Source organism: Pinus tabuliformis, chromosome 7 (assembly GCF_031772625.1).
Source record: "Pinus tabuliformis cultivar Carrire ecotype Pingquan chromosome 7, CPIR1, whole genome shotgun sequence".
Taxonomy (NCBI): Eukaryota; Viridiplantae; Streptophyta; class Pinopsida; order Pinales; family Pinaceae; genus Pinus; species Pinus tabuliformis.
Genome location: NC_142293.1, coordinates 1,098,019,895 through 1,098,164,073, shown reverse-complemented (window position 1 = coordinate 1,098,164,073; position 144,179 = coordinate 1,098,019,895). Strand labels below are relative to the sequence as shown.

General features: G+C 39.3%; 1 protein-coding gene and 1 pseudogene across 1 annotated transcript; one reads left to right on the top strand and one right to left on the bottom strand.

Moving 5' to 3' along the window:
- Nucleotides 1-33,354: 33,354 nt before the first annotated feature.
- On the bottom strand, nucleotides 33,355-35,920 carry LOC149251382 (putative pentatricopeptide repeat-containing protein At3g13770, mitochondrial pseudogene; annotated as a pseudogene).
- A 4,956-nt stretch (nucleotides 35,921-40,876) lies between these two features.
- On the top strand, nucleotides 40,877-128,281 carry LOC149251381 (protein POLLEN DEFECTIVE IN GUIDANCE 1-like). Its single transcript, XM_089459396.1, has 11 exons — nucleotides 40,877-42,337; nucleotides 103,183-103,334; nucleotides 103,839-103,942; nucleotides 104,217-104,305; nucleotides 104,501-104,574; nucleotides 104,710-104,860; nucleotides 105,063-105,230; nucleotides 126,821-126,918; nucleotides 127,094-127,216; nucleotides 127,458-127,526; nucleotides 127,749-128,281. The coding sequence occupies exons 1-11, from the start codon at nucleotides 41,260-41,262 to the stop codon at nucleotides 127,953-127,955; spliced, it is 2,313 nt and encodes a 770-aa protein (XP_089315522.1). The 5' UTR covers nucleotides 40,877-41,259; the 3' UTR covers nucleotides 127,956-128,281.
- Nucleotides 128,282-144,179: the final 15,898 nt, after the last annotated feature.

Genomic DNA, 144,179 nt, shown 5'->3' with positions numbered 1-144,179 from the left:
ATTTCAGTTGGCTGGATGCCAAACTTTTCACTCTTCAATCTGGTTAGGGGATGAGCAGGATTGTACTGCGAAGTCACGCAGCCTTTAGATTTATCAGACCTCTGAGTAAAAATTGAGAATCCCTGGAGTTTACGAATCAAAGTTTGAAGTTCAGAGGGATCAATGATAAGTTGGTCTGATATATTAGAGTGTGTAGCAGCGGTGGATGCCCGAGCGACTTCTAGCTCCGATTTTAATCGTACCGGAGAAGTCGGGGGAGTTGGTGAGGGTGATTTGTTCTCAGAATGGTATTTAGATTTTGATTTATGCGCCATTCATAGCTCGTGCCCTCCTTCTAGCGCCAAATAATTTTGAGGGCCCCGAAATCGGGTCAACAACAAGGGGGATACCCACCCGGTCAGGAACCTGGTTGGTGGCTCCGTGCCCGTTTGGTGTAGCGGGTCCGACTGGGGGTAATGGGACCAGTTTCCCAATGTGAGGGGTGCGTGTGTGTTTAGAGTTTGATGGTATTGATCTAGGGGTATTTTAAGCTAATTTAATTCTAACTTCTAAACTAACTCTATGTTATTGTAATCTAATGAAAAACAATACATCTAATCTACGCTAACCCGGGGTATTTTTCTTCTATTATGCGATCTAAAAAGATTTCGAACAATAGCTGGTAATAAAGATCATTCAGCTATCATAAGAATAGAAATCCATTAAGATAAACCATTCTGCATAAAAAGTTAGGCAAAACAGTTGTGAACATCATATCGCATAATTAGTTATTCATATGTCAAGCACAAATAAATGACTCCACCGTATAGAAGTGCCAAATGGTAATACACACATTCATACATTAACATATAAAGAACTCAGTTGCATATCACTTTAGGAATATAAGCAGAAATTAGTCAAGAGATAAAAGTACCATTTATGACTGATTTCACTAATAAACTTCAAGCAATAACGATTTATTTCTACTTGTTCTAATATCTGCTAAGAGTACAGAAGTGCAACATCAGTAACAGACATTAAAATGCAAACATAAATAAATCTCGATCCATCCATTCATCAAAAACCCCCTCCAAGGGTGCAAAAGTGCATGTTCTGAGGACAAATTTTTTGACAGATTTCCGGACCCTTCTCCAAATGCCATGAGAAGGGTTAAATACTACTAACTAATTAATCTTAATTACACAAATTTAGGGAACGGCTTCAAATGACCGCCCTTTTACTAAAAGCAAATTTATTTCTAAAAATCAAATCTAATTTCTAACCGTTTCTGTATCTGCTCCTTAGTGCTGTAAGCAATGCGCTGTTCGCCCTGAAAGAGTTGGCTGGTTGTCCTTTCCTTTTGTTCGAGCTTGAAAATTAGAAATGACAAGAGCTAGCACCAATTTCTGACAGACTAGAAGATATTTTCGAAAACCTTTCTCTAGCTGGGTGTATTCGCTGTGCATATACTTAGTACAACCCAGGTTCCTTTCGAACTGATTCTGCTGTTGCTATTTCGGTTTCCGGTCGTGCGAATGACTCAATGAGTTAGGAGTCGCGTTGTATGGACAATCCCCTGTATCGAGAATTGCTTCCGTTCTTTGTTCCAGGCTTTTCTGGAGCGTCCTCCTTCTTTTGCATTTCTCTTTTTGCTTTACCCAGTCTGAGCTTCAAGATCTTTTGCAAACACGCTGCTTTTGTGCGCCTTTGACTCTGAGTCTTAGATAGTCTATTTTCATCAGCGCCTGTTGGGTGATACTCTGGAATCCGCGGTCTTGCTGCATGCGGCATCCATTTGCGGAGGCATCTTCTCTCTGTTACCCCATTGGCGCTTTCCTCTTTTCCTTAGATGTTTCCTGCATATAGATTTATATCAGTTACATGTCTTGCAGTTTACGCAAAGAAGAAGAGAAATGACGAAAAGATTGACATGAAAGCATTAAGTTCTAATGAATGCGTAATTCTGACACTCATCATGATTTGACTCTTCGAAAAACGCGATACAATCATTCTTGGATATTGAAGCATGCGATCATTAATTTCCCTTAAGGTGCGCGCTCAATTTTGGGTTTACCGTTTATGCCGAAGAATTCTTGCGATGAGTCCTTTCTGCGATTAGAATCGCAGTATCGAGGACTGCGACGTCATTAAGTGTTATCGCAAATTGCCAATATCGCAGATCGCAGTTTTGTATGATCGCAGATCGCAAGATCGCAAGGTTTTCGCTTTATCACTCTGTGCTGCTTATGCGACATTGCGACGTGCGACGTCGCATATCGGCCGTCGGAGATTCCTTAGGTTTTCCCTTTTTGAGCGCTTTTAATGCACGCGATGGGATGGGTTCTCACGTTGCTCTTTTTCAGTGTATTTATGCGCTTTGGGAAAACGCTTCTCTCTACCTTTGCGACGCGATATAGCTCTTAGGGAGTTAATACAAAATATTTTTAAAACAAAATATTTTTTGGATTTTTGGTTAAGGGTCCCCCTTTGCTTGATGTTATTACTAATATCAAACAAAGAGGGGGGTTGTTGGTGACCACAACATAAGTACAGTGTGCTTAAGAGAAAGTTGAATGATGGGATACATACATGAGCATGATATGTATGAACATAGGGATGTTGATGATTTCCTTGTATTGGACATGTATGTGTAATTGACTTGAAGGGTCGATTGATTTGTTTTAAAACATGCATGTAACGTAATATTGACTTGGGAAAAGTTGATTCCATCTCCAACATTGTAAAAGGGAGATAATGATCAAGTGTTTCATCTTTGAAAAAGAATCCTTAAGTTCTTTCTGTACATGCTTGACTTGAAGGGTCTATTGTTTGTAAAAGCATGCTTTTGTTGGCTTGTTATCTAGTCAATCATTTGTATACAGGGTGTGAAGACATGAGGATGATTCACATGATGTGAAATCTGTTTTTTTTTTATGAAGCAAGAGTTTAGGCCATCCAGTTGTGTTCTTGTATTATGTTGTTTTTGACAATATGTCAGAAAAACATATTGTAACTAGTACAAATGTAAATTTCTGTTAAGAATATGTAATCTTACATTTGTGTGAGCCACCTTGGATCAATGATCAAGGAAGAGATGTTCAACAACCTTCTGTAACTTTCTCAATAGAATTTCTACATGAATTATGAAGGAAAGCCAGTTTTAACGGGAGGACAGTTCTTACAATTTTGGTTCAGAGGCACTAGCTATGCAGGGCAAGTGTATGGAGGTTGAAAGAAGAGGGTGGCGTGCTCTCATCTACTGTTCAGATCAGTATATTAGTCTTTTGGGTCCAAAAGATTCTCAATGGGGAGGAGTGATCAGAAAATGATGCAGGACCTTAACCAGAGTTAAAGAACAAACGTTTGTACATGACCGCCAGTTCTAATTGAATTGGTGTTAAAGGGTTAAATTTGGCCTTAAGCGCTAAAACCTTTGTTTAAGCGCAAAACCTTTATAAAGCGCCTTTTTCATTAAATATGAATAAAGCATGTGGGCAGTATCAGCCAAGCGGTAAACGGTATATCGCATGGGTGAAAGGCTGGAAGTGGTAATCGGCTAAGAGCACACGATTCCATTCAGCAGGCGACACGTAGCAAAGAAAAACTGCTTTTATCGCGCGCCCTCGGTCAGATATTGTTCATGTAGGAAACCTGCACGATATGAGCGATGTCCATTGGATCCAGTGGGATCACATCAACGGCAGAGATTATCCGGGAAAGTTGGCCAGCAGATGATGCAATAGCCATTGGATGGACGAGATAGATCGGCGGTTCAGGATTAACCCGATCGCAAAAGCTCTATGGCTGAATGTCCCTAACTGTCGGGGTTGCATCGCACATATGTGCACCCAACAGTTGTGGTAATGTTAAACGGCTACCCTTGATGGTCAGCCTGGTGGAGTGGCTAAAGTTTAGCAGATATGCTAAGTTTAGTGGGAGTCAGGTGCGATTGCTAATATTGGTGGAGATACCACATAAAAGCGAACACAGAGTAGTTTTAAAGGAGGAGTCCAAAGAGTCCAGGGAGATAGAGGCAGAGCCCGAGAAATAGAGAAAACTCAGAGAGATTGAAACAAGAGGCTCGCTAGACTAAATAGAGCCTTCTGAAGCTAATGGAATGATCCATAGAAGCTTAATAAGTCATCTTCATGGAGAATTCCATCCAAGAAGATTGATTTTGGAGTTCAGAAGCCACCAGAGGTTGGAGGCAGTTGCAGGAGCTACCAGAGCTCATTCTCAGTTATCTTATAGTCAATTCTGACTGTAAAGGACCTTCTAAATCCATTGGAGGGATTTTAAGAAGCATCTAAAAACTTCTAAGAGCCAAGAAGCTATGGGGCGTTTCAGAATAGCAAATGATCAAATGATCAGTTTTTTTGTTGGTGTCTTATATGTGCTGAAGATAGAAGAAGGAGTTCCAGAGACAGTTGCAGAATTCTGAGGGAGTTGGTGTCATCCAGAAGCTCAAGTCAGCTTAGTGCACTGATTGAAGGAATCAAGTCCAAGGAAGCCTACTGTTTGCAAAGTAAGGAAAGCCAGGCATAAGATGGTATTCTAAGCCCATTAGTTTAGTTATAAACCTTTGGAGTTGAGTGTGGAACTTGTAAAAGAAGCTTTTACCATAATCCCAAAGAGCCTAGTCAAGTTGACAAGAGCTCAAGGAGACATAGCCCATGATATTAGGGTGAAATCCTAGATTATATTATCGTTATGTGTGTTTGTCTATTTGCTGCATTTACTGTTATTTGTCTTTAATATCGGCATGAACAAATAGGCACTTAAACAGTATAAACAAAGACATACACCTAATTCAAGTACTTAATTCCGCAATTGTCAACATAAGCTAGATCATATATTTGTTAAGATTTAGAGTGGAAGGTTCTTGTACGTATAACAAGATATTAAACACTCATTTAAGATCACTTAGGTAACCTAGTCAGCCGCTTTGTACACTGTTGTCAGGCCAGACAGTAACTCCTCAACCAAAAATTGATTCGTGTTTATTCCTTCACGTAGGTCTTCATTAAATACATAAGGGAGAGACTGTTCAGTTCATCTCCCAATGACTGTTCATATTACTTATTTATCTATTTACATTATATTCACCCAATCATGAGGATTAGGTGTCAACATTCCCCCCTTAATCTGAAGGGATGTTGGTGAGTCCAAGCATCATTTTGAATCGTTCAAGCTTTTCTCTTCCAAGTGCTTTGGTGAAGATGTCTGCAATTTGCTCATTGGTGGAACAATGACGGAGATGGATTGTTTTGGCCTCAACATGATGTCGAATCATATGATATTTAGTATTGATGCGCTTTGTTCGATCATGGAACTTTGGGTTCTTGGCCAAATTTATTGCAGAGGTATTGTTAATCATGAGTGGAGTTGATTGTACTTGTTTTACCTGCAAATCTTCAAGAATATTCCCGAGCCACACAAATTATTTTGTTGCTTCAGCTGCTGCCACGAATTTTGCTTCTAGTGTGGAATCTGCTGGGACTGATTGTTTGTGTGATCTCCAGGAGACAACTCCTGATCCAAGACTCATAGCATATCCTGAAGTAGATACCCCAGTTTCTTTGTCTCCATCGAAGTCTGAATCAGAGTATCCAATCAAGCTGAAGTCGTCTACCTGTGTATACTTGATTCCAAAGTCTTGAGTTCCCTTCAAGTACCTTAGAACTCTTTTTGTAGCAGACCAATGTCCCTCACAAGGCTTTTGCATAAACCTGGAGAGGATTCCAATAGCAAACGAAATGTTTGGTCTGGTAGCAGTTAGGTAGTTGAGACTTCCTACAAGTTGTCTTCACTTTGTTGCATCCTCAAATTTTTTTCCTTCAATAGGTATGAGCTTTAAGTTTTGTTCCATTGGAGTAGTAATAGGATTGCACTCTGTCATGCCAAACCTGTTCAACAGATCTCCAATGTATTTCTTTTGAGAAAGAAATATGGACTTTGGATGTTGGGTTACTTCAATGCCAAGATAGTAATGAACATAGCCCAAATCAGTCATTTCAAAACTTTTCCCCAATTCTTCTTTATGGATGCAATGTAGCTTTCATTGTTCCCTGTCATCAAAAGATCATCTACATATACCACAAGATATACAACTGTTTTGCCAAATTTCTTGACAAATAAAGTTGCATCATCAAGATCATAATGTTTGAAATTGAGTTTTAGAAGATGCTCGGTTATTTTTTCATACCAGGCTCACAGTGCTTGTTTGAGGCCATACAAGGACTTCACCAGTTTGCATACTTTATGTTCATATCCTTTCATAGCAAATCCTTCAGGCTGGGACATAAAAACATTCTCTTTTAGATCTCCATTCAAGAAAGCAGTTTTTACATCCATTTGATGGACTTTCCAACCGTTCTGAGCTGCTAGGGCAAAGAGTGTCCAAATGGTAGCCCATTTTGCTGTGGTGGCAAAAGTCTCCTCATAATCGACCCCTTCCTTCTGTGCAAAGCCTTTTTCCACAAGCTTAGCTTTGTGCTTGTCAAGTGAGCCATCAGCTTTATACTTGTTCTTGTAGACCCACTTGCAGCCAATTGGTTTGGTTCCTAATGGAGGATCAACCAGCTTCCAAGTGTTGTTCTTTATGAGGGCATCCTATTCCTTTTGCATTGCTTCTTTCCATTCATCATGAGAAGAAACTTCTTTGAAGTAATTTGGTTCAAAATCTATAGACAAGTTCAATTCACAATCATAAGAAACATCCATATCAACAGGTGAAATAGAGTCATCCACATCACCTCCACTTTGCCGGTTTGAATTTCTAGTTCCTATCTTTCCAACCTCATCAGGATGAACACTTTCAAGTGTCTTTGTCAGCCACTTTGGGGGACCTTTCTCAGATGGTCCAGGTTACTCCATTGATTGAATTGGGACTGAATCAAGATTGAGACTCCCAATTCTATCAATCAAATCACTTAAAGCATCATCCGTTGTTGGAGTTTCATGCGGGGGAGAGTGTTCTTCAAAAGAAGATTCCACATGTTGATCTAGTATAGGAATCCCCCCTTCAAGATGTGGAATCTGATTATCAAATTCTTGAAATGATTTTGCTTTTGTGAATCTATCCAAGCGATCAAGTTGCCGCTCAACAACACTGTCAGGTTTGGATGATTCAAGAAAAATTACATCTCTAGATACAACAAACTTTTTATTTACTTCATCATAGAGACAGTATGCTTTGGAGGTGTTTGAATACCCCAGGAAGATACACTTACGACTTCTTGCACTAAGTTGGTTTCTATGTACCTTTGGTATCAAAGCATAACAGGTGGAACCAAATACCCTCAGGTGCTTTACCGAAGGGACATGTCCATACCACATTTCATATGGAGTCTTGTTTCTAATAGCATTAGATGGACATCTATTCTTTATATATGCAGCACATAGAACAGCATCAGCCCAAAACATTATCTTTACATTTTTGAAGAAGAGCATGGATCGTACCATATTTAAGATTGTCCTATTCATTCTTTCAGCAACACCATTCTGTTGGGGATTATAAGGTACGGTTGTTTGATGTTTGATCCCATGTTGGCGAAGATAGTTTTCAAATTCATTTGATGTGTATTATTTTCCATTATCAGTGCCAATAGACCCAATATGAGATTGTGCATCATTTTCAATCCATTTATGAAAATTCTTGAATGTTTGTGTTATCTCAAAATCAAGCCCTGGAAGGCTGCAACCCAGGAAGACTTCAAGTAACTATTTCACACCAATCTTTTGACTAAGGCTTAGCCTCCTTAGCCTGAGAGGGCTCTCTCAAAGGATTATTGATTTTGACTATTAGTAAGATGGCTAACTCTTGTGAATAACATTGACAAATAATGAAGGCTGGACAAACATTACATAAGTTTCCATTGGGCCTATGGAATCAAACATACTACAGCAAACAATGATGATGCCTTACATAGAAGTCAGGGCATTTAGCATTTGGATGTTCAGAATACCACTTATATAAAACCACAGTTTACAAAGACATACAGGAAGTCAGAGCATGATCAATGAATTCTGAGTGATTATGCATTTGTACAACTGTAAAAGAACACTAAAGAAAATATACCATCACACATTCTGAACAAGAAAATCCCTTATGAATCCTGAGAAGTAAAACAGTCATTTATATTACTGAACTCTGTTTTTTACATAAGCCAAAACAGTCCTCTGTTTTATAAAATATCCAACCCTCATTACATCACTGTCTTAGCTATATATAGAATTCTTATTCTACCTAATTCGAGATTCCTCCTCCAGCATGAGGGGAATTCAACAACTACTTTTTATGACACCTATCTGCTTTGCAACAAACTATTAAATACAATTAGTGCTAACTGGAGTTCTAAAGAGTTCTAATTTGACTATGACTCTAACTCTATCTTCTTCGTAGAATGATTCCTTCTTGTTCTTTGACACGTGGTCTCCTTTCAGTTTGGATGAGATGGCTGAGATGAGTATTTAATGCTCCATGTTGGCCTCGGATGATGAATGCTTTAACTGCTCAGTGATTGTTAGATGATATCCCTTGCTTTTCGGTTCCAGTCCTCCATAACTTCGAAAAAACAGCAGCATGTTTTTTTTAGCCCTTTTAATAACCCAAAAATATAGAACACCACCATGTTCCTGATGTGTTGGAGGCTTCATCGATGGCCAAGTGTGCAAGCCAAAATTCCTTGTATGCAATTCATTCAATACCCTATGACCGATAATAAAGTGGCTTTATAACATAAACTTAAAACTTGAGTTAAAGCATTCCACTTTTTAAAGGTACAGCTGTCTTGATCTGAATGGTTGTGATGGCTTCATTTGGTCTCTTACATATCCTTCAGGTGTTTCCTTTTGAAAATTTCCACACATATTACCAAACTATTTGTCTGCGTTGAAAACACCACCTACAGCAGTTTCGTAGCGCGCTACGAAACTGCTGAATTGTTTAAACAGCTTGTCTTTGCCCTGAGGTATTTACCGCCTAGACATTTGATTGCCAAAACTCCTTTTGATCTTTGATACATATAGCAGGGATCTACATGTGTCCTTAAAACAATAAAACTAAGTAAAATTTGACAAAATTTAGAACAAAACCTTTCTTTGAACATCAACTTCATTTAGCAGCTAACTGGCCTAGCTGTGCCTTCAAGTCTTCAACTTTCTTCCTCATAGCTTTATTTTCAGCTCTTAGATGCATATTTATCTTTCTGATGAATTTAGCCTCTTTAATTATCGGAACTGTCCATGTGTAAACATCGGCTACTGAATCCAACTGGTTTACTAGGCTTTCACTTCCTTTCCATACAGCTTTACGATAATTTGCATACCTGACTGCAGTCTCCCTAGTGGCATTCTTCACCGTAGCAATCTCATGTTTAGTTGCTTCTAACTGTTTCCTTATAGCTATAATATTACCTCCTTGAGATATGATGACTGTTCTATTTGTGTCTTTTTGCTTAATTTTCTCTGCCTCCTCTGTTCTGGGCAATTTCTCGGCTTCCTTTACTTGCTTCCTTGTAATAGGTCTTCTGGGTTTGAAAATAAATTCTTCACCTAGCTCATCAAACTTCAGCCTTTTTGAGGCCTTAGACTTCTTGGTACTTTCTGGTGATGACTGTGTCAAATCAATATGCACTGGTTCAATTTTCTCAAACTCAATGGCCTCCAATAAATCATTCAAGCTTGCTTTAGATACTGGGCTTTCTTCAACAGCTAAGGCTTTACCTTTTTCTTTACTTATTTGGCTTCTTGTCCTTACCCTTGACACTGTTTCAGATTTACTTGTTTCAGGTACAGTCCTCTTATGCTGAGCTTCTTCTTTTGTTGATTGCTGAGGTTGTTCTCTAATGATCAGTGGCTTCACTGGTTTTCTTAGCTGTGACTTGGCTTGCTTTTTATCTCTTGCCTCTTTTTGAAGCTCAGCTATCGTGAGTTCTTTGACTGGTTGTTCTTTAACTGGTTGTGGAGTAAGGCCAGTTTTGCTTTGGAAACCAGCCATGAAGATGAACGAATTCCAGTCTCTGCCTATCTTCTGGAGGCCATCTAAAACTAACAAATTAACCAAACCATGGTGAAACAAAGAGGTTTCACAATCCTCTTTCCTCAGCTGCACCTTATCACACATTTTACTCAAACTGCGAAATAAGTAAAAAGGAATGTCTATGGAAGCTTTCCCAGTGAAATGTAAAAGCAGCTTGAAGTGATAAGAGTAGACCTTATTGTATCTTCCTTCACAGGTCAGGTATTTCTGAATACAGGTGAGAAGAAGGGCATAATGCTCCTTGACATAGTTTCTGGGCACTGCTTTTGTTAGGTCTTCATTCACATATGCCTCTTTTAAAAACTCTTTGCATGGATTCATATCAAACTTAAAATTCTTAAACCATTCTTGCCGACCTCTTGGGATCTCTGTTACAGCAGCTATTGCCTCCGGAGACACTTGAACTTCCAACATAGCTATTTTTGAATTTAAACCGGTGAAGTTTAAAGCAAACTCTTTGGTTACCTGCGCATGTCCTCCTTGCAGCTTTTTACAAAAGTTCCAGCACCCAGCATCTTTGAATGCTTTCTTTACGCCTTCATCTCTCAATGCTATGTCCAAACCTTCGGGTACTGTCCTCTGGCATTTTCCAGATCTATGTTCTTTCCTCTCCATTTTGCTTTTGAAATATTCACACACACAATGACCAACAGCTTCAGTTGAAATGGCGCTTCAGTTCTCTTTAACTCGGCCTCGCTTGTAATCAGGCTCGCTTGAAAACAGCCTCGCTTGAAAACTCAAATACATCATCATACGAGCTTGTCACTTATGCATCACTTACGATCATCATAAAGATCCATGCACGGTAAAATCCATTTGAATGATATTTCTGTGCATTTCAACAAATCTATTGGTGGAGTAATGACTAATGAGTGTTTAGACATGCTACGGGAGGTACACAAACTGACATGAGAGGACAGAATTGGTGACTCATCAACAGAGTTGACACTTTGGGAAAGATTCGCTGCGAAATGCACGAATCCACGATTTCGCAGCGCGGTTAGTTTTGAATTCTAATAATGCGCTGCGAAACGGCTTAATGACAACGCGCTGCGGAATGGCTAAACAATGATTACGCTGCGAAACTGGCCAATAGGAGATTACGCTGCGAAATCACGAAAAGAACCGATGACTAGGATAAGACAAGACATGACTTATGAAACCATGATGGTGGAGGAGGACCAATAGAATTCGAGTATAATTTAAATCAAACACCTTTAAATCTCCAACTCTAAGTAAGAAACCTACAACGAAAACAATTTGCCACAGACTTTTGACATTGAACTAGGACAAAGGATTATATACAAAAAATTTGAGACTCCGAATTTTTTTTTTAAATTCTAAGTGATAACAGTTTGAAAAGCATCAGATTTGTTCTTCAATAAATAAACCCAACACATTCTGGTGTAGTCATCAATAAATGTCATCATATATTTATTTCCATTTGCAGAAGGAACATGCATTGGACCACATAAATCTGAATGAATGAGTTCAAGTTTTCTATGTGATCTTGAATGTGAATCATGAAAAGACTGTTTGCTATGCTTTCCTAGAATGCAAGCATCACATTGCTTAAGTTTCCTAGGAATTGTAGGCAAACCAGCAACACCATTTTTCTTCAACAAGCGGAGGTTGTCATAGTTCAAATGTCCAAATCTAGCATGCCATAATAAACTTGATGGAAGTGTACCTTCTTCATGATGAGAATTGTATGAGAAATGTTGTGCATGAGCAGAGGTTCCTTGCAGCTTGAGAAGCCTTTCTTCTTCTATTCCCCTCATGACAAGTGAGTGGTCAGATGCTTTTCTTACCTCAAGCTTGCCATCAAACATATGAATGGAGTGACCTTGCTGGTGGATGTGGACCAAGGACAACAAGTTTCTCTTGAGCTGTGGGAGATATAGAACATGATGCAGAAGAAAGTCTGGAAGACCAGGCAGTTTAAGCCTGATTGTGCCAAGCCCTGATGGCTTGATTTTTTATTGGTCTGCAAAGTATATTGCTCCATCAACATTGTCAGTGAAATCTTCAAAAAAATCTTTTCTATGAGTCATGTGGCAAGTTGCTCCTGAATCAAGCAACCAATCATTTTTCCAAGAAGCAAGTGAAGCATTAAACAAATCTTCATTTACTCCAATGTTACATTGTGCCACAACATAGTGAGCGGATTCAGGTGCTTTACCTTTGTCTGTATCATCAGTTTTACCTTTCTGTTGGTTTCTTTTCTGCTCAATTTTGTCCCATGGTAGCTTGCATGTAGAGGCATCATGTGATCCATTTCTTTTGCAGCGAATGCAGTGCAAATCTGCCTTTTCTCCTTGAGAGTGTTTGTCCCGTGCCTCTAAAATATCTTCCTCTTCCTCTTCGACCACCTCTTCCTCTTGAAGAATCTTGAGCAAGATGCTTTTCTTTATGAGCAAGGCACACAGCCTCTTCAGAAGATTCAGGGGCTGTCTTCTTTCCAAAAGCTTTCTCTCTTTCAGCAAACTTTTTCACAAGAGAGTCAAAGGTGATATCTTTGAGATTACCATTTGCTTGCAATGACTCAAGATAATTGGAGTAAGTAGGATAAAGTGCTTTGAGAAAAGCGATAAGAGGAATAACCAATTCAACCTTAGTGGATTTGATATCATGCATTATAGACTTTACTTCAGATGCAAGAGCAAGAGGATCATTATTTTGCAGTTCAAGAGTGAAGAGTTTAATCATGAGTTGAACAACTTCAAGTGCAGAATGTGAGTCATAGAGTTCTTTCAGCTTTTGTAAGGCTTCAAAGGCAGTTGAAAATGACGAAATATGGTGACTCACCTCTTCATTTACAGATGTTGCGATTAATGCATAAGCTTTGTTGTTCTTGTTTTCCCAAATGACGAGCTCTTTGTCTGAGGTAAGCTGTACTGGTTCATTGTCTCTGTCTCCGACACACACTCCTTTCCACAACTCATTGAAAATGAGGGTGTGTTTTATCATCCGAGACCATTCAGGATAGTTCTCCTTGCCAGTGAGAACTATTCCCACAATAGATATGATTGAATGCATACTGTAGTTTAAAAAAAAAAAAACTTCTGCTAATAAAAAATCTGTGTACTGTATTTTAAAAAAATACTTCTGCTGGAAAAATGTGCTTTTGATGTAAAAAAATGTGCTTTTGATTTTTTATATTTTAACAAAAGCTCAACCCATATGGTTATTGCAGCAACATTCGACATTTTCTAAAAAACACACACAGCCAGTGAGGCGGTGTGGGAAAACAGTATGGCTACCGGCACGCATGTATTAAAATGATGTAAAAAATATCCAAAAGCCACAAACTTATTCAACACTGCCTTTTGGAGAACACCCAACAGTATTACGCAGAACAACACATTCATGCAAACATAATCGGATACATGTTTCATAAGCTATAAGAATCTGCCAAGCACCAGATTATAAGCTTGATATGATGTATAAAGTTAATTAAACATCAATTATATCAACGCATCAACCTGCAAAAACTGTCACAAGTTACTCGTCTTCCTGGCTACGCAGCTTAGCTAACTTGTTAGTCACCAGAATATCAAGTTGTGCAGCACGTTCTACAATTGCTTTCCTCTTTAATGATGAAACATTGTGTGCAATTTCAGCACAGTATGTCCTGTTGTGCATCATAAGAAGGTCTAGGTCATGAACATTATGTCCAAATCCCTGCGGCTGCTCCGATCTTCCACAATTTGTTATGAAACCAGCTCAAGAAAAGATAGAAAAGAAATATCAACGCCTTAGAATTCAGCCTCTTCGAGGGGGCAACCTCCTTTACATTACATAAATGAACAATTCTTGGATAATACAAATGACAAAACCTCCTTTCTATATATAGGAGTCTAAGGAGTCACAATATAATCCAGCCGACCTAACAATAATAATATAAAGCCACAAAAATAATAATAGAGGGATTCTATGGGGCACAGAAATAACAATATGTGGGTAATAGGGGCACAACAATATAAATAAGGGCTATAACTACAATAGTAATGGGGTAATCACTAGTATTATAGGGACCCAACATGCCCCTCTCCTTCAAAAAAGTGTTGTCCTCAACGCTTGAGCAGTTCTGGATACTTCTGCATAAAATTCTCATCCTCCCATGTGGAATCTTCAGCGGATAAGTTCTTCCACTTGATAAGATACTCTGAAATTGATCGATTTCGTAGCTGTCGAGTTCTTGTTTCTGTGACTGCTTCCGATTCCAATATAATTTTTCTTTCCTTGTCAAGTTCTGGCAATATTGTTTGAACTGGGAGCTTGTCGCCTATAACCTTCTTTAAACATGAAACATGGAAAACTGGGTGCAATCGAGAAGCTGCAGGAAGCTCCAATTTGTATGCCATAGTACCAATCTTTTCCAACACCTTGTACGGACCATAATACTTTGGTGATAATTTATTATCCTTCTTAGCTTGCTTTAGGGACATTTGCTTATATGGTTGTAGCCGTAGGAATACCCAATCACCTACATCAAAACTTCTTTCACTGCGATGTTGATCTGCCTGTTGTTTCATTCTATTTTGTGCCAACACGAGGTTATCCTTTAAGAGTTGGAGGACTTGTTGTTGATGTTCGATGTGATGTTCCACTGCCTGAACCTTAGAATTTTCTCTTAAATATGATGTGATTGATGGTGGTTGGTACCCATAAAGTGCCATAAATGGGGTCATTTTTGTTGCTGTATGGAAGGAAGTGTTATACCACCATTCAGCCAGAGGCAACCATTTGACCCATTGTGTCTGTTTATCAGATACAAAGCAACGAAGATATCCTTCCAAACATTTGTTTACTATCTCAGTTTGCCCATCAGATTGAGGATGATAAGATGAGCTATGAGCTAACTGAGTACCAAGACAAGAAAATAATTCTGTCCAAAAATTTCCAGTGAAAATGGGATCTCTGTCACTTACAATAATCTTTGGGTTTCCATGTAGCTTTTGAACTGTTTCCATAAATGCATTAGAAACTGTACTGGCTTTAAATGGATGTGATAATGCACAAAAGTGTGCATACTTGGTAAGTCTGTCAACTACCACCATGATGACACTCTTTCCCTCAGACTTGGGTAAACCTGTGATAAAATCCATTGAAACCTCCTCCCAACGTTGGCTTGGAATGGATAAAGGTTGTAATAGACCCGGTGTCTTAATTGTTTCAACTTTATTTTGTTGGCAAACCAAACATTCCGCCACAAACTTTTGAATATCTGATTTAAGGCCATCCCAAAAAAATTCCTTCTTAACCCTGTGGTAAGTTTTTAAAAATCCTGAGTGCCCTCCTAAGGGAGAAGTGTGCAATTCCATAAGAATCTTTTGTTTTAGCTGGGAATTCTTACAGAGGTATAAGCGATCTTTGTACCATAACGAATCATTTTGCCAGCTAAATGTATCAGAAGTACTTGAATCTTGTTGTAGCTTTCGAATAAGTGCCCACACTTCTTTGTCATTCTTCCATTCCTCCTTTGCTTCATTTATCCAATCTGGTTGGATAATAGAAATGGCACACAACAATGCTTCCATATCCTCATCCTTTCTTGAGAGTGCATCTGCCACCACATTTTGCTTCCCTTTTTTGTAGATGATTTCAAAGTCATAACCCAACATCTTTGTGACCCACTTTTGTTGCTCTTCAGAGGATAATCTTTGTTCTAAAAAGTATTTAAGGCTATCATGATCCATTTTTACCTTGAAGTGTCTTCCCATTAGGTAGGGTCGCCATTTCTTAAGTGCATGGAGTATTGCCAACATTTCCTTCTCATAAATAGCTTTGCTTAAAAACTTTCCCTTGATTGGACGACTTTCAAAAGCAATGGGTCTTTCATCTTGCATTAGAACAACACCAATTCCATTTCCTGAAGCATCACATTCCACAATAAAGGTTTTTGTGAAGTCCAGTGTAGCTAAGACTGGTGCTTGGCACATTGCCTCTTTAAGATGTTTAAAGGCCTTTGTTGCTTCCGGAGTCCATGAAAATGAATCTTTCTTCAATAATGTTGTTAGAGGTGCTGCTATTCTCCCATAATTCTTAACAAACTTGCGATAATACCCTGTCAACCCAAGAAATCCTCGCAGATGCTTTATGGATGTGGGGATTTTCCATTCCTTAATGGCTTTAATTTTGCTAGGGTCTACCTTAACTCCTTCATGAGATACAATATGACCCAAATATTCCACCTCCTGGACTCCAAAGAAACATTTGGATCTTTTTGCATATAATTGTTTCTCCTCCAATAGTTGTAGCACCTTGTCAACATGTTCAACATGATCCTTCCAAGACTTGTTGTAGATTAGTATATCATCAAAAAATACTAACACAAATTTTCTAAGGAATGGTTTGAAAATTGAATTCATCAAACCTTGAAATGTTGAAGGTGCATTGGTAAGGCCAAAAGGCATGACCAAAAATTCATAATGACCCTCATGAGTTCTAAATGCCGTTTTCGGAATGTCTTCAATCTTCATTCTGATTTGATGATATCCCGAACGAAGATCCAACTTGGTGAAGTAAATTGATCCATGCAATTCATCCAGTAATTCATCAATGACAGGAATGGGGAACTTATCTTTAATAGTGAGCTTGTTGAGCTCCCTATAATCTGGACACATGCGCCATGATCCATCCTTCTTGTGCACCAATACTACTGGAGCTGAGAAAGAACTTTGACTCGGTTGAATTATACCAGCCTCTAGCATTTCTGCAACCATACGTTCAATTTCACTTTTTTGGACATATGGATATCTGTACGGCCTGATGTTTGGAGGAACACTTCCTGGAATCAGATGAATAGCATGATCATGATCACGCATAGGTGGGAGACCTTTGGGAGTCTCAAATACCTTGGAATGATTGTCCAGGACTTTTTGGAGATCTGGAGAAATAGATGATTCCAATGTGGAAACATCTAGCGAACATAATTGTGCAATTACACCTCTTTGCTCCTTTTTTAGAAGCTTTGTCATGCCATTAGAGCTGATTATCTTTCCTGGTTTCCCTGCAATACCCCTTAATTCAACTTCCTTTCCTTCCACAGAAAATTTCATGAAAAGTTCTTGAAAATTAAAAGCTATTGTACCCAAGGATTGTAGCCATTGGACTCCTAGTACAACATCAGCACCTCCCATTGGAATGGAAAGCATTGGGCTAGTCAATACATATTCTCCCATGGATAGCTTGATATTATGGCACTTTCCAGAACAATTTATTGTTCCTCCATTTGCAATCATCACTTGACACTCTGGTGCTGGATATAGGAAGCAATTCAATTCTTTTGCTACCCTACAATGAATAAAATTGTGGGTGCTTCCTGAATCAATCAACACTATTACCTTTTTCTTCTTGATTTGTCCTTCTATCTTGATGGTTTGAGGAGTGGTAATTCCCGCCAATGCATTACAAGATATGGTCGGATTTATTTGTTCTTCATCTAGGCTTTGTTCCTGGAATATATCCTCTTCTTTTGACCTTTCTTGCTCCTTTTCTTCTTCCTCTTCACAATCTATGTAGAATAATTTCTTCTCAGCACACTTATGACCTTTTGTGTATTTGCTATCACAATTGTAACAAAGCCCTTTTGCTCTTTTTTCTTCCAATTGTTGTGGTGTCAACCTTATAGGTTGTGGAAGACTATGGGCAACAACACTTCCGTCTTTATAGTTGTGAATGGTATGCTTCCTAGTTGCCATAATTTTGCTTTCCATTTTTCTTGCTAACCTGAATGCCTTCTCTAATGAATCAGGTTCCCAAAGGCGCACATCATGTTGGATATTATCCTTTAAAGACCCTATGAACACATCAATCCTATGCTCCTCTGGAATATCTTTTACCCTTATGTTCAATTTTTGGAACTCCTCAATGTGCTCCATTATTGAACCCTTTTGTTTGAGACTTATCAATTGGCTAAAAAAAGTGTTGCTTTTTGTATCCTCATAATGTGCTATCAATTCTTCCGTAAAAATTGCCCAAGTGATAAATTGTTTACGAGAACAAAGCCATTGATACCATACAAACTGATTTGGTTCCAAATATAAAGTTGCCATACGTACCTTTTGTGTGTTTTGCACATTATTGAGATCGAAGAATTGCTCCATCTGTAATATCCATGTGGCGGGATCCTTGCCATCAAACTTCCTCATATCGATTTTTGGAACATGGTGAGTCTTCGATCCAACATTAGAGTCTATGGAATCATGATTAACATTTCTTTTGTTCTCATCATGAGTTTCCTTTAGTACTCTTTCACCCTTAGTGACTATTTCTTGTAGCAACTTATCCATCTTATCATCCATGCCATCAATTTTAGCGTCCATGCCATTCACCTTAGCTTCCATGCCATCCATCTTAGCTTCTACACCTTTCTTTAAACCATCCATCTTAGCTTCTACATCTTTCCTTAAACCATCCATTTTAGATTCTGTTGCTTTTTGTGCAAGTGACACTCGTTGCACTTGTTCTTGTAATTTTGATATATCATATAGCATTTCTTCTTCTTCTTCATGAGTCATGCTAGAGCTTTCAGGTTCCTTACTAGGTGTTTGCATTTTCTTTCCTCGGGGCATCAGTTACCGATAATAATTCTCTAATATGCCCTTTGAATTCCTTCAAAATAAATTTTCAAACCAAGCTTAAGCAAAAATTAAAGAAAATCTACACACCTTTTTTCACTTTGTAGGAGCTCGATATTTCCTCCGATGTATCTCTGTACTTTCTGATTATCTAGATCTGAATTTGTGACCTGTAGTAGCCCTCTGTGTCCTCTTTCCAATGCCACAAGTCTGACCCAAATTGGATTCTCCAAGGAAGAGTTATGCGAAATCTCCCACAGTGACTTGATTATAGACTAGTTCAGTAGAGTGAACTTGTACGACGTGCCACGTGTCACTGTTTCAACCTTTGACTCTGAAAAATATATAAAAGAAAACTACAGTCCGTCCTATTTCTGTACCTTCTTACGAAATTTCAATCCGATGCTCAGAAAGAAAGTTATGACGATTTTCCCCAGGTCACCTGTTTTGAGTGTAATTCAGGAGTCTGCAAAAAGACCAACTTTCTCAAATCATATCTCCGAAAATATCGCGTGAAAAATTCTGAAATTCGGACCCAAGGTTCAGCGCGATTTCTTCTCAAATGGGTTTTTTTTTGCGACTTCTGAAACGTCACAGAAAAAAAGTTATAGAGAAAATGCCACGATGACCTGTTTGGAGTAGCGAAACCCTAGAATCCAAAGCTCTGATACCAAATGTTATGAAACCAGCTCAAGAAAAGATAGAAAAGAAATATCAACGCCTTAGAATTCAGCCTCTTCGAGGGGGCAACCTCCTTTACATTACATAAATGAACAATTCTTGGATAATACAAATGACAAAACCTCCTTTCTATATATAGGAGTCTAAGGAGTCACAATATAATCCAGCCGACCTAACAATAATAATATAAAGCCACAAAAATAATAATAGAGGGATTCTATGGGGCACAGAAATAACAATATGTGGGTAATAGGGGCACAACAATATAAATAAGGGCTATAACTACAATAGTAATGGGGTAATCACTAGTATTATAGGGACCCAACACAATTTCTTTGCACAAACAAGAGGCAGTGGAACTGATTCTAATCTTAGCCACATGCATTTGCCACAGGTGAAACCAGGGCGCTGCTTGAAGGGCTCTTCAGAGCGAGGTCATCCATACGAAAAGATACATCCAATATATAAGTCAAACCTAATGTTTGGATTAAGAGATATGAAATGAAAATAGATGGATGGATATCGAGTGGATTAATCTCATGTTACATTTCTCAGTCTACATTCCTCCGACATTTTTTACAAACCTATTTTTTAATCGAACCAAGGCGCCACTCGAAGGGCTCTTCAGAGAAGGATCATATGGAGCATACCAAAATTTTCACGCATTAGAGTTCACATTCATTAAAGGAGAGGAAAGCTTCCGGTGTTGTAGCAGAGGAACGTGGCAGCAGCGTTTAGGTCACTGCGTGGAGCAACGTTCAGGCCACTGCGTGGAGCAACGTTCAGGCCACCACGTGGCAGCAGTGTTCAGTATGCAACGTTTATGGACAATGCTTTGTATGCAGCGTATTATGGAGCAGCGTATGGACACCAACATTTATGGATAGCACTTTGTATGCAGGTATTATGGAGCAGCGAATGGACACCAACGTTTATGGAGTAGCGTATGGACAACTCTTTTGAATGGAGAGCAGAGGAGAAGAATAGGGAGTTACAAAGGGCATAAAAGCTAAAAAAATGGAGCTGGCTCTAATACCATGTCAAGCCAAGCTACTCCTCAACCAAAAATTGATTCGTGTTTATTCCTTCAGGTAGTTCTTCATTAAATACATAGGGAGAGACTGTTCAGTTCATCTCCCGATGACTGTTCATATTACTTATTTATCTATTTACATTATATTCACCCAATCATGAGGATTAGGTGTCAACAACTGTAATACACTGAACACAACATTCGGGGAGATTGTCTGCCATACTTCTCGGTTCGCCGGGAGGTATTCTGCAGTTCACAGTTGCTTGGTAAACCTTTTTGCCTAGCTTAACCCTTTTTGTTTATTTATTTTTGTAATAAAACCAATCAGCAATCATGGAGGAACATCAACCCTTACGCCGTCATTCACGGAGAGCAGCAAGTAGATCGCCTTTACCGCCCAAAGCTACACCTATCCGGTCGAAGCGGTCTCGTTTGACTGGATCCAATACTTCACAAACTTCTGGTTCTTCATCTAATTTACTAGAAACACCGATATTGGTAAGTACTGTGACCCCAGTTACTCCTATAGTTACTGGTATATCTGTTACTGAAGTGGAATCTCCACAATTACCTAAGGAAACTAGAACTGAATCTAGTGAAACAGTAACCCAGGTTGTTCAACAACAAGTTGAATCTAAACCTAAAGTTGTTCAATAAGAAATTACTTCTGAACCTGAATCTGTTCAACCAAAAGTTAATCACGAACCTATCATTGTTCAATCAGAAGTTACTTCTGAACTAGAAGTTGTTCAAGAAGCCCAACCTAAACTTGTTCTTTTACCAGAACACTTGGATCTAGAGGTTGAACAATCAAAAGTTGTTACCATACCAAAATAAGATCGACCGATACATCCTTAAACATCCGTAACTGTCGAGACTTCCACTTTACCCCAGGAAAAAATATCGGAAATCTATTATGGACCTGACGGTGAAATTCTTCCACCTGGTTTGATTTTGATAGAAGAGGAACCTGAGGTAGAATCACCCAGAATTCCATTCCATTTTGGAACTAGACTTTATCTGTATCCTTATACTCCTCATTTTACTGCTCCTTTTGATCTTGATTACTTTCAGACACCCGTTGATTCGTTAGGAAATTTATTTGGACATTTGACTATGGCAGAGTCAACATCCCAGACCGTACCATCTGTTACGGCTACGGCAAAATCTTTTGTTGCAACCTCTTTGATGTTTACTACGACACCTCAATCACACTTTTATGGTGTTCCGTATGTCCCATTGGGTTACCAATCTTTATCACGAACCCACTCAGGTGTTGCTTCTATCCCTTAGTCTTCACCAATGTCCGCTACTGGAATTTTATCTGGTTCTTCATTAATGGATGCCAAACAGCTAGACCCATCAAGTTCATATCAAGTTGGTTCATCTGGTTACCGTCCTATGTATTTTCTTTACACTGGACTACCCCCATATGGAGAACAATATGCACATTCTCCTTATTCTCCATTTTCTAGGGGGCAACCATATGTTGGTATGCCATCGTCTTTAGGTCAGCCTAGAATGACTGTCTGTCAGTGGCAGCCAACAATGCCCGTTCAACCTAGGCTTATGTATCCATCACAACCTATGCAATCTGTCTCATCCATACCTACAATGCCTGTTGTTACAGCTTTACTGCAGTCACAAGCTCAGATTGTTGTATCTCAACCTGTGCAAGTTGGTCCTTCAACCTCAGACCCCCAAGTTTCAGGTTTACAGATTCAACCTTCTCAGGCAGTTTTACAACAACCACTTGTGCCTGGAGTCCAACAACCTCAGGCTAGTTTACCTTTTACTGGAATGACTCAGACTTACACTGGTTTAGTGTATTCACAACCTGGTCAAGCTTACATTGGTGGGCAACAACCGTTAAATCAACAACCGTTGTATCAACAACAACAATAGTTGCTTCAACAGCCTTGGCAGCCCCAATATCAACAACAACAATTCCAGCAATACCAACCTCAACCTGGACTTGGTCAACAAGCCTATGCTGGGTTTGGTCAGCAACAAGTTTACCCAGGTCCTAGTCAACAAGCCTATGTTGGGTTTGGACAACAGCAAATGTATCCTGGTGCTCAACAACAACCTCACACTGGATTTGCTCAGAAAACTTACCCTTATCAAGGTTACCAGCAACAGATGCCTTATGCTGGTATGCAAAGGCCTATTGCCCATGCAATTCCATCTTACCCTGGATATGCTCAACCTAACCTCAATAGACAGTTGCCTTTCGTTGCAACACTTGAATTACCAGATCTAAATTGGCTCACCAATGACCCAATTCTTTATGCACCTTGGTGGCCAGTGATTCCTCATAAATTACATTCTAATATTCCGAAATTCAATGGAAACCCTAGAGAAGACCCATCCAACCATGTCATGACTTTTCATTTATGGTGTTCATCAAACTCCTTGAATGATGATTCAGTTAGACTAAGTCATTTCTAGAGAATTCTTACTGGTCCAGTTGCGAAGTGGTACATTGAGTTACCATGAACTTCTTTTAATAATTTCACTACCTTAGATACCACATTTTTAACCCACTTCCAGTTACCCATACGATATGAAACTGGAATGGAACTATTAACCAACTTTAAATAGACTACTGCTACTCATACCTCTGATCATATTCATGAGTGGCGTCGGTGTCGTCGAATGGTTAAAACTTATGTTATTGATCAGCTCTTAGCTGAGTGGTTTATAAAATCCTTACTGCCATCTATCACCGAGGATGTGGCGAAAGGTGGAGTTGTCCCTGAAGAGCAATTAATTGCTTGTGCCCAATATTTGGACTTTATTTATACATAGTCTGGCACGCTCTATGACAAGATCCCGAATGCACCCCGACCAGCTTTCACTGTTCCTCCACCACCATCGAGTAAGGACTCTCATGTCGGTGACAGTGTGATTGGTTCTTCGAGCACACAAACGGCAGGTAGACCATCTGGTCAAACAATTTCCATTTCCAATCAAACTACAAATGCACCTGATACCACTTTTGCTTCCGAAATCATTGTCATGTCATCTGACAAGGGCAAGAATGAAAAGTAACCAGGAAGCAAGAAGAAGGGGAAAAACAAGAAGAAACAAAATAATTCCCCTCAAGAGAAATCATATGATTCCTCTCCTTCGGCTAGGAAACCTCATTACCCATGTTTGATCTATAACGATGAGCATTTTACGCGAGATTGTCCTCACTGCTCCGAAGTCTCAAAGCTTCTAAAGACTTCTAATACATCTGCAGTATTAACGATCCTTTTCCAAAACCGGAGACAAATATGGTTGCTATAGACCATGCTTCCAATTCCCAAGTGCTTATGTTATCCGCCTCTAAGCCTAAAATTGAAGTTTTGGTGTAAACACGAAGTAAAGATTATGGAAATCAACCGTCATCATCGAATAACCAGTCTAATCAACCTAATTCTTCAACTTCGACTTCGTCTGATCCTCTTCCACCACCTATTACACTTGAGTTAACAATAAAACCGCCTAAGGGAGTTCTACATAAATCAACATTTAACCCTCGAGCTCGAGCTACATAGAATTATAAAATAGTAGAAGATTTGGCTCAATCACCTTCTGCTATGTCGACGGTCGAGGTGCTTCAAAATTGTCCCTCCCAAAAGCAGGCTTTGTTGTCAGCGATTGGTGGAATCAATCCAACTGATTCCAATCTTGTGGTTTTCAACCATGTGTGTCACGCCTCTACACTGGCGGTACTCTTCCAACCGCACTATAGCGAGGTGCGGCACTACCAACCATTTTCTTTTCACCAATACTTACGATTGTATACTACGCCTAACATTCCATACTTAGTTTATTTTTTCATTACCAAGTATTATCTTTATCCTTTATACAAGTGAAAGCCCTTAACATTCACATAAACAACATTTTACAATAGAAATGCACAACAGTATAAAGGGAGGGGCAACTCCTTGCAATATGAGTATGCCCGAATCAATATATAATCTTCTTTTATAAGTACAAGTTAAATCTTGGGAAACCCCAAATTTACACTTAGCCAAATTTCCAACTTTGGCAAACTTGGTTGCCCAGCTCGTCGGCGGCTCCGCATGGTCGCCACATGACTCACCAACCCTTCATTCAACTCGTCGCACGATCATGTTGTTTGCCCAACTTAGGCACGCCTCGTCGTAACCAAGTCGCCACACATGGGCGCCTCCGCACAAGTCACACCTTGATTCACAACCTCAACACTTCACCGTTTCCATTGTTTCGTTGTGCACGGCGCGCCCTACCCAAGTCGCCCATCCGCACGATTCTTCGTTTCGTCGTGCACGGCGCGCCCTACCCAAGTCGCCCGTCCGCACTATTCTTCGTTTCGTCGTGCACGGCACGCCCTCACCCGGCCGCCCGTTCACCCAAACTCGTTCACTCGAACAACTTCACCCAAGTGGCCACATGACTTCACCCGGGTCACCACACGACTTCACCTGGTTCGCCCAAACAACCTCACCCGGGTCGCCACACGACTTCACCTGGCTCACGCGAACGACTTCACTCGGGTCGCCCGACGACCTCACCCGGCTCGCCCAAACGACCTCACCCGGTTCGCCCGAACGACCTCACCCGAGTTTCCTGCCCGACGACCTCGCCCAAGTTCTGCCTAAACGACCTTGCCCGAGTCCTGCCTGAATGACCTCGCTCGAGTCCTGCCTAAACGACCTCGCCCGAGTTCTGCCCATGACCTCGCCCAAGTTTTCTACACGAGTTTTTCGCCCGAGTTTCTCACCTGACTTTTCTGCACGAGTTTTTCACCCGAGTTCCGCCCGTCATGCAGGCTCATCCACGCACTGCAGAACTCCTTTGATCGAACTCATGATGATCGAATGATGGTCGTTTGCCTCCAAACGCCCTCCAATATATACGGCCGGGTGGCGAGTTATGTCACCCGGCCGACCCATGCCCAACGCCCAAGCCAACTCGTTCAACATGTTGCCTTCGCCATAGTGGAGGGTCGGCCCGCCCAATTCATGGGATTGCCCTCTCAACTCGCTGAACATCGTATAAACTCCCCCTTGGCTCGTTTAATTCGCATTTCGCATGAGCTCCTCGCCCGTCCTTCGCACGGTGAAGGTGACTCGGACCACAGGTCCATACATCCTCCCCCACTTGAAGTCATTGTCATCCTTGACAATATCTCATCCCGGCAACCATCTGTCACCAAGATCACCATACCAAGGCATACACCCCATTGGTATGTCATATATTGGAAATCATATCAATCCATGACCATCAACCACCCTGTCACAATTTCCACATGCTGCTCTTCATCGTGGAAGGCTGGCCCTTGCATCTCAAGCTACATGCCCGCTGCAACAATATCGCGTTGACATCATCATGTATCATCCTCGTGTAAACTGCTGCCATGATACTCCAACAAATGCTAACACATCTTTGTACACTAGATCCCCTCATGACTCGAACTAGTTGGGTAGCTAATCCAACTGTCATGCCCAAACCATGAGAATGCACATCCTCATGCCATCATCAGTCGTTTCTCAGAACATCCTGTCACATCATCAACTCAGTCAAGAATCCATCTCCATACAAGTATAAGCCATGCTCAGGTCCATGAAGTAGTCTCCATCTTGTCTGCAACATGCTATCCATGATGTTTTCTATCCAACATCATCATCCATCTGCAAAACATCCATCTCCTCAAAGTGAAGAGATCATCTCATCAAACTCTGACTCTCGATGTGCCACATCCAGGTCCATGAAGCAATCTCCATCATATCTGTATGTGCCATCCCTCAAGTCTGCCATATAAACAAGTATACACCCGTGTCATCTATCCATGTGTTGCCCATGATCACAGATCAATCAGCTCCCATGTGTCAAAGGTGGTTGAGTCTCGGCTCAACCCATGCCCAAGTGTTGCCACCAAGGCATCATCAGTGTTGTAACTCATCACTCCAAAGTGTCTCATATCGATCGTCCACATCAAGTCACTCTCTCAAGCCACACCCATACATGTACTTGAAAGTATGCATCCCATTCTGCATCAAAGTCCCTGACCTCAGCTCCTCAATGCATCAGATCCTCCAAGTCCACCATATACGAAGTCCCTAAAAGTCACAACCTCATGTCATCATGAGCTCCATGAGTCATCTCCAACCAACATCTCAGCAAGCATACAAGTCTCAACCCAAAGGTCTCTGCAAGATGCCTCAGCTCTCCATGTAGTAGGAATGCTCCATAGTCTGCTCACAACTCCATCTAAGTCCATGGCCTTGTTGTACAAGAGTGCACAACCCCTCCATCGGCTCATAAATAAAACATCTCCATGTCACACCAGCAAATCCACCTGCGCAACATCCCTGCCTTGGCACTTCCCATTGGATGCCCATAAGTGACACCTCTACAAGTGCTCCTGCATAATGTCCCTGCATAGACTGCCATGCTCCATGTCTTCAACCTGATGTCCATGACTAAGTTGCCCATGTAGTCCAACCAAGTAGACCCATCAGAACAATCGGTCATCCCCATCCAAGTCTACAATCTTTGGTCTTGTGAACTCGATCACCCAACCATATCATCATCATCATGAGTCCCTTCCATCATAGCTCCCCCACTAAAGGTTCCACCAAGACTTTCTCTTGGTCTCGGCCATGAGAAGTCCACCCAGGTATCATCATACCTCAAGTGTGTGCCCTCCAATCTGTCCATGAGTCATGCCGGGCACTTAGCTAATTCTTCATGTGGCTAAAGCATGACCCAATCCTCCACAATGATCATCATGTTCCTCCCTTGTCACGGGCCTTTGTACCTTCTACCATAAGGTCACAAACAACCCCAACAAGTCCTGCAACAATCAACAATCCTTGCTTCTCCATACAAGGTCTCCTCATAAACATCCATGGTAAGATGCTCCCCTACATCGGCAAACTGATTTTGCCCTTCCCTGCATACTGTCCATCCACCAAATGCACAAATGAAACATAAGTATCAATAGTACTTACATCATCATCATGAGGCTCCTCCATGTGAGTATCCCCACCCGTCCATGTCTGCAAATTGCACGATCCTGGTCCAACTTGATCATCCTCAAGTTCATCCTCCATCATGGTCATATCTGCAACATTCTCAATCATCATAGCATCCTCTTCCTTGTCAGCACAATCTGCAACTTCATCCTGCTCCATTGTCCAACCAAGTTGAAGAAGTTCGTCTTCAACATTCTTTTCCAAGACTTCAAGTTCCTTTCGAATCCGGGGGTTCTCTTCTTTCAACCGCTTCAACCTGTATAAGGTAAGCAAGAGCTTCCCTTCGCATTCTTCCAAACCTGTCATGCCTTGTTGTTCAGCTTGGCCCAAGCACTAAGCTTCACCTCTGCTAAACCTGTTTCACCATTCACCTGAATCACCCTGATATTCCACTTGTCACCTGCAAAACTTGAACTCCCTTTCAAGTCTTCGGTCTTCGTAGAATCAGCTCCTTGATTCAGTTCACCAAGTTTCCTACAAAACTTGGACCAGCTCTGATACCACCTATCACGCCCCTACACTGGTGGTACTCTTCCAACCGCACTATAGCGAGGTGCGGCACTACCAACCGTTTTATTTTCACCAATACTTACGATTGTAGACTACGCCTAACATTCCATACTTAGTTTATTTTTTCATTACCAAGTATTATCTTTATCCTTTATACAAGTGAAAGCCCATAACATTCACATAAACAACATTATACAATAGAAATGCACAACAGTATAAAGGGAGGGCCAACTCCCTGCAATATGAGTCTGCCCGAATCAATATATAATCTTCTTTTATAAGTACAAGTTAAATCTTGGGAAACCCCAAATTTACACTTAGCCAAATTTCCAACTTCGACAAACTTGGTTGCCTAGCTCATCAGCACCTTCGCACGGTTTCCACACGACTCACCAACCCTTCGTTCACCTCGTCGCACGATCGTGTTGTTTGCCCAACTTGGGCGTGCCTCGTCATAACCAAGTCACCACACACGGGCACCTCCGCACGAGTCACACCTTCGTTCACAACCTCAACACTTCACCGTTTCCACCATTTCGTCGTGCACGGCACGCCCTACCCAAGTCGCCCGTCCGCACGATTCTTCGTTTCGTCGTGCACGGCACGCCCTCACCCAGCCGCCTGTTCGCACGTCCACCCGTTCACCCAAACTCGTTCACTCGAACAACTTCACCCGAGTCGCCACACGACTTCACCCCGGTCACCACAGTACTTCACCCAGTTCGCTCGAACGACCTCACCCGAGTCGCCACATGACTTCACCCGGCTCGCCCAAACGACTTCACCTAGGTCGCCCGACGACCCCACCCGGGTCGCCCGAACAACCTCACCTGGTTTGCCCAAACGACCTCGCCCAAGTTTCCTGCCCGACGACCTCGCCCGAGTTCTGCCTGAATGACCTTGCCCGAGTCCTGCCTGAACGACCTTGCCTGAGTCCTGCCTGAATGACCTCGCCCGAGTTCTGTCCGCGACCTCGCCCGAATTTTCTGCACGAGTTTCCTACACGAGTTTTTCACCCGAGTTTTGCCCATCGTGCGGGCTCATCCACGCACTGCAGAACTCCTTTGATCAAACTCGTGATGATTGAATGATGGTCGTTTGCCTCCAAACGCCCTCCAATATATACGGGTGGGTGGCGGGTTATGTCACCCGGCCGACCCATGCCAACAACCAAGCCGACTCGTTCAATATGTTGCCTTCGCCCGAGTGGAGGTCGGCCTGCCCAGCTCGTGGGACCGTCCTCTCAACTCGCCCAACATCGTATAAACTCGCCCTTGGCTCGTTCAATTCGCATTTCGCATGAGCTCCTCGCCTGTCCTTCACACGGTGAAGGTGACCTGGACCGCAAGTCCATACAATGTGGATTATATGCCACAGTTACCAGCACAATTAGCATTCCTGATTCAAGTAAATGCCTTGAATAAACTTATTCATCGAACCATTATTGATGAGGGGGCATCTATTTTTATTATGCCTATGAATTGCTGGAAAACGCTTGGCTCACCGCCTTTGTCACGTTCACCAACAATGTTAAAATCTTTTAACGGTCACACATATACGCCTTGTGGAATATTGAGTAATTTGCAAATCGAATTAGGAGGCAAAATAGTAACTGTTGAAGTTGAGTTTGTTGACGTACCCCTTGACTACAACATTTTTCTAGGAAGACCGTGGGATGCTATGGCTGATGTGGTCTCAACATACTTTCGTAAGATTGCATTCCCTCATAAGGGTGGAATCACAATCACCGACCAACTCGCCTTCTTTTCCTCTAGATCACAAGCTACTGGAAGCATTCTGTTAGTACATGGACCCCCGCTATCTCTTCAAAACATTGGTGTAGGTATCTTCAAGGATCCTTCCCTAATGGGTACTTTTTCACTACTGTCACCATCAAACTTGTCGGAAGTGGCAAAAGTTGAGACTTGGAACATGATATCTTCCACTTCATCTGACTTAAGGAAGATTACCAATAGTTCTGAAGTTGATAGTAATAATGAAATCATTTCGCTAAGCCCTATTGAGCTTGCATAACAATCAATCATTTTGGCTTATGCGGAAAACCCAAATCCATCTTCACCAATTGTATGGGTAAATCGTTCATTAGAATATGGTACCTCCTCCGATCCTTTTTCACGTATATTTTCTACTGATGAAGGGATCATCCAATCAATGATGGCGGAAGAAGAACCATGGGAAGATTATCATCATCGTTCCCTTCTTCCATATCACATAGAAGATTTTTCAAATGAACTTAATCACCCTTCAGTTGTTGATTTCCTTTTGAATTCCGTTTTCATAGATACAGTAGATTCTGAGCGAAACCTGTCAAATATCGAAGAAACAATTTCTATCAATATTTTGACCAAACCTAACATTGTAGAAAACATTCATGTTGGAAAATCTTGTTCTCCATCAGAACTTGATATTTATTGTGCTCTCTTTCGTGAATTCCAAGATATATTTGCATGGTCATATGAGGAGATGCCAAGAATTAACTCTAGTATAGTTGAACATGAAATCAAAATGTATCTTGATGTCAAACTAGTGCGACAACGCCTCCGTCCTGTTTATCCAAAGAAGGCTACTACCATTAAAACAGAAGTTGAAAAACTTTTGCATGTTGGTTTCATTTACCCTAATCCTCTTACTGGTTGGGTTTCCAATATTGTTCCTATCATGAAGAAACAAGGGACAATACGAGTGTGCGTTGATTATAGGGATGTTAATCAGGCTTGTCCAAAAGAAAATTATCTCACTCCCTTTGTCGACCAGATTATTGATGAATGTGCTAGATGTGAAATATTCTCATTTATGGATGGTTTTTCGAGTTATATGTTGAAAATGCAACAAGATGATGGAGCTAAGTGGGCCCAAAGGCTATTTTTGGTGCAAAGTCTATTTTTAGACTATGTCTATTTTTAGACACATGGATCATGGTCTATGAGTTGCAGGATGCTATTTATGGATGATTGGTCATGTTGGTAGACTTATATTTTTAGACATATGGGCGGAGTCTATTTTTAGACTGCCAGTCTAAAAATAGAACAGTCGAATATTATTAGCTCTTAATAATATTTGGACTATAAACATTATCTTATCCTCTTGCAGCACTTCAGTTCGAGCTACGGATGTGGCACATGCAACTGCCAGAAGGAAATACGCTTTTCCTATGGGTTAGTTGAGCTATTGCATGATGGACTTCAGTTAGAACTCAAGTGATTGAGTTTGGTGGAGTTGATTGAGGAGTTGATGGAGTTGTGTTCAGTTTGACTTAGTTGAACTAGTTGTATTTAGTCTAACTGCCAAATACACTAGTGATGAGTGATGTGAATTAATTATTACTTAATTCACTAATTATTAAGTCATAAATCAACTAAAGAATACATCAATTAACTCAGTGCATGGACAGTTCAGTGGAGACAAGTGTTAGAGGTGGGTGAAAGGGTGAGACTACTATCAGTTGTGACTATAGCTGTGCATGAGATTTGCACAATCATTGATTGAGATTGCTAATGAGGATTGCGTAGTACAAGCCAAGGGAATTCGAACTTGGATCTGATCTACAATTTACAATCTCATCTATATGTAGGAAGTAATTAGCTATGCTTTCATTACTATGCATCTTAAGATTTTCATACCGGATTCTGAGAGTTTGAAACTTTGCTCTTTTTACCTATTCATCTCCTTCGTAGCTTAGAATGATTTTGTCCCATATTTCCTTAGCTAATTTGAAATGCATGACCTTCATAAATTCTGATTGTGACAAACTTCCCAATAAGACAGTAACAACTTTGGCATTGAGCTCATATTGCTTTCTCTCTGCTGTATCTGTAGGAGTTGCTGATGGGTATTTGTATCCTCCTTCCACGATTCCCCAAACTTCTGCTCCAAGCGATTGTAGATACGCCGTGGTTCTTATCTTCCAATGGGAAAAGTTGTTCCCGTCAAAGATTGGTGGCCTTATGGGTGCCTCTCTTTCTGGATTAGCCATTCTGATGGATCTTTCCTTAAAGCGATCAAGCTTCTTCTAAAGGACCCGCTCTGATACCAATTGTTGGATATAATACTGAGAGGGGGGGGTGAATCAATATTATCAAATCAAACACTTTTCCATTTTCATATTCTGATTCATATACGCTACTTCAGTTAAGTATATCCGCATATATACGCGACTGTGTTAGAGGCAACTAGCGTACATCCAGTAAACTTTATGATTTAGTTAGTTCATCTTCAGTAAATGCATCAAAACATTATTAACCATATGAATAGTAAACAGAACAGATCATCACACATGAAGAGCACACATGAACACCATGATATAAGGTGGAAAACCAATGTGGGTGAAAACCACCTGCTGCAATTAGTTTCTATCTTCATTTAATAAGAAACTTCTTTTACAATGTACTGGTACAGTCCTTTACCAGCACGGACGCTGCAACCTGCAGAGGGCTACAACCCTCTCTCGTTTTCTAGCTTCTTCTGGAAGGGAGCTACAACCCCCTTAGCTCTTGTACTAGCTGATATACTAGTACGTAGGTGTTGACCTACAGAAGGCTACAACCTTCTTTTCTTCCAGGGATCACGTTTCATCAATTTTCAGACTAGATCCATAAGTACAAAACAATCATTGGTGCAATACAATCATCAACCTATACTTGCATCATAAATCTCTAAATCACCCAATATTGAATCACTGAAACCCTATCATCAAAAACACAGTTACCAGAACGCAGACCAGAGCCTAGAACTCTGCAACAACCACTAGAACCAACAGCAACCTGAAACACCAAATCTCATAATGCATACGCTACTTGACTATATCAAAACCACGTGTATACGCGCTTTCACCAGAGACAACCCGCGTACAGATCTAAAGATAATTACTTATACCTTCGCTGTCATTTCCAACCTGAGCCAAGCATCGCAAACCCATAACCAGCATACTAGATCTTCACACTTTGTCAGACATGCATTCCTTGCTCATCCCCTTTGCCTAATGATCTTCTCCTTATATAGGTTTAGGCTTCGCTCAATACCATGGTCCAAAACCATGTAGAAACAATACTAGGGACCCAATACCTGTGTTCAACACTTCGAACGCAATACCAAGGACCAAAACCATAGGTCTAAATACCACGGGCCCAAAAGTAAACTTTCCCACATGTACGCGCTTTTCCTTCTGTGAACTTGCGTGTGTACGTATACGCGCCTTTTGCTCCGCTTACCCGCGTGTATACGCGCTTTGATCAAGTCTAACTCGCGTATACCTTTCTTTTGACCTACTGCACTAGATCTGCCATCTGATTAAGTTTCCATCACCTGTCTCCTACCTTTGAGTGAGTTGCCATCAAGGACAACAACTGTATCATAATGCCAACACAACTGACATATTCTCAGCATGTTTCTCCTTATTTCCGTGTGTCACAAGAGGTAACTTCTAGACCAATAGAGGATAGTATAGAGAAGCATTCAAGCCACTCCCAAATAGTGCTCAAACTTCATCTTGTATTACCAATAATCCTGACAAGAGCACGTTCCATCCTAAAATGGTGAAAACGTATAATGTCCCTTACTACAATTTCACGTCCAACAATCTTAGAAATAAACTTGACAGCATTGTGACAGTCACCACATACACGAAGGTTCTTTATTATTCGAATAGGGGCCCCAGGAGGTGTGCTCATAAGCCCAAATGCAATGGCTAGCTTCTCACTGTGATGGTAGAGGACATGTTCCTTATGTTCATCCTCCATATCATGGAGGACAAAGTTTGTGTTCAGTACATAACCTGTGTCTTCCATTGGCCCGACCAATGTATTCAACATTGCATGAATTTCTTCTATTTGTGGGTGTGATCTATCTTCTGACATGAATGCATGTACTCTATTCTTGACCTCAATCTAGCTGAACCCTGGCTTCTTTTTAGCGTCTCTGTCTTTCATCATTTTTCTAACCTTGGCTGCATCATCCCACCTACCAGCTGCAAAATAGATATTTGAAAGCAGCACATATGCAAAAGTATTTTGTGGCTCCAAATCGAAAAGCAATTGTGTGACACACTTTCCTATATCTATATTGCCGTGAACTCTGCAAGCACTGAGCAGTGCCACCCAAATACTGACATCAGGTTCAAATGGCATCTTATTGATGAAATCTTCTGCCTCGTCTAGACGACCAGCAAGACCAAGAAGGTCAATCATGCAAGCATGATGATCCATTCTTGGTGTGATGTTATGTTCATGCCTTATGCAATGAAAGTAATAATGTCCTCGATCTACTAGACCTGTATGGCTGCAAGTAGAGAGAACACCAAGGAAGGTTATGGCATCTGGCCTAATGCCTGTCAGTAGCATTTGCTCAAAAAGTCTCAAGGTTTCCACCCCATCCCCATGCTGAGCATGACCAACAATCATTGCATTCCATGAGACAACATCACGCTCAATCATCTTCTCGAAAACTTTTCGTGCATCTTTTATGCCTCCACATTTTGCATACATAGTAACCAGGGCGTTGACCACAGACATGGGTGACTCAAACCCCATACAGAAAATGTGGGCATGGTTGTGTCTTCCATGCTCAAGAACTGCTAGGTTGGCACATGACTAACAATGCTAGCAAAAGTTGCCTCATCTGGTTTCAAACCAGTGTGTTGCATTTGACAAAAGAGTTTTAGAGCCTCTTCACTATGCCCATGCTGCAAATACCTTTCAATCATTGCATTACAGGAGATCACATCTTGTTGAGGCATTTTGTCTAACACTTGACGGGCATATTGTAGGCTGCCAGATTTAGCATACATGTCTACAAGAGCACTTCCAACGAACATATTTGAGTCAAAACCAGTCTGGATAATGTGGCTGTGAAGTTGTTTACCTTCTTCAAAAGCAGGTAAGCTGTAACTTACACTGAGAATGCTTGCATAAGTGAATTGATTCAGTTTCACACCTGTCTGTTTCATTTGGAAACTAAGCTTGAAGGCCTCCTGATAATGGCCATTATGTGCATATCCTGCAATAATTGCATTCCATGAGATTAAGTCTCGTTCCTGCATTTTATCAAGCACACATAGTTCATTTTCTATGGTTTGAGTTTTGGCATACATTGTAACAATACCATTGCACACGGAAACTTGGGACTGGAATCCACTTCTGATAATGTACGCATGGACCTGTATGCCAAACTACAAATCAATGTGAATAACACACGCATTGACGACACTGACAAATGTCAACTCATTTGGCTTCATATCGGTCTGGTGAATTTGATTAAAAAACCTTGTGGCCTCGTCCACTTGCCCATTTTGGGCATATCCTGCAACCATGGCAGTCCAAGAAACAATATTTCGAACTGGCATTAAATAAAACATTTGGCGTGCACCAGCTACTCTCCCACATTTGACATACATATCAACAAGAGCAATCCCAACAAATACATTTGACTCAAATCCAAGCTTAACAACCGGTCCATGAATTTTCCTCCCATATCCTAAATCCACCATGCATGCACTTACAACACTGGCTAAGGTGAACTCATTAGGTTTCATGGCCATCCATTGCATCTGGCCATATAAATCCATGGCTTCAACCTGATCACCACATTGGGCATATGCCGCAATCATTGCATTCCAGGAAATTATGCTACGTTCATGCATTTTGTCAAACAGACACCGTGCATTTTCCACATACCCACATTTTGCATAACCTGTAAGAACCGTAGTCCATGAACAGGCATCTCATTCAGGCATTGTGTCAAACACTTGGCATGCATCCTTAATTCTCCCACACTTCACATACATGTCAATCATACAATTCCACAAATAGATGCTTGGCTCAAAGCCGGTTTTAACCATATGGCCATGAACCGTCTTGCCCTCTGCTAGGGCTCTGCTATTTCCGCACTCCAGCAAGCGACGAACATAAATATTAGGATCCACCTGAACAAACCTGCAATATGTAGAATTCAGAACACCTATATCATGGCTACTTCCCTGTTCTTCTTTGGGATAATCTTTGAGAGCATAACCAAACTCTCTTTGATGATGGTGTCTGAGCTGTTTTAAACAGGTGAAATTCATAGCACTCAGTGAAATTCATAGCACTCAGTGTCATTCATCTAATTCATAGCACTCAGTGCCATTCATCTTATCAGAATTTCACCTATTTAAAACAGCTCGGACACCATCATCATACTCAGAGAAGCATTTTGAATACATTGGTGTTTCATCTAGAGTGTAGGTACTCGGTACAAGTAAAGTTAGCTTCATGTTCTCACCCATAATGATTGCCTGGTTCGTGACCAACATCATGATAGGACAGTATAATATTGTGAAATATTATCCTGGAGCATTCAAGGCATTCAACCCATATTATATATACTATTACTTTCATGAATATCACTAATAAGGATGGGTGATGCTTGGAGGTGTAGTCTTATGTATAACAGGTATTGATTATTCGCATGATGATATGTGTCTCATTTTATCATATAGTATACTTGGAACTATTTTCTAAATTGATAAATCCATACCAATGATTTTCTCAAAGAAAATTCAGAACTTTATCCCAATTATTTATGTTAAAGCTATACAAATAGAAACACTAACATCAGTGCTTTGTTCTGACTGGATCCAAGTGCTGAGGCCATGTTTGCAGACTTGGGCCATTCCAAAAGGAAATCAATCCAGGTCCAAGCTATATGTCTGACAAGGACAAAATTATTAGTATTTCATCATACCTGCATGCTTCATCCTCCTTAAGTTTTAGTACCATAATGAGAAATTTGGGTTGTTTGTTGCAGCTTGCTTTCTGTGTGTTGGTTTACCCATCTCTGCTTATCACATATACGAGACAAGCGGCTTATTTGATAAAAAAACCAGGGGACATAGGCTCTACATTTTACAAAGCAATACCACAGTCTGTGTATTAGTCAATGTTCATTATTGCCACTTTAGCAGCCATTGTAGCCAGTCAAGCATTGATTAAAACAACATTCTCAATCATAAAACAGTCCATGGCTCTTAGCTGCTTCCCTCGAGCTTATTTTCCACCACAGGGATGAAAAATGTTGCCTTATTTCATATCATAATGTACTGATATTCAGTATATAATGAAAATTCTAAGCATTTACCATGTTTTAAATATGCATTCATTTTTAAATTTATTGTAGATTATCTATGCTTTTATTTAGCAGACATGTTGCTCATCAATCTAGGGTGGAGACTAATGAGCATGCATGACCTTTGAGTCTATATAGACCATACGTATGAATCATGATTTGAAATCTTGGCATTGTAGAAGAAGATTACCAAAGTTCTTTGATTTTTAGGTTATCATTATATAGGTAAAAGATGGACAGGATGTCACAATGTGTTTTTAAATTATGTTTTGGAAGAGGTAAAACTTTTGAGAGCGTTTTTAATTTACTTCAGTTTTGATAGTGGACATGTGAGCTGGGTTATATGGAGATAATTAGAGCTATTTAATCTTGCTCATTGTTTGGTGAATTTGAGATTCAAATTTTGTCTACCAAATGCTTTATAGCAAATTGACAACATTGGCTAGCTTGCTGCTTGAATCTGCATCAGCTCTTGAAACGTCACCACTTATGGATTACCAGCAGAGAATAATAGCATATATATGGTTAGATATTTTATTTTTCTTACTTATATTGTTACTGGTCTTGATGGTGTTGTTTTGGTTGTGGCGAATTTTAAGAAGAATTGATCACGCTCCTTTGGAAGTGCCAGCCCTTGATGCTCAATTGTGATGTAAAATATAGGAAGATAGAAACCTTTGCATTGTTGTATTGATAATATGTTGTTTTTATTGACTTTTGGGACTTGGAAAAACTTGTTTCCTTCACTGGTGAGAATATTAGAAGGATAATCTATGATAAATAGTGCACGGGACATCGTTTACACAAAATATTTTGCTTATACTACCCTTCACTCTGTTTTTTGCTATCTCTGAAGGCGTTTATCTATCATTTGTATTGAATAAGGTACCACAGGGAGGTTGGTGTCCCTTCCTAATTGCAACAATTTTTCTGACCATAATGTTCTCTTGGAACTATGGAAGGCAGAAAAGTATAAATTTTTAGCACGGAGAAAACTCGGCATAGAAGGTTTGAATGGATTGCTTGCCAGGGTGAATTCACGTGTACCAGGAATTTGTTTCTTCTACAGTGACCTTATTTCCATCTTACCACTGATTATTGAGAATTATGTAAAGAATGTGGGGTCTCTGCATGAAGTTCTTGTCATTGTCACCATAAGAAGGGTTCCAGTCAAGACAATGCTTTTGTCAGAGAGATTTATGGTTGGAAAACTAGAGCCAAAGGGTGTATATAAATGCATAGCCCAATATGAGTACAGTCTATGTGTTACAGGCCCAAGCCACCAAACAACACTTTTCCCATGTTGGGTCCCTTCAAATTCTGAATCTAAGAAGCCCCATAGGAGCAACAAAATGAAAATGATACCTAGAAAATCACTCTTCTTGCCTAAGCCACCAATCCTAGCAAGGCTTAAGGAGGACCAACGATAATTATAAGGATCCCATGCTTCCACTATACTCTCTATTGCTTTATGATCCAATATGTTTCTCATCTTATCTTTCCATTTTGTTTTGAATGTGGAGTCTTTACAGCCTGCAATATAGTATGCTCTAAGCCCTTGTAGCAATATTCAAAATGTGGCTACAGTTGCTTTACAGTATCTGTAGATGAGGGTATGCCCCCTTTGTCTGCTATGGCGGAGAGCTGGGCTCTTGCTATGAGTACCTCATAAAACTCACCCTCATATGTCAGTTGCAGTGTCTTATTTGGGGACAAGAACACAGGTCCTTGAGTTGTGGCCATGGTTTTAATACCAATCCTCTTTTGACTTCTTCCTTGCTTGGTAGCAATTTACAGAAAACTCTGTACCCCAACAACCAGTATGCTCGAAACTTGTTCGTATCAAACACTAATATATCCAGGGTTTTCAAATGGGCATCTCTGAAATTTTGGAAAATAAATTTAAGCATTTGGCAAGTTTTGGCCTACTACTCATAAACATCAATCCGAAAAAGGGGTATGTGTTGTAGTATTTGTAAATGAGTAAACATTTAAATTTAGTTTTATATGAAAAAAAGATTTAGTATGCATAATGAAACAAAATTAAAATAATAATAATAAAACAGTTTAATTGACATCTCATATGAACTTAGTAGTGAAAAATGTCATTTTAATAGAGTTCTGGCAAGTTAAGGAATTTGTGCATCCCTATATCTATGAAAATTTCACCGAGAGTTGAATTGGGATATTAAAAACACATTCGAGGTTTTATCCAAAAGAAAGTTCATGACATCTCATGTGAAGTTAGTAGTGAAAAATGTCATTTTAATAGAGTTTTGGCAAGTTAAGGAATTTGTTGGGTTCCTATAATACTAGTGATTACCCCATTACTATTGTAGTTATACCCCTTATTTATATTGTTGTGCCCCTATTACCCCCATATTGTTATTTCTGTGCCCCATAGAATCCCTCTATTGTTATTTTTGTGGCTTTATATTATTATTGTTAGGTCAGCTGGATTATATTGTGACTCCTTAGACTCCTATATATAGGAAGGAGGTTTTGTCATTTGTAGCATCCAAGAATTGTTCATTTATGTAATGTAAAGGAGGTTGCCCCCTCGAAGAGGCTAAATTCTAAGGCGTTGATCTATCTTTTCTATCTTTTCTTGAGCTGGTTTCATAACAGAATTTGTGCATCCCTATATTTACGAAAAGTTCACCAGAGAGTTTGATTTCAGCAAGGAGTTTGATGGCTTTCACTTGTATTTTTCGAAACACCTAGTTGATAGAACCATGTAGTAGGAAAATGACATTTAATTTTTACTCTCACGATGGTTTGTGACAACTAGCAACCTTGTGTGCCCTCTTTAAAAGTGACAATTCATTCTTAAATATGTAACATATGGAAAAACAAAATCTCCAAATACAAAAAAAAACTTAAAATAATGTACAAAAATATGTTCACATAAACAACAACTGCTACATGAATAATGGATAACCTCTATATGACATTAACTATAACTCATTATCATCCACCCTTGCTTTCAAGAATGTCCATTCACATGTTGCTATTCTTCCACACACTACTATTACTTATCCATATTCAAAACACACATAACTAATAGTTTCAAGTGTAACTCAATATCATCCACCCTTGCGTTCAACAATGTCCATTCACATGTCACTATTCTTCTACACACTATTATTTATAAAATATCTATATTCACCATACACATAACTAACAATTTCAATTGCAACTCTTTATCATCCACCCTTGCTTTCAACAATGCCCATTCACATGTCCCTCTTCTTCCACACTCTATGCCTTATGGCGTTTCCTTTGCAACATCGGTGCAAATGCTAGTTATGCCAATAGAAATATCTACTTCATAATAAAGCTTTCACAATTTTAATTTAATTATTAATAATTATTATATGAACAATACAAATTTAACCTCCACAAAACCTAGATAAAACAAGACAAACTAATTATATTTATCTTATTATCCCGAGTTAAAATTCATCACATAAATAATTATATTCTTTTTATTTTTTAATTTAACTAAAACAAATCATTTACTTACGCAGTTGTCTATAACGCGACTTTTTGAAAGCTTTTCCGGTGGGTTTTTCCGGTCGAAATCCGGCAGGGATTTATTGGAATCCCAAGTTTGATAGCTAGTTTTTGCACAATGAAAGCGTCACAGGGGTTTTCCAGGTGCTGAATCCAAATATGTAGTTAAAAAACCATTTTAACTGCAACAAATCAAGATTTAACCTCAATTTCTTCTGCCGGATTCCGTCACCAGAATCTCCAAAAAGTCGCATTATAGACAACTCCTTTCCTTACCTTCCCATGTATATTTAATTTATATTAATTTTTCTGACAAATCACTAGGTAGATCAGGAGCCCACGAGGTGAGTAATCTGTTTCCGTGGCATGAACAAATGCACATAAAGTAACGGTTTGATCAGCTCGGAGAGAGCGGATGAGTGTGATTCACGGAATGTCGTCTGTATTATTCTGAGCAAGATGGTGAAGAACATGCTTGTACTTGTATCGCGATTGACGATTTGTTTTTTTATAAGACTATGTCGGTTGCATTTTCAATTTGCGAATTGCGTGCAGCCATGGAGTTCGCATCGCATCGCATCCCATGACATCGGTAATTGTCAATTTTTCTAAAATGGGATATTGACATTACCCCAGCAGAAGAAAGCACCTTCAATTCCATTTTAAATGCCTCAATCCATCCATCAGATTCCACATCCTTGAATGGATGCATCACCAGCCTCAGCCTTCGCCTGGGTTGGGAGATCTTAAAGTTTCAGGTTCAAATCTCTTGGACCTTGCATCATGACCATCCGAAGAAGGCTTTCCTTCGATCTTCTCCGCTACGATAGCTCAGGGGATGCAGAAGTAGACGGAGATTTTATCATTGGCCACGGCAATGCCAAGCTTGGAATTCCTACCCAGAATGGTTTAGATGCTGCTGTGAAATCACACGGCAGACGACATAGAAATAAGGGTTTAAAGAGCAGTGCCACAGATTTACCACTCTTTTCAGCCCCGGGCAATGGCCAAATCCATGGAAGCAATTTTGCAGGGGATGCAGAAAAAGACGGAGATTTTGCCAATGGCAACGGCAATGCCAAGCGTGGAATTACCACCTGTAATGGCTCAGATGCTGCCGTTAAATCACATGGCAGACGACGTAGAAATAAGGGTTTAAAGAGAAGTACCACAGATTTACCACCGTTTTCAGCCCTGGACGATAACTTAAATTCTCCCTCCACTGTTCCGAATTTCGGTTTCTTGAAGGAAGCCGCCGTGGAACGATCCGAATCAGGATTTTCAGAGCAAACTGAAGCGGGGCACGGGGTTATTCAATGCCATGCAGAGAACTCTGTTTTGCTATTGCCAGAAGATGATAGTAATAATAACACCAAGAAAGATGAGCCAGTTTCCCTGGATAATGAGAGAGACCATACGAAAATGGACGATTCTTTGATTTTCCGGGAAGCAACAGATATGGATGCACATGCAAATGGAGTTATGGGTATTGATCAAGTGGATTCGGCCGACCCAGAGGACATGGTTTCGGTTTCTTTACTAGGGGCACATAGATCGGTCGTCGTGAATACGCCATCAAATCTGGAAGACGTTTCGAATATGTGCAACAATTGGGGTTCTCCTCCTGAGTTGAGGCAGCGGACTGTGAATGCTAGTTTGAATGTGAAGGCCAACTCTTGCATGAAATGCATAGTTGAGAATGAAATAGCAGAAGATCAGGCATCGAATGGGGCCGCTTCTCCAAGTGGTGGATCAGAACAGCAGAAACTACCTGAAAAGGATTCAAATAAGGGAAGGGTCAGTTTCGGAGATCCCCAGGCACTGATGGATTGGGAGCGTGTGATTGCTCACAGCTCCGAATGTAAGTATCTGTGTTTCATTCGAAACCTGGTCTAGTAGTTAGTTGGTTCAATTTGTCTGCCACTCGTTCATGTCAGTGATTTCAATTTTCAAATTTCATTCATTGCCCTAGCACTATAAATGGATTTGCCAGTGAAATTTTCTTAAACTATCAATCCGTTCCCTATTCACACACTTCAACTCCGAAATGAAAACATGCAAATCCTTGTTCTTTAGCCATAGAAGAGGCTACATTTACAAAAAAAAAAAAATTGGGTTTTTGAGTGCTCGGATTTTGACAATTTCAGTTCTTGGCAGACAATTGTGGACTAGGGACGCTATCTCCTCGGGGAGTTTGTTTTCGATAGACAGTCCTCTTCTCGAGGAACAGACTTCCACATGTATTATCAGCATATGGAGGTGCATGCTCCCTAGAGAAAATTATTTTTAAACGAGCTATGCATGACCTTGATCTCTTTACCATTCCTTTGTTCTCTTCGTTTTTTCTTAAATAATACTTCCTATATTCACATAAATATATTTACATAATTAAAGGAAAAATGAAGGCGGTAGGTTCTAACATCTCATACATCTCTAAAGGCAGACAAAGAGCTAACGTCTTCTCAAAACACATTTACACCAAGTTTCCAGAGGAGAAACAAAGCAGAGATTCTTAGACAGTGCCAAATACCACTGAGAGGAGAGCAAACTGGAGACCCAAAGTTACCAAAGAAGGTTGCATGGCAATGCACCTTCCCCCTTAAGAATGGCTGCATATTGTGCACTCACATAATCCCAAAAGCTCTTGGAAAACGGGCAGTCTCCAACTTATGCTTCAACATTTCAGAACAATGGTAGGTAGGGCAAAGACCGTCTGAGATCCTTTGGCGGAACCGTGAATCAGAAAATCAGATCTGTGGTTCTGCCAATTTTAGTCGATTCTTGGAACTTCGGAACTGTGCACACATCCGAGTGGATCCCGACCGCTTCTGAGGCTCGACGGGCGGTTCCGCGCGAGCAACAACGTTTATTTTTATTTTTATTTTTTTAAGGTTCTAGCTTGGGTTGGGGGTGGGTGTATGGTGAGCTAGTGTTAATTTTAGTTAACAATGGTATGATCTATGCTTCGCACATTTACTTCAATGTTCCTTTAGCAACCCAATGACAATTTCAATTTAGTTTTCCAATAGCAATCACATTAATCATAAATCACATTGACAGTAAATGTAGAGAAAACGTAAAATAAGATGCAAAAGACAAGCCAAGACGAGAGGACACTAGATTTGGCGGATGCAAGGGAAAAACCCCAATGTGGGGAAAACCCTTTGATCAATTTTTATTATTATATCAAATGTTCAACAAAGAGAGAGAGTACAAAAGTCAAAATTGACTTGCCAAATCAAAGTCAAAACAACCCTGTCAACTGCAGTGAAACTCAACCCTAACTAGAAAGTCAAAGATGGTCAACGCAATAGTCAAACAATCTTCTTGAAGCTCAGTCAAACCTAGTCAAATTTGGCTTGATAAGGTGGTCAAATTCAGCGCAAATTAGTTTTGAAAAATGCGGTCAAACTTGGTCAACTTTGCGATCAGGTGTGCGGTCAATCCTGAAGTCAACCCTACGGTCAAAGTGCCCAGAAATTCTCGGTTTCTATGACAAATTGTACGGCCTACCAAAAATGAAAATTTCCACAAAAATCGCAGTCAAAGGATGAGTCAAAGTGCACGGTCAACGTTAGTCAAACTCCTGCAACGGTCTTGAAATTCGGCTCTGTAATTTGCCTTGAAAATTCGTCCTTCTGCCACACGTGTGAGAGAGAGAATATCTGTGCAATAACTGTATGAACCAATGAGAGAGAAGAAATGTGTGTGATGATGATGCCAAATGAGGTGAGAGGGCACTTGTATTTATACAAATCATTAAGGGTGAAGAGTCATGTCCATTGGGCTTCATGAGCCTACATGATGATGTGGTCGACTTGAACAATTTGTACATGTGTGGGCATAAATTCAAAAACACACTTCTGCTTGTCCAAATTAGATGATCTTTATATCAATTTTGGTCCTCTTGAAAAGAGGAATTTAATGCAATCATCATCTCCATCAAATGAGCTGTCCCAAGGTGGAATTTGGCCCTAGTTTCCAATTTTAACACTCCCTCTCAACTAGGGAGAATTCCACCTTCCAATCTGTCCATCATCATTGATCATCATGCCACCCTGTCGTCATGTACCATCTCTGATTCTTATCTCATCTTTGCTCTGCTGAATACTTATATGAATAACGAAGAAGAATCGATCGAGAGTGAGTCACATGACCCTACCACTCTCCATTGACAAAAGTTAGTCCAGAGGTAGAACTTCAATCAGACTTGATCCCAGATCAAGTTGTTGAGCACCATGCATCCTAGTCATAGGGAGTACGACAGTACACGACGCGTCCATCGGTAGTGCTATGGTCCCTAACAACTTTTCCCAACTCATTGGCCAAATGAAAGGTACTTCCCATGAGTCCCAGACTACATGGTTAGGATGTATGCTAGGGCATCGGCAGGAGAAGGTGAACCACTCATTCTGCTCATATGCCATAGGAGAAGGTGAACCACTCATCCTATGCATATGTCAATCGTAGGGGAAGGTGAACTACTCACCCTACACACATGTGTTATCAATCATAGGGGAAGATGAACCACTCTCCCTACACACATGTCAACCATCATGGGGTATCACAGGGGAAGGTGAACCACTCACCTTGTACATAGCGCACCAATAGGGGAAGGTGAACCACTCACCCTATACATAGCATACCAATTGGGGAAGTTGAACCACTCACCCTATGGTCGCTCATAGCTCCAATAAGTACCCCAAGCCCTTAGGAAAGCTCCCAGAGCTCAATGTCTAAGTCAAGCGGGACCCTCATGGGAGGGTCCTTCCACGACTCCAAGTCTCTCTTGGAAAACTCCAAGTCTCTCTCGGAAGGCAAAGAATTTGACCTTCCCTAAGGGCTTCGTGAGGATGCCTGCGACCTATTCATCAATCCTGATGTGTTGGAGCCTTATTGCTCTCCACTATACCATATCCCGGATAAAGTGGTACTTGATATCAATGTGCTTGGAGCGGTTGTGGAACACGAGATTCTCTGAAAGGCGAATCCCACTCTGGTTGTCGCAGAAGATCATGGTGGTATCCAGCATGTGCTCAAATATCTTACTGAAGAGCTTCCTCAACCAAACAACTTCACAACAAGCCATACTAGCTGCAATGTATTTGGCCTTGGTGGTGCTTAAAGTAATCGATTTCTGCTTCGTGCTCATCCATGAAGTCGAAACAGACCTTAATGAGAAGCAACATCCTGATGTGCTCTTTCGATCCACCACACTCCCAACCCAGTCAACATTAGTATATCCGTGTAGCCTCAAATTCTCGGCAATGTATCTTTGTCCATAGTTGATTGTGCTGCGGAGATATCTCAAGAGATTCTTAGCAGCAATCCAATGTGTGACTGTAAATTGACTCAATCTATTCACATTGAAGCATATGTCCGTACGAGAGCTTACCAAGAACATCTGGCCCCCCACAAGTTGTCTATATTTAGAAGGGTTTGCCAATTCGGGCCCAACAACACTTCCACTTAGCTTCTCGAAGTTGAATTCCATCAGAGTAGACACAGAGATGCAATCCACCATCCCAGATCTTTCGATCAACTTCACAATGTAATTTCCTTGAGAAAGTAAAACCTCACCTGGCTTTTGCCAGACCTCGAGGCCTAGGAAGTAGTGCATCAGTCCTAGGTCCTTCATCTCAAACTTGAAAGCCAACTCCAGGCCTAGGAAGTAGTGCATCAGTCCTAGGTCCTTCATCTCGAACTCGGAAGCCAACTCCCTCTTGCATTGATAAATGAGAGGGTCTAAACCTGTCAGAAAGTGATCATCTACATAAAGGACCAAGATGAGAGGCATGTCCTTTTGAACCTTGAAATATACATTAGGATCAACATCGCTTCTCATAAATCCCAACTTCATAAGATAACTATCAATCCTCTCATACCAAGCCCTAGCGGCTTGCTTCAACCCATAGAGGGCTTTCTTCAACCTGCATATGTGTGTCCTTTGATCTTGTACTTCGAACCCCTGAGGTTGTTCCAAGTAGACTTCCTCCTAAAGCGAGCCATGCAAGAAAGCAGTGTTAACATCCATTCGATGTAGGCTCCACCCTTGAGGGGCAGCGAGAGCAATAATCGTTCAAATAGTGGTATATCAGGCAACCGGTGCAAATATGTTGTCATAGTCCACTCCTTTTGAGAGAAGCCTTAAGCAACGGACCTGGCCTTGTATTTCTTAGCACTCCCATCAACTCCATGTTTAATTTTGTATAGCCATTTTAAGGTGACTATAGACTTGTCCTTCGGTCTAGGCACCACATCCCAGACATCATTTTTACATCATTTTTCATGATAGATTCATACTCTTCATTCATTGCATCCTTCCAAACTTGGTGCTTTACGATTTCTTCAAACGTACATGGCTCAGATTGAACAATTGTACTTATAGCAACTAAGTACCTTTGATACCTATTCGACTTTTTCCTTTCACGGAATGTCCCTCTTGGAGCAATATGTCTTTCAACATCTTCGAGAGTATCTTTGAGCCACAAAGGTCTTTTCCTTGAGGTAGAGGGATCACCAGGAGGTGGATCAATGGGATCCATCGGGCCTTCAACATCGGGCATAAATTCATTTGTCGGAGGTTCATCCATCTTTTCTGTAGCATCATCATTATCCTTTCTTGGAATGGGGAGATCTCTGGCCTTCCCAAGTCAATGTTTTCATCGAAGGTGACATCATGGCTTATTTCCACGTCTCTTTGACCAGGCACATAGATTCCATATGCCTTTGAATTTTCACTGTAGCCCACAAATATACCTTTCTTTCCATATGCTTCCTACTTGTTTCTTTTTTCTTTAGGCGCAAGAAAATAGACGGGACAACCAAATATTCTAAAATGGAAAACATCAGGTTTCTTACTAGTGAAAACTTCTTAGGGGGTCTTGAAATCGAGTGCTTGATGCGGGCTCCTATTTTGAACATACATGGTAGTGTTGACAACTTCTCCCCATAAGAACTTTGGTAGACCTTGATCATAGAGCATGGCACGAGTGGCTTCCATGATTGTTCGATTCTTCCTTTCAACAACTCCATTTTGCTTAAGAGTGTATGGAACCATTGTCTTCCTCGTAATGCCAATTTCTTTGCAGAAGTCATTGAATTCATTTGATTCATATTTGGTGCCCTCGCTGGTCCTCAATCTCTTGATCTTTTTCCTTGTTTGATTCTCCACCGAGGATTTGAAAGAACGAAACCATTTGAACACTTCATCCTTCTTTTTCAAGAAATAGATCCATGTTTTACGAGAGAACTCATCCACAAAAATTGCATAGTATAAGTATCCTCCCAATGATGTTACGAGCAACATACCAGATAGGTCAGAATGGACAAGTTGAAGAATATTAGTAGTTTGGCTTTCACTTGAAGGGAATAGTTCCCTTGTGAGTTTCCCAGCTGCACAACACTGACAAACTCCTTCATGATTCATGTTGAAATCGGGCATACCTGTGACCATCTTCCTTACCTCAGGTAAGGCTTTGTAATGTAAGTGGGTGAACCTTTGGTTCCATAGCTCAGAATGAAGTGAAGCATCGCAAGTCAAGGCTCCCAAAGGACTTCCTTCAACTTGCTAGAGACCTTCAACCCTAAATGCAAGTGTAAATGCATCTTTAGGGTTTCTTTGCCAAATACGTACCTTTCCATCAATGAATGCTATCTTGAAGCCTTTATCTTCCATCGCAGAAATAAACACCAGGTTCTTCTTCAAATCGGGTACATACAATACTTCTTGTAGATGAATTGTTTGACCTTGATTTAAGTGTAGAGTGACAATACCTATTCCTTTAATGAGATATGTGGCATTATCTCCAAGTATGATCTCCAAATTAGTCTTCTTTTGAACCAAATTTGAGAGGACCTCCTTGTACCTAGTGAAGTGCCTCGAGGCTCCACTTTCAATCAACCAATGATCCAAAGTGTCCAGAGGAGAGGCAGCAGATAGAGTGGAAATAAGATAAAATTCCTTTTGTTTTTCCACAATATTACTTTCCTCATACTTGGAGTTTCTTGGTCTTTTGGGAGGTTGGCCATTTCCATATCAAGCAATGAGAGCTTTCCTTTTTCCTTTATTATTGAACTTGTTGTTCCTTTGATTTCCATTGCCTTTGTTGTTGTTGTTGTCATCATCCCTTGGAGAGTTCTTCTTGTGAGGACACTCTCTAACATAGTGGCTGAACCTATTACAATTGAAACACCTTCCTTTTCTTCCTTCTTTGAATCTCTGCTTGAACCCTTGACCTTGTCTCCTTGGACCAACATTATTTTTCTTCTTTGCATGAGCGGAGTAAGCAGTGGGTTCATTTCCATTTGAAGGCTTGTCTCTCTCCATCATCCTTGTCTCCTCTTGAGTGCATCTAGCCAATAATTCATTAAAACTAGGAATCCTGTCATTGTTGAGAATGGTGGTGTTAAACACATCCCATGCTCTTGAAAGACCCCCAAGTGCAATGAGAGTGAGCTCCCTATCAGCAATAACTTCTCCAATAGATAAAAGGTCATTCTTGATTTGTGTGATCCTCATGAAGTAGGATTGGATGGACTCCCCTTTATCCATCTTGATGTCCTTCAACTTGTTTTTGAGAAAGAGGATTTGATTTGCATTGTTCACTTTGAACATCCCAACCAACTTATCATATATTTCCTTAGAAGTTCCCAAATCAGAAATATAGGCAACCAAATGATTTTGAATAGAATCAACCAAAATTTTCTTTGCTTTGATCTCACTTTTTCTATATTTCGTCTTAGCAGCAGCTGGTGCATTTGAAAGACACTCCACCACTTTTCTTTGCACATAATCCAATACTTCATGCTCCTCCAAAGTTAGGTTCAAAGTCATTTTCCATGCATGATAGTTAGATTTTTCATTGAGCTTGTCCTCAGGCTCGAAGTAAGATGAAGAAGCCATTGAAACTTGTCCAATAAACCTTTCTTGGTGATTTCTTTTCTCTCTCTTGCTTGGGCTTTGTCTTCACCTGGGCTCTGATACCATGTTAATTTTAGTTAACAATGGTATGTTCTATGCTTAACACAATTACTTCAATGTTCCTTTAGCATCCCAATGACAATTTCAATTTAGTTTTCCAATAGCAATCACATTAACCATAAATAACATTGATAGTAACTATAGATAGAACATAAAATAAAATGCAGAAAACAATCCAAGACGAGAGAACACTAGATTTGGCGGATGCCAGGGAAAAACCCCAATGTGGGGAAAACCCTTTGATCAATTCTTCTTATTATTATATCAAATGTTTAGCAAAGAGAGAGAGTACAAAAGTCAAAATTGACTTGCCAAATCAAAGTCAAAGCAACCCTGTCAAATATGTAGTTAATTGCAGTCAAACTCAACTCTAACAAGAAAGTCAAAGATGGTCAACACAATCGTCAAATAGTCCTCTTGAAGCTCGGTCAAACCCAGTGAAATTCAGCTTGATAAGGTGGTCAAATTCAGCCCAAAATAGTGCAGAAAACTACGGTCAAACTTGGTCAACTCTTTGTTCAACCTTGTAGTCAGCGCCGCAGTTAGGTTTGCGGTCAACCCTGTGGTCAAAGTGCCCAAAAATTCTCGGTTCCTGTGCCAAACTATACGACCTGCCAAAAATGAAAATTTCCCACAAAAATCACAGTCAAAGGATGAGTCAAAGTGCTCGGTCAACGTTGGTCAAACTCCTGCAATAGTCTTGAAATTCGGCCCTACAATTTGCCCAGAAAATTCATCCTTCTGCCACATGTGTGAGAGAGAGAAGATCTGCCCAATAGTTGTACGAACCAATGAGAGAAGGAGAGAGAAGAAATGTGTGTGATGATGATGCCAAATGAGGTGAGAGGGCACTTGTATTTATACAAGTCGTTGAGGGTGAAGAGTCACGTCCATTGGGCTTCATGAGCCTACATGATGATGTGGTCGACCTGAACAATTTGCACATGTGTGGGCATAGATTCAAAAACACACTTCTGCTTGTCCAAATTAGATGATCTTTATATCAATTTTGGTCCTTTCAAAAAGAGAAATTTAATGCAATCATCATTTCATCAAATGAACTGTCCCAAGGTGGAATTTGGCCCTAGTTGCCAATTTTAATAGTTAGGGAAAAGATAGAGGGGATTAAAAGCCATTTCCCCCTCCCTTTTCCTCATTCTTGCATCTTTGGAGAGCTTGGAGAAGACAACTTAGAGAAGAGTGCTTGGAGAAGAAAGGCTTGAGGAGAGCTTGGAGGAGTGAAGGAGGAGTTTGGAGGAGTGAAGGAGGAGGAGCTTGGAGGAGTAAAGAAGGGCCGCTATCTACAAGAGCTAAATAGGTAACTGCAAACCCTAAACTCCCTCATTTTTTTGTCATTGTTGTTTGTATTTTTTCTCCTCCCTCTCTTGTTTTTGCCCATTCTTTTTTCTTGCTCATTTTATTGTAGGTTGTCCATCTATATTCATATTCCAAAATGGTGTTCTTTTGGCTTATATGTATCATTCCACTTTTGGTTTTCATGATGGTGTTGGGGAGTAGGAATAGAAGGGGAGAAGAAGAAGAGGATAGTGGTACCCATATGAGTGATCCAATGTATGATGAGGAGGAAGGGTTTGAAGAGGACACTGAAATGCATGAGGGGAAAGCATTGACACCCTTGTGGAATTATGTGACCAAACTTGAGGGGGGAAAAGGTGGTGGAAGCTACAAGTTTGTGTGCCCTCATGGTTGTCATGGAGGAAAACCATATAGTGGTTCATATACTCGTGTGAGGAGGCATCTTTGTGGGGTGATGGAGAGTGATGAGAAAAAGGGTCCCATGGGGATAATTGCTCTAAGATTTCAATGGAAGAAAGACAAAAATATGTTGAAATAGAGGAGGCTGCATAATAGAAAAACAAGAAACAAAGCACAACATAAAAACAAGAAACAAAGCATTCATTTTGAGTTAAGTGCAACCTCTAGATTTGGTAGCTCATCTCCTCATGGTGCTTTTGCAATCTCTGGAAGTAGAAGCACAATAGTAGATTTCTTGAATGTTGTTGGGAGGGATGATGTGGATGGAAAGGTGGTCCAGTTTCTTTGTGCTTGCGGTGTACCATTCAATGTGCTTCACTCTCCCTATTGGCATGATATGATTAAGGCCATCAATGAAGCCCCAAAAGGATACAAGAGCCCCAACTATGAGAAAGCTAGAACTATGTTATTAGAAAGAGGAAAAGCAAAGGTTCAAAAAGCTTTGATACGTTTTACTGATGAGTGGGTAGATTGTGGGGTATCCATTGTATCAAATGGGTGGACAAATGTTAGAAACCAACATTTGATAATTGATCTTGGTGTTTCTGCTAGTGGTGCAGTGTTTCTTGCAAGTCATGGCTTCTCCTCCATTAGTGCAACTTCCGAAAACATTACAGATCTCCTATTGCAGACAATCAAAGATGTTGGTCCTAATAATGTGGTTCAAGTGATCGCTGATAATGCAACAAATTGTAAGGTCGTAGGAAAAATTATTGAGCATGCTCATCCACACATCTTTTGGTCCGGGGGCTTGGTGCACACATTGAACCTTTTGATGCATGATTTTGTGAAGCATAAAGAATGTGGATGGATTAATGAGCTTTACAAGAGAGGGGAGCAACTCATTAAATTTATCATAGGGAAATACAAGGGTAAACTACTTTTAGAGCACTTACTCCAAGTTGCAGTTGTTTAAACTTTCAAAAACAAGATTTGCGAGTTTTATTACCTCACATTTAGGTGGCTAGCGAAGGTGAGACAGCTTTAACTAATAATATGGTGACCTCTGAATCTTGGGATGACATTAACACTAATAGAGATGGTGCTAATGTAGTCAAGGACACTATTCTTGATAGTTACTTTTGGTGACAGGTTAAATATGTTTTGCAATTCACCAAACCAATTTATTACATGATCAAGTTTGCATATTTAGATTGGCCAATAATTGGGGAGGTGTATGAGCAAATGGATAGCATGTTGGGGCAAATTAAAGACATTGTTGAGCCTATAGATATCACCTTGTATAATTATATTTGTGCAAAAAAACGATGGGAAATGCTAAGCATTCCATTGCATGCCTTAGCATCTGTTATGACACCTAAATACTATCATCCATCATGGCTTTCAACACCAACACCTGGGAGCAGGAGATAACCACACCTAGATCCAGAGGTTTTATCTGGCTATATGAAAGCATTGGATAAATTAGTCCTTGATGAGGAGTCTACCATGCTCCGTAGACATTTGAGCCACTATATGCTTGGCACTGGTCCATTTGTGAGCAATCATGCAAATAGAGATCAAGAGAATTTATCTTCTCGAGTGGTGGAACGTGCATGGAGGTGCTACTCCACTTTTGCAAACTTTGGCATTTCGTGTGCTATCACAGGTGGTAAACACTTCTTCTACAGGGAAGTGTTGGAGCTCTTATTCTTTCATCCACAGTGTTAAAAGGAACATGTTAAATTTAAACCGGGCAGAGAGCTTGGTTTATGTTCACTACAACTTGCGATTGTTGTCACATTATTGTGACGATGCAAAGACTAATAAAGACCTTAAGCTTTGGGACAAAAATGTAGAGGAGGCCAATTTGGAGGATGGAGTGTTGCGATTAGAGCAAGTGGAGGATGCTCTTATCCAAGATGATGATGATTGAGTTAAGATGCCAACCCCATCCGGTCCCATGGTTCCCAGGTTCCATGGTTCAACACCAACAACCGGGGCTTCATCTTTATCAGTTGCACTGCCACAACTTCCACAACCACCATCGTCTTCATTGCCATCTTCTTCACTACCACCACGTGGAGGCTCATGTGTTGTTAGTGGTGGAAGGAGGAGAGATTAGTAGATATATTCGTAGTTTACTACTTTTGTGATATATTAGACTTGTAGTCTTGTTGTGAATTTGAACTTTTTTGTTTTACTCTTCTTAGTTCAGTGTGTACTTGGTGGTGGCCAAGTGGCCTATTTTGTAAACATTATAATTTGAATTTTGGACATGACTCATGTTGACATTTGCTCACTTGTGACTTGCTAGATAAGTTATTTGAATGTTTTATGCTTTTATGTTCTAAATGTTTTATGTTTTATCATTATGATATGCTAAATTGCTAATGCTTAAAAAATTGATGTATGTTTGTAATTGTTGGAATCTACATGGTTGATGCTTGAATAATTAATCATTGATGTATAATGGATGCCATATCTATCTTGATTTTTTTCCCCTTGGAAAAATCGTAATTTTCATTAAGATAGGAAAATTACATGTTGTAGATGCTATAAGCATATGCATGATTTAGTAGGTTGTGTGCCTGTCCAAAATTAAGAAACAAAAATATGTTCTCCACGCAGGGAGACAGTCCTTAAAAAATTTAATAAACTCAAAATTTTATTACTCTACGCAGAGAGTATTCCTGTAAACATGTGTTGTTTATGTATAAGCAAAATAAATATAAACAAAAATAACAGGTCAAATATCAAATGATTTCAGGCTCCTGTTGAGCCTGAGCTGCATGGTCCATGTATGGGTGGTGGTAGTACTGGTATTGTTCTCCTTCTCGCTACTCCTGGATCATCCAGAGGTTGCATGGCCTGATCGCTGCCTCTTTGGAAAGTTTGTCAGCGAGTGTGTTCCGTTCCCTATAGATATGGTGACATGCAAAATTGTCAAAATATGTAATGTATCTATGCACCTCATCCAATATGTGTCGCAATGTGTATGCATGACATGTTGATGTTTTGTTAATCTAGTTGCAAACAATTTTCGAGTCACCAAAAACTTGTAGATTATGACAGTTTTTTTCGATTGCAAATTGTATGAGATTTTTTGCAGTGATGAGCTCTGCATAGTTGTTTGTGCCATTTCCAAGTCCCATTTGAATATGATAGAAGTGTGAATCTGTTATATATAGTGCTGCCCCACCACCACATCCTGTCTCTTGTGCCGATCCATCAAAATATGCCCAGGGCTGTGAGTGATCAATGGACTCAGGGATGATAATTCTGGGAGGAGAGTTGGCATCGTCCTCGGGTAGTGCGCTGTAGTCGGCAAGAATTCTGGCTATGATGGATGGCCAATGGGGGGCGGAGTCCTGGAAGATGGTGCGGTTCCTGGCTATCCAAATTTCCCAACTAATGAGTAGGGGGAGGTTCCTAGCTTTCGGAGTAGGTACAAATGACCACCAGTTTGCCCATACCTCCTTAGTGGTCTGTCCCCTCCAGCTGGTGGATGAGGGTGTGTGAGATAGAATGGAGCTCCAAAGTTCAATTGTGATGGGACATGAGAGAAACAGGTGATCCAATGTTTCAGTGCTGTCCTTACAAAGGCAACACCAATAAGGTCCATATTGCCCTCTTCTGTTCAGGTTGTCTCCCATTGGTACCTTATTCTTCAGTATGGACCACATGAGTAATCTTGTTCGAGGAGGTGCTTTGAGCTTCCACATTCCTTTCCACCATGAATCTATGTGGTGAGGCTTGTGTCTATTGGCCAGATGTAGATACCCCTCTTTTGGGGAGTACCGACCATTTTTTGCGATGGCCCATGTAATCTCATCCTCCCCTTCTCTTATTCGAATGTGAGACTCAGTGAGGGCTGTTGTGTAAGTGCTCCAAGATTGGTGCCACTGAATAGGAAGGAGCAGGCTATGGGCTGACTTCCACGCATGGTGCAGGAAAGTTGATCTCTCCTGGTCCACAATGTGTATTAAGTGTGTGATTCCTTTCTCATTAAGGTTCTGGAGTAAGCCTTCAGGTAGCAGGTGTGCATTCCCACATCCTATCCAAGGGTCACGACCTATGCAAACAGATGTCCCATTAGATATTCTCCATGTAAGGCTGTCTCGTATAAGTGACATTGAATTCAGAACCGCTTTCCATATGTTTGAGACCCCAGATTTGTTCCATCTTGTTTTTCTCAACTAGTCCAACGACCTTAATGGTTCAATATACTTAGCGATTGCAATTTTGGTCCAGAGATTGTTAGTGGTGACTAATTGCCACCCTAGCATGGCCGCTAGTGCAGAGGATAAATCTTCCAAAATTCTTTACCCCAATCGCCCTATTTCTTAGGGATAGACAGAAGATCCCATTTTGCCCATGCATAAATCCTCCCTGTTTGTTTGCCTTTCCACAGAAATCTGCAGCAGAGGTTTTGTATTCTATTGAGCATGCCTCTTGGAATCCATTGCTAGGGACATCCAGTAAACGGGGGTGGCCTCCAGAACCGCTTTGATGAGTACCAATCTTCCAGCTCTGGAAAGATGCTCATGATACCATATATTAAGTCTTCTCTTGAGCTTAGAATATCTATCTTGATTTATGTACGAATATGCATGTATTTTGGATGTTTTTATTGAATATATATATATATATATATATATATATATATATATATATATATATATATATATAATCATTGATGTATAATGGATGCCATATCTATCTTGATTTATGTACAAATATGCATGTTTTCGGAAGCGTCTTCTATATATATAGCAGACGCAGACGCTTCCGAGATATATATATATATATATATATCTCGGAAGCGTATGCGTCTGCTATATATATATATATCTCGGAAGCGTCTGCGTCTGCTATATATATATATATATATATATATATAGCAGACGCTTCCGAGATGCTTTGTTTCCTAGATTTTTGGGAGATGACGCTTTGCTTCCAAAAAACATCCACACTTTGTCCCCGCTTCGTGCAACATTGGGTCACCATACATTCTGCAATCTCCAATCCATTGTTTTTCAACATTAAATGATACCTACCATGCATAAGTACAAGGCCAAGCTCATGCGGTTGATGCATAATGGAGTACAACTTACATGAGTCATACTTAAACAATGGTACCCAAAAATCCATTCTTAATCATGCCAGATAGGTCCTAACATATCAATGTGCATTTTGAACGTATCCTCCCGCAAGATTAGGTCGATAATCTCCATAATTATGGGTTGATATGTGGAAAACAATACATACTTACACACTAAATTTTGCTAATCCTTCCAAGAGCGAGTGTGTGCATCTCGCAAGTCCCTATAAAGAAAGAAACCTTCCTTGCTTAGTTGTCGTGCCTCAACATCGTAGGTATCCTAAATCCTCTAACTCCAAATAGGCTATCTAGCCAAATCCTTCCTTGCACAAATGCCAATTGTTTACCACCAAACCAATCTCTCCACTTTCCTTTAAGTAGACCAAATACTTCTGAAGGTAAAAATGCCTGCTATTTGAAATTGTTGGGGTGCTAAAATATATCAGACCAAAGGACCTTGAATCTTGCCAACTTGTTGAGCTGTGAGTGTAATTTTTTTTGCAAATCTGTAGCCCTCCCAGTTTCAAGTGTTTTGCATATTGTTTAATGCCCTCAACCCCAAATTGTTAGTTGATATAAAACTTGTTAATTTGATAGCTCAGTGACAAATTCCAATCATGGGACTAGATTCCTCTTTTTGAGAGGACCAATTTTGACCTTTGAAGCACTAGATTTGGGCAAGGGAAAGCGTATTTTTGAAGTGAAGCCAATAATGTCACAATTGATCAGGTCAACCCTAAAAGGAAATTGGACACCCTTGGAAGCCTATAAATACAAGTCAAGTGATCCTCAATTGGACATCATCATCAAGCATCTTCTTCTTCTCTCTTCTTTGGTTTGGTTTTCACAAGTCCGAAGTGGGTTCGTGGATTTTGGTTCGTATAGTTTCAATATTGCAGGGTCCGAAGCTCACATGTGTGATTAGGGTTTTTGGTTTCTAGCCACAGGGTTTACACATGATTTTTTTGGCTGCAACTGCTCGCATATCGCCCTCTCCATGCGGTTGGAATGTTTGAGCCGCACGCACATCTCGTTCTTCATGCCACTGAAATCTAGGGCTTCATTTTGATAGGAGATCGCAGTTGATCACAGGCTGGGAAAGTTAACTTTGATCTTTACTATTGTTGGGATCATATTTTTGGATGCTTTCTGGTTGAGTTTTCTGGATAATTTTGTATCATCTCATTGTACTCTTTGCTGGACATTTTATGACAATATAATAGAAGAAGAATTACAATGGGTTTTCCCCCTTGTGGGATTTTCCCCTGGTCTTTGATAAAATCTATGTCTCTTGTTGATGTTGTTGACTGTCTGCTATTGTCATTGCATTACTGTTCTATCTTCAGTTATTATTGATTGATTAAAATAATTAATTGCTATTGAAAGATTGCTAATTGAAGAATTGAATTGGGCTAAAGTAATTGAAACAACATAGAACAGTGGTAACATTAACATGGTTTCAAAGCTGAGGTGAAGGACATGCCCAAAGGAGACAAGAGTTGAAGCAATCATCTTTGGCAGTGTTGCGAACATCTTGATAACATCCTGATTTTATCTCGAAATCACGATTTTTTGGCCTAGCCGATGTTTGCCGATTTTTACCGATATTTTCCTGATTTTTACGATTTTTTGGTTTTTCGGACCATTGCCGATTATATCTCGATGCCGATGTTTGCAACATTGATCTTTGGAAAAGTTGAAGGAGCCTATCTGATCAAGTCAAGACGACAACCTCTTACTTCAAGGAAAATGAGAAGCTGGGTGGCTCATAATGTTTGGGAATACATACAAGGAAAAGTACCCGAGCCTTTGGAGAATGCTTCCACTGTTGCCAAAAACAAGTACAAGAAAGGTGAGTTAAAAGCAAAGAAAATTATTGCTGATGGTTTACAAGATCATTTACTTGCATATGTTGGAAATTTGAAAAAGTCTAAGGGTATGTATGATAATCTACCCGGCATGTATGAAGTCAACAATTTGAATGAAATCATCTCTTTGAAAGATCAATTCAAAGATATGAAGATGAATAAAGGAGAGTCTGAAAGATCAATTCAAAGATATGAAGATGAATAAAGGAGAGTCTGTGCAATCTTGCATTATGAGGGTATCTCGTCTTAGAGATCAATTTCAGAGAGTTGGGGAAACCATTAGAGGTCTCCCTTCTCTTTGGGAAACCTTCATTACTATTATAAGCAACAACAACAATTTCCCGTCATTTGATGAGATTGTTTGAAAGGTCACTCAAGAAGAATCAATGATGGTTTCTAGAGGCAGGATCGGTGTTATCAGAACCGAACCTGTTTTGGCAAAACCAGTTGGTCCGATGGGCTTGGAGGCAAAATCGGTCCGAGCCGACCTATTTCACTGAACCAACCAATTTAGGACCGGTTTTGTGCAAAAAAAATTTGCCTTTTTTTGTTTTTAAGTTAGTTGGCGCACTTCTTACTCTCCCTTAGGCTAGCCTAATATTCAAGCCTATGGCCGTCAACCTAATAATCAAGCCTATGGCCCTAGTATTGAATGCAATTCATGGTAATTTTAAATTCTTAAAGTAAAAGTGACATTTTCCTTAAATTTTCATTTTCATCCTTTTACTTAAATTTTTAGCATTGCCATGAAATGACTCGGGATGTTTGAGAGTGGTTCCAACCTCATTGGATGTCATATGGAGAAAGTAGAATTTTAGATTTCACTCAAAATCTGGCAGACTTAACAATTTTTGAGGATTTCATGGTTTCATGATTGGGGGGATTGCAATGTTTCCATTGGATTTTATCATGTACGAGGGTATGGAGCTAATATTTAATAAAGAGCACCAAACCCCTCTATGTACTTAGATGTTAGTGGCATTGGTTGTCAAACTCCTCTACCATGACTCTACTTAAAGTGTACCCATCACTCAAACAAAATCTTGACATGACATGCTACGTTTTTTCTATCTTATTTTAATGCCTAAATGGTTATATTGATGGTGAAGACCCCAATATAGGCGATGATTTTGATGATATGTAGGCATTTGTTGTAGCACGATTTTTTTTGGATGTTAGAGGCCATCTAGAACCTGTTTGTTGATGTATTTTCGGTTCAGAGATGGATTGCACTTGATGATACTTTGGTTATGTGCACCCTTACATGCTATGTAAATGAAAACTCTTGCATATTTGTATATAAATGGTTTGGATTCATATGGATGCACATGAATAAATATGTTTTTCTTTAAAATATGAATATTTTATGTGTTTTTGGTAAACTGTTTTTTGTTTTGTTTTGTTTTTTTTTTATAACCAGTTTTTTATCGGTTTCGGTCTGGTTCCGACCGTTTCCCGATCCACAAGGTTTTTCGGTTTGATCATCGGTTCAATTTTGATAACATTGGGCAAGATACAAAAGTATGAAGGAGGAGAGCTCGCTGCATTCGTCACTCGTAACAAGAAAATAACGAAAAATTAGGTCCATCAAATTCAAAGAAGACTCCTCAAAATTCAAAGAGAAGGAATGAAAGAGAAACATCACACATTGAATGTTACAATTGTCACAAGAAAGGTCACTATGCTCGCCTGAGAAGAACAATGGTCCATGCTACAACACTAGAAGCAACAATAACAGTTTTAATAATCGAAGAAGAGGAGATGATTGAAGGAATGATCATAATGGAAGAGATGAAAGAAGAAGAGAAGCTTCGAGTGATCATGAAGAAGACCACCATCCTCAAAAGAAGTCAAGAAACACCAGGTATGAAAGTAATGCTGATAATCACTTTGAATATATTCTTATTTATGCACTTTCTCATTCCTCTCCTCTGAATACTTGTGATAGTTGGTTGGTTGATGCTGGGGCCTCTCATAATTTCTCTGGGTATAAGGAAGTTCTCTCTAATTTGGTGGAGAGGGAGTCAAGTTTGAAAATTATTCTTGGAGATAACTTCACTCATCCCGTTAAAGGTTTTGGGTCTGTTAAATTTCATTTGGACTCGGGGTTGAAGAATAATTTGGTATCTATATCTGCTTTGGAAGACAAAGGGATGAAGGTTGCCTTTATCAAGGGAAAAGTACTTACTTGGCCGGTGGGATCATCTATGAGAGATGCATTCACATTGGGATCTAGATTTGAAGGACTCTATAGAGTCACTGGAAGACCTCTTTTAGCATTGGTCCATGATACTAATCATCAAAGCGAGCTATGGCACCGAAGATTGGCCCATCTACACTATGAAGCTTTCCAAAATTGAAGAAATTGGTCTCTGGAATTCCTGATGTTCAAGCCCAACACGATGGAGTATGTCCTGGATGTGCCAGTGGAAAGAAGACAAGGGGACCATTCCCCTCTAGCGAGAACAAGACAAATGACATCCTCCAACTCATTCATTTTGACATATGTGGTCCAATGCCCGTACACTCTCTTGGTGGCCATCTCTACTACATTACCTTCATTGATGATTTCTCAAGGAAGACATGGATATATTACTTGAAGCATAAGGATGAGGCCTTTGATTTGTTCAAGAATTTCAAGGCTTTGGTCGAAAATCAAACAGGGAAGAAAATTAAGATCTTCAGGTCTGATAATGGTGGAGAGTACATTTCAAATGAATTCATAGATTTTTGCAAGAAGGAAGGCATCAAGAAAGAGATGATTGTGCCCTATAATCCTGAACAAAATGGAGTGGTTGAAAGAAAGAACAGGTCCATTTTAGAAGCTGCTTGAGCTATGCTCGACGATCAAAAGCTGCGGAAGTTCCTTTGGGGAGAAGCAACAAATACAACGGTATATGTGCCGAAGTTTATTTGGGGAGAAGCAACAAATACAACAGTATATGTCAAAACAGGGTACCTCATTAAGCATTGGACAATAAGACTGCAGAAGAAGTATTCACAGATGTCAAGCCCGATGTTGGTCATCTCTGTATATTTGGATGCCTTGTATATTTTCATGTGCCAAAGGACAAAAGGAACAAGTTGGAAGTCACGGGAAGAAAATGTATGTTTGTTGGATATTGTGAAGATTTTAAAGCATTTATGTTATATATTTTTGGTCAAAGGAAGGTTGAAATTAGCAGAGATGTAAAGTTCAATGAAGATGATGCCCTTGGGAAAGTAAGGGACCTTTCTCCACCTCCTCCTCCTGAGAAGAGAAGAAGAATGATGATATGGATATTCTAGAATGTCCTTCCGTGTTTGAATCTGAGAGAGACATTGTTGATGATTCCATGGAGCCTATGGACCCCTTGGATCCTCCTCCATGTGATCCTCCTGCCAGGAAGAGGCCACTTTGGATTCATGACACATTACAAGATGCCGAGAGACATGCTACTTGAGGAACATTTAGAGAGAGCAAGAAGCCATGCATGTACCAAGGATATGTTGTAGCTATGAGCAATATGATTCAAGTTGGGTTGACACCATTGAAGAAGTCGTGAAAGCACAAGTTTGGAAGGATGATATGGCCGAAGAATATGAATTAATTATGAAGAATGACATATGTGATGTTGTGCCGAGACTGAAGGGGAAATCTGTCGTAACTTCAAAATGGCTATTCAAGATCAAACATGGAGTCGATGGAAGCATTGAGAAATATAATGCAAGGTTCATGGCCCGAGGATTCTCCTTGAAAGAGGGAGAAGATTACGATGATATATTTGTTCCCCTGGCTCGATACACCACCATTCGTTCAATAGTTGCCCTTGCTGCAAGTCAAGGATTGACCCTTCCTTCATTAGATGCACGCAACAACAACATTCCTTCATGGCATATTACAAGAAGAAGTGTATGTTGATCAACCATAGGGATTTGAAGTAGAGGATCGAAAGACACATGTTTGCGAGTTGAAGAAGGCATTGTATGGTTTGAAGCAAGCCCCCAAAGCATGGTACGCTCACATAGATAGTTACCTGATGAAGCTTGGATTCACAAGAAGCAATGCCGACCCCAACCTCTACTTCAAGGTATGAAGCTTGGATTCACAAGAAGCAGTGCCGACCCCAACCTCTACTTCAAGGAGGTCCAAGGAATGCCATTGATTTTGGTTCTATATGTTGACAATCTATTTTTGACAGGTAGCAAGCCCCTGATGATCGAGTGTAAGAGGGAGCTAGCTTTTGAATTCGAGATGAAGGACCTTGGACTCATGCACTACTTTCTAGGGCTTGAGGTGTGGCGAAGGCCTGATGAGATCTTCCTTTCAAAAGGAAATTATGTCATGAAGTCGTTGGAAAGATTTGGACTAATAGAATGCTTAGCCACGCCGATGGAAATAAATTTCAAGAAGCTATTTGGAGAAACTGCAGGACCCGATTTGGCAAATCTATTCGAGTATAGATAGTTGATTGGGGCTTTGACGTTCTTAGTGAACACTTGGCCAGTCATATGCTATGCAGTGAACACGTTGAGTGAATTCATGACTGAGCCTCTCAATGCACATTGGGTTGCTGCCAAACACACTTTGAGATATTTGCATTGGATGATCACCCTTGGTCTGAGATATTCTGCCGAAGATGTTTGACTACATGGATATATCGATGCTGACTGGGTAGGAAATGTTGTTGGCAGGAAAAGCACTTCTGGATGTTGTTTTAGCCTTAGATCTGCCATGATATCTTGGATGAGTAGGAAATAGACGTCTGTAGCATTGAGCATCGTTGAGGCAGAGTGTATTGCCGCTAGCATGGCTAGTTGCGAAGCAGTTTGGTTGAGAAAGCTTTTTGGAGAGATGTTTGAGTAGGTCCTAGACACTACAATGATATATTGCGACAACAAGAGTGGGATTCGTCTGATAGAGAATCTTGTGTTTCATGACAAGTCCAAGCACATAGAGATTCAATATAATTAGATTCGAGATATGGTGCAGAGAGGAGCCGTTAGATTCCATCACATATTGATAGATGAGCAGATTGCAGATATTCTCACCAAGGCTTTTCCGAAAGGAAAGTTCTTGGTCTTCAGATAGCAACTTCGACTGATGGACATGACCCGTCCTGATAAGGGGCATCACTGATCGAGAACACTGAGCATAGCTCTTCCCCCTTGGTTGAGCTCCCCAAGGAGGGGAATGGAGCATTGAGGGCTCCAATAGGGTATCGCCCCTATCTGTCACCCATAGGGTGGAAGACGTAGCTCCCCTATCTTGGTCTAGCAGAGTATACCCCAGTTGGCATCATACCCACAAGCCAGGCTTGTTGGGATTGTAGCTCCCCGTCTGGCCAATGGGTTGAGAAAGCTTGGGGGTGTGTGATCGTTACCTTTGATAAGTCAGGTATCTCATCCAAGCTTGATTATGATGTAGGTGTTCTACCACATGACTCTTGAGGGTCATTGTTGGGAAGATCAGGAGGCAATATGATGGATGAGATATCATATCTCACCTATTGCTTGACATAGGGTGGAAGACATATGCTCCCCTATGAGATGACTTGGGGTGAGAGTGTCCCATAGGACCTTCCCCACTTGTCATAAACATGAGGTGAGAGTGTCCCATAGGACCTTCCTCATTGTCATGAGAGGGTGTTAGCTATAACTTTTCGATGATTCTTCTTCTTTAAATTTGAAAATGATTCAACAGATAGAGTTGAGCAGAGATGGGACATGATATAATGACAGGATACTTATGATGATTACATGATGCAGTTGGAATTTCTCCTTAGCTGAGAGGGAGTGTTAATTTGGCATCTCAGTGACAAATTCCAATCATGGGACTAGATTCTTCTTTTCGAGAGGACCAATTTTGACCTTTGAAGCATTGGATTTGGACAAGGGAAAGTGTATTTTTTGAAGTGAAGCCCACAATGTCACATTTGATCAGGTCAACCCTAAAAGGAAATTGGACACCCTTGGAAGCCTATAAATACAAGTCAAGTGACCCTCATTTGGACATCATCATCAAGCATCTTCTTCTTCTCTCTTCTTTGGTTTGGTTCGCATAGGTTTGAAGTGGGTTCATGGAATTTGGTTCATACGGGTTTGAAATTGCAGGGTCCAAAGCTTGTACGTGTGATTAGGGTTTTTGGTTTCCAACCATAGGGTTGACACAGGAATTTTTCGGCTGTAACTGCTCACATATCGACCTATCCGTGCGCCCGAAACATTTCAGCTGCACACATCTCTCTCAGTGCAGCTTGAATCTAGGGTTTCATTTTGATAGGAGATCACAGTTGACCGCAGGTTGGGAAAGTTAACTCTAATCAATATTATTGTTGGGATCATATTTCTGGATATTGTTTGGTTGATTTTGCTGGATAATTTTGTATTGGCTCATTGTACTCTCTACTGAACATTTTATGACAATCTAATAGAAGAAGAATTACAAAGGGTTTTCCCCCTTGTGGAGTTTTTCCCTAGTCTTTGACCAAATCTGTGTCTCTTGTTGATGTTGTTGATTGTCTCCTATTGTCATTGCATTACTGTTCTATTTTTAGTTACTATTGATTGATGAAAAGAATTAATTGCTATTGAAAGATTGATAATTGAAGAATTGAATTGGGCTAAAGTAATTGAAACAACATATAATCGTGGTAAAATTAACAAAACTTAATACAAATTAATTTGAAACATTTAGGACTACTCTACATTTTTCATTTTCCTTCCAGTTGATAAAAAAGTTATGCAAGCATTTAACACACATGAGACAAGTGTTTTTGGTCAACTAGACCTTGGAAAAACCCACAAAGGGAAAACCAGTCTTCAAAGAGGATTTATTAGCTTCTCAAGAAAAATATTACAGAGATAATTAATAACAAGGTTTACTTATCTTTCCCTTGGGAAGAGTGACTAAGATAACAAGGTGTACTTATCTCTCCCTTGGGAAGAGTGCCTCAGTCAATCCACTTTCTCTTTGTTTTTGAAGCATAGACTTTGACTCTTTATCTGACTTCTATTCAATGTTCAAAGACTAGCATATTGGACTTCTGGCTGATATTCTCTCCCAGGAAATATGGGCTTTAACATTGACTTAGACTGCTCAGAAATGAGTGCCAGTCAACCTTCTTTTAATGCTTAGATTTCCTAGAAACCCACGCCGACAGACCAATAATCACTTGCTTGATTTTGTGTTGCTTGTCTCTTTACCACTGTCCCAAATTTCTCGTTGACTCCTACAAGAGCGACCTCAGAAAATTGTGCAGACTGTTGCCTAGAAATTTGTGCAGTTTGAAGCTTCTCTCTGCCACAAAAATCATTGAACCATACCTTTGTTTATACCTCAAGCAGTGCTATGAAATGCTCTGGTTGCCTTGATTTTTGTGCCCTTCCCTTGAGCTTGAACTTGGCCTCCTCCTAGAAACTCGGGTCTGCTTAGCAAGTGTTCTCAACTGTAAAACCTTCTCCCTTAGCTTTCTCCTCTTCTCCTTGCTCACTCTCTTCTCCAAAATGCTCATGTGAAGAGTGAATGAGCTACAATGCCTTTTCTCCCTTTTTGTTTCTCATTAGATAGGAGAATCCTAACCTTATTGATCAAGGGCTGAAATTAGACCTTAGCCCACGAGATCAGTGATGGAGATCATTCCCTCACTTGACCCCCTTCTAATGTGGTTCCCCTCATTAATGACTCCTTGTCACTTTATAACTTTAGTTTTGTACCTTGCATTTTTTCTCCACATAAAATCACTTTAAAAATATATAGTGGCTTTAGTATTAGAAAGTACTTTAGTACTTTTTCTCATAAAGTCACTCTAAGACATAAAGTGACAATAATATAAAATACCTAGTACATGTACCACATAAAGTGACTTTTACACCATGACTTTGATATAATCCATAAATTCACGTGCCAAAAAGGTAATTAAAGTGTCTTCCTAGACAAAAAGGCTAATGCAGTAGGAAACACCTCCTTGGTACCCATATTGTTTTTAACAACGAGCAATTTCTGTCTCAACAAAAGTTGCCATAAAGACCCCTCCAAACAATGAACCAACCATTTGGCTGCAAGAATGCTCCTTTGAGTCACTACATGTATCAAACCAAACCCTACCTCATCTTTGGACATGATACATATATTCCAAGGGACCATTGGTAGGCCTTGTTCCCCACCATACTTATGTTAAAATATGTAACTAGTTCGGTCTTCATAATATGTCATGTACTCTTGATTTTTGTATATTTTGTCAAAAGAAAGAAAAATTAAATTATTATTATTTTGTAGCATGGGTTTCATGCTCAATGTTATTTTATTCTAGGTCAAAGCACTAATTGTGTGCTTCTAGGGATTGTCAAAGAGTCATGGAGTCTATAGAGTCATTATCTTATGTAAAAGACCCCTTCGAGCATTTTGTAACAAGTAAAGTATTTATTTTTGAGTTAAAAATATAGATCTACCCTTCCGAGACCAAGTTGACCTGGCAGTGAAGAAGTCGACCTCCTTAGGGTTATTTGTCCTCCTTAGAAGCCTATATATAAGAAGCCATCGACTTCATTTGAAATACCATCTATCCGTTTGATGAAGGAAGCAAGGACAAAATGAAGGAAGAACAAGCAAAGGAATAGATTTCAAAGAAGAAAGAAAATTCTGAGTTTTGCTCACTCTCTCTCACACGTGCGAAGAAGGCTAGGTTTGGTTGTAGCTATAAGTTCGAATTTCTGAACTATCTAAGAAGGGACAAAATTTGAAGTAATCCACAAGCCTTTGAAGTAGATGCAACCCAAGCGAAGGAAGGAGGAAGTCTAAAAGAGCCCTAATAACCACACGTGCAAAGTTGCAGGCTTACAGCTAATTACAGGTGGGCCGAAAGTTATAGGACTGCAGTGAGCGCTAAAGTTTGTTACTGGGGGTCGAAGTTGAGCATTAGGAAAATATTTGACTTGGTTTGACTTGGTAAAAAGAAGCACATCCTCGACAAGGTTGACTGGGTCTTGGTCTTGGGTCCAAGGGTCTTGACTCTTGGAATTAGTCATTTGAAGATTCTATAAGAAGAGAAGAGATTTTTGTGGGTTTTCCTCTCTAGGAGAGGTTTTGGCCTTAGCTAGCAGCCTACATTTTGTGTCCATTTGTTCCATTGATCTTCATGTTTTTGATAACTGTTTGATGATAAGAACACTATGATAATAAGAGAAGCAGAAGCTAATCATAAAGAAAAATAAAAGAATATCACAAGTCGTTATCAATGTAAAGAGAAATCACTTAATCTACCTGCCCTAGATTTCTCAACAACTTAGACCACAATTACATTCTAGCATCTGCTTCAAATATCAATAGCAAGCTCTGCCTGGTAGCCATTGTGACATATAATAAATGTGAAAGGCGTGAAGGATCCTTACCACAACAGTGAATTTCCTGGCAAATTGGAGCTCCTTATTTTGCTACAAGGGAAGCTTATGCCGCAAGCATAGGAGACACCAATCCCATATGGCAGTTGGAGAGAGCCCCACACTAGAGGGGTTAAGTGCAAAATGGGACCTAGGTGGACAAAAGTCCGACTTAGGGGTATCTAGTAAGGGGGGTTCTCCAAGCCAACCAACCAATAGTTGGCTTTTTGATCATTAACTACCACCTTGCCGCCTCACAAAAAACAACCAAATGATGCTTGGCTCCATTAATTGAACCAATATCTAGGTGTATAAAAACGAGTGAATCATTTGGGAAATGGTCATTACCCACCTCTAGAATGAAGACCATCTAGAAGAGATATACCTCACATGTGGCCTTGTAATATCCCTCTTGGAGAGATTATTCTTGGGATGCATTTCTGAGTTAGGGTTTTGAATAACACATGAAAGAATTGTATAACAGAAAAATGTTGTAGTACTCATCAATCTATAAAACATAGATGATCTTTTATTGAATGCACAAGTAGTCAAAACAAGAACTTGACCAATAGTTGATTCTACCAACAAACACTATAAAGTAGGGCTGATCCACCAAACAAATCACAGACTTACAAAGATGAACGATCTCCCAATAGGGTGTTAGAATAATGATTACACTGAAAGCGGGGGGGGGGGGGGGGGGGTGAATTGGTGTAATGCCCAATTAACAATTTCACAATTGATCATAACTGTAAACATAATACTATAATAGTGCATCAATAAAGTACAATCAACACATGAACACACTGTTAGAAGTATTGGGGGGCATGAATCGATATTTCACTCCAATTAGTTAATTTTAAACTTGCAGAGCATTAAAATGGTTGAAAATACTGAGAGGGGGGTGAATCAATATTTCCTAAATTTTTCAATTGGTTAGTTAAACTTTAAACATTCAGAGCATAAAAACAAACATGAAACATCATCACATCAAAGATCAGTACACAAGATATGTCGTCTCAACCAAATGCCGTGTTATGCATGTTGTACATACAAACAGTGTTATTAGAACCGGTCGGTCCGAACCGGAACATGCTGGTTCAGTATCAAACCGACTGGTTCTGTAACGGAACCGGCCGGTGCAGAACCGGTTTTGTGCAGAATTATTTTGCCTTTTTTAATTTTATTTTTATTTTTTGATTTTTTATTTGGTTGGCCCACTTCTTACTCTCCCCTAGGCTAGCCTAATATTCAAGCCTATGGCCCTCAGTCTAATAATCAAGTCTATGGCCATAGTATTGCTATGCAATTCATGGTAATGTTAAATTCTTAAAGTTTTCATTTTCATCCTTTTACTTAAATTTTTAACATTACCATGAAATGACTCAGGATGTTTGAGAGTGGTTCCAACCTCATTGGATTTCATATGGAGAAAGTAAAATTTTAGATTTCACTCAAATTCTGGCAGACTTAACAGTTTTTGAGGATTTCATGGTTTCAGGATTGGGGGGATTGCAACGTTTCCATTGGATTTTGTCATGTACGAGGGTATGGAGCTAGTATTTAATAAAGAGCACCAAACCCCTCTATGTACTTAGATGTTAGTGGCATTGGTTGTCGAATGCATCTATTAAGACTACTAAAAATACCCATCAGTCAAACAAAATCTTCACATGACATGCTACGCTTTTTCTATATTATTTTAATGCCTAAATTGTTATATTGATGGCGAAGACCCTGATATAGGCAATGGTTTTGATGATATGTAGGCATTTGTTGTAGCATGATTTTTTTTGGATGTTAGAGGCCATCTAGAGCCTGTTTGTTGATGTATTTTCGGTTCAGAGATGGATTGCACTTGATGCTATTTTGGTTATGTGCACCCTTACATGCTATGTAAATGAGAACTTTTGCATATTTGTGGATAAATGGTTTGGATTCATATGGATGCACATAAATATATATGTTTTTCTTTAAAATATGAATATTTATGTGTTTTTGGTAAACTGTTTTTTTGTTTTTGTTTTGGTAGTTGTAGTTGTTCTGGTTTTTTACTGGTTCCGATCTGGTTCCAACTGGTTCCCGGTCCACAAGGTTTTTTGATTCGATCACCGGTTTGGTTCTGATAACATTGCATACAAATTTACCAGATAAATCTGGAAGGAAGTACAAGACTCCTCAAGGTTTTACCAGCAAAGCTGGGAGGAAGCAAATGCTCCCTGAATAGTTTGGTTCACGTACCAGGGACAATGACCAATTACAACCATCCACTCTCAATCCTACTGCTGCCGCTACTCCTCCAATTGTCCATTGCTGCTGCTGCTCCCTCTTACCGTTGCTGATGTCCATTCTCTCCGCTACCATGGTTCACTATCACTGCTGCCATACACTGTCAATGATGCTTCTGCCACTGTGAATACTACCATAATCCTCACAGCCATAGGGTTTATCTATATACCACACAACCATAAGTTTTCTCTGCAAATGTAAAAGGGTCCTTTGCATTCAGGTATATCTGCTATACTGTCCAAACATATCAAGGTTACTGTTAGCAAGATCACTGTCTGTATGGTAATAACAAGGTCACTGTCATGTCACAACAACTATCATTACAGTCATCAGGTCACTATGTCAAGATTACTGCTGTCATGCTGCCATTAATTACTTTCATCAAGATCTTGTTATAGAAGGTTGCTACCCAGTTCACAGGTCACTGACATAATCCTTCATCAAGGACTCTTGCCATGAACACAATCATGCCTTCAACTCACCAACACAACACCAAAGTCACCGTCAAAGGTAACTGCCTTATGAGGTTGCTGTCACACTGTCATATGTCTTAGTCACTGTCATCTAGATCTATGCTGCCATGTAGTTTCTCTGATTAGCTCAGCCACAGTTTCTTACCCCTGAAGGTGAGACATTCTTCCACCCACTGTAGCGAATAATGATCAAAGCTTCCTTGGACTCCTGAGATCCATCAATCACAATGATTTCCTCATGTCTTCTTCAACACCTCAGCAATATCTCAGGCTCTTCATTAGCTGCAACATCAAAATCTATGCAATATGTAATTCTGTCAAAAGGCGTCTGCTTGTGAAGATGTCAGGATCTTAAGAACATCAAGGAGAATTTCTGTCACTGCGATTTCAACAACATTTTAACTCAAACTGTGCTAGGGCATGCGACTGTATGTCCAAATTACTTAAGCACGAAGACTGGTAAAATGCTTGAGAGTAATCTGGTGTTATCAGATAACTCTCAACTAGTGTCAAGGAACCTTCAGGACTGCTTTATGGATCTAGTCACTTCACATCTTCTTCAAACAAGAGCTTAATACATCAGACTTCAAATCAGCCATAGAGGTAATAAATTTTAGATCAGTCTTTAAAGTTCAGTGCAATCCTTGGGTAACTCTTCATTGCTAGAAATGAAAGATGTGATTCTCTTGGTTGTTTGAGGTGAAGAGTTGCGTGATTTACAGGGCACCACACCTTCCTCTCAGAATACTCATTTAGTCTCAATTTGTGCACTGTTTCTCACTGTTTATTTTAACATATGCTCACTGTCCAAATTTATCAAAAATTACATTAATCGTTTCACAATGTAATCAACATCAATTACATGCACATACTTGTTATATAAGTAATCCGCAGGACCATACTACAACACCTATATTCTCTTCTTCATATGGCACAAGTGCATGGTAACATGCAGGTTTTCATTGACAACCTCGGCAAGTACTAATGATGATTAGATAACAAATCCACCGTGTAGCACCTATAGTCTTTGTTCTGTCACTTTGTAGGTGTATAAACTGATAACACAGGCTCAGCTCATTCATGCATATAACGAACCATATTGCAGAGGCTTATTTATTTATGTGTCATGAATTACCTAAGGTGCGACAGCTCAGAATCTGGGATATTTCACAGGACGAGTTTCAAGAAGTTCGATACCATAATTGAGCCACCAGTCGAGAATAGTGAAGCTACTGTAGGATCTTAGTGAATTCACTGCAATGAGGTCAATATGATGTAGTCTTCTGCAATGTAAGGGGAAGGCACTGCAATGCCTCACACAGGGCTGCGTAAAGATTTAATGCATGCAAGACATAGATGTTTTGCAATATGATGGACAAACGTCCTGATCCCTGAAAGAAAGGCTGCTGGCATGGATACTGAGTTCCACTCCTTCAGATCTAGTCAAAACAAGAACAAACCAGCCTTGCACAGAAGACCTGAGATATGCAATCAAAACAACAAATGCCAAAACCCATAGAACCATTAGAAAGTATTAACCGATGCCCAACTTCTTTGGTATGCTTACCTCCCCTGGCCGCACACTGATCTGAAGTTCGATGAAGTTTTAGTTACAATCTGTCAGTCAGTAATTTGTGCAGAGAAGGTCTGAGTATAATGAACGTGTGAGAGAGAAGAGGACCACTTGCAAGGTTAATTTAATTTCCAGCGAAAACTTCTTTTATACTTTAGGCGGAACCGTAGTTAGGCCGCAGTTATAGATTGTCTTTGGCCGCAGAGAATGCACCTGCAAAAGCAAAATAAGAAGAGACCCAAACCCAAAAATTATTCCAGAAACCCTTGCCAAACTTCTTCTGGTCAGATATTCAATACTATTGAAGCCCCAGGTTTCTCAGATTAATTAGGCATTCACGTTACACTTGGAGGACTAATATGCTTAGTATATATATTAGCCTGTTGGGTGATTTAGGTGGGACTGACCTATCGTATAAGCGGGAAAATTAAAATTGAATGTTCAATTTAAAAATCCCAAAGCCTATTTAATTCAAAATATGGTATCCCCACCGAATTATGTTGGCCATGACTACTTAATTTGATTTTTAATAAAAGGACCCTTTTGACTTTATGAATTTAGTACTAATTTGCCACATCATCCATTTGATAGGAAATTTGACCATAATTTTTTATTTTTATTTTATTTTTAAAATTTTTTATGGTCCAAAACCCTAGCTGAATTAGGGTTTTCAATAAATGTCTTTATGCTATGGCTTCCATCTAGGAAAAGGTTGCCACATCATTCATAAACTTTGCCACATCATCGCACACGTCAATCCTTCTATGCCATGTCATCACACATTGTTGCCACATCGTTAGCCCTTGGGGTTTTGAACCCTAAATTGGGTCTTCAACTTTGATTGAGCATTTCTCACAAACCGTGAGGGCCCATGAGATGCTCCATATATCAATGGAATTAGCATGACGAGGAGAATCCGATTGCGAGGGTTACGAATGAAAACTTGCTGATCTACTGCTCCAAAAATTCCAACAAATGTAGGGTATATCCATCGACCAGGAAACCTAACCCTAGTGTTAGGGTTTCATCCAACTGCATCATCTAGTGACATCACCAAATTGCATCATCTCAGTCATCCTGCACCATCATCATTTTACCTGTATCATATCAATAACCTCCAACTATACTCGACATCAATGACGATATCTACATCTTGCACCTGCACCCGCTTTGACATCAATGACAACATACTCAACATAAATATCATTATCATCAGATCAAAACATAAATCAACAGCACATCACATGAACAATACACGAGAATTTTTTAGGTGGAAACCCTTCCAGGAGAAAAACTACCCAATGCTTTCTTATATAATTAATGAGTACAATAATTTATCAGCTCCAATTGAAGGGAAGCTCCAACTTCCTAGTATTCTGTTAGAAAAAAATTCTGTTTTATGAGGAATCTCTGACTCTTGATAAGATGCTCTAACACTTTGGTTTTACCATCTCCAGTTGGAAGGATGCTCCATCACCCTAGTTATTTATATCAGTTCCAACTGAAAGGATGCTCCAACTGTTGAATTTTGTAGCTATGGCCGGTCTTCGTAATTTATGTTTTAGCCCTTGTAATGTATAAAGAATTTGTAAGACATATTCTTCATGTCATTTTGATTATTTACCCCTTGAAAGAATTTATACAGACATGTTCTTCATGTCAGATTTAAAAGATAAAATTTTGAAAATTGAATTTTGGATGTTTGGCTCCAACATAGTCAAGTTGACCCTCCCTCAAGTCAAGTGGGCCCCAATGAAGAGACACACCCATTCGTGAAGGCAAAACACTGAAAGCACCATTCGACCTCTCATAAGCAAGATAGCTTCTGGGCATCAAAGCAAAGGACAAAAAGAAGGATGGAGTTCATCTCTCTCTCTAACTCGCATCTCTCTTTCTGTAGCTCGCACATGTGTTTTTGGGTAGTTTTCTGGGCAGACTGGAAGATTGAATTTCTGGGTTTCTGGACAGTTTCTGGGAGGCTGATTTTCAGCCTAGGGCAGTGTAGATCAGGTCGAGTTGTAGGGAAGATTGGAGGCTTGACTTAAGGGCTAGAGACCAGGTTTGACCATAAGCTTTGTTGGTCAGTTTGATCTCATAGTTGACTAGTAGCATTAGGTGCATCTCTTGTTGAACTAAAGAATTTCTCTTAGAAAAAGGTTGCTGTGTTTTTTCCCCTAAGTGGGTTTTTCCAGGGTAAATCTTGTGTTGTCTTTGTGCATTGTGATCTCTACCATCCTTATGGTTTTATGGTTGAATTTTTGAAGTGTAATTGCTTATTGATAAACTAGAATTGTTAAAAGAAGATCTATATCATTAGAACTAGTTATTAGTATTTAAAAAATATTGTGCTTGTATCTATTGCACTTGAAAACTCAACATGTTGTTAGAGCTTTGGTGACGAAACAAACATTGAGATCACTCTTTAAGAAGTTTTGGTAAGAGATCACTCTTGAGGAAGGCCTATATCTACAATCTATTTGCTTGTCCATGACCATGGGTTCCCATATGAAGGCAAAAAACAAATTAGGAGCTACAAACTTTAGGGTTTGGAAAACAAGGATTGATCTTCTTGCAAAAGAGGATCTCTTGGGTATTGTGAAGGGAAAGGTCACTAAACTTGAAAAAGATGAAGAGAAATTAAGATTCGAAAAAGATGATATTACAACTAGAAGTATCATTGTAGATTCTGTCAGAGATCATTTGATTCCATATATCGCCGATCTTGACTCTTCAAAGAAAGTGATTGATGCCCTGATTGGTTTGTACACTATCAACAATATTGGTTGAGCAATGAGTTTGAAGAATGAGCTTCATGATGTTAGAATGACAAGGAATGATACTATAGCCTGGTGTTGCGAATGCCAAACATCATAATAACATCCCGATTTTATCACGAAATCATGATTTTTTGGCCTAGGTGATGTTTGCTGATTTTTACGATATTTTGGTTTTCCAGACCTTTGCCGATGTTTGCAACATTGCTATAGCCTCAATTGAGAGATCAACTTCAAGTGATTGATGAAATCATTCCCGGAAAAGAACTAGTAACTACAACACTTAACAATTTACTTGAGTCTTGGGAATCATTTGTAGCAGGAATATGTGCCAGAAAAGATGTTCCAAAGTTTGATGAACTATGGACTGTGTGTATTCAAGAAGAATTAAGACTCATATCAAGCGGAAAGATTCAAGGATCCGAAGAAGGCAATTCTCAAGCTTATGCAACATGTTTCAAGAAAGGTGGAGGAAGAAATCAAGGAGCCTTTTCTAAGTAGATCTGGTCCATCTCGATGTATGTGGTCCGACACTAGTAAAATCTCTTGGAGGCTCCCTGTACTATGTAACATTTATTGATGACATCTCGCGCAAGATGTGGATGTACTTCAAGAAGACGAAGGATGAAGTCTTTGACAAGTTCTAGGAATTCAAGGCTGAAGTAGAAAACTTGATGGGAAAGAAGATCAAGATCCTAAGATCTGATAATGGAGGAGAATACACCTCCAAGGCGCTCGATGCCTTTCGTAAAGGTGGGATTAAGAGGGAGTTAATAGTCCCTTACAATCCACAACAAAATGGAGTTGTTGAAAGAAAGAATAGATCTATTGAAGAATCTTTGAAGGCAATGATACATGATTAAGACCTGTCTATGTTGATATGGAGCGGAGCATCTACGACATCCGTCTACATTCAAAATAGAAGTCCTTATCAAATTTTCGAAGATAAGACTCCTGAAGAAGCGTTCACTGGACAAAAACCTCAGGTTAGTCATTTGAGAATATTTGGTTGTCCTGTTTATATTCATGTAATAAAAGATAAGAGAAGGAAGTTAGAACCTTTAGGAAAGAAAGGAATATTCGTTGGATATAATGAGTCATCAAAGGCCTATAGAATATATGTTCTAGGACAAAAACAAGTTGAAGTTAGTAGGGATGTGACCTTTGATGAGAATGTGGCCTATTGGAAATCCAAAGAAGTCCCTATGGACTCTGATGAGGACGAACAACATGAAGCTCCCAAGAAAGAAGAAGATTTTGGTCCATCAAATCCTTCAAAACATCTTGTTGATCATCAAGAAGAGCTAGAAGGGCCTAATGATCCAGTGGACTTAGTTGTTGTTCCTAAAATTAGGAAGAGGCCAACTTGGCTAAGATTCACTTTGCAAGAAGTAGAAGGACATGCAACACCACGTGGCTCCTTCAGGGAAAGCAAGAGGCCAAAGAGGTATTCTGGATATGCAACTTTAATGACTAATCTTATTGATGTTGAACCTTCCACTTTTGAAGAAGCAACTAGCCAACAAGTTTGGAAGGATGTGATGTTGGAAGAATACCAATCGATTATGAAGAATGATGTATGGGAAATTGTGCCTAGACCTAAATTAAAATTCGTGGTGTCCTCCAAATGGATATACAAGATCAAGCATGGAATGGGTGGAAGTATTCATAAATACAAGAAAAATTTTGTGGCTAGAGGGTTCTCCTAGAAAGAGGGAGAAGACTCAGAAGACTATGATGAGACCTAAGTTGCATGAAACGCCGAAACGTCTAGAAGATTTCGAAACTAGTACGATTGGAAACGCGACTCCCTAAAAATGGAAACGTTGAGCAAAACACCATATATATATGTATGTATGTATGTACATAATTTTTTTTACAAATAAGTTAAAACACATCTTCCAAGAAAAAAAGAATGAATTATGAAACACATAAATGACATTTTAGAAGGAAAAACCAGTCGATGTTAACTCGCACAGATGATTACATGATTCAAAATCCAAAATTGTCCTTTATAAATGATGCTGTACATCCAAGGTTTGAAAATCAACCTTTATACACGAGGATTTATATCCAAAATCAACCTTTATACATGGCTATATATGCTGGAAATGAAATATAACATGAGCTAATGACAAATACAATGACATATCTTATAATCCTAATCCTCATCTTCATTAACAAAAATAGAACAAGTTGTTTTTTAGTAGAACTAGATCGTGGATTGATTGGAGATATATTAGTTTGTGGAGTGATTAGAGATAAAATTTAGTACTATATTAAATTTATTTTGGCCATAGAAGGGCCCCACAACCTTCTTGGGTGCTTGAGTGAGCCCACAGGGGGCAAAAAAGTCACGAAAACTAGGAAAATTTGGGCGGAATCAGGGCAGATTTGGGCTGAAACGCCCTTGAAACTTTTTGGTGGCGTTTCAACCCTATTTCAGTCATGTTTCGGGAGTGCTTCAGCTTTTTGGCGAGTTTCTGGTACGAGTACACCACCTTGGGGGTTGTTCTTTGCAATAGGTACACTACCATTAGGCTTATTATTTCTATTGCTTCCTCTATGGGTTAGAGTTTACATCAGATGGATGTGAAGACTGCTTTTCTTAATGGTGTAATAGAGGAAGAAGTGTACATTGAACAACCACAAGGTTTTGAGGTCCGTTGAAGAGAGTCTCACTTTTGCAGATTAAAGAAAGCCTTGTATGGACTTAAGCAAGCACTGAGAGCATGTTAAGTTATGGTGTGTTTTATGCTTATAACAATTTACTTCTTTTCCTTATTATATTCCACAGATTAGCAATCACATGTACATAAAGTAAAGTGCAGATGGAACATTAAACGATTGACAGAAAACAAGCCAAGACAAGAGACACAAGATGTGGCGGCTAGCCAGGGACAAACCCCACAATGTGTGGGGAAACCCTTTGATCAAATCTTCTTTTATCTTCAATAATTCAGCAGAGAGAAATAGTACAATAAATCTGAATCATATCAGCAGTAGCAAACTGTAGATCAGCAGCATCAGCATTAGCGGCTTCATCATCAAACTAGGGTAGATGATATCTCACAAATCGATCGTCGGATCGGCTTGATTCCACCACCAAAAGTTGCAGCTTCCAAAGGAGGTTCAGATGAACCTACAACGCAGTTCAGATGAGGAGATCTTCTAGTCCACACAGGTCAAACTTTACTTCTGCAGTTGCAACTTCAGTTTCAACAGCTTCTAGCTTCAAACTAGGGCAGTCGATATCTTGCAAACCGGTTGTCGGATTGACTTGATTCCACCACCAAAAGTTGCAGCTTTCAGAGGAGGTTTAGATGAACCTACAACGTAGTTCAGATGAGGAGATCTTCTAGTCCACGCAGGTCGATCTTTACTTCTGCAGTTGCAGCTTCAGTTTTAGTAGCTTCCGGCTTCAAACGTGTGAGGGAGAGACCCTTTTCTGCGCAGTAGAGAAGAGACTCTTTTCTGCGCAGTAGAGAGAGAGAGATGTGATGAGATGAGTGAGTCCAAATGAGGAAAAGTCCTCTTGTATTTATACACAATGTTGGTGTTTGAATAGATGTGATTGTTGGGCTTTTGAGCCTACATGAGTTGTAGGTCGGCTTGATAATAATTCCATAATCAAAATAAATTCATATCTCCATGAATACTTATCGGAATCGGATGATCTTTATATCAATCCTACACCTCTCGACGAGAGGAATCTAATAAAAATATTATCAGCCATGAATAAGGTGACCCACATGAAGTTTTGCCCTAGTTGCCAATTTTAACACTCCCTCTCAACTAGGGAGAACTTCATCTGCAATCAGTCTATCGGTCGTTATTATTCATCCATCAAATGCACTGCCCTGTATAGCCTGACCCTTGCCTACTCTGCTCTATTCTGCTTGTTCTGCTTTGTCTTGTTCAGCCCTGTACTGATCTGTACGACTTTGCTCTGTCATGCTGCTTTGCTTTGTTCTGTTCTGCTCTGCTTTTGTCCGAATTATGAAGAAGAAGAAATGATCAAGGATGTATCATACTGACTCAAAGTCAGTCTCAGAGTATGTACCACTGGTCCCAGACCAGTCTCAACCAACCCGAAGTCAGCGTCATAGTGAGTACAACTCCACTGGTCCCAGACCAATATCATCCACCACTGACTCAAAGTCAGTCTTAGAGTGCGTACCACTAGTCCCAGAGCAGTCTCAACTGACCTGAAGTCAGCTTCATAGTAAGTACCACTCCTACCACTAGTCTAGACCAGTATTGTAGTCTCAGAGAGTGTACCATTGGTCCAGACCAGTCTTAACCGACCCGAAGTCAGCGTCATAGTATGTACCACTCTTACTGGTCCCAGACCAGTACTGCACTAACACGAAGCCAGTCTCAGAGTATGTACCACTGGTCCCAGACCTCTCAACCGACCCGAAGTCAGTGTCATAGTATGGTACAACTCCTACCACTGGTCCTAGACCAGTATCATTGATCCCGGATCAATGGAGGTCATCCTAGCGTAGGGAGTACAGTAGATACAACGATGTGTCGATCGGTACTACTATGGTCCTTAACTTCATTTCCCTGCTCATTGATCAGATGAGAGGTACTTCCCATGAGTCCCAGACTGCATGGGTAGGATGCCTCGACATGAGAACTAATCAATCCTGTCCTCACAGGAGAACACATCAATCCTGCTACAATCGCCATGGAGAACACATCAATCCAGGCCGCCGTGGAGAACACATCAATCCAGGCCTCACAGGAGAACACATCAATCCTGCTACAATCGCCATGGAGAACACATCAATCCAGGCCTCACAGGAGAACTAATCATCCTGCTACACAGGAGAGCGAATCATCCTATTCCACAAGAGAGCGAATCATCTTGTCCCACAAGAGAGTGGATCATCTTGTTCCAGTGCGCACCACCAGGGGAGGGTGAGTCACCTTGTGGTCTTATGTTGCTCCAATAAGAATTGCAAGCCCTGAGCTCCCAGAGTTCAATGTATGCAACATGCAGGACCCTTGTACAAGGGTTTCTTGATGACTCCAAGTCGTTTGGGAAAATCACAGATTAGATCTTTCCTCGGGGCTTTGACAAGGTGTATCGACCTGTAGATCATCTTAATGCGATGGAGCCTCCTTGCTCATCAACTTACCATATCCCAGATGATGTCTATTTGCTGGAGCAATCGACGAATACATGATTCCTCAATAATCGAATCCCACCTCTGGTTGTTACAGAGAATCACAATGGTATCCAATGTAAATCCAAACAGCTCACTGAAGAGCTTTCGCAATTAGACTGCCTCATAGGAGGCCATGCTAGCAGCAATATATTCTGCTTCGGAGGTGCTCAAAGCCACCGACTTTTATTTCTTGCTCATCCAGGATATCAAAGCAGATCCCATGGTGAAACAACACCCGGAAGTGCTCTTACGGTCCACCACACTGCCTGCCCAATCAGCGTCAGTATATCCAAGTGGTCTCACATCTCCGGCAGTGTATCTTAACCCATTAGTAATTGTGCCACAAAGATATCTCAGAAGATTCTTGGCATCAATCCAGTGAGGCTCAACCAAGTATGAGCTCACAATGCTAACTACAAAACATATGTTCGGATGGAGGTTCACCAAGAACATTAATGCGAATGAGTTTATGAAACTCAGAGGCATTTCCAAAATCTGGTCCGACATCACTACCATATAACTTCTAAAAGTTAAGATCCTCGAGGTAGTCACAGGCTTGCAGTTCATCATACCGAATCTTTCCAATATCTTTACCACATATTTTCCTCGAGATAGGAAAATTTCCCTTGGCTTTTGCCACACTTCAAGTCCTTGGTCCTTCATTTCAAATTCAGAAGCCAACTCCCTCTTACATTTGTGAATGAGAGGGTATGCACCTGTTAGAAAGAGGTCATCCACATACAACACCAGTATGAGAGGCTTGTCATCTTCAACCTTAAAGTAAAGGTTAGGATCGGCTTCACTCCTAGTGAATCCCAGCTTCATCAAGTAGCTATTGATCCTCTCATACCATGCTCGGGGTGCTTGCTTCAGCCCATAGAGAGCCTTCTTCAACCTGCATACATGAGATTTTTGATCATAAATCTCAAATCCTTCGGGTTGCTCCATGTAGACCTCTTCTTTGATCGAACCGTGCAAGAACATGGTCTTGACATCCATCTGATGTAGGTTCCATCCTTGTGAAGCCACAAGGGCTATGATCGAGCGGATGGTCGTATATCTGGCAACAGGTGCAAATATCACATCATAGTCTATACCTTCCTTTTGGGAGAAACCATGAGCAACAAAACGAGCCTTATACTTTTCCGTACTTTCATTTGCTGCATGATTTATCTTGTAAAGCCATTTAGAAGTGACAATTGTCTTGTCCTGGGGTCTGGGAACTACTTCCCAGACATCATTCTCCATAATAGACTCATATTCTTTGGTCATAGCATCCTTCCATACTTGATGCTTGACGACATCTGAGAATGATGGAGGCTCATTTTGTATGATCGTGCTCATGATGGTCAGGTATCCCTGATACTTGTTAGGTTTCTTACTTTCACGGAAGGTTCCTCGGGGTGCAGCATGTCCTTCAGCATCATCAAATATCCCCCTAAGCCATGAAGGTATCTTCCTAGAAGAGGGAGGCTAAGGTGGATAAATAAGATCCATGGGTTCCTCCACATCAGGCATTGTTACATCATCTACCCATAGAGACATCTTCCACAATCGTATGGTTCTTCCTTTCCGCCACACCATTATGCTCAGGAGTATGTGGTGTAGTAGTCTCCCTCTTAATGCCAGCCTCAGATATCACTGAGTGAACCAACTGTAATATATCGGAGGTCTTGCTTTGGCTTGAGGGGAATGGTCCCCTTTTGAGCTTTCCTTTGGCACATCCTAGACATACACCTTCTTTCTCTACTCGGAATTCGGGCATCCCTGTCATCGTTTATCTTACACCGGGCAAAGCTTTATAATGAAGGTGGGCAACCTCCGATGCCAAAGTTCGGACTGAAGAGATGTGTCATAAGATATGACACCTAGTGGACTTCCATCAACCTGATATAATGAATCAACACGAAACCCAAGAGTAAAGGCATCTTTAACATTATTTTTTCATATACGTACCTTGCCATCGCTGAAGGTTACCTTGTAGCCTTTGTCTTCCATTGTGGAGATGGACATCAGGTTCTTTTTGAGGTTAGGTGCATTTAATACATGTTGGAATTTCTAGCCTTCTTGAATGGTTGTCCTCTTCCTTGATTCCCAGCTCTCCTCTTACCTTTGCTATTGAATTTGTCATTCCTTTGATTGCCATCAGAGGGATTTTGATCATTGTCCCGGTGTGAGTCTTTTCTATCAGGGCACTCCCTTGCATAGTGACTTGCTTTATCGCAGATGTAACATCGTCCTTTTCTTCCATCCTTAGGTCCAGCCTTTCCTTTTGATTTAGTCCCGGAATTATTTATTTTCTTAGCATGAGAAGAAAAGGCAGCAGGAGGACCTTTAGGCATGGGCATTTCTTGCTCTTCTACCCTTGTTTCTTCTTGAATGCATCTAGCCATTAATTCCTCGAAACCAGGAATTACATTATTGTTCAGAAGAGTAGTCTTGAACACGTACCATTCGGATGGTAATCCTCCAAGAGTTGTGAGTGCCATTTCTCTGTCAGTAATAGTCTCCCCAATAGATAGGAGATCGTTCTTGATCTCGGTGATTTTTAAGAAGTATGCTTGCATACTCTCATCTTTACCCTTCTTGATTTCCCTCAGCTTATTTCTAAGAAACAAAACTTGATTTGCATCATTTACTTTAAATAAACTCACCAGTCTATCGTAGATTTCCTTGGAGGTGTCCAGATCGGAGATGTAGGCCACCAAGCGCTTGTCGATAGAGTCTCGGATGATCTTCTTTGTTTAGACTTCACCGGTTTTCCATTTGTTCCTGGCAGCAATGGATGCATTTGATGGAGGCTCAACAATATTGCCTCTCACATGGTCCAACACTCCTTGATCCTCAAGGGTTAGATCGATAGACATCTTCCATCCGTGATAGTCAGCTTTCTCACAGAGCTTGTCTTCGACAGGAAAGAGTGTTGAGGACCCCATCGTTCTTTTAGGATAGCCTTGCCAATCTTCTCTTCGGTGATTGCTCTTGCTCTTGCTCGGGCTTTGTCTTCACCTCAGCTCTGATACCATGTTAAGTTATGGTATGTTCTATGCTTATAACAGTTTACTTCTTTTCCTTATTATATTCCACAGATTAGCAATCACATGTACATAAAGTAAAGTGCAGATAGAACATTAAATGATCGACAAAAAACAAGCCAAGACAAGAGACACAAGATGTGGCGGCTAGCCAGGGACAAACCCCACAATGTGTGGGGAAACCCTTTGATCAAATCTTCTTTTATCTTCAATAATTCAGCAGAGAGGAATAGTACAATAAATCTGATTCATATTAGCAGTAGCAAACCCTAAATCAACAACATCAGCATTAGCGGCTTCATCATCAAACTGAGGCAAACGATATCTCACAAATCGACCGTTAGATCGGCTTGATTCCACCACCAAAAGTTGCAGCTTCCAGAGGAGGTTCAGATGAACCTACAACGCAGTTCAGATGAGGAGATCTTCTAGTCCACACAGGTCAAACTTTACTTCTGCAGTTGCAGCTTCAGTTTCAACAGCTTCCGGCTTCAAACTAGGGCAGTTGATATCTTGCAAACCGTTTGTCGGATTGACTTGATTCCACCACCAAAAGTTGCAGCCTTTAGAGGAGGTTCAGATGAACCTACAACGCAGTTTAGATGAGGAGATCTTCTAGTCCACGCAGGTCAATCTTTACTTCTGCAGTTGCAGCTTCAGTTTCAGCAGCTTCCGGCTTCAAACGTGTGAGGGAGAGACCCTTTTCTGCGCAGTAGAGAAGAGACTCTTTTCTGCACAGTAGAGAGAGAGATGTGATGAGATGAGTGAGTCCAAATGAGGAAAAGTCCTCCTATATTTATACACAATGTTGGTGTTTGAATAGATGCGACTGTTGGGCTTCTGAGCCTACATGAGTTGTAGGTTGGCTTGATAATAATTCCATAATCAAAATAAATTCATATCTCCATGAATACTTATCGGAATCGGATGATCTTTATATCAATCCTACACCTCTTGACGAGAGGAATCTAATAAAAATATTATCAGCCATGAATAAGCTGACCCACATGAAGTTTTGCCCTAATTGCCAATTTTAACAGAGCATGGTATACACGAATTGATAGTTATCTGACAAGACTTGGTTTCTCCAAGAGTAACGCTGATCCAAATCTGTACTTCAAGGTTGAGAAAAATGAACTTATTCTATTACTATATGTTGATGACTTATTTCTGACAGGTGTGGAGCATCTCATTATTCGGTGTAAGAGGGAGTTGGCTTCTGAATTTGATATGAAGGATCTTGGATTAATGCACTACTATTTGGGGCTATAAGTATGGCAAAAGCCCGACAAAGTCTTTCTTGGTCAAGGAAAATATATTATCAAGATCCTACAAAAGTTTGGAATGATGGACTGTAAGTCGATGTCAACTCCCATGGTGACAAATCTAAGAAAGCTAAGAGACTCTGAGTTTGATTTGGTAGATCCATCCATGTACTGGAAGTTGATTGGCTCATTGATGTATTTGGTTAATACTAGGCTAGACATTTTCTTTGCAGTAAACACGTTGAGCTAATTCCAAGTGGAACTGAGACATGATCATTGGATTGCAACAAAGCACATATTGAGATATCTGTGTGGTATGGTTGATTATGGTTTGAGATATGTCTCAAACGGTGACATACAATTGCAGGGCTATATAGATGCACATTGGGCAAGGTGTCTTGAAGACAGAAAGAGGTACGTCCGAAGGTTGCTTCAGTTTGGGATCCATTATGATTTTGTGGACGAGCAGGGAGCAAACATCTGTTGCACTCAGCATTGCCGAGGAAAACTATTTTGCATCTAGCTTGGCGAGTTGTGAAGCAGTGTGGCTTCGAAAGCTACTCGCGGGACTATTTGATCATGTGCTAGAACTTACTGTGATATATTGTGATAATCAAGGGTGTGTGAAGCTGACATAGAATCCAATTTTCAATGACATGTTGAAGCACATCGAGGTCAAGTACCTCTTCATTTGTGACATGGTGCAAAAGGGAGTAGTGAAGCTCCAGTATGTCTCTACTGATGAGAAGATTGCTGATATTCTTACAAAGCCTCTGTCCAATGCGAAGTTTGTATACTTTAGGGACAAGCTTGGACTTGTTGAGAACACCTCTCTCATTAAGAGGGAGTGTTGATGAGATAGTATCATGGAATGACATTCTCCTTGTGTCATATATGATCAAAATTAGGGAGAATGGTTCAACTGAGGACAAACATTCTTCTTGTGTCAAGTTATTGACCAGAATTAGGAAGAATGGTCATAGAGGCCCAAAATTACTCAGATAAGAGTGTGGTTTTTCAACATCAAGTTCATTAGCATCAAGCCCCGAATTACTCAGATGGAGTGTGGTCTTTGGGGATTCACCATGTGTTAGGTACCGACCAGTATAATGGTGAATCAAGACTAGTTTGTATATTATGTGACAACTAGACCAAAGTTATGTAGAGTAGTTGATGCTAATGATGTGCTATGTGTCAAGAGGTACTGACCAAAATTATGGTTGATCTAACATGTGTCAGGAGTACCAACCAAAACTATAGTGAGTATGCAGCACATGTTAGAGGTATCGACCAAAATGATGGTAGCCTATTGATGCTGATAAATCTATCATGTGTCAAAGTTATTGACCAAAATTATGGTAGCTGAATGATGTTGATACTATTGATGATTTGTTATAACTTTTTGTTCACAAGAAGAACATTTGTCTAGTCATTACGAATACCTCCCTAGCTAAGAGAGAGTGTCGAATTTCGTAGCTATGGTCGGTTTTCATAATTTATATTTTAGCCCTTGTAATGTATAAAGAATTTGTAAGACATGTTCTTCATGTCATTTTGATTATTTAGCCCTTGAAAGAATTTATATAAGACATGTTCTTCGAGTCAGATTTAAAATGAAATTTGAATATTGAATTTTTGGCTCCAAAATAATCAAGTCAGCCCTCCCTCAAGTCAAGTCGGACCTAGTGAAGAGACACAACCATTCGTGAAGGCAGAACGCTATATAAAGCACTGTTTTAAAATTCGGCCGAATTGAATCCGAAACGACTGAGTTGATCCGAGTCATTGAAGAATTTTATGACCCGACAGAAAAACTAGTTTGGGAGGCCGAGTCATGACTGACTCGGCCGAGTCAGTCATGACTCGGTCAACCCGGCCGTTTCCGCATCTACTCGCCCGAGTCATTAAATCCGGCCAGTCACCCAAAAAAACAACGATTTTTCTAATTTTTTTTTGAACTTTTTAACATTTAGCTGATTGTTGGGGACTCCAATTTGTTTTCTAAATTGGTTAAGTGCTATTTGGGGTCCATTCCCCTCTCCTAGTATTGATATGCTATTCAAATTTCATGGTAATGTTAAATTCTTAAAGTAAAAGTGACATTCTCTTTAATCTTCATTTTCATCATTTTATTTAAATTTTTAACATTACCATGAAATGACTCAGGATGTTTGAGAGTGGTTCCGACCTCATTGGATTTCATATGGAGAAAGTAGAATTTTGGATTTCATTCAAAATCCATTAGACTTATCAGTTTTTCAGGATTTCAAGATTAGAGGATTGCAATGTATCCATAGAATTTTGTCATGTATTAGGGTATGGAACTTGTATTTAATCAAGAGCACCAATCCCTCTATGTACCTTGATGTTAGTAACATTGGTTGTCGAACTCCTCCTGGATTCGCTCCCAAACCAGGAGCTTCTGAAAATGTCGCTCCTGCTCCCGTTTTCGCTCTCGCTCCCCACTTTCGCTCTCACTCCCAGGTAACACTGAGCTAGATGATGTTGGCAACTCTAGCAGTAGCCAGTAGTACTGGTCACAAACTTCTGTTGTAGAGGCCATTTATAGCCTCCTTGGTTATGTGTTTTTGTTTTGATCTCTATATCATCATCGTGTATGTATTGGACAGTGCATTGGGTGCCATTTTGATATAATGGATATATTCATGAGCCTACTTTGATCATATGTTGTCTTCTATCTATATTTTAATGTTTTGTGTTTGGAAACATAAATGAAAATCTTTAACATTATGTGTTTTTATAAAAAATAAATATTTAATGTACTTTTTACAACGACCGAGTCATTGAAATCCAGCCGGCCAAGTCGATACCGAGTCGGAGTCGGAGTCAGAGTTTTAAAACATTGATATAAAGCCATTCAACTTCCTCCATAAAGTCACCATTTGACCTCTCACAAGCAAGACAGTTTCTCGGCATCCAAGCAAAGGACAAGAAGGACGAAAAGAAGGATGAAGATCATCTTTCTCTCTCTCTCTAACTTGCAGAATTAGGTGCATCTCTTGTTCAATTGAAGAATTTCTCTAAGAAAAAGATGGTTGGGTTTTTTCCCTTATGTGGATTTTCCTAGGCTAATCTTATGCTCTCTTTGTGCATTGTGATCTCTACTGTCGTTATGGTTTTATGGTTAAATTTCTGAAGTGTAATTGTTTAATAATAAACTGGAATTGTTAAAAGAAGATCCATATCATTAGAAGTAATTATCAGTATTTCATAAATATTGTGCTTGTATCTGTTGTAATTGAAAACTCAACACTAACACCCTGCAAGCTCCAACTTGCCCTAGCACCACCCTGCCACCCTAGTTATTGAAGATAAAAAAAACAAATATGGGTACCTGTACCAGGGACAATGACCCACTTACAAGGATATACAAAAAAACTTTTATTGCTGTCTCTGCTGATAGATACCCAGATCAGAATTTGTATGCAATAATGTTTTGTGAACAAACTGCTCACAACCTTCAGGACTGCTTTTAAACGTTGTTTTAGATCAGACTTCAATTTGCGACATATAATGATTAAACAAACACAAGAATCTAGTCATACCTCAATTATTTTAAGATATTATATGACACAGGAAGATTATTTTAAGAGATTATAACACAGGAAGATGAACATCTAGTTGCCACTGATTTGCCTTCTGCTCCCGTTGTTGCTTCAAAGTTGCCCTCTAATCAAAACTTCAATTTGTGAACAAATCAGCCCTTGAACTTCAATTCTGAGTAGCCTTTACACAGTGCTGAACACTCATTTTTTTTGCTGCCAACCTTGGCTCTAGATCAACCCTTTAAACAATCCATGAACAACCCTTAAAATTGGCCGAATTTGTCCCTTTTGCAGTCCAAGAAAGAGGGGATAAACAAATCCCCACTGTGCAGCTAACTCAGGCCTACTCGACATCCTATTGCAACAACGTTTGTCACCCTTCTTTGGCCAACACTTGGCCTCAAATACTGCAGCTTAATGTGGCCTTTTTTCGGGACCTAGAACAGGCTCTGACCACACTTTAATGTTGCCTCAGATAATCTTTAACCAAGCTTGGATATGTCTATGATCACGCTGTGGAAATGCCTCAGAAAATGACTTCAAGAGGGCAGAAAAAGGAGCGTCTGTCCTGGCCTATATTTCAGTTGGAAAGGGGCCTTAGGACTGCTTCAAAGTTTGCCTTAATACTCCCTTTAACTCAGCCTTAATTCTGCCCAAACTCGTCCATGAAAAAACCTCAGGAAACTCGATCTGTCCTACCACTTTGGGGACGTGATTGTGCCTTAGATGGGGGCTGAAATAGGCCTTAGAAGCTTTGTCTCAGAGAGCCGAGAATGCCTCGGAGAATCAGCTATAGAACACGTCTCAGACCTAGCAAAAAACCCAACAAAAGATTAAAAAATAAGCCTAGAACCCCTTTAAGAATTTGGCCTCCTTCTCCTGATTTTCGTTTTGCCCTGGCCTCAGAGATATAACAAGAAAAATTACTTCAGATCAGTGTGTGATAATCATGCCTGTAGGAGGGAAACTGAGCTCTATTTATAGTTTAAGGAGGGGTCTAGAAGGCAGGGCCAAGTAGCCCTTAAACCAATGGAGCTCACCTCAGTAAATTCCATTTTTGTAGGCTGAATTGACCTTCAAGCAAAGATAAACTCATCCTTAAAAAGAGCCAACTTTAACCCTTCCTTTGAAGCCAAATTCTTAATGAATATTTTCTCTTTTTAAGGCAGATTTGATCAACGCAAAGCCCACATAAGTCATTCAAGCTTTTCCAATTATATGGCTGCCTTTTATCATTCATTTTGGGCATCCTAACCAAGCTTTCAGGGCATCATCTTTGGGAAGGCATATCTATTATCTCCTCAACTGTGAGGAGTTATGTGGCATGCCACCTACTGTTGGGAATGGCAGGACAGGGACAATCAAATGACTATGGCCTTGTGGGCAAAAACATTGATCTTCCCAATCATTTTTTTCATCAAATGCGGGGCTTCTTCTGGCCGCAGCGTGGGTTGACATTAATGACAACCTAATTCCAACACACACCAAATGTATGTGGAAACCCTTGTGGGTGAAAATCACAAATCTTTTTATCTTCTTCAATCTTTAATTACATCAATTTGTAGGCACCAACCCCCAAAATGAATTTGCAGGCGCCAACCCCTGAAATATATTTGCAGGCACCAACCTGCTAGAGGCACCGACCCCCAAAGATGTGCAAGCACCAACTTGCTGTTAGGCTACAACTTGATTGAGACATCAAACTCTGAAATATGTAAACACCAACTTGCTGTAGGCTACAACTTGATTGAGGCACCGACCTATGAAATATGCAAGCACCAACTTGCTGCATGCTCCAACCTGATTGAGGCACTGTTAAAATTGGCAACTAGGGCAAAATTCCACTTTGGACATCCCATTTGATGGAGATGATTTTTGCATTAAATTCCTCTTTTCGAGAGGACCAAAATTGATCTAAAGATCGTCAAATTTGGATAAGTAAAAGTCGGTTTTTGGATTTATTTTCTCACACGAAAATGATCAAGGTTGCCTTATCTCTATGTCGGCTCAACAGGTCGTATAGACACATCTCTTGACCCTCTACCGAATTGTATAAATGGGGGTGCCTCCACCTTCATTTAGAGATATCCTAAGAGCATTTACACATGGATTGGCTCTGCGATTTTTGGTGTGGTTATGAGGCAGGAAGATAGGAGCCAAGGAACTCGAGCTGGATGAGGAATATTTTTGTTGGAAGGATTCAGATTCCTTACAGACCTAGCCGCAGATGTCTGAGGTCTTAGGCAGATCATGAAGGACAAGTTCCTGGACAGATTTTGACCAGATTTTGAGGCAGACTTCATTGCAAACCTAGGCCGCAGCTCAGAAGGTAAGAGGAATTCCTGTGCATATTCTAAGGGTTATATTCTCTCTGTTGAGGCCGCAGGTAAGGACACCTTCTACAGTAAGTTAGAAGGTTTGTTTTGTGGGCCGAGTGGGCTAGGAAAGCTCCTCTTCCCTAGCCGCATCTTCTCCTTGTACAACGCAGGTGAATAGAGGGTTTCTTCCATGTGTTTGGGCTGTTGGTTGATACAGGAAAGCTGTAGGGTACATTGAGGAGGAGCCTCATACCCTAGAGTAAGTTTGGGTTCCAGATCTACAACTGTTACATCACCATGTTGATCAGACTTGTCTGCCCAGTATAGATGTGTTTTTTACAGCTGCTCTGTCTACTATTGATCACCGGTTAAGGCAGAACCTGTCTACCATTGTTTGAAGGCTGAATGGAAGAGTTGCTAGGGTTGCTTCTTTGTTATCGTTTGTATTTTCTCCCTCTTTCTCTGCTGAACAATTGATATTAATAATAAAAAGATTTGATCAAGGGTTTTCCCCATCTTGGGGTTTTTCCCTGGCTTGAGCCATATCATTGTGTCCTCTTATCTTGGCTTGTCTTCACCAATTAATTGTATATGTTCTTTCTTCAGTTACTATCAAAATGATAATAATTCATGTGATTGCTAATGGTTTAATAAATGGGCTAATGTGGAATTCTGAAGTGACTGTCCTATACAAAGAACATGAAATTTTAACAGGCACCAACCTCTGAAGTTTGTAGGCTCCAACCGGATTGAGGCACTGACCTCTTTCACCAAAACATGGTGGATCACTTTTCACAATCTTTCAAATTGGATCCACAAGCGCAAAACATATTTGTTCATTTCAATTCAACCTGTTCTTCATTCTTCAATAGTAGCATCTTCTCCTTTTCTTGTACCTATTCATAAGCTCCATAACATTTCATGACTTTTATTGCCCCCATTATAGATTACAAAAACATTCTTGCCATTTGCCCCTTTTCAAAAATTAATTCCCACCTCAAATTGCCCCATAAAACATCACGAAAATTAATTAATCAACAAAATGCACCTTTCCGATCTGCAGTCTACAAAATGCACTTTTCTGGTATGCGTTCGACAGAATGCACTTCGCCTCTTTGCTTAAAGATTCGACAAAATGCATTTTTCAATTAATAAAAAAAACCGGCAAACCTGACAGGACTCAAACTCGTGACCACCAGGCATAACCAAACTGATTACCAATTTAGTGGTGTTCCTCATTCACTACTATTCATCAAAATTGCTTTCACTTAGACTCGAACTAGTGACAAAATCAAAATATATGCCTTCGAGCTTAACTGAGAGCCACAGTTAGGCCAGATCAATTCACTTGGATTCGAACTTGGGAAAAAACCAAATACGCCTTCAAGCTACACTGCTGTGCCATGAACCATGCCATGTATCAACTTGTGACAGAACCAAAATATGCCTTATACATACATAATGTTGGAATGTGCAACCAGAATAAAAGATAAGTGTGAATTGCATTTTCATTAAGATGATAAAAATATAAATACAATGTTCATGACCATTGGATTCATCTTCCAAGGTCTCTTAGTCTCCCCATGACTGTTGGAGTGCTTACACTCTAACCCTTACAGATTAGGTGTCCAACATTTCCCCTGTTAATATGAAGGGTTGTATATGAGTCCAATAAGAGAGCTGGAACACAAAATTGAAAAAATGCATGGCAACCAATGACGGGATGTACTCCAATGACTAAGATGTGCTTTTTGAAATGGTGGTTTTTAAGGAAGACCACAAACCCAATGAGGTGGGAGAACTCGAGGTCTCAACCTGTGGTGGTTTAAGGCTGACCACCAACTTTGGAATGCTTGTTGCAGTTCCTAGAACAATTTTGAATTTGGCTAGAAGTTGAAGTCTTTTGCTGATGGAAGTGCTCCCTGATGTTAGTTTGAAGATGACTGCAAATTGATAGAACTTTGCTCTAAGGCTCAACAATTTCGAGAACATTTCCAAATTTGGCAAGAAGTTGTTGTCTTCTGCTATTCGAAGTGCTCACATATGTTTGTTTGAAGATGACTGCAAATTGAATGAGGCTCTTAACTTTGACTCTGGTGACAACTTTGGTTCTAGTTCATAATTAAGGCTTTGGTTCAGACTCTGGCTTAGGCTCTTCGAAACTGGTAGTTGATCATCAGTTCCCCCTATCAGATACAAGGTGAGAAGATGATATAACTGTTGCGCAAGCTCGCTTGTACGTGCTTGATTTGATAGGGCTTCAAAACTAGAAGCTTCACTTTCAATCACTTATGTCAAGCCCCTCTTATCCCAAACAAAGTGAGGATGAATATGTTTCTAGAATGTTCACATGGATGAAGATAAAAAAACTATGATCCTCCATGTGGCAAACTCAAGAAGGGTGTCAGCCTCTACTGAAAATGTACCTTTTTACCAAACAATTTAACTAAGAAACCTACCAAAAACACTATTTGCAAGTTACCATCTTTTTGTTGTTTCTTCCAAAGCAAGCCACCGCCTTATGGCATAAGCTCATGAACCCTTTCAGCTTCAACTATTATGTCGTTAATAGTGTACTTCTCTTGAATAACTCCATCTCTGCAATATAAGGGTCTCCAAAGACCACAAATCCAAAACATCTTGCAGTGGCCAGTTTCTAGATTAGTAGGCAATTGAACAAGCTTAATGGCACAAATGGCTCGAAAAGCAGGCAAAGCTGATCCTCGGTTATGTTGAAATGGAGATTACCAATGTACAATCTTCTGGCTCCACTAGAATAAGGCCCAATAAAACCGCCAACAATTCCAACAACCCTAGCAACATGATTGAATTAGGTATCTCTTAGCCCTCTAATGGTTTCAGCATTACAGGCTGACCAAGCAACAACTGACAAGATAATGCTATTGCCATTGGAACTGACATGGCATCATAAAACTCAATATACCCAACACTTTTTGACCACCTAGAATTGCGGTCCATTATAAGCCTCACATCACATACCTTTCCAACTCTTGAGAAAAACTCGTATCATCCGCCTTGAAGCATATCTGGTAAGCAAACATTGTCCTCTGATCCCCCTTTGGGTCAGCTTCTGGTTCTGCAACTTCCTCCTTTCTTTCCTTGAAATGCCTAAATTTGTTTAGGCCCAGCTCATTTGCTGTCGGGAAATTTTTCCTTGTATGTATAAGACAGCATGAATGTTGCTATAATCATTTTTCCAGAAAACCATCTGCCGTGAAGAGCATGTTGTGCACCAATTGCAGATGTTGCACCATCAAAACGTAGGTAGGCATGCCCGACACTATGCTTGTCCACAAAAATGTGCTTCACTGCACCAAATTTACGTTTCAGTCTTCATATAAAACTGGCTGGCATTGTGTCTCTCTTTTAGGAAGTTCACCTCTGTTTCGAGCAACTTGCAGTTGCTGCTTAATGTTAGTGGGATGATGGAAATGACAATTCATTCCATATCCACAAAAACCAGTGCATATGTAATGAGAACAGTTAGCCTGATCAGGCCTCTCTGGGTAAGACTTAGAATGCCCATTCATTTTGCTACACAAACCCTGGGGCTGCAATGTCATTCACCACAATGACTCTTTTCATGCTTTCTGTGGCAGATTTGGCTGAATTAAGCCCGAAAAGGGATGACAGCCAGTTATCGGCTCTAACATCTGTGACACGATGGCCTCGAGCACTAGAAGCAAACCTCTGCTGTGTGGCACACTGGCACAATATATTCTATCAATCATGTTCCAAAGCTCCGACAATCGGCAAAAAGCAATGCAGATTCTACAACGTTGTCGAATTCCAATTAAAATACCCCTTCAAACTATGTCTCAGAATGAGAATCCATGAATCCACTGCTCGATCCTATGCTGCTGAATGAAATCCCACAAATTCATCGTCGAAAGGCATAAAATTCGACATTTTTACACTCAAAATTATGGTTTCTGCATCAAATACCACGACATCGCAGTGTAACACCAATGTGGGCAGAACACAGATGAGAAAATCTTGGAACGTTATGCAAATGGATAGAGAGACAGAGAAATGGCAGTTGACAGGTTTGAGAAAATGCCAGGATAGGGATAGAGTAGTGCCTAGAATGGCAAAGCTGTGCGTACAGAGAGAAACTGCCAAGTATTTCAGGATTGCAGATCTGACAAACTTAGAGAGGCAGATCTGACAGGTTTCTGAGTAAGACTTGCTCTGATACGACTGTTGGAATGTGCAACCAGAATAAAATATAAGTGTGAGTTGCATTTTCATTAAGATGATAGAAATATAAATTGACAAACCTAGAGAGGCAGATCTGACGGGCTTCTAAGCAAGACCTGCTCTAATACCACTGTTGGAAAATGCAACCAAAATAAAGGATAAGCATGATTTGCGTTTTCATTAGGATGATAGAAATATAAATACAATGTTCATGACCATTGGATTCATCTTCCAAGGTCTCTTGGAATCCCCATTATTGTTGGAGTTCTTACACGCCAACCCTTACAGACTAGGTGTCCAGCACACACACATATTAACAAATTAGTGATTCAATTTTTTAGAATTTGGAAACTAAAACATTTACATGATGGTGATACAAAGTAAAATCATACAACTAGTACGACATCAATCATGATCAAATGGCAAACACACAAGAAGCTAGAACCATAAATTGTGATTTTCTCCTTAAGTCATCAAAATCAAAATGTATTTCATAGTTATTGAGTCATTGCTACTATAGGTGGGAATGTTAATGGAAAATACAAAATAGAGTAGATACTAAAACCATAGGTGTAAAAATCTCATAGCTTGTGATTGTCAGTGGTCCTCTAACATGTCGTCATCATCAAAGTCAACATCCCTGCCACTGCTCTCTCCTCCATGCACTATATACAATCCAATATTTGTACTTGCTAGTGTGGAGAATGACCCCTTATGAGGATCACCATCATCAAAAGTGGCCGGCTCTAGCACCAGTTGATTAAGATCCATGTTGGCTAATGCCAACTTAACATTGCTGTACAATCCCACATCATTAGGAAACACATAGCCTTTTGGAGGGGCGTGTTGGAATCATGGGACATGCTTGTGGCACATGTCCTTTGAACAAGACACAAGCCAAATGTGTGTTTGACATGTGTCCTCATGAATTTGTGTTTGACATACTGGATTCGTGGTACATGACCCTTTTGGATGTGCTAGGTAACTTAGTTTAGAACAGATTCATTTACCCTTTGTAGACCAAAAACTTTGTCTACAACCACTTCCCTCTTCAAGAAATCAAAGGAGATTTTGGGGCTTCATCCTTTTCGTGAATCCACTAAAAGAAGAAATGGATCTGAGCACATTTAGCAATGTAGTCCTCACTTCTACAAACAACCATCTCCAGCTGTGCAGCCTGCTCTTGAAGAGGCCTATTATGAAGATTCTCTTCAAGGAAAGATGCTAACCTTCTCAAGTCTAAGCTGTGCCTCTGGTAGGTCCTTTTTCAGTCTACAAGCCATCATCTGATCCCATGCTCTCTTAGTGTGACAAAAGATGGCCTCCCACCAAAGGATCCATCCCTGAGCTCCCATTGGCCTAGGAAAGAGGTTCCAAACTCTCTGTATCAAGAACGAAAATCCTGACTCCAAAAATGTTACATTCAACTTAATTGAAGTTGAAGGAGGTGAATAAACCAAGTACTCCTTAGTGATAAAGAGGTTGTATTGAAAAATAATAAGAGCCCATCATATCCATAAACACATCAACTGGGCAAGCCTTTTCAGAGAAGGCCATATCCTCTAGAGGGCCATAAATCCGATACAACGGAGCTTGACCCATGTCATGACCCTATTGGTAGTTTGTCCAAAGTGAACCAACTGCAATTGTCAATCTTTTTTTGTTTCCTATTGGGGTCAAACATTTGAAGTGCAACCTTGCAAGGGGACCAAGTCTGCTTGCCAAAACTGCTAATCAGCACGTTCAAGTCCCCTCCAAAAAGACATTCCATAGTCAGAAAAGATGAAACTATTCAATACCCAAGTCTCCTATGCTTTGAATCAAGGTTACGAGAGTAGACAACACAAAAGCATAACAAGTGATCCTGCACCAACAATTTGACTAGGAGTGTCACAGTTGGTAAATTGGTGTGCTTCCCTTAGTAGTTCTTGGACATAAGTGTGTGCGGTCCACTTATCTTTTATTCTTTTTGTAGTGCTGCTCTTTGCTAGTATTCAGCTTGGGGCATTGCAAGTGGTATCAAAGCAAGGTTGACCCACATCATTTTTGCATTATGTGATGTTTCCATTATTGTTGTTGAAGTTAATCTAATCTGAAAATTGTGAAAGATCATTTGATCAGAAAATTGCTATGAAGATTGGTAGTTGGTAGTTGCATTGTCGAAGTTTGTGAGGAAAGGCTGCAAAGTACATGCCACATTAGATATGGTTAATACCAGATTGGTAGGGGCCTCTCTCTGAAGCATTTGGAAAAGAATGTGATGACTTAAATTTGCAGCTAGCGAATGTGCAACTACTTGACATTGAACAATTACCTTTTTGTAGCAGACAAGTTATCTGTTATCCTTGATCTCTTCATAGGATACCTACATTGACCTTTAATAGATATTCTGCCTCAAGCAAGGACCCCCCCTTGACATTGTCTTCCATCAGGATTGGCCTGCTTTAAGGCCCAAAGCAAGGGTCATGCCCCATCTTTGTCTCGTGCATTGAGTACGGTTAAATTTGCTTTGTGGATTGCTACTTGTGGAAGATTGTGAATGTGTTGGTATCAACATTTTTGGTCATAATCTCATGGATCATCCATGACAACCCCATTCAAAACTAGATCCAAAGAAAACCAGTCAAGTCCACCAAAACAATAGCATTTAAGCTTGTAGAATGAACCTTCGAAGGGCATTGACAGAGAGTTTCAACACAAGGCTGTCCACTTGCCTTAGGCCAGTACATGAGACAGTACACTAATTGGTAGAATAGTGACACTGATTTGCTTTCGGTCATCGATTTTCCAGCTCAAACTCCCACCATAACTTTTGAACGTCTGTGAACCGTAACTGTTATGTAAAACCCAACTTCACACTGTAGAAAGTGAAATTTAATGTCTTCTGGCTTCATGGGAGTCTAAGTCTAATTCCTCATTAAGAGGAAAATTTTATTGGCTAGTGGTTAACAGTAGTGTAATATGTAATAAAGTCATGTTGGGTGGGGTTTCCCATGGGTTGGTAGGGTTTCTAATTATAGCAACTGTCGTTTTGTATTTTTTGGCAGTTAGTGGGGGTCAGTTATGAAGAGTGTTTCATATTGTCTTGTGTGCTTCAAATTCACCTCATTCTTTGTGAAGCGAATGTCGCAGTTAGGAAGACAGTTTACCTCCCTTGGTAGTTCTTGGACAGGCATGGCACAGTCCACTTATCTTGCACTCCTATTGCAGTGAGTTTTGCTTGATTAATATTATCAGAATAATTGTTTTTTCATGCATATTATCCATGCCATTGATGTATTCAGGTTGGGTCATTGCATTGCTCCTTTGGATAGCCTCCTAGTTCTAGTTGGGTGGCTGCTCCACATTTGTCAATTTCTTTCTTTCTTGAGATACCTTTGTGTACAACTTGCTCCTCTTTTGACTTTGGGAGTTCTATGACATATTTTTGTGATGGTGATTTCAACAGCATTAACAATAACTTTGAAACCAGAATCACCATGCTGCCACCAATATTTTCCCCCTCACCTCCATTAACATTTTCCACCATGATCACAGAGACCACCATCTACTAAATGGTCTTAGGCTGATACTGTAACTACCTGAGTAAATGAGAGGAATAAGAGAAGACAGAAGAAACGAGAAAGGCATCCTTTTAATTTCAATTAATTTTTCCCCCGGGCTCTGGCAGAACTTTCTTTCAGGATATCACCTCCTTCATCTAAAAACTGCTCTGCAAATTGCCTTGAACATGTTGTATATAACTTTGCACATTCAGCTGGCATATGACACAAAGAACACACAAACTTGAGTTATTTCCGAAGGATTGGCTTTCTATTAGTATACAACTCTTATTCTGTCATATGTTAGTATTTTACAAGCTTCCAGAGAATAGCTTTAGGGATTCTTCTGTGGTTGTTTCTAAAGTACTTTGGATGATTTTTTTGGGGTGGGGGTGCAAGTTACTGGATTCCTTTTAGATTTGGCTTGTTAGAAGGAATTGGTTCATTAAGGGGAATCGGGGGGTTCAGTGGATGACCAGCTTCCAGATGCTGATCTTTTCAGAATCGAGTCTGTTCTTGAGCATCTAGCATAAATTACCCTTTTCCTGACTACAGCTTTGGCCCCTGAGAATGAGTCTGCAACTCAGAGATGTCATTTTCTGGTGTGAGCTGCAGATTGTCATTTAACTGCAGGACAATTGTATAAATTAGGGACTGATGGAATTCTAATGCTGTGTGTGTTGGATCATGAAAGGAAGGAATTATTAATGGGAATGGCATCAGGGAATTGCTGGGGGTCATGTTGGAGGAAAAGCTAATGCATATAAGGTTTTGCAAGCTGGTTTATGGTGTCCTACAGTGTTTATAAATGCCAAGAAACAAACTACTTGAAACCAGTGAAATAGTTGGATTTGGATCATTTGGGACTGGAATTGGAGCATTTGAAGCTGGATGAAGACCACTCTAATGTAATGTCCCAAATTTTGGAACAGACTTCACATAAAAATATTATTCACTTAACAGAAGATTGCCATGTAAAATTAAACAGAAAAAGCACTGCAATCCCATAACACAGTGAACAGGAACAATCTCAGTTTTATTATATTATATAAACTGGGGTTTACATGGACATACAACCCATATAGCTGAGATAAACTGGCCTCAAACAGATCTACAATAATGCTGCAATCGGCCTCCAAAACAAACTGAAAACCAATAAACTGCAACATGTGAATCCTGAATGGATTCACCAAAGGGAAGAGATGGGTGCTCGCCCACTCTCACTGAATCACCCAAGGGTTTCCGTCTTGGGGCTACTGCTGAAGTAGAGAACCGGGTTCTCAACCTCTCATACAAGAAACAATATCAGATCCAAGATGTACCCTAATGATCCCCTCCTCCCCTTTATAGATCTGGTGGATAGATCTCCAAGCCTCTAGAAGCATCTTATTTTATTATTATTCTAGAAGCTTCTCCATTGACTTTATCTTAAGTGACCTTTAATTTTATTTTATTTCACTTAAGTCACTTTTGGCCCTTTTTCTCCAATTAATTGTTTTTTTCTTAATTAAATGACTAATTAAAGTCATTTCTAGCTAAGGAAAATGGCAAATCGCCCACCATACTCTTTTTGGCCACTAGAAGTCTCTTCTCAGCATCCCATCCTATAGAGCTTCTTGTTACGGTTCCAACGAGCTATTACATTGAGGTGTTCCATCAATTAATCTCCCCGGAATGCCACCTCGAGCATAATTAATCAAGTTATGCCCAATAATAATGCTGATTTTTGAAAGTTGTCGGAATGCGACGGAACGAAAGACAAACTGTGCGGATGATGGAATATGCCAAGAGAATGCCATCAAATCCCTTAAAAACTCCTCAAAACTCCATTGGGACCCTTGATGACATAAACTTGCTCCACTGACCTGGCCATCCCTTGCCTTGGAAATCTAGCCTGGCTGTACTATGAAGAAGAATAAAAATGGGGACATGACACCTAAGATGTTGTCTTAGGACTGAAGGGAGATTGAATAAATGAATCCAAAAACAGGGCATGCATACTTGAGGGAGAAGTATCAGCCTGGCCTAGAAGGATGAGCACTCTGTGTTGATGTTTGTAGCTCAGGCAGGTACTTCTGTACAGGCCTAAGTGTGAAGGTGTGTGGAAGTCACGTAATTGACTCTTAACCTTAGCAATCTTAGGACTGAAGGGAGATTGAATCAGTGAATCCAAAAACAGGGCATGCATACTTGAGGGAGAAGTATCAGCATGGCCTAGAAGGATGAGCACTCTGTGTTGATGTTTGTAGCTCAGGCAGGTACTTCTGTACAGGCCTAAGTGTGAAGGCGTGAGGAAGTCACGTAATTGACTCTTAACCTTAGCAATGACTTTATTTATTAAAGTAATTTCTTTTTATGAGAAAAGTGAGTTGATCTAATGAAATGCAAAGACTATTTGTATTAGTGAATTAGATAAATCACAACTGTTGATCTCAAGTGAAGTTGAGATTTCATCTCAGTCGCCAATCACTTTGGAGATTAGGGTTTTTGATTGAGTCATTAGTCAGACTTATTAATGGAAGGCTAGACTAAGGGAGAAGACACATTAGTGAGCACATGACACAGTGACAGTAAGGATCTCAGTGATTGGGTGGGGAAGGACATTCACTCAGTGTGCAACAGCTAGAGGAAGAGTACAAGGAGCAAAAGGAGAGAAGTATTCAGAAAGTGACTTTGCAGTAAAGAAGGCACATGTGTGTGCTGTAGATTGAACACAGGAGGCTGTACAACATAGGTAGGGACAGGAGACAGTTTGGGCAGGTCTAGAGCAGCAGGAAAGGCATAGTATGGACCAGATGTGCATGGGCAGGAGGCTGTACGAGCTTGTACGGACTCACATGTGCGCAGGCAGGCTCAGAAAGTTGCCCAGATTTCCTCTCATGTGTGCGGGCAGACTAATAGCACGTGGAACAGATGGAAAGGTGGCTTGGGAAGCAGGCTGTACAAATGCAAAATTGAGGGCTGAAGAGAAATTTCTCAGCTGGAAGTTTTCAGGTTTTTCTGTGTGTGATATTTCCTCAGTGGCCATTTATTTTCCCTGTTGGGAAGGCCCTTGTAAGCTTGGAAGAAATTTATAAATGAAAAGCTGAATTTTGAAGGGCAACATTTTGTGTATTTGAGCAATTGAAATTGGCTGCTAATTTTGCTGCCATTCAAAATTAAATTTATGAGTTAAAATCACTGGTAATACATTTTGTTCAGCAAGCTGAAAAAATAATAAAAAATCAGCAAGGAAGTTTGCTCATAAATAATATGTCATTTACCAGTTTAAAAAATTTAACACCTTGGTTTCAGCCACCCAACTTTTTGCTCCAATCAATGATCCCACATCTTATTTTCACATATCTTGTAATACCAGCTAGAACATTGAATCCAAAAATAAAGTCCACGTTCCATCATAGAGATGCAAAGGTGAGCATGATGAGGGTTAGGGTCAACTCGGTGATTCAAGAGTTCTAGTGCATTTCTGACCCTAGAATAGCTCCTATCGAGAAGGGATAAAAGGGAGGGATCACCTGCCCACCTTGCCTCCCCATTTATAATGAGCATAGCATTGAATTGAATTTTCCAGGTAATGAGATTTCACTTTCATAGGGGAGTGGGGAGAACCTTTTACTGAATAGGAACCTTTACTTGGTGTGTGGTGGAATGAAATCAATCCGAAATTTTACTCAAAGTCCATATGGAATAATAAAATGATGCATTTGACCAAGACAGTTGAAGAGAGCATCACTCAGCCCTGGCAGGTTGGAAAGCCCTGTCAACGTTCAATTGTAAGTATTAGTGTTTCAAATAGAGGTGGATGGAGGTGAGCCACCAATGCTCGATGGTTGATGATCCACCATCGGTTTATGTTGTCCTGGTTCAGTCAAATTGGATTTAAAGAGTATTAACTCCCACTTGGCACTGCACTCCCTGTTTGTTTCAGCGTAGGCATATATATAATAGCATATATATTATTAATTTATTATATTGGGTCACCTTTGGATGAGAAGAAGTGGGCACACAAGAACAAACTATTGCCATATCTATATGAAGTACCACTTTCCAATCTAGGGTTGGTGGACTAAGCAATCAATCAAGATGATCGAAGATTGTTTCTAGGCCCTGGTGGGACACTAATGCACCAGCCAGCACGTATCTATTTGGAAAAAGGCGACACTACTATCTATCACACTATCTTTCTATTGATTGGGGATGATCTTTGTCTTTCTTTATAAAGGGAAGTTTTCTTCATTTGAATCCGTTAGACTATAGGGCAGGGACCTACCCCACCTGGTCCCCACCATCGGTGTCAGTTCATTATAGACATTTTCCCACACACCCCTCTACATAACAAAACCACGCCTATAGTTCAAGAGTTTTGAGGCTGGTTTCGAAGGAGCAATGAACAGGTTTTTGATTGATTTCCTGATGCAAAAAGATGTCCACCCAATTATCTATTTGTATAGGTTTGTATCCTCTAGTTCAATTGACTCAAGAAATCCATTGAGTGATCATATTGGCCCCCATCTTCTGCCCCTGCTGCCGATTGAAGTCAGTTCCCATAAGGACCTGCAAATATAAGATGTATCAATCTGCCCATTTGAGAAAATTGGGACAGGTTTTGGCTATGTTAAGTTATACTATGTAGAATGTCTATTTGCCTTTAGAACCAACAAAGAAGCAAATATTTCCATTTCCTCAGCTAGCTGATTATATGATAGGAATAAGGGAAGACTGAAGAAATGAGAAAGACATCATTTCAATTTCAATTAATTTTTCCCCGAGGTCCCGACATAATTTTCTTTCAGGATGTCACTTCATTTAAAAACTGCTCTGCAAATTTCATTGAACATGTTGCATGTAAATTTGCACCTTCAGCTGACATAAGACACAAAGATCATAGAAACTTGAGTGATTTCACAAGGCTTTGCTATCTATTAGTATACAACTCAGGTCTATTACTCTGTCATATTTTAGCATTTTACAAGCTTCCAGAGGATGGCTTTAGGGGTTCCTCTGTGGTTCATTCTAAAGTGTTTTGAATAGGTTTTTTTTGGGGTGGAGATGCAAATTACTGGATTCCTTTTAGATTTGGCTTGTTAGAGGGAATTGGTTGGTAAATGGCTTGAAGCCAGTTCCCATATGGACTTGCAAATAATATGTATCAATCTGCCCATTTCCAAAAATTGGGACATGTTTTGGCTGTAAGTAATACTATGTAGAATGTATATTTTGCTTCAGAACCAACAAAGAAGTAAATTATAGTAGTCTTTGAAAACAAAATTAGGATCAAGGATCAGAGAACTTAGTAAGTTTTCCTGCTATGTATATAGTTTTACCAATCTTTTCTGCATAAGGAAGAAAAATAAAAGAATCTGATTTACTTGTACTGATTATTATTTCCATTGGGTATTGATACCTTTTACTAAATTTAGTCTTGGTTTTGTGTTTACTCAGATCCTACATATGTTGGGATGTCCCCATTCCAATATTTTTTCGGTGAAATATATGGAGGCAGTTCTCTGCGAAGCACAACATCAGTAGGAAATGATAAAAAGAGACAGAGGGTTTACAATACAATGTTCCATGTTCCCTGGAGATGTGAATTGGTGAGCAGTTTTTGTGTATTTAACTCTGTTTCAAAGTACAGTTATCCAATTATACTCTGTTTTGAAGCACTGTAATCCACTTGGAGAAGTTCCTTCTCGGGAAAACCTTGAAGCCACACTCTGGTTGTCCCGAGAGCAAGACTCTAGAGATGGCAAGAATTTATCAAATTTAATGTTATGTATTGGAAATTGTTTCTATGATGATTCTGGTCTCCATACCATTTATAGTCAACATGGTCATTATCTAAGACTGTTAGAAGGCCTATAACTATTTAGGATATTATTGGGCTGGTGCAGAACTACAATTTGAATTCTTGTGCTGAAAATTCAGATTTTACTGTAAAAAAGAATCATAAATTTTTGGAATAGCGAGCTTCAGGAGAATTTATTTGAAATAATTTAGCAGTATTTTTGTAATTGTTTTTAGACTTATGAACTGTGTGCTTCTTTTGGATTTTTAAATTTTCCCATGTTACTTAACGAGTCTTATCCATGCTGATGCAGCTTATTGATGTAGGATTTTTTGTGTGCCTTGATTCCTTTCTATCATTATTGACTATCATGCCAGCAAAGATACTGGCATTCACATGGAGATGCTTGACGGTCAGGTGAGGGCACAAATGTTTTGTTCTACTCGTCTTTATTTGGAAATTACCAGGAGGATGATTGTTCTAGCAGTGGCTAATAAATATTTGCTTCCAAAGCATTGTCTTTACCAATTCTCTATATTTTAGTGCATGATATGTGAAATATTGTGTTCCCTTCAACATAATTCTATAATATATTTTCATTGTTCATTAAACTCTGATTACTTTGAACATACTTGTAATGATAATTTGTCATCTATAACGGTACCAGATGATCTGATAATGAAATGAGCAGGCAGTTCCAGAGGCCGTGTGCTGATGAGCTTTCTGACATAGGATGCTTAGTCATATTGATTTGTGGAGTGGCACTTCTCCAAGTAACAGGTATTTTTCTAGTTGAGGTCAGATACCATGACCATAAGGTGGCTATGACTATGAGGCTAAAGCTCTGTTTTTTACAGACAAGTCACAGTTTTGGTTTGCAGACAGCATCTTAGTAATTTCTAGAAGAATAAGACTTCACAGGATTACCTTTAATTGTAACTTAAGAGTGCCTTGGTTTTTACCTTTCTTAAACAGATATTAGTCTCATCTACCATTTTATCAGAGGACAAGGCACTGTAAAACTTTATGTGGTGTTTAATGTACTAGAGGTGCGGTAAGATTTTTAGCTGTATATAGAACATGCAGTGTTTGCTAAAGTTTGCATTCATTCATTGCTGATCATATCTTACTGTGATTTTCTTAGTATGTGGTGTACTAATTGAACTATATGCCACTGAAAACAGATATTTGATAAACTCTGCCAGTCATTTGGAGGGGATGTGCTTCAAGTGCTATTCAATTCAGCAGAGGGAGTTGCAAGTAGCTCTAAAGAATCTATGGCATTTGAGACTGCACGTTTCATTCTGGACCAAATGATAGCTGTTGTTGCATTCAATATCCTTCTCCAGAGTGACAGCCCAGTTTAATAACATAATTAGTGAAAATAAATATTCGTTTATATTCTCATTTCAATAACAAGTTTTAATAGTTCTTCTATTCTATTTTGCCCCCTGGAAAATAATCATAAACCTTTTATTAAGAGCTTCTATGCTTATATTGCCATTATCATCAATGTAATGCCCTTAACTGTTCTTACTCGTCCACTCCTCTGTCATTTTAGCCCAAGCAATTACTCTATCAGCTGCAATCATATCTCACAACAACGCCTTGTTGGCACTACTTGTGTCAAATAATTTTGCGGAGATTAAGAGCAATGTTTTCAAACGTGTGAGCAAAGAGAATCTGCACAAGATGGCATATTATGGTGAGTTGCCTTATACAACATTGTTGTTTTCTTTAATACATAGTTTGCATACCTCACACAATTATATTCTAATTCATATGGGCAACTCTTCCTGTTATAGTTCTTTTAGATCATTGGAAGTATGAGCTTTCAGAATATTTATAAATTATAGATGACCTTGAAATGTGAGTTGTGCTCTGTTTACGATTCTTCTTCTAAAGATTTTTTCTTAATAAAGATAGATGTTAATTCTTTATGGAGCGCATACGCTCAGTAATTGACAGAAGAAATATATATTTTTATTAATAACTTGAATGATGATGATGCTTACAATGGTGGAAGGTGTTGAAGAAAGTGTAACTAGGTTCGGTCTTTATAAATATGAAATGTACTTTTGATTCTTGTATTTTGTAAAAGAAAGAAAAATGATTATCATTATTATTCAGCTTGGGTTTCTTGCCCAAGAAATTTGTTTTGAAAGTGCTTCTAGGATTGTCCTAGGTCCAGAAGTCAATTAGGGACATTATCATAATATGAAGACCCCATCAGGCATCTTGTAAATTGTAAAAAGAATTATTTTTGTATTTTAGTGAGCCTTCCAAGACCAAGTCGCCCTGCCAACCCATCAAGTCGGCCTAGAAGCTGGAATTCGTAGCCTTGGAAGACCTATATATAGAATACAGTTCAACTTCATTTGTACACATTCATTCCTCTCTCTCTCATGCGAAGCAAGAAGCAAAAAAAGGCAAGCGAAGAAGGCAGAAGAAGGAGAAGAAGTATTTTGGGTTTTTCTCTCTCTTTCTCTCCACACGTGCAAAGAAGGCTGAAATTCTACAATTTTTCTCTAGGGTTTCTGCTGTCGGGCTAGGGTTTTAGCTTTTGTTGTGGATGTTCGATCTAGTGGAAAAGAGCTAAAGGAGGAAGGGCCAACAAAGTCCCATTCTAGATGTAGAAGACAAATAAGGTCAAGCGAGGCAGCTGGAGGCAAAGAAGAAGCAATTCTAGTCCACACGTGCGAAGTAGAAGCTGTTGTCGGGGGGGGGGGGGAGTTGTAGATCTGCAGTTAGGGCCGAAAAGCTATGGATGGAGGTCGAAGTAGTGTTGTCGGAAGAGATTTTGCTGGGTTTGGAAAGCAGTGAAGCAAGCACATTCTTGAGAAGCTGATCTTGGTCTTGGAAGGGCTTCAGTGTTGGTCAAGGGTCTTGGTATTCGTCAATAAAGAATCTATAAGAAGAGATTGAAGGGTTTTCCTCTCAAGAGGAGAGGTTTTGCCCTGGCTTGGAGCCTACATCTTGTGTACTTGTGTCTCGTTGATCTTCTTGGTTTGGTAGTTGTTTGATGATTGAAGAACACACTATAATAATAATAATAAGATAATCATAATAAGTAAAAAGACATCACAAGCAGTGATCATAGTTAGAAGAATCATTAATGTCATCTTGCCTTAGATTCTTCAATATGGTATTAGAGCTATGGTTCGCACAAGGCATGAAGAATGTCAAATCTATTATGAAGAAGCTTGAAGAAAAGTTTCATCATTAACAAGTCTCATCAAGCAAAGTTTCAAGGCAGTATGGAATAGTCTCTTCTCTTCCAAAGATCTCAAATCTTCAAAGAATGAAGGATTGTTCTCAACCCTCATTGGAACATTTCAAGATGAAAATATATGGGTGATAGATAGTGGAGCTTCAAGACACATGACTGGATATCACAAGCAACTCAAAACCTATCCAAAGGGAAGTCCTCATACTCTGTGGAGCTTGGTGACAACAAGAGCTATCCGGTAAAAGGCATTGGATGATGGATCTACATCAATTGAGCTGGAAGAAGAAGGCAACATTCATCTAAATAGCATTCTATATGTTCCAGGTTTGTGCAAAAATCTTATTTCTGTTTCATCATTAGAAGAAAAAGGAGATAGAGTTGCTTTTATAGATGGTAAAGTAGTGGTTTGGGCTAAAGATTCTAGCATTGAAAAAGCTAGAACCATTGGAGTTCGAGAAGGAAGACTCTACAGACTCTCATCTCCTCTAAATCAAGCACTTGTCCACATTGAGATAAGTCCATGTGAACTTTGGCATAGAAGATTGGGCCATTACAAGATCTTGCCAACTCTAAACTCCATTGTAGATGGGATACCAAATCTCAAAGCAGACCATGAAGGAGTTTGCAAAGGCTGTGCTCTGGGAAAGAATGCAAAGAAACCATTTGCAAATAGTACATCTAGAGCTCAAGAGGCTCTAGATCTCATCCACTCTGATGTATGTGGTCCCATGTCTAAATCACTTGGAGGTCATCTGTATTATGTTACTTTCATTGATGATCATTTAAGGAAAACTTGGGTTTATTTACTAAAATCCAAGGACGAAGTATTCATAAAATTTCAAGAATTCAAGGCAAAGGTAGAAATCTTATAGAAAGAAAGATAAAAATTCTAAGGTCAGACAATGGAGGCGAATATACTTCCAAAGCACTCATTTCTTTCTATAAGGAGGCTGGGATTAAGAGGGAGCTTATAGTTCCATACGATCCTGAGTATAATGGAGTAGTTGAACGAAATAATAGAGCTATAGAAGAAAGTGTCAAGGCTATGCTCCATGATCAAGATCTACCGAAATTCCTATGGAGAGAAGCAACGAAGGCTGTAGTATACATTCAAAATAGAAGTCCTCACAGGTCACTTGGCAACATAACTCCAGAAGAAGTCTTCACTGAGAAGAATCCAAATATTGATCATCTTCGGATATTTGGGTGTCTTGTATATATTCACATTCCCAAGGACAAAAGAAAGAAGCTAGATCCCGCAAGCAAGAAAGGAATATTTGTTGGATATAGCAACTCTTCCAAGGCTTACAGGATCTACATAAAGGAAGGACATCAAATAGAAGTAAGCAGAGATGTAATTTTTGATGTGAGCATTGCCTTCAAGAAATCTAAAGATCTGCCATCCGATTCTAATGAGGATCTTCCTATGTTTGAGGAAGAAGCTAATAAGGAAGAAGAATTCTCTCATCATGAAGAAGAAGGTCCTAGTGAACCAATCTCTCTTCCTGAAAGAAGAAAGAGACCTAACTGGTTAACTTCTACACTTCAAGAAGTAGAAGGTCACACTGCAAGAGGAAGATTCAGGGAGAGCAAGAAACCGAAAAGATACTCAAGATATGCAGCATACATGTCGAAGCTCATTGAAAATGAACCTTCCACTTTCGAAGAAGCAACCAAACACCAAGAATGGAAGAATGCAATGAATGAGGAATACCAATCTATTATGAAGAATGGAGTCTGGGAAATTGTCCCAAGATCGGAAAACAAATCAGTGGTAACCTCTAAGTGGCTGTATAAGATCAAGCATGTTGCAGATGGAAGCATAGATAAATTCAAGGCTAGATTTGTGGCTCGAGGCTTCTCTCAGGAAGAAGGCATTGACTATGAAGAGACCTTTTCTCCCACAATAAGGTATACCACGATCCGATCTCTAATATCTCTGACAGCATCAATGGGATGGAAGGTACATCAAATGGATGTCAAAACAACATTCTTGAATGGTACCATAGATGAAGAAGTCTACATAGAGCAACCATTGGGATTCGAGGTAAAGGATAGAGAAACTCATGTTTGCAGATTGAAGAAGGCACTTTATGGCCTCAAGCAAGCTCCTAGGGCATGGTATGCTAGAATGGATGCATACTTGCAAAGGTTGGGTTTCAGGAAAAGCACGACAGATCCCAATCTATACATCAAAGTAGAGAATGATGAACTTGTCATCATCCTTTTTTTTTGTAGATGATCTTCTATTAACTGGTAATGAAGAAAGAAATCAAGAATGAAAGAAAATGCTGGTAGCTGAATTCGATATGAAGGATTTAGGACTTGTGCGTTATTATTTGGGACTAGAAGTCTGGCAAGAACCGAATGAAATCTTCTTAGGACAAGGAAAGTCTGTGATTGAGCTATTGAAAAGGTTTGATATGTTGGAATGCAAACCCATGTCAACTCCGATGATCACAAACTTGAAAATGTTAAGGAATTTTGAATCCAATCCAGTGGATCCTACTAAGTACAAACAATTGATTGGCTCCCTGATGTATTTGGTGAATACTCGGCTAGACATATGTTTTGCAGTAAATGTTCTCAGTCAATTTCAAATGGAGCCGAGACATGATCATTGGATAAATTCCAAGCATATACTGAGATATCTACAGGGAATTGTCCATTACTGCCTGAAGTATGAAAAAGAAAAAGATGTTCATCTTGAAGGATTTACTGATTCCGATTGGGGAGGCAGCGAGAAGGATGGAAGAAGCACTACAGGAGGATGTTTTAGCTTGGGATCCTCCATGGTCTCTTGGATGAGCAAAAAGCAAGAGACAGTGGCTTTGAGTAGTGTTGAGGTCGAGTACATTATAGCCTATGAAGTGAGCAGGGAAGCGATATGGTTAAGGAAGATGTTATCTGATCTGTTTGTAGGATTGTTGGATCCTATGATAATACATTGTGATAATACCAACTGTATTAGACTATCCTGAAGCTGATTTTGTGATAATACTAGTGTATTGAAGCTGGCGTATATCCTCACCGATGATCAAACTGCTGATATTTTGACAAAATGCTTTCCCAATAAGAAGCTTGTGTATTTTAGAAACAAGCTTGGATTGGTTGACGTATCTTCCCTAGTTGAGAGGGAGAGATAGGCACATCATTCTTGTCTTCATTTTGGATGAAAGAATGGAGGATTGAGTAATCATCTGGCATCCGATACTCTTTGAGGATGTGGTAGGACATCCAAGATAAGAGTTAGGTAAGAGGATTGATATTCTTTGAGGGTTGGGGACCCAAGATAAGAATAGTCCTAGAAGATCATACTCGGTGAACACCCGGGTGGGTATGTACCTTGAGAGACAATGATGAGGGTGTCTATAATCATTGGTCTTACCAACATTGTGCTTTGATCTATTGAGAGATAGAGCTACTAGTCAAGGCCTTGCTATGTGACAATGTTGGTTATAATCATGCTATACAGATGGATTACTAGTCCAACTCTACTTATGAGACCTCTTCAATATTGAGAATAGTCATGTACCATTTATGAATACCTCCCTTGTTAAGAGGGAGTGTTGAAGAAAGTGTAACTAGGTCCGGTCTTCATAAATATGAATGTACTATTGATTCTTGTATTTTGTAAAAGAAAGAAAAATGATTGTTATTATTATTGAGCTTGGGTTTCTTGCCCAAGAAATTTGTTTTATAGGCCAGACACTAATTGAAAGTGCTTCTAGGATTGTCTTAGGTAAATAAGTCAATTAGGGACATTATCATAATATGAAGACCCCATCGGGCATCTTGTAAATTGTAAAAAGAATTATTTTTTGTATTTTATTGAGCCTTCCAAGATCAAGTCAGCCTGCCAACCTGTCAAGTCGGCCTAGAAGTTGGAATTCGTACCCCTGGAAGACCTATATATAGAAGACAATTCGACCTCATTTGGACACATTCATTCCTCTCTCTCTCATGTGAAGGAAGAAGCAGAAAAAGGCAAGCGAAGAAGGCAGAAGAAGGAGAAGAAGTGTTTTGGGTTTTTCTCTCTCTTTCTCTCCAGACGTGCAAAGAAGAAGGCCGAAATTTTGTAGTTTTTCGCTAGGGTTTCTACTGTTGGGCTAGGGTTTCGTTGTGGAGGTTCGATTTGGTGGAAAAGAGCTGAAGGAAGGGCCAATAAAGTCCCCTTCTAGATGCATAAGACAAATAAGGTCAAGTGAGGCAACTGGAGGCAAAGAAGAAGCAGTTCTAGTCCACACGTGCCAAGTAGACCCTGCTGTCAGTTAGGGCCGAAAAGTTGTGGCTATGGTCGAAGTAGTGTTGCTGGAAGAGATTTTGCTGGGTTTGGAAAGTAGTGAAGCAAGCACGTTCTTGAGAAGCTAATCTTGGTCTTGGAAGGGCTTCAATGTTGGTCAAGGGTCTTTGTATTCGTCAATAAAGAATCTATAAGAATAGATTGAAGGGTTTTCCTCTCAAGAGGAGAGGTTTTGCCTTGGCTTGGAGCCTACATCTTGTGTACTTGTGTCTTGTTGATCTTCTTGTTTTGGTAGCTGTTTGTTGACACCTAATCCTTGTGATTGGGTGAATTAATGTAAATAGATAAATAGGAAATATGAACAGTCATCGGGAGACGAACTGAACAGTCTCTCCCTCGTGTATATAATGAAGACCTACTTGAAGGAATAAAGCAGTCGAATCATTTTTGCCTTATGGAGTTACTGCCTGGCCTGACATGGTATCAGAGCCAGCACCTTTTTTTAGTTTCCCTTTGCTTTGTAACTCCCTCCTGCATATTCTGCTTATATTTTGCCCATGGTCTGCAGGCTGACATCTCTGTCAAATCCCTGCTAAATCTCATTCATAGTTTAATGTATTCGTTGAAGTGCGTTACCTCTTGAAGGAGTCGATTCGTTGCGTTGGAGCTGATTGTTGCATCAAACGCACTGTAGCCGTAGGTGCTGCGGTGTATGGTGCTGTTTATGCTAGCCGACCTCCCTCCACGCTGGTATAACCGCGCTCCAGGTTCAATCCTTTTTTGAAAATCTTGGAAAACGTTGATATATATGCTGTTGACATGGTATTTTTAACGCTGGTCTGCTCCATATATACTATTTTTAACGCTGATCTGCTCCATATGTACGCTGTTGACATGGTATTTTAACGCTGGTCTGCTCCATCTATACGCTGTTGACATGGTTTTTTTAACGCTGGTCTGCTCCATATAAACGCTGTTGACATGGTATACGCTGCTCCAACAGTTCTTATTGTTTAACGTTGCCAATATATCCGTTTACGCTGCCCACGCTACCCAAACATTTACACTGCTCCGTATATCTGTTTACACTGTGGTCTTCGCTGTGGTATTCGCTGCCCATACATTCATTTACACTGCCCATATTTTACATTTACGCTGTGGTATAATACATTCGCCACTAGTCCGACTTGCTGGTTCTGTCGCTGGTGCCTCACACAGGTCTCTCACTACGTTGCCACACCACATGTCGTCTCTCCCCACTGCGCAACAGAACCACACTTAAGTTTTTTATTCATAAATCAGTGTGGCACGGATTTATTATGTGTGTTCTTTAATACTGGAATATTGACATAAAAGATATGCTTGCTGGCGATTTTTGATGGACGCTGAACGCAGAAGCTCAATGCTAAATATGGAAGTTTAGTAAAATTTTTATTGTCATCGACATGGTAAACCGTGGATTGAACCCACGACCAGCTGAATACATGGTATACTGAGGACGCTGTTGATATTTACGCTATAAAACTTTGTGTATTTACCTAGCTTGGTGACCGTGCTTAGTGCTTGGTGCCTTTTTTAATGATGGATTCATGATTTCTGCATTGACTTCTTCTTATGAAGTGTGGAGTTCTCCTTATGATGTGCTGGTGAACTGTTGGATTACAAATATCATGGGCTAGTTAACACTATCTCTCTGCGTTGAATGCATGCCCTATGTATGATGTCCATATATATGACATGATATGGTATAATATTGGAATATATATTGCATGATATATAAATATTGAGAGCTTGCAGTTGATTCCATTTTGTAAAGACATAGCAAATTACTATTAGTGTTTTGCTACGAATATTATAATTATTTTTTGGGCTTAGTTCAAATTTTTATGATGGAGAAGTTTGTTGAAAAAGTGAAGGGTTTGGAAAAGAAGACAACTCTTCTTTCACACAGAGAGGATAATCTTGCTCAAGATTCTTCCAGAGCAAGTGGTAGAAGAGATTTCAGAGGCAGGGGGGGCAGAGACTCTCAAGGAGAAAAGGCAGATTTACATTGCATTTGCTGCAAAAGAAATGGATCACATGATGCCTCTACATGCAAGCTACCATGGGACAAAATTGAGCAGAAAAGAAACCAACAGAAAGGTAAAACTGATGATATATATTATAGACAAAGGTAAAGCACTTGAATCCGCTCACTATGTTGTGGCACAATGTAACATTGGAGTAAATGAAGATTTATTTAATGCTTCACTTGCTTTTTGGAAAAATGATTGGTTGCTTGACTCAGGAGCAACTTGCCACATGACTCGTAGAAAAGATTTTTTTGAAGATTTCACTGACAATGTTGATGGAGCAGTATACTTTGTAGATCAATCAAAAATCAAGCTATCAGGGCTTGGCACAATCAGACTTAAACTGCCTAGTCTTCCAGACTTTCTTCTGGATCATGTTCTTTATCTCCCATAGCTCAAGAGAAACTTTTTGACCTTGGTCCACATCCGCCAGCAAGGTCACTCCATTCATATGTTTGATGGCAAGGTTGAGGTGAGAAAAGCATCTGACCACTCACTTGTCATGAGGGGAATGGAAGAAGGAAGGCTTCTCAAACTGCAAGGAACCTCTGCTCATGCACAACATTTCTCATACAATTCTCATCACGAAGAAGATACACTTCCATCAAGTTTATTATGGCATGCTAGATTTGGACATTTGAACTATGACAGTCTCCGCTTATTGAAGAAAAATGGTGTTGCTGGTTTGCCTACAATTCCTAGGAAACTTAAGCAATGTGATGCTTGCATTCTAGGAAAGCATACCAAACAGTCTTTTCATGATTCACATTCAAGAGCACATAGAAAACTTGAACTCATTCATTTAGATTTATGTGGTCCAATGCCTGTTCCTTTTGCAAATGGAAATAAATATATCATGACATTTATTGACGACTACACCAGAATGTGTTGGGTTTATTTATTGAAGAACAAATCTGATGCTTTTCAAACATGCAAGAATTTTCATAAATGGATTGAAAATGATGCACAGTCTCATATTGGGTCTATTCGCACTGATAATGGAAAAGGATACACATCAAATGAATTTGAAAACTATCTTCGCCAACATGGGATCAAACATCAAACAACTGTGCCTTATAATCCCCAACAGAATGGTGTAGCTGAAAGAATGAATAGGACAATCTTAAATATGGTACGATCCATGCTCTTCTTCAAAAATGTAAAGATAATGTTTTGGGCTGATGTTGTTCTATGTGCTGCATATATAAAGAATAGATGTCCATCTAATGCTATAAGAAACAAGACTCCATATGAAATGTGGTATGGACATGTTCCTTCGGTAAAGCATCTCAGGGTCTTTGTTTCCACCTGTTATGCCTTGATACCAAAGGTACATAGAAACAAACTTGGTGCTAGAAGTCGTAAGTGTATCTTTCTGGGGTATTCAAACAACTCCAAAGCATACCGCCTCTATGATGATGTAAATAAGAAGTTTGTTGTATCTAGAGATGTAATTTTTCTTGAATCATCCAAAACTGACAATGTTGTTGAGCGGCAACTTGATGGCTTGGATAGATTCGCAAAAGCAAAATCATTTCAAGAATTTGATAATCAGATTCCACATCTTGAAGGGGGGATTCCTATACTAGATCAACATGTGGAATCTTCTTCTGAGGAACAATCTCCCTCGCATGAAACTCCAACAACGGATGATGCTTTAAGTGATGTAATTGATAGAATTGGGAGACTCAATCTTGATTCAGTCCCAACTCAATCAACGGAGCAGCCTGGACCATCTAAAAAAGGTCCCCCAAAGTGGGTGACAAAGACACTTGAAAGTGTTCATCCTGATGAAGTTGGAAAGGCAGGAACCAGAAATTCAAACCGGCAAAATGGAGGTGATGTAGATGACTCTAATTCACCTGTTGATATGGATGTTTCTTATGATTGTGAATTGAACTTGTCTACAGAATTTGAACCAACTTCCTTCAAAGAAGTTGCTTCTCATGATGAATGGAAAGAAGCGATGCAAAAGGAGTATGATGCCCTCATGAAGAACGACACTTGGAAGTTGGTTGATCCTCCATTAGGAACCAAACCAATTGGCTGCAAGTGGGTCTACAAGAACAAGTATAAAGCTGATGGCTCACTTGACAAGCACAAAGCTAGGCTTGTGGCAAAAGGTTTTGCACAGAAGGAAGGGGTTGATTATGAAGAGACTTTTGCCCCCACAACAAAATGGGCTACCATCCGGACACTCTTTGCACTAGCAGCTCAGAACGGTTGGAAAGTCCATCAAATGGATGTAAAAACTGCTTTCTTGAATGGAGATCTAAAAGAGAATGTTTTTATGTCCCAGCCTAAAGGATTTGCTGTGAAAGGACATGAACATAAAGTGTGCAAACTTGTGAAGTCCTTGTATGGCCTCAAACAAGCACCGCGAGCCTGGTATGAAAAACTAACTGAGCATCTTCTGAAACTCAATTTCAAACTTTTTGATCTTGATGATGCAACTTTGTTTGTCAAGAAAGTTGGCAAAACAGTTGTATATCTTGTGGTGTATGTAGATGATCTTTTGATGACAAGGAACAATGAAAGCTACATTGCATCCATAAAGAAGGAATTGGGGAAAAGTTTTGAAATGACTGATTTGGGCTATGTTCATTACTATCTTGGCATTGAAGTAACCCAACATCCAAAGTCCATATTTATTTCTCAAAAGAAATACATTGGAGATCTGTTGAACAGGTTTGGCATGACAGAGTGCAATCCTCTCACTACTCCAATGGAACAAAACTTAAAGCTCACATCTATTGAAGGAAAAGAATTTGAGGATGCAACAAAGTATAGACAGCTTGTAGGAAGTCTCAACTACCTAACTACTACCAGACCAGACATTTCATTTGCTGTTGGAATTCTCTCCAGGTTTATGAAAAAGCCTTGTGAGGGACATTGGTCTGCTGCAAAAAGAGTTCTAAGGTACTTGAAGGGAACTCAAGACTTTGGAATCAAGTATACACAGGTGGACGATTTCAGTTTGATTGGATACTCTGATTCAGACTTCGATGGAGACAAAGAAACTGGGGTATCAACTTCAGGATATGCTATGAGTCTTGGATCAGGAGCTGTCTCCTGGAGATCACGCAAACAATCAGTTCCAGCAAATTCCACAACAGAAGCAGAATACATGGCAGCAGCTGAAGCAACAAAAGGAATTGTGTGGCTCAGGAAGATTCTTGAAGATTTGCAAGTAAAACAAGTACAATAAACTCCACTCATGATTGACAATACCTCTGCAATAAAGTTGGCCAAGAACCCAAAGTTCCATGATCGAACGAAGCACATCAATACTAAATATCATCTGATTCGACATCATGTTGAGGCCAAAACAATCCATCTTCGTCATTGTTCCACAAATGAGAAAATTGCAGACATATTCACCAAAGCGCTAGGAAGGGAAAAGCTTGAACGATTCAGAATGATGCTTGGACTCACCAACATCCCTTCAGACTAAGGGGGGGAATGTTGACACCTAATCCTTGTGATTGGGTGAATTAATGTAAATAGATAAACAGGAAATATGAACAGTCATCGGGAGACGAACTGAACAGTCTCTCCCTCATGTATATAATGAATACCTACTTGAAGGAATAAAGCAGTCGAATCATTTTTGCCTTATGGAGTTACTGCCTGGCCTGACACTGTTTTTATGATTGAAGAACACACTGTAATAATAATAATAAGTAAAAAGACATCACAAGCAGTTATCATTATTAGAAGAATCATTAATGTCATCTTGCCTTAGATTCTTCAACAAAAGGCCCTGTCTTAAATACAACCTAGCTGCCATTACATGAGAGGGCATGATCTTTGATTGTGCCTCTTAGTTTAGAAATTAAATTAAATTAATGATTACATAACATTGCCTTCCTCTTGAAAGAATGCTTTGTCCTCAAAGCATAGGTAACGAAGGATGATGTTGATGGAATGCTTTGGTCTTCCAAGCGGCTTCTTCTTCTAGTAGGTCCTTCCACTTAATCAGGTATTCTTTGATTACTCATGATCACAACTTCTTTTCCCTGACACTGATGACTCCTGGTTTTAAAATGATCTTCCCCTCGTCATCTAATGTCAGAGTGTTGTCTGTGCCACTTGGTGTTTGCCAAGTGCCTTTTTAAGGATAGATACATGGAAGATGTTGTGAACACAACTTTTATGAGGAAGGCTTAAGTTGTATGCTACTTGGATAATCTTTTTGTTAGTCTGGTATGGTCCATATAAATTGGGTGCCAATTTGTTTTTTCCTTTTTGTTTCAAGGACAATTGCTTGTAGGGCTGAAGTTTAACAAATACCCATTCCCCAACTTCAAATTCTCTTTTTGTTTTGTTTCAGTTAACCTGCAGCTTCATACGATTTCTTGCAATATTTAGATTCTCCTTTAGTGCTTGGAATACTTCTTTATTTTCTTCTAACTGATTTTTAATTGCTAGAAGTTTTGTCTCGATAATGGCAAGGGCCTTCTATTTAGGAGGTTCATAACTGTACGGAGCTTGAAATAGAGTCATTTTCGCTGAAGTGTGGTAAGTGGAATTGTACCACCATTCGATGAGATGTAACCATTGAGCCCACTTATTTTGTTTGTCTGTTGCATAACAACGTAGGTAGGCTTCTAAACATTTATTGACAACTTCTGTTTGACCATCTGTTTGAGGATGGTATGCTGAACTCATGTTGAGGTAGGTTCCTATATGTTTGAAAAATTCCTTCCAGAAATTGCCTTTGAATTTGGCATCTCTATCGCTAACAATGACTTTGGGAAACCCATGTAGTTTGTAGACATTCTTGCAAAATATCTCAACAATTTGTTTTGTTGAGTCTGATTTCTTCATTCCTATGAAGTGTGCATATTTGGTGAGTCTGTCGACTACTACAAGAATTTTGTCTTTGTCATATGACATGGGTAACCCTTCAATAAAGTCCATTGATATTTCTTCCCACTTTTGGTTTGGAATATTTAAGGGATGGAGTAGCTTGGGTGTCATAATGTTCTCATTCTTATTTCTCTAGCATTGCTCACACTCTGCTACATATCTTGGATTTCATTATTCATTCCTTTCCATAAAAATGATTGGTGTGCATTATAGTAGGTTTTAAGGAAACCTACTATGTCCCGCTGATAGTGAATCACGAGACTCCTTAAGAACCTTGGACTTAAATTTGGAATTTGGGTTTAGGTTAATCCTTCCTTTATACCAAAGAATATCATTTTTCCGTTCGAATTTTGAATTATGAGCAGGATTATTGATTATAGCACATGTTTCCAGATCTTTTGCATACTCACTTCGAATTTCATTAAGCCATTCTGGGACTACAACTGAGATTGCAAGTAATGATGACTCTTCATCTTTTATGGATAGAGCATTTGCTACCACATTGTCCTTCCCCTTTTTATGTAATATTTCCACGTCAAAGGCAACAATTTTTTCGATCCACTTTTGTTGTTCAGTAGGAAGTGTTTTCTGCCGGAGGTGTTGAAGACTGTTATGGTTTGTTCGTATTAGAAACTTACTTCCCAAGAGATATTGTCTCCACTTCGCTAGTGCATGCATAATGATGAGCATTTCCTTATTGTATGTAGACTTTAGACATTCCCTCTTATTGAGCTTCCTGCTTTATGGCCTTCCTGCATCAACACTGCTCCTATTCCAAAACCTAAAGCGTCACCTTCAATTACAAATGGTTTTGAAAAGTCTAGAGTTGTTAATACAGGTGCATTAGACATAATTTTCTTTAGTTCAGAACATTTTTTTGCCTCCTCATCCCACCAAAATGAGTTCTTCTTTAGAAGGTTTGTTAAGGGTGCGGTATACAAAGACAGGTTTGTGGCAAAGGGGTATGCTCAGAGGGAAGGAATAGACCACGAAGACACCTTCGCCCTAGTAGCCAGGTATACATCTATTAAAACAGTGATATCTCTTGCATCACAGATGGGGTGGGAGATTCATCAAATGGATGTCAAGACGACATTCTTGAACGGGGTAATACAAGAGGAAGTATACATTGAACAACCAGAAGGCTTTGAGACACATGAGAAGAAATCTCATGTATGCAGATTAAAGAAATCCTTGTATGGGCTTAAACAGACACCTAGAGCATGGTATGGTTGAATTGATGGTTACTTGCAGAAGACGGGGTTCATCAAGAGTGATGCAGATCCCATCCCTACTATCTCTTTGTACAAAATGAGCCTTTTGTCCTAGTATTATATGTGGATGATCTCTTCTTGACAGGATCATCTAGGCTCATCAAGGACTACAAGAAGAATCTAGCCACATAATTCGACATGAAGGATTTGGGACAGATGCATTATTTCCTGGGGTTGGAAGTTTGGCAGCAGAAGGGTGAGATCTTCCTTGGACAAGGGAGATATGCTACAGAAATCTTGAAGAGATTCATGATGCAGGACTGTAGGCCTATGGCTACTCCAATGATCACCAACTGGAAGAAAATTGATGCATCAGAAGATAAAGATGTTGATCCCACCTTGTACAGGCAACTCATAGGATCCTTGATGTATCTGGTCAATACCAGGCCATACATTTGTTACACTGTCAACACCCTCAGTCAATTCATGGTGGAACCTGCAGCCAAACATGTTCTCAAGTATATACAAGGAATAGTCGAGCATGGACTATTGTACACCAGAGGCAATGACATCAGGCTAAGTGGGTTCACTGACGCAGATTGGGCTGGAAGTTCAGTAGATCGGAAAAGTACCACTGGGTACTGTTTCAACATTGGATCGGGGATGACTTCCTGGTGCAGTAGGAAACAAAAATCCGTAGCTCTGAGCTCAGCTGAAGCAGAATATATGGCCACTAGCATAGCTTCGTGCGAAGCCATATGGCTTAGAAAATTGCTTGTGAACCTATTCAGTAGAAGGATGGATGCGACCAGGATCATGTGTGATAATTAGAGTTGCATCAAGCTCTTTGAGAATCCAATATTTCATGATCGGTCGAAGCACATTGATATCAGGTGTCATTTTGTCAGACACTGTGTCCAACCAGGAGCAGTACAATTGAGCTACACTCCTACAGGAGAACAGGTGGCAAACATCCTCACCAAGGCCTTAGGAAGAACACAGTTCATTTATTTCAGGGAGAAGAGGGAGATGGTAAAGAACCATTTTAGTAGCAGAAATTGATAAGTGTCAGGTGTTGTAGTGCAGTAGTTAGCAGTGCTATAGGCAACATGGGCAACATATGGAGAGGAAGTTGCAGTACAGATGTAGCAGTGGCAGTGTCATGGGCAACAATACAGAAAGCATCAGTGCAGATGGTGTGAGGCATCAGGGCAAGCATCAGCACAAGTACAGGTGCGGAAGGATCAATATGATGTTTCAGCGATGGAGCATTACTAGAGCACATTCCTCGCTAAAAGGGAGTGTTCATTTGTGGTAGCATCAGATGTGCTCTAGCCATGAAAATTAGTGGAGAGGCTAAGGCACGTAAGATCTCCAAAACCCAGAAATCGTTTTTGGGAAATTCCATCCGGTTGGAAAGATTTCAAATAATTAATATTTTTAATGGAGTTCCTAAGTCTATACTTAGGAAAATTAAAATATTAACGGGTATTAATATAAAACTGGGTGAGAAGGTTCTAAATGACGAGGATCAAGCCAAATCTAATCTTAGCCGTTGATTAGGGACTTAATCTCGGCCATTGAAGACTCAACAGGAAAAGTATAAGAGGAGGCTTGAGGGTCAGTTGGAGACACACTAGCAGATACTCAGTATCTCAAGGAAAATCGATTCTCAAAGAGAAGGAGATTGATTTCAGAGGGAGAGTTGCAGGGTGGAGGAAGAGGGGGAATTAACAACAACCAGGGAGCTCAGAAGAAGTGACGCAAGGGCTCTGAGAGACAGCACAGAGGGAGACGCAGATCAAAGAGATGCAGAGAGGGACCAGAGCTGCGTAGAGCCATGCAGAATGATGCAGGGCTGATGCAGTAGAGAAAGGAAGCTCTCCAGGGTGTCAAAAAGTCTTGGAGAAAAGTCTCAGGTGTTTTCTCCCAGTGTCTATGTAAATTTTTCTGTAAAAGCGATTGTTGCTGAAGATTAATAAAACCCTCCTCTGCTGCACCGATTTTCCCGCATTGGGTTTTTCCGGGGACAATTGTCCAAAAATAACTGTGTTGATGTGATTGATTCTTGTGCATATATTTGTTTATGTATAATGGTGTGATATTTGTAGTAGAATTTATTTTAATATTTACTGAAGGGATTTCATAAATAACTTATTGGGAATAATATGTAGGTGAAATAAATCAGTTGCTGCAGTGATAGAATTTATGTTTAGAAATTTTCACACTTAGACATTTTACGGTTTCCCATCCAGCTACGTACTTACCAAATGCTGTGACCAATGCCGAAAGAGCCAGACGCTGATTCGATTGCTGCTTTATCGATTCATTTGTGTCCGCTCCTATACTTATCAATTCATTTACATATAATTAATATTTATACATAATACATATATATATATATATTAATTATTACATAGTTTTGTTATTAGTTGTTATATAATTCATAATTATATAATAATTAATATTTAAATAACTATATATATTAATTAATATTTAGTTATAAAATAAAGTGATTTAAAAAATATGTAAAAATAAATAAATAATAATAATTAGGTCAAATTAAAAAAAAGGGTTACGTTGGATAAGTATGCTCCACCTCAGACCCGCTCAATGGCTTCATCAATGTTGATGGCCGATTTCAATAAAAGACTAGTAGACCTTGAGACTAAGGTGATCGGACAAGGCGATAAAATCGAAGAGCTTTAGAACACAACAAAGGGAATAAAGAGTCAGCTCGAGGAGAACAAGAACGAATTCAAAAAGGATCAGGCAGTTGTTTCAGTTAAGGTGGATCAAACTATGGTTATGTTGGGTTGTATTTGTACTAGCCTGAAGATTACACCCAATCAAATACTCCAGAATAATGAGGCTACTCAACATCTCAATTCTCCAGATTCGTCAAAATCATCAGACGCACATGATAAACCCAAGTCTCCAAAGACATCTTCCACACTTAATCAAGAAAAAAGTAACAAAATTTTTCAAAATAGGCAACTCTAGAATCCATACACCAATATGTTGTTTTCAAATCAATATCCCTTTTTCGCTCTGTCGATAGTGACATATCAACAAAGCTATCCAAATTCGATGGTAACGAAAAATTCAGCGTTGCTTGGCTCAATAAAGAAGAAGAATATTTCGAGATTTATGATATTGACAATGATGATGAAAAGATCAGGCATGCTTCCATGAAAATGGAAGGCGAAGCATATAATTGGTATATGTGGTGGAAAAAGACGACACTTGCTATCAGTTGGAGGAAATATAAGGATGCGTTCTTTAAAAGGTTCCAAGGTGTCAAGGAAGAAGAGTTCTTCTCAACACTCACTAGATTGCAACAAAAAGGAGATGTGGATGAATACACTCGAGAATGGGAGACTTTAGCAACACGAGTACCTGGATTATCAGAAACTCGTCTCATTCAATCATACACCTCGGGACTTAAACCCCATCTACAAGCAGAACTTGAGCTTCATGACATTACATCGATAGAAGTAGCAAGACAAAAAGCAAAAGTTGCTGAAAAGAAATTTGAAAAGATGTTGTGGTCAAAGGTTGAAAGAGTATATTTGAGACGAAGATTTCCCCAGTTTGCGAACACGGATAACACAAAATATGTTCCACCACATCTTCGTGAAGGAGAAAAAACTAACGTGGAAATGCAAAGGATGAAAGAGGGCAAGTGCAAATGCTGTGGCGAAAAATGGGACCCTAAACATAGGTGTGCTAAAGGAAAAGAGACCAAAAACCTGTATAAATGCGAAGCAACTAATGATTCAGACAATGATGAATCAAACGTAGAAGAAATCGAAGATTCCCCGGAATTCTCTCTAGAACTAGATGACGAGAGCATTCCGCAAGTATCATTATCGGCCATGACAGGTATATCACAACCCCAGACATTAAAATTAAAAGGACATATCAAGAAGAACAATGTAATGGTTCTCATTGATACTGGTAGCACCCACAATTGTTTGGACTCAACCATGGTGAAGCGACTCAACATTTTCACATTTCCCATGCCCAACATGAAGGTTATGGTAGTCGACAGTAAGAAAATTGAAAAAGTAGGGAAAGGCCATAAAGTCAAATTGCAGATTCAAGGCTTTAATTTAGAATCTCCGTTCCACAAGGTACCATTAGGAGGAGTGGATGTGGTCTTAGGTATCCAATGGTTACAAACCCTTAGTACTTACTCTGCCAACCATCAAAAGCAATTGATAAAAGATAAATGGGAAGGGCAAAAATACAAATTATATGGGTTCCAACCACTTGAGAACCAAATTGTTTCATCATCCTAGATGATGAAAGTGATTTGGAAAGGAGCGCCAAGCTATGTAGTACAATGTCATCAATTAGAAATGTTAGCTTCAAATCTAGTCAACGAAGAAGCACCAAAAGTCCAAGAGCTAATTGAAAAGCACGGAAAAGTATTCCAAGTCCTTCCCATGAAGGTGCCGCCTAAAAGAGATATTGGGCATACATCAGAAGTCAAAGTAGGATCAAATCCCATCAACATCAAACTATATCGCTACCCACAACATCAAAAAACTGAAATTGAGAGATTAGTCCAAGATCTTTTAAAGTGTGGCATTATCTCAAAAAGTAAAAGTCTGTATGTTTCTCCAGTTCTATTAGTTTGAAAGAAAGATGGATCATTTAGATTATGCGTCGATTATCGAGGACTAAACAAAATAACAATTAAAAACAAGTTTACCATTCCTTTTTTCGATGAAATGTTGGATGAACTACATGGCGCTAAATACTTATCCAAATTGGACCTAAGGTCAGGATATTACCAAATCAGAATAAGATTGGAAGTTGTTTCAAATAATATTGGAAGACGTATCAAAAATTGCGTTTTGAACACATGAAGGTCATTACGAGTTTAAAGTAATGCCTTTCGGTTTAATCAATGCACCGACAACATTCCAAGCTACCATGAACGAGTTATTCTGTCCATATCTAAGGAAGTTTGTGTTACTGTTCTTTGATGACATTTTAATTTACAATAAAACTTGGAAGGAACACCTACAACAGTTGGAGAAAGTTCTTACGGTGTTGGAAGAACATCAGTTCTATGCCAAGAAGTCCAAATGCACTTTTGGGAAGGAAGAAGTAGAATATCTTAGACATATAATATCCAAGGAAGGAGTTAAAGTAGATCCTAACAAGATCAAGGCTATAAGGGAATGGCCCAAACCAGTTAATATCTCCAAGCTAAGAGGATTCTTAGGGTTGACTGGGTATTATTGAAGATTTATTAAAAACTACGCCCATATAACCACACCCCTATCGAACCTTCTAAAGAAGAACTCATTTCGATGGAATGATGAAGCAGAATAGTGTTTTGAAGACTTGAAGGAAGTTATGTCCAGTGCTCTTGTATTCGCAACTCCAGACTTCTCAAAACCATTTGTAATTGAATGTGATGCTTTGGGTTTTGGCATAGGAGCAGTACTAATGCAGGATGGTCACCCAATCACGTTTGAAAGCAGGAAGCTCAATAAGCAAGAACGTCTCAAGTCTACATGCAACAAGGGAATGCTTGCTATTATGCACACATTAGCCAAATGGAGACAATATCTCTTGGGAAGTAAGTTCTTAATACGAATAGACCATAATAGTCTTTATTATCTACTCCAACAGAAAACACTGTCTACAGAACAACAAAAAAGGATAGAAAAGATCGCTACCTTTGACATGGATATATTACACAAGAAAGAAAAAGATAACGTAGTAGCTGATGCCTTGTTGAGGAAAGACAAAAAACCATCGTCACTTGTAGCGTCAATGGTTGTTCCCGAATGACTTAATGAGATTCGAAGTGAATATGCAAAAGATCCAGAAACAAGTGCTATAATCAATAATCTTCCTCAAAATTCAAAATTTGAATGGAAGAACGATATTCTATGGTACAAGGGAAGAATTCATCTGAATGCAAATTCCAAATTTAAGGCCAAGGTTTGCAAAGAGTTGCATGATTCACCATCAGTCAAACATGTAGAATACTTTAAAACCTACTACAACGCACACCAATCATTCTTTTGGAAGGGAATGAGCAATGATATTCAAAAATATGTAGCCGAATGCGATAAATGCCAGAGGAATAAAAATGAAAATATTATGACACCCGGACTACTTCATCCCTTAAACATTTCGAATCAGAAATGGGAGGAAATATCAATGGACTTTATTGAAGGTTTACCTGTGTCTGATGGTAAGGATAAAATTCTTGTAGTAGTCGACAGACTCACCAAGTATGCTCACTTTATTGCAATGAGGAAATCAGACTTAGCAAAACAAATCGTTGAAACATTTTGCAAAAATGTTTACAAATTACATGGATTTCCCAAGGTTATTGTGAGCGATAGAGATGCCAAATTTAAGGGTAATTTTTGGAAGGAATTCTTCAAACATATAGGTTAATTTTTGGAAGGAATTCTTTGAACATAGAGGAACCTACCTCAACATGAGTTCAACTTACCATCCTCAAACAGATGGCCAAACAGAGGTTGTCAATAAGTGTTTAGAAGCCTACTTACGTTGTTATGCCACAGACAAACAAAATAAGTGGGTTCAGTGGTTACATCTCGCTGAATGGTGGTACAATTCCACTTACCACACATCAGCGAAAATGACTCCTTTTCAAGTTCTGTATGGTTACGAACTGTCGAAATGGAAGGAATTTGCTATCATCGAGACGAAGTTGCCAGTTGTTAAAACCCAGTTAGAAGAAACCCAAAAAGTCGTCCAAACTCTAAAAGAAAATCTAAATAATGAAAGGAATTGTATGAAGCAACAAGCTGACTGAAATAGAACCGAGAGAGAATTTGAAGTTGGAGATTGGGTATTTGTCAAACTTCAACCATACAAGCAGTTGTCCTTAAAACAAAAAGGAAAAAATAAATTGGCACAAAGGTTTTATGGACCATATCAGATCAACAAAAAGATCAGCCAAGTCGCATAAAGTTTATGCCTAACTGATAAAAGTTGTGTTCATAACGTCTTCCATGTATCTTGCCTCTAAAAGGCACTTGGTGAACATCAATCAGCATAGACAACACTTCCGACCTTAGATGACGAAGGAAGGGTTATTCTAGAGCCAGAAGGTATCATATCCAGCAGGGAAAGGAAGCTGTGATCACGAGTAATCAAAGAATACTTGATCAAGTGGAAGGACTTACAAGAAGAAGAAGCTTCTTGGGAGATTGAAGCGTTTCGTCAACAACATCCGTCGTTACGTATGCTTTGAGGACAACGCATCTTTTTGGGAGGAAGGCAATGTTATATAAAAATTAATCATTCTGTAAACTATTAGTTTAATTAGGGCATAGGGCATGATCAATCAGTATTTTCCTCTATGGTCTGTAATCTGTAAACTATTAGTTTAATTAGGGCATAGGGCATGATCAGTTAGTGTTTTCCTCTATGGCCTGTAATCTGTTTTCCTTGTATTGCTGCCAATGTGTTGAAGCTTCTAATTCTTATGTCCTTTTTTTACGTTGAGTCTTGTAATAACATGACAAGTGATGTACCATCTCTCCAGCCGTGCATTACATAGGCCTGAGAGAAATAGGCTCTTATTTTATTGCTTTTCCTATCATGCATGGGCAGATTATATGCAGAGATGACTTTTAAACTGTTGTTTTTCTTCAACAGATACTGTGGAGAGGTTCCATATCACGGCATACATCATATTTGTATTGGCTCAAAACATTTTGGAGGCAGAAAATGCATGGGTTTGGAGTTTTGCAATGGTAAGATTGTTGACTGAACTCCAAGGACATGATATTTTCCACCTTCAATTGTGCTGATTGAATTAAAATACAGGGCAAACGGTGCTTTGAATTTATCTGTTGACTATTGATTAGTCAGAATTTTGTTTTCAGTTAGTCAACTTTCCAATTTCTAATTTTGGTTTTGTGCTTCCAGAACGCATGCATGATTTGGTGCTGTGAAATTCTCGTGGATGTTATCAAGCATGCATTTCTTGCAAAATTTAACGAGATAAAACCGTCTGCTTATTCAGAATTTCTAGAAACTCTCTGCAGACAGGTATTGACCATGATACCACATAAGCGCCTCAACTATGATACCTTGATGATGGAAACTATCATAAAACTATACTATTTATTCATTTAAATGATGACCAACTATTAAAAGGTCATCACGGTAGGAAGAAAATGGGATATAGACAATTGTGTATCTACTCAGTTCCGCTATTTCTGGACGGTATTTTTTTTTTTAAATTTTAATTCTTAATAAACTAATAATTTCTTTGATCTAATGGATGCAGACACTAAACAGCCAATCACAAGAAGTCCATACGACACTGACTTTTATTCCTCTTGCACCAGCATGTGTGGTATGGCCTCTTTTCCATTTAGTAATCGTTTTCACTTGTCATCGTCCATATGTATGCTGGCTTAGTTGTTATGCTGCTTCCTTCTCAAGTATTAACTTTTTTGAACAAATCAGACAAAATATGATTGCCTCGGTAATGATCAACTGAAAAATTAAAAGGAAATAAGATCACTTGCTTCTCTTCCGGAAGATATTTGAAATGCACAATGTCTGTTTTTTACAGGTTATCAGAGTTTTAACACCTATTTATGCTGCACATCTTCCCTATGGCCCATATTGGTGGAGATGGCTTTGGATTACTCTGCATTTTTCGTTGACATATTTTATGTTAGCAACCCTAAAAGTTATTGTTGGGCTTGGCTTGCAGATGCATGCCAAATGGTATGTTTGTCGGTGCCTTAGAAGAAAGAGGCACTTGCATGCTGACTAGGTTATAGCACATTTCATATCAGTGGTTTTAATCGAGTTGAGCAAGGCACCAAATATAGATGCATTGATATAGCACTTTGAAATGGTATAAATTTTTCAATGCTGATCATGTAAATTAACTAGAGAAATCATTGCTTCGTACGTTAATTCCCTGCAGTCAACCGATCATGGGCACATTCCCATTCATTCACTAGGGACCTTGAGAATGCATTCTCAATTTTTTTTTTATTTTCTATTGATAATGAAATTGATATATCAAGGTATCTGCCCGAGCTTCAGTGCATTGTTGCTGGCCCGAGTATTTGTAGGTGCATTGATTTTTTTTTTTTTTTTTTTGTTGTTGTTGTTAATTTTTCTGTTTGTTTTTTGTTGACCAGCACTATAGAAACTGATCTGAATTCATCAGGACACTAACCATTTGTAAGCATCCACAATCACTGAGAGTTTTTCACCATTAGGTGTGGAACTGATGATGCTTCATTATTCTGATTTATTATACAGTTTTTCTGCATCGTCACATTCATGGCAGCCCTCGATTATAATGCTGCTAATGACTTGAAATTAAAACTGCCCATTAGCTGCAAATATTCTGTTTGATATTGTCTAACTTTAATAGCATATTTCTTCGGCATCGTCTCCTTGTGCAGTAATATGAAAGTGTACTAGCTTTTGTATCTGATTACAGCGTTGTTACTTAGGATTTATTTCTAATCGTTAGAAGTTGTGATACAAATGTGAGCATTTAATTAACATTATATCAATCATTTGTTAATGATATTGATTTTGATGTACTTCGGAGGTCTTTTAAAATTACACGAAAATGACTTCAATTTCCAGTGCAAATTCGGCCGTGCATCTGCTTTAGCTTTGAACTTTGAAGTGGAATGTTTAAGGCACAATATGTTGTTTGTAGATAGGGATTTCTTAGGCATAAGTTGTCCATGCTCACATTGCATGTTAACTGACACCATAATGCAAAAATATTATTTAGTAGCAAATGGGGTCTATTATTTATTTGACTGTTTTCTCAGTTAGTGTTTTATGATCGAGTAAATTGTTGACTGTGCACATTGTTATTTATGAATATTGAGTAAGCACAATGTTATTTATGAATATTGAGTAAATTGTTAGACTGCGCACATTGTTATTTATGAATATCACTCAGGGAGTTTTCTAGCATGGAAGGTAATTCCTTCGTTCATTTTTCTTCTCTTTTTTCTTAATAATTTCAAATTATTTTTTCTCTTTTTTCTTAATAATTTCAAATTATGGTGAATCGGTAAGTTTTTGGAGCAATCTGGGTGAAGTCCATGATCAAATCTAGCGGCTGCCACTACAACACCAAGAGTATATTCAGCAGCTCATAAGCTAGATATACCAAGAATTTATGAGTTAGCAAGAGCCGAGATTCCACAAAGGTTTGGGAGCCTACTCCTTGAGCCTTATCACAATGATCAAACTTTATCGAGTATATTGTGTTATTATCATTTATAATATGGTGCTGCTTGAGAAATCTGAGAAATCCTGCCTAGCAGGATTTGTATTAAGAAAAAGGACTTTTTTGTCCTATTGTTATATGATAACTACGAAATGATTTGGGGTAGTGTAGGAGGATTTATTGGATAACTTGAAGCAAGGGGAGGAATAACTTTTGAAGTCCTATTTTCAGATCAATAGATGAGCTCTGAGAGCACTAGGATGCATCTAGATTTCAAGTTTAGGGCTTGATTAAGAGGTTGATGAAGTACACAGCACTCTAAACCTACTTTCCCTTCTCAAGTCCTAGTTACATAGCAGCAACAAGGAGGCTCTATGGGAAGGTTATCAAAACATCTGCAATTTAGGAGTGTGAACTATCCATAGCATAGGTATTGATAAGGAATGTTGGAACAATGGAATTCCCTAGCATAGGTATTGAGCATGGATGTTGGAATGTGGCTTAAAAACATTGTAAGTACCAAAGTATGTGACTAACCATCTATATTGGCTTTGGTGATGTATATGAGGGCTTTAATTAAGGAAAAGTAGGAGTACAGAGAAAGGAGGTATAAAGCTACCATCTGCCATCCACACTTTATGCAAATGGAAATAAAGCCCCAACATGTTGTCATCTTGTAGGGTTTAGGCCACAAAGGTTTGAAGTTGTGATAGATCCATTGTTTTGTTTAAAGGAGGGGGGAGTGAAGAAAGGAGGGAGGATTTAGGGCTTGTCATGATTTTTTGGGGTGAAGGGAAGAACTAAAGGGGCCAAAGTAGATTGGGGTGAGGATGGAAAGAAGAAAAAAGAAACATGTGAGTTAGCGAGGATGTTGGGTATGTGTTATATTTTGTAGTGACACTTTCAACTATAGACGTTGAATACATGACGGCCACTCATGCAAGCAATGAAGTAGTTTGGTTGCAGAGATTGTGTTCAAGTATGGGGTTGGTGCAGTGAGCTATAAGGATAGACTGTGACAACCAACGTGCACTTTTCTTGGCTAAGAACCTTGCTTATCATTCGAAGACAAAGCACATTGATGTTCAATATCACTTTGTGAGGGATATGGTTGAGGACAAAAAGGTGTTGCTGGTAAAGGTGGACACTTTGAAGAATGTTGCAGAGGCATTGAAGAAGTTTGTGAGCATTAAGAAGTTTTCTTGGTGTAGAGAAACAATGGGTGTTGCAAGCTTGGACTGCCAAATCTCTCCTGTGACCCCCTTGTGTGGAAAGAAAACAAGTGGGAGAATGTTGGGTATATGTTATATTCTTTCCATGACTAGTAGTACATGTTGTACATTGCGTTAGGAGCGCGACAATGCTCCGGGATTTTTTTTATGCAAACCCAATAATAGTTGGGCAGACCCAAAGATGGTGGGTGGACCTACCCATCATTTTTTGCATGGGTTTTGCACATGTTTTTGGGTATGATGATTTTATGCCCATGGTATTTTGTAGATCCAACCAAGGGAGCTATGGCTATGTTCTAATCTAGGGTTAATGGATTGTGGTTTATGAATGCTTTTATGAATGCTTCGACATGTATATGTATGTATTATAACATTGAAAGGAATAATGAAAAATCAATCTTGTAGTCCCAGTTTTGGGATCCAGGGGGAAATCTGTGTATATTTGTTTTTCTGTTCTTGCCATTGTTTATTTTTTTGTTTGAAGAATTCGTTTGCATGTAATTTCTGTACAGGTTTAAAACCTACAAAGGAGGTAACACTAGTTTTTGGAGAAGATGTTACAATTGATGAGGTGTTGTCGCTAAGTGAAAAGGCATTGAGCAAGGTTCTATAGAAGGGTGGTTTCGGAGAAATATCTATATGGTTGGACTAATAAGGTATAAAAAGGTTTTCTAGGGTACAGGGGTGGCTAGCATTTGAGTTCAAGATTGTGGACGATGCCAAAAATATTCTAAAGGGAAAATGGTAATGGGGTTTAACAATTGTTCTCCTAAGGAGATCACCTTTATTTTTCAATCCTAGATTGAAAATTATTACCCAACCAATCTAGATGAAACTCCTTCATCTTCCTTTAGAATTTTAGAACATAGTGGTATTGGAGGCAATTGGCAATAGCTCAGGATTTGCATTGATTTCAAAGTAAATATCTTGTTCAAGATTGACATAGTGATAGTTATAATATTGGTGGAGATTGACCTTGTGGGTGGTGGGGGCAGGCAGAGGGTGCTTCTAGAGTTTGTACAAATCAAATTGGCGAAAATGGAAATGTTGCCAATTATTAGATGACTAGAACTATCCTTTTAAGATATATGAAATGGCATGCTCATGCGCATTTGTTGATGCATTGTTTGGGCTATGTAGGAAAGTGGGATTGACAAGATTTTAGAGCAATCTTTAAAGCAAAAGAACTTTGTAAGGGGGGGAACTCCCACTAAAGATAGTCATGGATCAATACTAAGTATCATGGAATGCAATGTAATATATAAAGAGTTTAAGAAGAGTTTAGTGAGGTGAGAGGATTCAATTCTCATTGCTAGAGGGTCAAAAGGGGAAGGGGAGGAAAGAATGGAAGAATATTTGGGGCTAGCAAAAATATTAAACTATGGGGTGCGCAATAAAGATGATCAAAACTAGGATGCAATATCAAAGGAGCTAAACAAAGTTTTAATTGTGTAAGTTGAAAATATATCACTAGTTTCTAAATCTCCCCATCCTTTTTTGATAGTGATTTTGGCTCTAAGAATAATTCAAAAGATCAACTACGCTAGAGGAATGTCGAAAACATTCCCATTAAAACTCTTTTTATAAGTAGTGTTCTCCCCATCCCAATTGAGCCTTTGTCCAAGATTAATAGGGTTCCCTTATATGTAATAAGCCAATGATCTTGAATATAAAAAGTCATATAAAGTTGTTCATCATGTTTTCTCTATGAAACTTACAGAGAAGACAATAATTGGAAGGATTCTTAGGAAGCATATTATCCCTGTGACCTTTAGGCCCTTGAACACCATTCGTAGGTCCCTAAGATCTGTGAAGGATCCTATCGACCCCAAGTATATGAAAGGTGTTTATTTGATCCCATGTTCCTGTGGGACCCCCTATATTGGGGAGACTGGTCGCTCCATTAATCAAAGGATTAGCGAACACGCAACGGACCTTAAACATAGGCGAGCTAAGTCTTCCGCTTTAGCTGAACATGCTGAAAAAACCAATCATCATGTTTGTATTGAGGAGGCTAGTGTTATTGCTAAGGTTTTGCATTTCCATCATCGTAAATTTAGGGAAGCGCTTGAGATTGAAAAAAGGCCATGCAATCTCAATAGAGAGGATGGCTGGAAAATCAGTGGGTGTTGGGTCCCAGCACTCTCTTCCTAGTTGGTTTTCCGCCCTCCTCTTTAGGTTTTTTACTTTACTATTTTATTTTTATTGAGTTCTTTTTGGTTAATTTTACTTATTTATTATTTATGCATTTACTAATTATTATTATTAACTAATTTAGTTTAACTAATTTATATTTATTTAATATTTATTCATTGATTTATTTATTTACTTTTTATTTTTATTTATTTATTTTTATTTTCTTGACTTTTTATCTTTTTTCTAACTAACCTAACCTCCTTTTGATCTTTAATATAACTATCTTTCCTTTTAATTATTAATTTTTAATAATTTTTTAATAAGATTAATTTATAGGCTTTTAATTTAGAATTTAAGGTCCTTTATTTATTATTATTTTATTTTTATCTTTATTGTTAATTTTATTTTATTTATTATTGTTTAACTGATTTATTTACTTTTTATTTATTTATTTTTATTTTTACTTTATTTTTATTTTAATTTTATTTATTAGTTTTATTATTAATTTTTATTTTAGCTTAGGCTTTTTAACTAATTTTTCTAACTAACCTATCCTCCTTTTGATTTTATTTATTTTTCCATTTATTTATTAATTAATTTATAATTTTTAATATTTTTAATAAGATTAATTTATATATTACTTAGGCTTTTAAGGTCCTTTATTCAACTAAATTTCCTTTATTTTAATTAGCTTATAATTTTTAATAATATTTTTGAACTTTATTCCCCTCATAAATATATTATATATATTTTTTGGTCCTTAATCTTACTAATTAAACTATTATAATAATTTTGATCCCGGTCCTAGAGTCAAACTAGCCGTTGGAGGCTCCGCTCAAACTATTTAACATGCTAAGCTGGATCTGTTTCTTCAACTTGTCCTGACGATGAACCACACTAGTTGGTTCGAAACGCGTCGACAAATGGTTTTCCATGTGATTTTCGCCGAAGAATGTCTCTCTAACTTGATATGGATCACAAAAGCCTGAACTCTATTAAGACAAAAGAAGTAAACCATCTAGATATAAACTAAGATAATGGAAACGTGAATTACAAATGGATGATGGGGATATCCAAGAGGGATTGGCTCTTGTCACAGGACAATCCATTTATGTGGGTAGATCTTTTGTCTATAAAAAGAAAATGAAAAATAGAGAAGGAAGTTCTAGGAAGACAAGAAGCCATAAAAAAAGGCCTTTGAGCAAAAAATGTCTTAGGGAGGATTTCCCTATTTTTAAATGCAAGGTAGAGGGAGTGGGGAGTAGGGGTGGCTCACACAAAACTAGCACTTAAGAGTGATTACTCAATTCAAACTAGAGATGATTTTGATCCAAGGAATTGTATGAAGGGGGCCAAATGAAGGGACTTGATCAACATTTTAAAAATATTTTAACTCTTTAACTCTAGAGTTCAATGGAAGATTTGGGGGGTCATTAACAAGGTGAAATGGTTCTTTAAACAAGTTCAATGGGAGATTTAGAGGGCTATTAACAAGGTGAAATGGTTCCTTAAACAACTTGAGTGAGCCAAATGGTTAAGAACACGTTTTTCCTCCTAAAGAGGCCACATGTTCAAATCCAAAGGGGAGTATAGTATGTACATTTTTTGTAGGTTTTAGTAGTCAAATCGTTGCATGGAAGGGGCCCCTTGTCCCACAAACAAATGAGTCTCATACACCATTCTGGGGTTTGGCTTGGTCATAACCTTAAAGTTAGATTATCATTAAATCTTCTATTTATAATGTGAAGTTGCTAACAAACTTGAAACCACTAGAATTAGAGAAGATCTCTTTTGTTATTGGTTTGTATGGTCCCTAATAGGATAAATAGGTCTTTGAGAATAGATTATTTACGTTAGCTATCCTTAAGATGACAATGTGATATTGGGTGGCAACTTAAGTCCCACCACTAAAAGAAGTGAGGTATAGGATACAAATGTAAAAATAGGTCTAGTTTCATCCATATGTTTGAAGAATTAGGCCTTTGTGACATGCTGCTGTTAAAACTTGTTCATGCTTAACGAGATTGTAGGATTGTAAATGAAGGTCTAAACAACTTGTGGAAGGGGTCATAGAGGAAGAAAGTAGGATTAAGACACGAGTTGGGTTGGGGAGATTGGTTCATTAGACCATTTCTCAATTCCTTTTCAAATTGAGAAAGATGAAAATAAGCAACCAAAAGTTTCAGATTCTATCCAAGGTGGTTAGAGAATGAGAAATTTGGAATCTTTGATAGTCAAAATTGGAGTAGTTATGATCTTTCAAAATTTTTGAAACTCCTAAAATGCTTAGAGATAGAAGTCCATATTGTAAATATTTTTAATCAAAATAGAGAAGGGATCTTTGTATAAGAAGAGAAGTGGCTCAATTACAAAATAGAGGGAAAAAAATTAAGTTGTTTTAGTTGTAGGAAGCTAAATGGAGGCTGAAAAATATGGAAATTTGGTTAGAAAGAGATGATAATACTAGGTTCTAGAATATGCAAAACATAGGAAAATATTAATACTACGTAGGAGGTGAGAAAAGAGAATGGAACAAAGGTCAAAAGGTTCCAAGATATTGCAGAGCTTGGTGTAGCCCACTTGTAGATCTATCAAAAGTCTCCTAAGGCAAACTTTGAAGATATAGTCAAAATGGTCAACCATTTCCATATATTCATAGTTTGAGAGCAAAAATAAAAACATTATAGCATAATCAAACAAGGAAAAATTCAATGCAGTGATGGAATCCTTGAGGAGGGCAAAAATGTCTACACTTAGATGTGGTATAGTGGAATTCTATTTGGAATTTAGTGAGATGATAATGAAAGATTTATTGAGTGTACTAAATGGATCAAGATCCTCAAGAAAAGTTCTAAGTTCTTTTAACTCTTGACTTGTATAATTGTTATCTCAAAGATGAATAATTCTCAAGTTTTTAAGCATTATAGGGCAATTTCCTTAAGTAATAAAATGTACAAGATAATAACAAAAATAATAGCCAATGGGTCTAAGAATGTCTTCTTAAATTCCATGTTTCAAGAACAGTTTAGATTCTTGTTGAATATATGGATTCATCGTATAGTGGGGTGGCTTAAGAAGGCTCTCACACCATAAAAAGAAAAAAATGCCACAAATTAGATAAATATAAGGCACAAGATAGATAAGTTTGTTGTATACTCATGCTATTTCATATTGTAATGAGTTTACAAATGCTACATTGGATGATGCACAACTTGTTTTAAATATCTTTTGCTTTATTAATCATTGGTTTGGCCTTTATATTCTATTCTCCCACAAGCAAATTGATATATGGTTGCCAAATGTCGTCGTTTCTTATCCTTTTGGCAGCTAAAGGATTAAGTAGGGCAATGAAATCATTCAAGAGCAAAGGTTCTTTTAAATGGATAGATAAACATGAGTAGATCTCTAATTTTGTCCCATTTATTTTTTGTGGATGCTATTTTGTAGAACAACGACAACAAATCTGCTATTTGTTTAAATGGCTTAGTCAACAAGAAAGAAAGAAGGATAGGTTAAATCTTTCCTTTCTATAGATCCTCTTTTCAGGATGGTGTGAAATATTTGGGTTTTATGTTGAAACTAAATGATAGGTTTAAACATTGGAATTGGCTTTATGAAAAATTGAATTTTTTTTTTCTTAAATTCATGCTATAGGTGATCATTAATAGGAGAAACAAAAATTTTGGTATAACCAATTCTTGAAGTTATTCTTGTTTGTTGGCATTCATTACCTTGTATTTCGAAAGGAATGTTGAGAAAAATGAGGAAGAAATATTTGAGTTTCTTAGGGATCTGGAAAATATAAAGAGAAGGCATTCCATTGAAATGGAACACGATAGAAAAGCCAAAGAAGTGATGGAGGTTGAAGAACTTCATACGATACTTTGGTTACACACTAATAGTGAAGATTCTATTGAGGCTTTTAAAATATGATGGATTATGGAAGTACGTGATGATTTAGAAATAAATTGATCCTCTTCCCTTTGAAAACTAGATGTTACTTCCATTGAAAGAAACGGTAGTGGCTTCCATAATATAGAAGGGCCTATTCAAAGATTTGTACTTTGGTTAGATATTGATTGGGATAAAGACTAGGAAATGGGCCTATGCTAAGATTTTTGGGGATGGTGTGGGGGAATCCTTGGATGGCGTGTGCAAAATTACAAAATACTTGAGCCATTGATTAACACTAATTTTGAAGTGAATTCATGATTTCATAGAGGTAGTAGACTTCAGTATTTCATCCATTGGAATTGAGGATGGAAAGGAGTAATGAGTTTGAGACTTCAGGAAGAGGATGCACATATGGAGCTAATTTGTGCAAAGATTTGAACAAAGTGCAGTAAAGATTGGGGAAGAGAATGATGAAACAATACTATTTAAAATTAGCTCTTGAAGGAACTTCATTACTTAACGAGGTTTCTAGAAGAGATAAAGGAGGGAAACATAAGTGGTGTTGGAAGCTTAGAAAATAAAAGCTATCGTAAAAATAAGATTGCTTCTTTAGTTAGCTCTCTAACAAAGTCTCAACATGGGATACTTGTGAAAAAATGAACTTCGCATGGCATATGAAGATGTATTCTCCACAAAAATGATGATGGTGTCAAATATTGTAGCTTGCATAGGTGTTCTAGCCTTGAGAGGTGTCACTAAGGTTAGAAACACAAAGGAATTAATTATCTCCAAGCACATGTAATTTTTCCTAAGTTTCACTTAGGGAAAATGCTTTAATTAAGTCAATTAGTGATTTTTAAATATTTCCAAAGTTAAAACTTAGGGAAAGTGGTTAATTAATTTACATTAGTTGAGATAAGGTTGATTTGCCTTTAGAAGCTTATAGAAAGTTTCTAAGATGATCTTAGCCATCGATTGGATCATGCTAACTTATAATCCTGACCATTCATTTGTGAATGTGAGATTATACAGGGAAGTTGATGGGCAATATTGGAAACACATTGAGTGAGTTGAGTTGGGTGAGCTTTCAATAAGACACTAGGAGGGTTTCAACAACAATAATTGAGGAAAGTTTTGTAGGGTTTATTCTTCATCCAAGAATACTTCCAACTTTTGAGTTAAGAGGGAGTTTTGATAGCCAATTTATTATTTGCAGAGAAGGTCGAGTTATATTTTGGAGGTAGTGCAAATTACCATAGGTAGTCAAGTTACTAGATTAGCTAGTGCAAGTTGTTGGAGGTAGTGCAAATTGCCAGAATGAGTTTCTAGAGGCTGTGCAAGTTTTCCAGAGGCAATGCAAGTTTGCTAGGATGTTGTGTGACTTAGCTAGGAAGCAACGTGAATTGATGGGGAGGTTGGGCAAGTTGCTGAAAGGCAATGCAATTTGAAGAAGGGAAGTCATGGGGTTTTCTTAGTTCGATTTGATCAATAATGGCATAGATAAATTTGCCAAAGTTTTTCCAGAGCAGTTTATGTTATTTCTTAATAGCATATTTTCTGAAGATAATATTAAAACCCTCACATTGAAGACAAGTTTTCCCCACATTAGGGTTTTCCCAGGGACATTTATCCAAAATTATGTGTCATTTATGTGATTGGCTTCTTGTGTATTATGATGAAAATTTTATATGGTGAATGGTGCTATTTATGTTTTTATTCATTGCTTTTAGCTGATAAATTAATTTGTTGTGTATAAGTAATTGAAATTATTAACTGGCTTAATACCACTTTCTGGGTAGTAGAAATTTCACATGGTATGAAAGCACTGAAGCACTGAGGTTATTTTTCATGTGAGCGCTAGGGTTTTGAAACAGAAATCAAAGGTTTTCACCTAGGTTAATTTTTAGATATCTTTAGATTTATTAGGGTTTATTATTCGAGGGTTTCAAAGATGGCTTCAACTAATTTGAGGGATCAATATATACTTGATGGTGCATCACACTTTGGTATCTAGAAATACATGATACTTTTGTTGCTGGAAGAGCATGGGCTAAAGGAATATGTTATCCTGTTGTTGTTGTACTGACATATCCAACACAGTTAACAACCTACCACAAGGAGGATGCCAAATCTAGGGGTATTATCCAAGATGGGGTCAAAGATTTGTATCGTTCCCCATATTACAAAATTGGATACGTGTAAAAATATGTGGGATTCCATCCTGAATTTATTCCAGAGTGCAATTGTGAATTGAAAATTGATCCTTAAAGAGAAGCTACGAAAAAGAGAAGCTACGAACACCAGACAGAATAAGGGATAAGGCGTTGTCAGTTATCTCAAGAGGGTCAGACAAGTTAAAGATGAGTAATTGTCAAAGAGGAAATATATGATGATGAACTCATGAGAAATGCGTGGAATGGGTTCTCAACGCAGTGGGATGGATTTATCTAAGTGATTAATGGACGCCAAGGCCTGTCTGGCTAGGATTGTCTTTGGAGTGACTTCACTCAGGAAGAGCTTAGGTTGAGCCTTGTTAGTAAAGAAAATAGTAAATGAAAGAATGGTGAGGATGACAAGAATGTTTCTCTTTTGATGAAAGGGAAAACCCAAGAAGGGATCAAGCAAAGGGCCTAACTCCAAGGGAGAGAAGAAAATGAAAGACTTGAGTGAAATCAAGTATTTTGGCTATGGTCAACAGGGACACTATGTCAGTCAATGTTCAAACAAAAAGAAGGGTGAAAAGAAGATGAAGTAGTAGACAACAACTTCAACAAACATTGTTGAACTATCTTCAAGACTTGAGGATGAGTTTTCTCTTATAGCTTGCCTATCTACCTTGACCATCATAAGATTCTGGTGCATCGATAGTGGGGTGTCATGTCACATGATAAGAGTTAAAGAGTATTTCGCTAGCCACAAAGAATATGAGATAGGATTCTAGATACAAATGGGATACAAGTCCAACTATACTACAACTGGGAGAGGGATAGTCACATTTCAAAGGGAGTTGGGCAAGAATATCCATGTTACAGATATGTTTCACATGCCACGTATGTGAATGCATCTGATTTCAGTGTCTTCTCGTTAGGATAAAGGGTATGACATATAATATCAAGGACAAAAGGTGTATCTGAAATACCAAGATACGAAGTAAGTAAAGGAGATTGGGGTGAGAAGCAACAAGTTGTACAAGTTGCAGTTTGATGCTCTAAAGGCATTGGTTAGTAGTAGCAGTAGCAGAGATATGGGAGAGTTGTGGCATAAGAGGATGGGTCATATCCATCATGGAGCACTTAAGTTGCTCAGAGAGACCGTGACAGGTATTCCAGAGGTAAGTACAAAACATGATGACGTATGCAGAGGGTACATACTTGGAAAGTTTTCAAAAGCATCATTCCAAGGAGTGATAGTACAACCAAGGGTGTTTTACAATTGATACGTTCTGATATTTGTGGTCCATTGTCCACAAATTCTCTCAAGGGTTATGAATATTTCGTGACCTTCATTGATGATTTCTCTAGGAAGGCCTGGATATACTTCTTGAAGACAAGAGATGGAGTCTTCAGTCACTTCCAAGAATTTAAGGCTCTTGTGGAGAACTCAAAAGGGAAGATGATAAACGTACTTCAGATAGATAAAGCGGCGAGTACATCTTGAAATCCTTCAAGGAGTTATGCACTAAGGAGGGAATCAAGAGAGAATGGACAAATCCATACAACCCACCAAAAATGGGGTTGTCGAACGAAAGAATATAACCATGTGAAAATTCCTAAACCCAGAATCCCTATTGTAGCAACTGATGATATTTCTCCTATTTGTTAAATTCCTTTAAACAAATTACTTACAGTTTCCTACGAAAAATATTGAAATACATACACTGCAGCCTTCACTTAATTAAATATAATGTGAAAACAAGAAACTGAGCAAGAAGGAAAATAGAACACAATAACATCGTTATTTTTGGATAAATGTACCCGGAAAAACCCAATGCGGGAAAACCGGTGCAAAAGATCTGAGGGTTTTATTTTTATTTAGTATTAATTTCTGAATACAAACTCTGGATGCCTTGCTGACAATCCAGTACATAGAATATCACTCGGCAAAAGAAATTAGTGAGATTGCCTCACTCTACAACTGCAAGTCCCGACTGATCTGGCCACTGAACCAACAAGTCCGCGACTACCTTTGCGCTGCCCCTATGCAGTCACTGCGAGGCCCTGTGACACTACGTCACCTCTCTTCTGGATTGATTCTCTCAGGAGCTTTGACTTCATCCCTCCTGACTCAGAACATCAAACCCCCAGTAAAATATCGGACTTTTGTGTGGAAGGCATTGCGTTGCTCTGTGTGAGCCCTTCCTGGCTCTGCGTCATCCTCAATGAGCACTGCACTGCCTCCTGTGCATCTTTCTCTGCCTCTCTGTTGTGTATTCTTCGCTTTGGAGAAGATTCTCCAACCAAAACTATCTTTACCCCTCTCTACTTGATCACCACAAAATCATTGCTCTGCTCTCTGGCTTAGCGATTCGATCTGACTTATCAACTCTCGGTGTGTTTTCCAAATGATATTCTCGTTGACATTCAATGGCCTAGATTAGAAACTAATAAATGGCTAAGATAATTTATGCTTGATCCTCGTCTTCTTCTAGAAGTTACACCCACAGTTAGATTAATACCCATTAATTATTTTAATTTCCTAAGTTTAGACTTAGGGACCCATTAAAAATAATTAATTATTTTAATAAAACTGTCTCCGGGTGGAATTTACCAAAAATCTTTTTGGGTTCTTTGGAATACATGTGCCCAAGCCTCCCTGCAAAATTTGAGACTTAGAGAACATCCGATGCTACCAGAAATCAACACTCCTCAGCGAGGAATGTGCTCTAACAATGCTTCCCACTGAAGCATCACCCTCACTTCATAACATCGTCCTCTGCATTGCTGATGTCTGACATGCTGTCCACCAACTACTGCACTATTGTTGCAACTGTACTGTTGCTGACACTGTCACTGTCAACACTGCATTTGTACTGCAACTCCCTTTGAATTTCTACATCTGTGTTGCTGCTATCACTACCACTACCAACTGCCCTTGCACTGAAAACTGAGAAACATCCCAAGATATGAAAAAGTGTTCACAACATAGATGCATCTCAATGTTGAAGCTCTGACTGCTACTAGTCCCACACTATCCCTCTAAATCCATTGCGTTGCTATTGCTACTACACTATGCCTCCCTGCACTGCTACAACTCTACACTACGCTGCTCAGACTTGGCATTCTATCCACTGCATTTGTCGCTCCAACACTCCTCTGCATCAAATGATACTGGTCCATCCCGCTACTTTCTAATATGGGCTCCCGTAGCAAGGAATTGATCCGAGAGGTGGGCTCCTCAAGGATCCTTCTCATCTGTAGCTCTTTGAACTACAACTCTAAATCAGCCCACCTCCCTCCTAGAGGTATCTCGGTTGTCATGCAAAACTCCTCCTCCTCGATCTTCGTAGGTGCAACCTTCAAATCGCGCTTCTCATCTTTGTCCTTCTTCTTGAGAGGACATTGTGTTGCGTAGTGACCCATTTCACCACACTTAAAGCATTTGATCTTCAAGACGTCCTTCTTCTACCTCTGCTTCTCTCGCTGCCCCTTGGATGCAAGGGTTGCATTCTCTTCCTCCTCCTTGGGCTTCGACCCACTGCTGCTACTTTCGTCAAGCTTACACTTGACTAGATCTCTCCTCAACTCTTCGTAATTGAGAGTTGCTCACATGCTATCCCAGTCTGGCAAAGTTGCCTTGCCCAGGATGCTCTAGACAAAGACTTTCCACTCTCGTGAGACTGAATTTAGGGCCAGTCTCACCATTTCAAAACCTTGAGGTGCAGACCCCATAGATGCTAACTTGTCCCGGGCCTCTTGAAGCTTTGTGAGGAATGAATCAATGCGTTCCCCATTCTGCATCTGTGCAGATTTCAGTTTATGCTCTAAGTACATCTTCTATTGCTCGGAAGATCCTTGACATAACATTCCCAAGGCATCCCACATCTCCTTAGCAGTCCATCTGCTGGTGATGTGACATACCACGTGATCCTTTACTCCATCAAGGATCATCCTCTTGGCCTTCACCATTTCTCCCTTGTACTGCTTCAACAGATCTGGATCTGCAGGTTCAACCACCACGTTGTCGACATAAGCCTTGAGAAAATGCTAGTCTAGCAGGCACTACATCCTTTCCTTCTAGATCACATAGTTGGGTGCCCCATCCAACCTATCCCGATCTCTCAACCCACTGATTGCCATCTCTACCACGAAAATGGCAAAATGTTCCTCTCTGTTTCTTACTGCTACTGCTCAGCGAATAAGAAAGCAGATTTCTTGGTGGGAAGTATACTGAGGGAAAATTCCTTCAACTGTGTCTCTCTCTTCCTTCTAGCATCTTTCTACCCAGCGATTTCCTACAAAAAATTGCGTCCCACCAGAAAAACCTCTTCACTGAAGCTTCTGCTGTGTTGCTCCCTCTGTCGCTGATAAATTTTGATCTGGAAGTCTTACCTCTCTGTCGACTCACTCAGAGAAAGACCTTCCTCAAAAATCTAGTTGTCCTGGCATGAACTATGAAAATCCTCTGGGGATTCGAATTTCTGCCTCTGCAGGAATTTCAAATTCCCTTCTCCCTTCAACGTCGGGTCTTCTGTCTTTTTTCTTCTTGCTTCACCTGCAGCTTCGATACCATGTGAAAATCCCTAAACCCAGAATCCCTAGTGAAACAATTGATGATATTTCTCCTATTTGTTAAATTCCTTTAAACATATTAATTACAGTTTCCTACGACAAATATCAAAAAACATACACAACAATCTTCACTTAATTAAATATAATGCAGAAACATGAAATTGAGCAAGAAGGAAAATACAGCACAATAACACCATTATTTTTTAGACAAATGTCCTCGGAAAAACCCAATGCGGGAAAACCGATGCGCCATATCTGAGGGTTCTATTATTATGCAGTAGTAACTTATGAATAAAAACTCTGGATGCCTTGCTGGCAATCCAATACATAGAATATCACTTGCAGAAGAAATTAGGGATATTACCTCACTTTACATCGCAAGTCTCAACTGATCCGATAGTTGAACCAACGAGTCCTGGACTACCTTTTTGTTTCCCCTATGTAGTCATTGCATCATTGCGTTTGAGGCACTACATCACGTCTCCGCTGGATCGATTTTCTCTCAGGTGCTTTGACTTCAGCCCTCCTGGATCAGAACATCAAATCCCTAGCAAAATATTGGACTTCTGTGTGGAAGGCATTGCATTACTCTGTGTGAGCCCTTCCTGGCTTTGCGTCACCCTCATTGGACACTGCGCTGCCTCCTCTGCGTCTTTCTCTACCTCTTTGCTGCGTATTATTGGCTTTAGAGAAGATTCTCCAGCTAAAACTATCGTTGCCCCTCTTTGCTTGATCACCACGAAATCACTGCTCTGCTCTCTGGCTTAGCAATTCGATCTGACTGATCAACTCTTGGT

Excerpts from the sequence above, each read along its gene's own strand:
- LOC149251381 (XM_089459396.1), top strand. The coding sequence starts at position 41,260 with ATGACCATCCGAAGAAGGCTTTCCTTCGATCTTCTCCGCTACGATAGC. Across the intron at positions 104,575-104,709 it reads TGGTGTTTAATGTACTAGAG|ATATTTGATAAACTCTGCCA; the intron begins GTGCGGTAAGAT and ends CACTGAAAACAG. Across the intron at positions 127,527-127,748 it reads CTCTTGCACCAGCATGTGTG|GTTATCAGAGTTTTAACACC; the intron begins GTATGGCCTCTT and ends TGTTTTTTACAG.